We start from the raw sequence: 140,873 nt of genomic DNA, 5'->3' as shown, positions 1-140,873 counted from the left end.
TCAATATGTTGGTAAAAGACTCAGGTCTCTTGAGTTTCCATCCAGTGCCCTTCCTTCTACAGCATGGGTGGGATGCAGGTGATTTTACTAACTAATGATAGCAAAAATGATAGTTTTGCTAACTAATGATTTTGCTAACAAGTTACAAAGTTCTTTACCTGTTACAAAATGGTTTCAAGATCTTATCTCATTTGATCATGACAACAGCCCATGGACCAGATAGAAAAATAATTATTATTGGCCCTGTTGTAGTTATGACCCTTGCCAAGCAAGAATTATCCTGTGCTAAAGGAATCACCAACCTTGTTCCTGACCTTCAGGCCACTGCCATTTGTCTTGCCCCTCCCATCACATCCTCTGCAAATGGGACTATTCAGGCTTGTCATTTCTCAAAGCAATAGTCTTCAAGAATCCAAGACCAGCTCTCTCATAAAGCAGAAAACAGGTACAGATATGGGTAGTAATACAAGAGCCTTTGGGCAAAGAGAATGTCTGAGTTTTACATGGTTGAGGAAGAAAAAAAAGTGAGACTGTCCAAATTAGTAGAAGGTAGAGAAGAGGTTGGTACTGGGAGGGGGCTTAGATCCTGGAAGGAGAGGGAGTAAGTCCTGGAACTGGAGAGCAGTCTGTGTGTAGTGGGGAAAGAGATATGATGAAAATAACCATTTACCATAATCAGTAGACTCTCAAAAAATTAAAAGAAAAACTATAATAGAATCATAAAGCCAGTTACAAATTACTCTAGACAGCTGGTGTTATAAAACAATGACATCAAGATCTTGGGCTCTAAGACAAGCTTGGTCTAAATTCTGCCTGAGGCCCCTCAGTGAAAAGTGAAATCAGCGTGCATGGTCCTCTTTAGAGAAACAAGATGTGGCCTCAGAAATCACCCCAAGTCACACAGTTCACAGAGGTTAAAGGCTATAAAGGGCTCCACATTCTTCTTGAGCTACTTGCTGTCCTCTCTTGGAATCTGCCTGCCACCTCGTGGGTAGATAAGGTTATTACCTGCCTCCAAAGCCTGGGAGGCCCAGGCACAACAGAGGTTATGGCCTCTGTTACTTACCTGCAGCCAGAAATCTCTCAGAAGCAGAAATTTAGGATGAGGTGTTGGCAAGGGGTCCACATCCTCAAACTTGCATTAGATAAAAATGAGTCTTGGTGTGGAAAGAGGCTAAAGTCATCTTATTAAGCTACAAAAACCATTGCAGAAGAGCATAAAGAAACCAGTATTGTCCATAATGTTAAAATAAGTAAGTATATAGAATAATAATAGCATCTAAGTGTCCTGAGATCTTCAACATGTGGACACAGTACTAATGCCTCTGCACTCTTTAGTGACTCTCAAAGCACGGTGTCAGTACTGCCATGACTTTTCTTTTTACAAAAAGGAAAATTGAGACTTAGCATGATTGTTAAAAAACTTGCCCAGTGTCTCATAGCAAAAAAGTAGCAGGGATATGACTCTGTAGTCTGAATTCTCAGACATTGTCTTATACTGCTTCCCTAAGAAGAACATAACATGTATGTATGCAGAGTGTCAACAGTGGTTATTTAGGGAGTTAGGAAAAGGGGAGGTAGGTCAACTTTCATCTGCTACTTTACATAATTTTGTACTGTTTACATTTTTTCAATGAGCACATATTATTTAATAATAAAATATAAAGATTTACTTTAAGTAAAAATTCTGCTGCCCAAACACACACACAGAAGAAAATTCAAATTACTCTGGAACTTAGACCCTGTTTACTGAGCAATTACTGTGTACTTTGTTGAGTGCTAAGCACTTCACATTCGAGACTTCACTAAATCCCCACAACCATGTCTGGAGGGAGGGAAGTCTCACTAACCCTTTTTACAGAAGAGGAACCTGAGACTCAGAGATGTCAACTGACCTCACCAGGGTCACATAACAATACAAGAGTTCAACTCAGGTCTGGCTGGTTTCAGAGCCCGTGATTTTACCTACTTTAGTATACTAGTCATGCAGGAATGATCCCAATGATAATAATAGAAGTTTAAGTGCTTATCATGCCCCAGACCTGTGCTTTTCATACATGATCTCATCAAATCTCTATGGCAATCCCATATTATAGGTGAGGAAACTGAGGCTCAGCAGTGAGGAACTTACTTGCCCAGGGTCAGCCAGCAGACGTGGGACTGGATCTCAATCAGATCACCACACTAGCACTGGTATCCACCCGGTGGCTCAGATCAGAAATTCAGTAGTTATCCTTGACTCCTTCTCTTTCCTTTTCCTCCTCATGTCTAATCCATTGGTTACATTTGGTTCCCGCTTCCAAAATACATACTCATTTCTCACTATCCAGCTATTTGCAGCCCCAGTGGAAGCTACCACCATCTTTCATCTAGGTCATTGTGAAGGATTCCTCACCATTCTCCATGCTTCCATTCCTGCCTCTTGGCCCCTATCCTATGTATGCTCTACATTGCAGTCAATGTGATCTTTTTCAAAACTCTTGCTAAATGTCCTCTCATTTAACCTTTATCAGGGTCTTGGGAATGAATTAAGTCTGCAAAGAATGGTATGAGTGACAGTTTTCTCCCTTTTCCTAAGGATAATGCTAGCTAATACCATTCTCTCTCTAATATAATAGGAGATGACCTAATTCATCACATGCAATGGATGCCTTACAGTGTTAGGGCTTAATTCTCTCCAAGAACTAGGTGGAGACGGTTACAAAAGTGTCCTGTCACACTTCAACTATCAATGACCATAGCCTATTAGGCCCTTGTGACCTGCCAGCCACTGCACCTCCAGCTCTGCAGGCTCACCTTTTTTCTACTAACCTTTTTCTGAACACAAGAGCTCTTTTCTGTTTCTCATTTATAGAAGCCTCATTCCTGCCTCATGACTTTTGCAAAGGCTGTTTGTTCTGCCTTGAACCCCTGTCCTCAGGGCTTCTAAGGCCAGCTCCCTCTGTTAGTCATTCAGATCTCAAGCTCAAAAGCTACCAGCTCAGAGAAGCCCTCCCAGATACCTTAATTAAAGATGCACTGCCAACACCTGCTGTTCCACCACCTGTTTTATTTTACAGCACTTATTTACCATGATGTGAAAGTGCTTTCTGTGTTCACTCACTTAATGTGTATCTTCCCACTCACAGCTAAGCACCACAGGGCAGTTCTATTTTATTCATAGCTTAGTTCTCAACAACCAGCAGAAAGCTTTTTACAGGGAAGCAATCTGTAAAAGTGTATTTGGAGAAATTATCAGATGTTTATTTTGTGCCAATAACTGGGCTAAGAGCTTTGCAATGTATCCTTCTATCACCCCCAACACTGTCCAATGGAAATGTAATGTAAGCCATTTAAAATTTTCTAATAGCCACATTAAAAGAAGTAAAGAGAAACATTAAATCCACATTAATAATATATTTTAATACTGACATTTTCCAAGTATTAACTTCTTCTCATCAATTGACTGCAAAAGAACATGTTTACTTTGTTTTTTTCCCCTCCTCTTCAATCCCCCCCCCCAACCCCGTCTTCCTTCTGGGTCCCGAAGAGCTCTGTGGTGCCTCAAAGTTTCGGATTTGCAGGCTTTCACTTCAGGCCAAAGCTTCAATGTCCCCAAACTGAGGTTCAGCCTTACTGCCTCTTCTTTATGTTTCTCAGTGTGTATGCACAAGCCCGTCAGGGGCTGCATCGTGAGAAAGCAGGAGGCGCCCCTCTGGTGAGGCCTTAAAATGCCTTCCTGTGTAGGTGTCCAGTTAAGCAGATGTGACAAGGGGCAAGTCACTAGGGGTCTTAACCGGATGTGGGTAGGAAACAACCAAGAAGGAACTCCAGAACCAGGGAGCATGGGCAGGTGCTGTGACTGGAAGTGCATGAGGAAAGATGAGAAGTGACATGCACAACCTTCAAAGGCAGAGGGGGCCCTCCCAAGAAGAAGTCAAGGGACCCAGATCACGAAGCTCAAAGCTCGACGTCCTACCCAGACCATCCAACTGTGGGAGCCAGAAGAGAAGTTAGCGCTGGTGTTTGAAGCCAAGTTGGAGCTAGAAATTGACTTCTCCACTAAGGATGTAAGAACTGTAAGCTTGGGAGGAGGATTTATTCCTTGGCAGGGTCTTTGTGGGGAGGGAGCTGGACAGGGCTTCCTTGAGGTCAAGAGAGACCTTGGGAGGCTTCTTTGAGTTATATTGAGAATGGTCAATGCCAAAGTAAAATGTACCAAAAAAAGTGCATGCCATATTTTAAAGATTTACATTGAACGAATTACACAAAAACATACCCAAGGCAATATGATTTTGTAGACAATTTGATTTACAAGAAATAACAAGGTGGTCTGGTAATGGGGCACAACTTCTAAGTTTATGGTGAATGAGACCTCGATCTCTCAATCCAGTCATCCTGCTCTGTAACTCTCTGAAAATTGAAGATAATTTAAGGAGTTAGAGGTTAGTTTTCCAGGCTCCTGAGAATAAGCTGTAAAGGGGATTTGTGATAAATGGAGGTCTTGAGAGGTCTTTTATCAGGTCGCCAGTGGTGGAGGCACATTGATCCCTGATGCAACATTGGAATGAGTAAAGAGGAGTGCTGTGTGTAGAGAGTGAGGTTTGTCATGGTGGGGGAGGTTTGTCATTCTGGCTGAGACTGTCACAGTGACTCTGTGACCACACATCATATAAGGACTGCAGAGCATCAGGTGAGAGGTGCTGGGAGATTATAAGGTAGAGTTCTGTGCCTATTGGAGAATAATATGAAAGGAGGTTTATGCTATGGGAGATGTTGAGGCCATATTTGTAGGGCCAAGGTTGTGTGATACCTTGGAGAGGGGGCTCTACTGAAGGGAAGTTACTGTTTAGTAGTCTCTGATGGAGGTTTGATTGTGCACGCCCAGATGTTGACTTAGGTCTTTCATTCAATTCACAAATGTCTATTGAGTGCCCACTCTGTGTCAGGCACTATGTACTAGGAATACAGTGGGAAATAAAAGAGTTCCTATCTTCATAGGAATGACCTCTAGATCATTCGTATCTAATAGAATAGATCGGGAGCCACATATATAATTTAAAAATTTCCAATAGCCAAATTTTGAAAGAGAAAGAAGAAACAGGTAAAATTAATTTAAAATTTTTATATATTTTATTTAACTCAATATATCCAAAATATTATCTCAACATGTAATGTAAAGATATTAGTGAGATGCATATGTTTTTTCCCTCTTTTTCTGCAATGTCTTTAAAATGTGGTGTGTTTGTGTTTTACAGTTGCCCCATATCTCAGTTATGATTAGACACATTTCAGGTGCTCTATAGCCACACGTGGCTCATAGCTACTATACTGGACACTGCAGCTAATGCTATAAAGAAAACAAATTAACAGAGATGTTTATGGTAGTGATAAATGCTATAACAAAAAATAAAGTGGGGTTAGAAGATCAAAAAGGGAGGTGATGCTTTAGGTAGAGTGAGTGGTCAGACTGGGAAGGCCTCACTGAGGACGTGTCATCTCAGGAGAACTGAAGGAAGTGAGAGAGCAAGGGAAGGAGGGAATGAATCATGCAGGGCAGAGAGCAAGCTTGGACTGTTTGAGGAGCTCCAAGGAGGCTGTATGGCTGAACCAAAGTAGGCAAGGTAATTGAGGGAGGTAGGAGATGAGACCTATGGTAAAGTCTGTAAGGTTTTATTCTGGAAGTAATTGGAAATTATTGAAGGTTTGAGAGTGGAAAGATTGCACGATCTGGTTTAACATAAAAGAGGGGGCTTTCAGGGCCCCTGGGAAATAACTAGGTATCCATGGGTGATAGAGGGTCTGATAGGAGGGTAGATGTGAAGGAGGTCAGTTGCAGTAGGGAACACTGAGGAACATGATCTCAAGTCACCAGATGGTGGGGAGACTCAGGTTTCCATGAGGAACGAGTAATATGAGGGCTCAGTTAGTGGAAGAGGACTGAGGACTTTTTATTTGTTTGGGTTGTCACTGGTTTGGGGAGGAGCAGCAAGGAATGTTATCATAGGTTCATCTGTTGGGTGTCAGGAAATGCAGGGGGAGGTTTTAATAGGAGTATAGTCATCAAGGGCAGTGTGTTGTGTTCACAGGAGCAACTGAGGATATTTCATCTGTTGAAGTGCGTGGGCTGCCTCCACAGTGCCCTTGTTTATAATGAAATGAACCAGGCTCTCAGGAAGAACCATGTTTAGGAGGTAGCATGAGGAGTGCTGTGTCTGCCACAGAATTCCCTCATGGCGGAATGGTGTGGGGCAAGTTAAAATTAAGGTGTCTTTATTATTGTTACTTTTAAATATTTTATTATGAAATATTTCAAACATATATAAAAATATGAGAAACAATACTAACAAAGCCTAGGGTATACATCCTCCAACTTTATTCATCATAACATTTTGACCTATTTGTTTCAGACTTGTTTTAGGAACTAAAAACATTACAGATAGAGCTGAAGCTCTAGTCATTCCTTTCTTAATCCTATTTTCTTCCCTCTCCAGGGGTAACACAATCCTCAAGTTGGTGAAGGATTTTTCCCATCCATGTTTTTACACTTCTACTGCAAATGGATGTACCCACAAACATTTAGTATGGCTTTGCATGTTTTCAAGCTTTACATAAATGGTTTCACACTATAAAAATCATCTTGCGATGGTTCTTTTCATTTAACATGTTTTTCCAGACTCAGTCCAATTGATACATGTAACTCTATCTCATTTTCACTGCTGGATGCCTACCATTCCACTAGATGGATATACCATATTTTGTTGTTCCATTCTCTGATTAATGGACATTTAGGTGGTTTCCATCTTTGAGCTACTGTAAGCACTGCTGCTGTGAAAATCATTACATCTCCCTCTTTGTGTACATATGAAAGAGTTTCTAGGGTATTCCTAGGACAATAGTTGCAGGGGTGCACATATCCACAACTTTGTACTTCAGTCCTGGTTTTATCATTCAGGAATCTGATGAGAAAATTAAGTGATAAAAAGTTAAACCCAGCTGTGCTTTTCCCCTTTGAGTTTTATTTCCATTCTGTAAAATGAACATGATAATACTAGCTACTTCATAAAGTTGTAAGAATTAAATAAGAACATGAATGTAAAGTACTTAATACAATATCTTACACAAAGTAGGTGCTCAATACCTGGAAGCTTTTATATCTTAGGGAGACAGGAAAATAAAATGGTTAAAGGCTCACTCAGGCTTTAGAGTACTGTCTTATAACAGGACCTGGGTGTAAAGGATGTCTCTGCTCCTTCCCCTCTGGATGCTCTTGGGAAATCACTTTACTTTTCTGAGCTTCAATTTCCTCATCCATTATAAGACAGCAAATGGGTACAATTGTGAATATCTGTTCTCTAATTAAGAATCTGGGTGGGTCATGATCTGACTGCAATTATATAGCATAATCATAACAGCCACCACTTGTGAATATGAATAAAGTAAGGCTAACATTTATTGTTTCCTAACTCCTATGAAGTATTGGTGTTATTCTAACTTTACAAATGATGAGACCGAAGCCCTGACAGAATGGCCACCCAGGGTCACGTTGTTAATAAAGTGGTAGGGACAGAATTTGAAACCAGGTCAGACTGATTTAAAAATTGTGTTCTAACCACTAGACAATATTATTGCATTAATTGTCTACCCATTTAGTCAGCAGCTGCCCATCATTTTCAGCAATGGTTTCCAAACCTTTTTTAAAGGAATGGAAGCACTTTGCCCAGCAAAATCATATATGGAACCCCAGTTTATAAAGCAAATGAAGTTAGAATTACTCCAATTAAAGCGGGGGTAGTGGCTCTCTGAACCTAAACAAATTGCTTCATCTCTCTGATATTCAGTTTCTTCATTTGTAAGATGAGGATATTGATGCCAACCTAATAGCATTGTTATGTGGATCAACTGAGATGATATATGCAAAGCACTTGGCATAAAGCCTGGCATATGATTAGAACCAAATAAGAGTGGCTGTTGTTGCAATTACGGCTGTGGTTGTTATCACCTTCAGGACTGTCTTCACTGACCACAGGATGGAGTGGAAATTTCTCAGCCTTGTATTCATGGCCCTCCATCATCTGACCAAACCTGCATTTCTAGCCTTCAACACCTACACTATAACAAACTGAATTAAGTCCCCAATCCAGTATCCTGCAATACCAGTTCTTTGTTTATACGTGCCCACTGGGGTACCCCCCTTGCCCCTCTCTTGACCCAAAAGTATGAAAGTGTGTTTTTAAAAAATATTATGTAAAACATCCATTATGGAAATTTTCAAAATATACAAAAGTAAAAAGCTAGTATAAAGAACCCTCATGTATCTACTACCTAGCTTTAGTAATTGCTGACCTTATTTCCTATACTCCAATATACTTATGTCACTAGATTATTTTGAAGTAAATCTTAATTTGTCATTTATCTGTAAATCCATCGTTTGTATCTCTTTTGTAAACACATAACTACAGTACCATTTTCACATCTTAAAAAATGAATAATTTTTTAATGTCAATTTATCAGTGTTCAAATTTTCTTCATCACCTCAGAAATCTTTTTTTAGTTGACTTGTTAAAATCAGGATACAGCCCTGGCTGGTGTGGCTCAGTGGATTGAGTACTGGCCTGTGAACCAAAGGGTCGCTGGTTCGATTCCCAGTCAGGGCACATGCCTGGGTTGCAGGCCAGGTCCCCAGTAGGGGGTGTGCAAGAGGCAACCACACATTGATGTTTCTCTCCCTCTCTTTCTCCTTCCTTCCCCTCTCTCTAAAAATAAATTTAAAAAAAATTTTTAAGTCAGGATACAGACAAGGTCTATACGGTGCATTTAAGTGATATGATCCTGTTCCGGCCAAGATGGAGGCGCAGTTAGATATGCTTCACTTCCTTGCATGACCAAAAGAAGGATAACAACCAATTTTAAAACAAGAAAACAACCAGAACTGCCAGAAAATTGAACTGTATGGAAGTCTGACAACCAAGGAGTTAAAGAAGAAACATTAATCCAGACTGACTGGAGGGGTGGAGATGGGAAGCTGGGGTGGCGAGGACATGCAACAAGGTGGCAGCTGGCAGACCAAGATATACCACATTCACATGCAGATAAGCCTAGAGGAGCAACTGGGGAGCAAGACAGACCACGCAACCCAAAGTTCCAGCACAGGAAACTAAAGCCTCAAAACCTCTGGCAGTAAAATCCTATGGGAGTTGTGGTAGTGGGAGAAACTCCCAGTCTCACAGGAGGGTCCGCTGGAGGAGCCCACAGGATCCTAGACTGTACATGAGCCCACCCACCCAGGAATCAGCACCTGAAAGGGCACAATCCACTTGTGGGAAGTAAGGGAAGTGACTGAAACTGGGGCGAGAGCCAAGCAAGTGGCACTGTTCCCTCTCTGGCCCTCCCCCATAAATAGCACCACAACTCAAAGAAGTGGGTTGCCCCGCCCTGGTGAATACCTAAGGTTCTGCCCCTTACAACGTAACAAGCATGCTAAGACAAAGAAGTATGGCCCAAATGAAAGAACAGATCAAAACTCCAGAAAAAAATTGAAATTAAGAACATTGTAACAATAGCCACAGGGGAGTGGGGAGGTGATAGTGGGGAGAGGGGTCTATAGGATCTACTATAAAGGACACAAGGACAAAATCAAGGGGGAGGGTAGAGGTGGGGAAGGGAGGTGGGACTGGCTGGGGTGGGGTGGAGGGAAGGGGAGAAAATGCAGACAATAATAACTGAATAAAAATTAATTAATTATTTTTTTAAAAACTCCAGAAAAAGATCAAAGCAACAAGGAGAGAGCCAACTTATTAGATGCAGAGTTCAAAACACTGGTAATCAGAATGCTCACAGAAATGACTGAGTATGTATGGAAAATAAAGGAAGAAGTGAAGGCTATACAAAGTGAAATAAAGAAAAATATACAGGGAACCAACAGTGAAGGGAAGTAAACCAGGACTCAAATCAATGATTTGGACCAGAAGGAAGACATAAACATTCAACCAGAAGAGAATGAAGAAACAATAATTCAAAAAAAAAAATGAGAAGAGGCTTAGGAACTTCAAGGACAACTTTAAATGTTCCAACGTCGGAATCATTGGAGTGACAGAAGGAGAAGAGGAGCAGCAAGAAATTGAAAACTTATTTGAAAAAATAATGAAGGAAAACTTCCCCAATCTGGTGAAGGACCTAGACATACGAGTCCAGGAAGCTCAGAGAATCCCAAAGAAATTGGATCCAAGGAGAAACACACCAAGACACATCACAATTAAATTACCCAAGATTAAAAATAAGGAGAGAATCTTAAAAGCAGCAAGAGAAAAGGAGACAGTTACCTACAAAGGAGTTCCCATTAGACTAGCAGCTGATTTCTCAAAAGGAACCTTACAGGCAAGAAGGGGCTGGAAAGAAGTATTCAAAGTCATGAAAGGCAAGGACTTACCTTTCCAAGATTTATTACTTTTCCAAGATTATTCTATCCAGCAAAGCTATCATTTAGAATGGAAGGGCAGAGAAAGTGCTTCCCAAATAAGGTTAAGTTAAAGGAGTTCATCATCACCAAGTCCTTATATATGAAATGTTAAAGGGACATATCTAAGAAAAAGATGATCAAAACTATGAAGAGTAAAATGACAACAAACTCACATCTATCAACAACTGAACCTTAATAACCAAAATCAATAACTAATGAATCAAACAACTTGAACAGGAACAGAATCACAGAAATGGGGATTACATGGAGGGTTATCAGAGGGGAGTGGGAGCAGGGAGAATGGGGGAAAAAGGTACAGGGAATAAGAAGCATAATTGGTAGGCACAAAATAGACAGGGAGAGGTTAAAAATAGTATAGGAAATGGAGAAACCAAAAAACTTATATGTATGACTCATGGGCATGACTAAGCGAAGGGGAGTGCTGGAGGGAGGGGTGGTAGGGCGGATGGTGATAAAGGCGAGAAAAAAATGGGACAACTGTAATAGCATAATCAATTAAAAACATGATATGATCTTTAAATTTGTTCTTATCTTTAAGTTTCTACCCCCTTCTTTTTTTTCTCCTACAATTTTTTAATTGAAGAAATTGGACCATTAATCCTCTAAAATTTTCCATGGAAAATACCAGGGAGGTTTGGCTAATTTCTTCTCCCTGGACCCTTTACTAGGTTCCTCTGTACCTTTTTTCCCCTGGCAAACTAATAGTTAGATCTAGATTTTAGAGGTTTGAATCAGACTTGGGGGTAACTTTTGGCAAGAATACTTCATAGGTGGTGATCTCTGACTTGTCTTGTCTCTTTCAGTGTTGGGTGGACCCATGGGTTCAGACTGCCAGTCTGACCCACCATTCTAAGGTTCCTTGTCAGGGTTTTACCAGCTTTAGTAGTCATTGATGCTAGCCTAGATGCATTATTTTATTAAGTTGTGCAAAATGGTAATATTATAATTCTATCATACCATCTGCATTTATTAGCTGCAAATCCTCATATAAAGAAAGACTTTTTTGTTTGCCCTAAGATACAATTAATACAGGAAAAGGAATGAATGCTTGATCCCTTCTTTTTATTTATCAACTTTCAAAATAATGAATTGGTTCCTTGCACCCTCTAAAGGTAACCAATGAATTTGTTGTTTTTAGTACCATTATGAATTCTTCAATATCCAGCTCAAAAACTTCCCCAAGTTTTCTTACCCTGAATCTAAAGGAATTTCTCCCTTCTGCTGAATTTAATTTAACACATCTTTTCTAGTGGTATCCAGCACTTTCTACCTGTGCACTTCCTTTATATTCAGCTGTATCATAAGCTCCTTGAAGGCAGTCTGTATAGCACTTAACATAATGTCTCAGGAAGTGCTTCTCAAACTTCATTGTGCATAGGAATCTTGGTGGCATAGGGGAAGATGTCTAATTAAAATGCATATTCTGATTCATTGTCTCTGGGGTGGGGCTGAGATTCTCATTTCTCACAAGCCCAGGTGATGCTGATGCTGCTGGTTCAAGGACTACACTTAAAATATGAGAAATCTATCTCATTCATTCAGTAAGAAGTGCCAATTCTGGGCCAGTTCATGGGTTAGGCCCTGCTACCTTAAAATGCAAAGGTTTTGTGTGTGTGTGTGTGTGTGTGTGTATGTTATTAGAGAGTTTTATTTTTATTTTTAAGTATAGTTGGTATATAATACATATTATACTACTTTCAGGTGTAGAGTTTTAGTTTTTAAATTTATTCTTTTGAATAGGTAATAGTACACACTGTGAACAAATAAATATTTTTTCATAAATTTCAAAAAGCACCCAGTGAAAGTACATCAGTCCCAGAGGTGATCACTGTAACTTCTTTCTTTAAAAAAAGATTTTATTTATTTATTTTTAGAGAGAGGGGAAGGGAGGGAGAAAGAGAGGGAGAGAAACATCAATGTGTGAGACAAACATCAACGAATCGGTTGCCCCTCGCATGCCCCCAACTAGGGACCAGGACAGCAATTTAGTCATGTGCCCTGACTACGAATCCAACCAGCAACCTTTAGATTTATGGGACTATGCCCAACCCACTAAGCCACACCAGTCAGGGCTACTATTACCTCTTGAGTTTTATACCAGAGACATTTTATACCTATGAGAGCATATATTTGTACCATTTTTCTTCTTTAAACACATTATTCACACTGCTCTGCCACTTTCTTTTTTCATTTTGCTATATCTTAGAGATTGTTCTGTATCTCAACATATATCTCTACATCTTTCTTAATGGACGATGTTGTGTCCACACAAGATGCATTGGCTGTTTTTATGAAGTATACAGTGAAGTGTGACTACTTCTTGGTTTCTTTCTCATCCTACACATTCCCTAGAGAAAGCAGGTGTCTCATCTTCCATTCTTTCAATTCTCTGAATTACCTGGCTTATGTTGGTACACTTTTGTCAGTTTCATTTGATCTAGAAAACATCCATCACTCATTTACACAAGCATGTCTACACTTTTTTTCTTCAGATTCCAGTCTCCCTAGACTGAAATTGTTTCTTTACTCTCTATTTCCTTTGCACTCACAAGTTACTCAAAGACATTCTCTTGTTTTGATAATATATTATTGTGAATACACATGAGGTCAGTTCAGAAACAGTCCAGCTATTGTTAATATAACGAGATCAGTTTGCACAACATAGATGTAACCTGGCAGCCAAGAACAGTGGACTGGATGTGCATGCATAAGCAATGATGACTTCACTGTACTAGTCAGTGGGGGCAGTAGATGCCATTGAGTGAGCATATGTACTGTGTGGTCATGGTATTAAAAATGACTTGAGCGAGTAGAGCAAGGAATCTACATCAAATTTTGCATTAAACTCAAACATTCCTCTGTGGAAACTATCCAGATGATTGAGAAGGCTTTTGGGGATGATGCAGTGCATGCAGCATGAATAAAAGTGTGGCATAAATGCTTCAAAGATTGTCAAGAATCTGTTGAAAATGATCCACATTCTGCAAGGTGTGCAACAAGCAGAACACCTGAGAATGTTGAACGTGTATGGGCTGCAATCAACAAAGATGGGTGACGGACAGTGCAAGAACTAGAAACTGATCTGGGGATTCCCAAAACTACTGCATCCGAGATTTTGATGCAGAATCTTGGCATGAAACATGTCACGGTAAAATTCATTCCATGGCTTTTGCTACCAGAGCAGAAGGAACATCTGCTGTTGCTAATGACTTGGTTCAACTGTTTACCAATGAACCAGATTTCCTCAAGAGGGTCATAACCAGAGATGAATCGTGGATCTATGGCTGTGGTCCAGAAACAAAGGCCCAGGCATTCCAATGGAAGTTGCCTGGTTCTCCATGCCTGAAGAAGGCATGGCAAAGTCACAGCAAGATCAAGACCATGTCAACTGTGTTTTTTGATTGGGAAGGTGTTGTCCTTCATGAGTATGCCCATCCAGGTCAAACAATTAATAAGGAGTACTACCTCAATGTTCTTTGTTGGTTGAGAGATGCAGTACTATGAAAACACACGCAGTTATGGGTCACTGGTAATTGTCAGCTTCATCATGACAATGCACTCGCTCATGCATCACATCTCCTGAAGAGTGTTTTGGTAAAACATCAAATCCCCCGGTGACTCAACACCTCTACCACCCAAATTTGGTGCCGTGCAACTTCTGACTTTCCCAAAACTGAAGTCACCTTTGAAAGGGAAGAGATTTCAGACCATCACTGAGATTTGGGAAAATATAATGTCAGCTGATGGTAATTCCAACAAAAGATTTTTCAGGGTTTTGAACAGTGGAAGAGACACGGAGAGAACTGTGTGAGGGTCCAAGGTGCCTATGTTGAAGGGGACTGACACATCATTGCCCCATGTACAATGTTTCTTGTATCTTGTATCTTCAATAAATGTCTCTATTTTTCATACTCCATGGCTGGATACTTTCTGGACATACCTCATACAAGTGTATAAAATATCTATTGACAGGGTACAGGACACACCACCCCAAAATATAATGCCTTGGTGTGTTGACTATTTCAAGCTGAAGGAGTTTGAGAAAATAGATGCAGGAATGACTCTCTGACCTTCCCCCAAAGCAAGTCATAACACCCTCAGGTGAGAAGTACCCTCTCTTCACCCTGATGAAAGGACCATCTTTGTGTCCAAGACTGAGGGACTCCCAAAAGGAATCTGAAGGAAGGCCTTGCTAAACTTCCCAAAGTTTACTACGCTAAGCTCATATCCCTTTGGTCCTATCACCTTTTTCCATGACTTTCCAGTCTTCATCAAATGTAGCACAAAAACATACAGGTTTAACCTGCCACTTTAGGTTTCCATTTCCTTATGAAGGTGCCCATGTCCCATAAAACTTATATTAAATAAATTTATATGCTTTTCTCTTGCTAATCTATCTTTTGTTACAGAAGATCAGCCAAGAACCTAGAAGGGTAGAAGGAAAAGATACTTTTTCCTCTCCTACAATATACTTAAGGAAAAAATAAAAACACTAATAGTAGAAGCCTTCTGTCACCCGCCTCCTCCTCCATTTTCCCCAACAGCATAACTACTATCCTGAATTTCGCATTAGTCATTCTCTGGCTTTCCTTTTCTCAGTGGTTCTCGGGCTCTAGTGTATCAGAATCACCTAGTGGGCTTGTTAAAACACAGACTGTTGGGAGCAGCAGTTTCTGATTCAGTAGGTCTTCTAAGTTTCCAAGTGATGCTACTGCTGATCCTAGGATGACACTTTGAGAACCACTGCTTTACCTCAAAGGTAGTCTTGATTTCTATATGATGACTCTGGTGCTACCCCAAAACCTAGCCACTTCATAAATGTGTCTTAAGAACCTCCCCTCATTTTTCCTCTACTCCACTTTCTTTCTTTTAATTGTTGTTCAACTACAGTTGTCTCCACCATTTTCTATCACCCAATTTATGAGCATCCAATCTTTGCTATATATTTTAATTGATTATGACATTTGTCCAGTCACCAATTTTTCCTTTTCTGTGCATGATCCCATTTATAACTTGCTTCTCATTTGTGTGTGTGTACCTGTGTCTATCTATTATTGTTAGTTAACCAGAAGGAAGAGTATGAGCAACATTTATTTACATGTCTTAGTCATCTAGTCTGTAAGCTCTTTGAAAGCAGGAACCAAGTGAAGGGGTTCAGAATATGCCACCCCAAAATATGCTACTTTGGCACACTGATGATTTTAAACTAAAGGCACTTGAGACACAGAGGATGCAGAAAGGTCCCTGTCCTCCCCCTTTCTACCTAAAGGCAGGTCATAACATTATCCTTGAGAAAAGTGCCTTCCCTGTACCAAGAAGAGAACAATCTAATCACCAGAGTCTGGGCGTCAACCCAGGTCCATACAAACAAACCTACTAAAATAACCATGATCTGCCCCCATATCTTTCCTAGTCAATGTTCCACAGTTTATTGTCCCTAGTACAAGCCCCTTTGTGTTGTTACATCCCCAGTTTGTTGCTCTTTGTATTAAAGAGTATGTAAGCTTTTAGGCCTAACAGCTTCTTTGAGTCTTTATTTGCCTTTTGAAGACTCCAGTGTAAAAATGTTAAATAAATTTGTATGTTTTTCTCCTGTTAATCTGTCTCATGTCAGTTTACTTCTTAAGCCAGCCACAGAACTTAAGAGAGCAAAAGAAAGTTTTTCCTGTCTCTTCACAATTTAATTTCCCTTTGTAGTCCACTTCCTCAAGTTAGCTACACACCACAGTCTGCAAACTTAGCTGCTTATAGAGCCAAAGGATATGTAAATGAGTGAAACTGGCCAGGTGGAACTTCACTGATCTAGAGACCATGTCTTATGCAAGGAGGGCCGCTGTTACTCAGACTTAAGCCAATCACGGGCCCATTATTCTCTGATTTTCCCATATTTCAGGAGAACCCAAAAATAATCCCAACTAATTCAACATTTTAAGACACAGAGCAGGCACACAGAGGACACAGAGATTCCATTCAGAAAAGTCTGCAGGAACTGCAACTGAATCCATTTCATGTTTGAAGACCTTTTCCATGGATGGATGGATGGATGGATGGACAGTTGAGTGAGTGACTGAGTAAATAATGAATCTGGGTCATTGTTGCAGCTCTTTGGGAGAACAGAGGGAACAAGTTATTGTTGAGTACCTACTACATACCTGGCCTTGTGCAAGGGATGTCACATACCTTAGCTCATTTGACCTTCATAACAACATTACTAGGTCATTATTATCATTCGTGTTTATTTCTACAGATGAAGAAGCGGTTGCTTAGAAAGGCCCAGGGTCTTACCACTAGTTTTCTTTATTCATAACCTACCTAATTTAGAAAAAAAAACCATAAGGATTTCAAATGACTCATATGATTTAAGCTGGGTCCTCAGCCTTGGATTCCAGATAGCTGTTGTACCAAATTGCCACCAAGGGAATCAGGTTCTAAAAAGGCAGGAGGGAGATAGTTCAGGAGCAGGTTTGATTCCTTGGGCATCTGACCAAGCAACTCAGCTCCATGCTACTCAAGGATGTCAGCCAGTACTAAAGAGCTAAGACATAAGGGGTCTCTTGCCATCTTGATGTGCCCTTCCCACTCCTTTCTATCTTACTACCCACTCAGAATTCAAGATTTTTGCCTACCAGCCTTGGAGCCCACTCCATCTTAAGTCCTTTCTAGAGGCCGTTGGGATAAGAAATGCAGATACAGGAGCTATTTGGTTGGAGAATACTTTATTGGAATTATTGAGCCAGGAAAGAGTGATTGTAGGATCCCACATTAGCCCCCTCTTCCAGTGGGTATCAGCAGTTCTGGGTCTTGAAGGGAACGGTCACTGGGCATCAGGAGTTGCACTCCTCAATCCTTTCAGCTAGAGGGAGAGAGGGTATGGTCAGAGGGGACCCTTGGTTGCAGGGAGCTGGACTCCTCCATGAGGAAGCCCAAGATGGGGTGGGGCACTGATGGAAAGGAATCTCTGTGCCAGTCTAAGTCCCATTCTCTAACTATTAATAGTTGAATTCCCCTTAACTTTGGTGAGGTTTATCCTCCTTTCACTATCCCCATTCTCCCTCCCAGATCCTCTGCTTCTTCCCCCACTCCCAACCTTCTTATCCTTCTAATGCTTACTACCTCTTACCTTAGGAAATGCATCCCAGTTGAGGAAAGGAAGCTTCCTTTTGATAGTCTAAAATGGAAAAAGAGAACGAGAGCTGTGTTACAGGTCAAGTGAGCATGGATTCAGTAAGCACTCACTGAGTAAGCTCTCTGCAGTGGTGCTATTGTTTTATAATTAGTAAGAACTAACATTTTCCGTGCCCTTGTTCTGTGTCTGCCTTGTACTAACTGCTTTATAGCCATGATTTTGTTTGGTCTTCAGAGAAACCTTTTGAGGCAGGTACTGTGATCATCCCCACATCACACATGAGGAAACTGAGGTTCAGAGAACTGAAGATATTTGCACGTGGGCACATAGCAAGTGTGTGGTTAAGCCACCCAACTTAGGACATCAGTTTCTTCATAGAGGATGAGGGGATTCAAATAAACTCTTGACTGATTAAGGTCTTTCTTTTGTTGGAATTGTCTTTATGGCCCTACTTCCCCACTACCATGTTAGGAAAATAAGGTATAGCCATGACAGCCTCCTGGGGAAACTTTCTACACTGGACAGCATCCAAGCATGGCAGTTATTCTCTCCTAGAATGCAGGAAAGAACCCAGAGGGCTAGAACTGGTACATGTTGCCACTACCCTGGGTAGACTGCAAACAATCAAGGAGAATAAGGAGTACCCAGACACTTACCTCGAAGAGGGCATGCCAATTCAGGAATTCCTCATTCTTAAAAGCCTGTAGGGAGAGGAAGACCAGAAGAGAGTCATTTCCAGGGGAGTATAGAGCTTAACCCCTAGCCCTCCAGTAAAGGTGAAGGGACCATAGCAGCTCTGCAAGCTCTCTACTAAGGCATTGATCTTTCTGATGTAGATGGATATTTGTGGGGGAAGCCCTACAGCATTGTACTTACAGATCGTAACTTGTCGATGTTCAGGAACTGAGTGTTAAAGGCCTAGGCAAAGAAGCAGTGTATTAGAAAAGCTGCTAAGGAGCACGAAGACAAAGAGAGGGGACAAACTCACTGCTGGAATGTCAGAAAATAGGTATTTACCTCAGGTCCTTTCGCATAATTACCAATGGTGGTTTCTTCCTGGAAAAGGAAGGGGGAGAAAGGAGGCAAATGATCAAATGACAACAAATCCCTCTTCCCAAACCCTCTCAATCAGCTCTGCCTTCCTCCACAGGCCAGTCCCCAAGCATATAGCCCATTCTCCATGTGGGGCCTCAATTAACCCAGCCTGCTCCAGCAAGGTAGGTGGCTTACAGATGTACAAGGTAAAGGGAAGGGTATTTGTAAGATAGAGAAATAAAACACCTAGACATGCATCAGGAGGAAAGGGTGGAGAAAGAGGACTCTTCCCAAGAAAAACGAGCTAGTGTTGTTCTGCAGTTGACTTGGGGTGTTCCTGAGACACCCGCACTTCACCCAGAGAGCTGGGTGCAGGAGATTAACATGCCAATTGAAGCCAAGCTGCTGAAGTGCCCTGCCTGCCTTGAATTGATCGACATTTGTTTGTTTTGTGACTTTATTGCCACCAAAGCCCTAGCCTCTGTTTCTCTCCTCCATTTGGCAACTCCCCAGGCCTCAGTGCAGCCCATCTTGATGCTCTCCCAATTTGCCCAGCTTCATTGTTCCTTATTCCTTTCTTTCCACACCAGAGGTCACAAACAGGTAGCCTACAGGCTAGACTGAAATGTTTAGACCTCATAGGGGTTTTTATTTTTAATTAATAAGAATTCATAAATCATCCCCACATCACAAATGAGGAAATTGAGGTTCAGAGAACTGAAGATATTTGCACGTGGGCACATAGCAAGTGTGTGCCCACATTTCCAGTTACTCCTGGAATTTTAAAAACTCCAGCCACACTGGGTACATTTTTCCCACTTTGCCGCAGTCAGATGGAATACACACTGTCCCCTTTTAAATTGGGCAAGCTGGTCCATCTCTCCTGAGGCCCCACCAGCGGTTTTGATCACTGACATCACTTGCTTGGATCCTAAGCAATTGAATTTGCGACCCCTGTCATAGAATTTTAAATCCAGCATGCACATTCTCTTTCCACCTTGTGATGGGGATAGAGAGGCCTCAGGATTCCTTCTGGCTAGAGACTGGCTCATAAGGATTTTTGCTATGGCCTAGGCTCCAGAGATAGTAGAGAGTTTCCAGTCACCTGGAAGCCACTCCCAAATGAAACAAAATGGTGAAGCTGAACCCAGACAACCAGCCTCAGCCCCTGTCTCCTCCCAGGATTCAGTTGTCCAGCCTGTGTAGTTGAGATTTCCTTTAACTTTGGTGAGAAGAGGAAAGAAGGTTTATCCTCATTTCACTGTCCTCAATCTCCCTCCCAGATCTTTTGCTTCTTTCCCCAACTCCCAACATCCTTATCCTTATCCACCCCATATTTTACTATCCCTTCCAGAAATATAAGCATCTTCCTCCCTACAAGTATTCCCAGTAATGTTTTGTTTTCTTCCTCCTTTCTTCCTTCCTCAGAGCCTCAACTTCTCATTCAGCCCCTGATAATATTAAAAAATAAGAATCACTTATCCAGTAATGGGTAGAAGGTAAAGAAATTGAAGAGTGAGGTAATAGGTGTAAGAAAAAGAGAATCCAAGTGATGTGCTCACCTTAGAACTACCCAGGGCAGCCCCCTGAGCAGAGTGGAGCACCAGAAGAGAGAAAAGAACCACAGCAGAAAGAACTGGGATCTTCATGGTGTCAAAGTTGGGGTGCTCTGAGGCGGGGCCTCACTGCTTGCCCTTTATATTCCCAGGGAGGCAGATGTGAGCAGAAATGGGGTCCCCACCCCACTGACTCAACCCCAGATCCTGTCACCCACCCCTGGGGCTCTGGGAGGGAAGGTGTGGACTGTTCCCCATTTACCTTGGATTTCTCAATTCACATTCTGCCCTAGGCAATAGGAAGGTGAGATGGCAATGGGATTCTTCATGCAAATGGAGCTGGGATGGAGACAGGTTGGACCTGTCTCTCCAAGGGATTGGCAGTAGCACCCAAGCACCTCTCCTTTTGTCTCTTTTCCTTATATCTTTCATTCCTCACTTACTATTCAGGCTTTTTTCCCACCCTACCCAGTTCTGCCTAAACTCCTTAGACTGGCATTGAAGACCTTTCACACTCTGGTCTCAACCTGCCTTTCTAACTTCTTCTTCTTATACTGCCTTTGCACATTCCTCACATTCTGACCGAACTGGACTCCACACTAAATATACTCTTATTTTTCTTCCTGCAAGCATTTGCCCATGCTGTTCCTTACTCCTAAAATGCTCTTCTTTCACCTCTAATTCTCAGAACCCAACAGCCATCTTGGATGAAGTTTCCCTGATTTCTTCTAGCGTCTCCCATCCCCTTGCCCCCCACACATTTTGCCCTTCTCAGAATTGCCGTATCAATCCATTTGTATCTCTCTGACATTGCGCCTAGAGTAACTTATGTTCTTCTCTTATCTTCCTCTTAGGATATAAAGTTCCCTGAGGTCAGAAACTACAGTATATTTTAATCACTTTTATATGCCCCAAACACTGCGCCTTGCACAGAGTACAGGTGGAACCAACATTTCAAAGATTGGATATGTTAGAATTCAAGCATCCTTCCACCAAGTTGTACACTTTCCTCCTTTGGGATGGTCTCCTTTTACTATCCAACTTCTCATCTTTTGCTCTTGGTTCTTCAGAGAGATGACTGTTTTGAGCTAAGACAAGGAATAGAAGAAAAAATGCAAAACAGGTCTTAGAGCTAACCAATTGGAGATGGAATTTACGTCCTGAAATGTGAGTGCCTACTTCATCTCATTGACTTATCCCACCCACCCCATCACTCCCCCAGCTTAGAAGGTGTATCACCTCAAAGTGGCAAAACATCCTAATCAAGCAACCTTCTCCGCAATGAGGTTCAGGTGGCCCAACTGGTTCCTGGTGTAATAGGGAGGTGCTGGAACATGGAGTAGTGCTACCAGGACAAAGCAAGACCTTATTTAAGAGTGGGCTGCTTTACCCAACCTGATGCAATGCACACTAGATGGCAGGCCTAGAGTGGGAGGGCTACAGTCATTCATGAACAATCTTTATGAACCCCAGAAGCACTTCAGTTCAATTCTAATGATGCCCCCACACCTCAGTACCTGACACCCTGTATCTCTTTAGACTTAAGAAGCCTCCACTGTTTTTATAAAGACATCTCCCCCTTTTCAGAGCTACCTGAGGAGACAGATGACCTTTGACAATGGGTGCCATGTGCAGTTGGTGCTACTATAGGAAACAAGTGAAAAAAATGACAGCAGTGGGTGGAGAGCCTCCCAGAACATTTTCTGGAGGACATAAGTTTTTATGTGTAATGAATTCTTACTAATTAGTTAACAGTGACTGAAAGAGCTTATTAACCATCATTCTATCAGCATAGAGTCAACTCCAGCAGCAAAAGGAATGAAGAATCAACAAAAAAGGAACTGCTATTGTAAAATCAACTGTAATTAGACATGGTAATGCAGGAACACTTTGGCATCTAAAGCAACAGATGATCCCAACACCACCCAGCACCATCTATTTGGCTCTAGAGTTCTTTAGCAATAAACTGACTTCCTTGTTTTCCTCTCCACCTAATACTAATGCCACTAATAATAATGTTAGCCAATTTATTGATGTCTTACTATGTGGAAGCCTTGTGCTTAGTGCCCTAAATGCGTGATCTCACTGAAATACCACAGTGATTCTGTGAGGTAGATACTGTAATTATTCACATTCTTTAGATCGGGAGACCACAGCACATAGAGGTTAAGTAATTTACCCAAGTTCACACAGGCAGCGTGTGGCAAGGCCACTGTTCAAACCCCAGGATTCCAGAGCATGCATTTGTATTGCCTCTTTGCTATCCTGTGGAGTAGTATCCTACAAAGGGCTTCAGCCAGCCCATATATACCTTGTGTGAATTAGACCCATGCCTTGAGAGCTAGGGGGTGCAAGCTGCATTCAGTCCCCATTAGCCTCCTTACTCCTTAGTGTCCTTTGTGGTATGCAGCCTGCACAGCCATAAGTGTCAGCTCTGAACATATGTGTTTCAATTCAATGAATTAAACTGTACACTCCCGGCAAAATGAAAAGAGAGAGCTAAGAGATTAGTGGCATTCAATGAGCATATGCCCCAGAATGAACCTGCAATTGCCTTAGTTTCCAGATGCTTCATATAGTATGAGCATCTTGCCACACCAAGTATGTATTTAAAGATATTCCTAGTTCTAGTTCTAGTGTTTCAAGATACGTACTTTTTTATAATGCCTCTAAACACAAGCTAGCTATTTCATGTGCACAACCGAAGGAATTCTGTTCTTGTGCTGGAGAAAAAACTGACTGTGCTAGACTTATGATTTGTTTTAATTTGGTATGTTCCTGGTGGAATTTCATGGACAATTTTGGTTTTGCATGACATGCTGTAAGTGCTAACTAGTGTCTCTCTCGAAGCTCCTCGCCCTTCCCCCATCTATACTGTCTCATTGAGTTTGTGTTTCCTAAATGTCCAGTGTCCAGTGGTCGAGCAGGTAGGAGGATTCTCACTGGGAGAGAGTCCCAGCAGTTTGAGTAATGGCTAGCAGGAGAATCAGCCTGGGATTCAGCATTTCTTTGGATACATCACATCGGGTTAATGGTCAGGCAGAGCCACAGAGTTGGCTCTGCATCCACCCATTTCTAAGTCTGGTTGATCTCTTAGTTTCCTTTCTGAGCATACCAATAAACCCATGTTTTTCCACAGACCTGCCCCTCCCCCACCACAGGTCTGTCAGAACTTGAGTGTGGGTAGAAGGGGAGGCCCAGCCCTGATTGCTAGATTACAGGCACACCTAGGGGTTGGGAGCTGGCCTACTGGGTTCAGGGAAGGAATGGGGGATTTGAAGCGGTGCACACTGGGATATCAGGGCCTTGGTGAATACCCAGATAACAAGCCTTGGAGAGAAAGGGGCCCAGGATGTGGAGTATGAGGGTATGTGGGATATTGTGAGGCATAGCTCAGGGTATTCTGTCCCATCCTCTCCACCCCCTGCCAATGTTATTATCACACCCAAGAAAGCAGTCACATTGCCCAGCATGTCTGGTTTATTCCTTTGCCGTCCACCTTCTGTCTCTGTGTACCCTTTGCTTAAACTTCTCTCACAAAGACTTCCTGTTCTGATCCAACTTAATTCTGTTCTCTCCTTTCATTCTCTAATTCATGAATATTTATAGAACAGCCACTTGGCTCTTGGTGCTGGGAATTGAAGATGGACATGGTACCTGTTCTGTGGAGCTTATGTTCTGGTGGAAGAAACAGATCATAGTTTAACAAAAAATTAGGAAACAAGATAATTTCAGAGAATGACAAATTCTGTGAAGCAGTTAAAATAGGATGATGTGATAGTGATTATGTAGGTATCCTCAGCTAAGCTGGTTTGGTGAAGGACATTTGAATTTAGACCTAAAGCTCCAAACTGCTGAAGATTTTGGGTCCCAAGGGCAGATAATAGCAATGTTCCCTAAGGGTCTGTCTCAGCAGGTCCGGGATGACATTGGAGAGGGATGCCAGAGCCAGATCACCCTGAGCCATGGTGAGGAGTTGGGATTTTATTCTAGGGCTAACGAAAAGCTCGCAGAGGATTCTGAGAAGGGGATCCTCCTTGGCTGTCATGGGAGAATGGATTTGAGGGGAAAAAATGAAAGGACATTGGGAAGTTGCTTCAGAGGTCCAAGCAGGAGAAAGTTCTTTACATGAGAGGGCCTTAGCCTACTTCAGGTAGTACTTTAAACTTTAAAGGGCTGCTTTCAGTCCCAAGAGTCCAGAGCCATGTTGAGCATGTCAGCTTCTCCCTCAATCCATCAGGGACTGGCTCAAGGAGATCCGAGTTCCAGCCAGTTCTGAAATTTCACCCATGTTCCCGGAAGCTAGCTGTCAGTCACCCTGAAGGATTGAGTGTTGGCCCTGGGACATCTGTGTTCTCCCCTCTGTGGCCACAAGGGGGTGCTGCAAGGCTGTCCCTATACAGTTGAAATCCAAGGCTGTACAAAGCAGTAGTCCCAATTCAGGGACATAAGTGAAAAGAGGATGCAGAGCAAAGGGGTAGTCCCCTCCTTTCTCCCAGTCAGAAGGACTTGATCGAGTTGGTTTCCCAAAGTCCATTTTAGGCATGTTTTCTTTCATTTATTTACCAATATTTGAGGCCTGCCCTCCCTTGTGCCAAGCCTTGTGCCATGCACTGAGGTTGGAGTAGTGGCCAAGGCAAACAGGTCATATCCTCAGAAAACTTGTAATCTCAGAGAGTCACTTGCGCTAGCAGGGTGTTGTATGTCCTCCTTTTACTTCCTGTGTCCCTGCACAGATGTCAGGGATGATGAATGGGGGCTCCATAATTTGGACACACAGTATGGCCTTAAGTGGGACTTTGGCTCATAGACTCTAATTGGAGACTCTCCAGCCCTGTCCTCAGTGTTCTGGGCTTATAATAAGCCTGGGCTCAGCCTGTGCCCAGAACCTCTGCCTGTTTCATTGGTGCATTGGTGGAGTACAAGTGTTCTGCTGCCCCTCTGCATCCTGGAGACACAGGACCACTGTATGTGAGAAGATGCTGGATAGGAGCCACTGCCCCATCTTCCTAAACATGTCAACCCAACGGTCCCCTCATCAACCCTTCAGTGCATTTACGAGGCCAAGGCATATTCTGTACCCATCCCTTGCTCTTGTTCTTGCCCCCTCCCTGACCCTCTGGGACTGGTCTCTTCCCTTTGAACAGGCTCTTTACTCCCACTTTCCTATTTGAATAGCCCCCTCATTGCTTTTTCAGGCTAGCAAAACACTTGTGGCTGCTTCAAGGGCAGTAAGCATGGTGGTATGCAGATATAGGTGGGGCAAAGATCATTTCTTACAGATGGGGAAACTGAGACCTAATAAGATCCACTAGCTACTTCTTGTCAGGACTACTCAGGTCTTATCTCTCTCAGCCAACCATTTTGCACATCAATCTCAAGAGGAAGGCAGATTATCTGTCCCTAAATCACTCTTCCACCCTCCCTGATCCAGGCCATCAGTATAGTAGTAAAGAAATCTTAGAGAAATGAGATCCATGTTTTATTTCCACAGAGAAATTCAAACGTGGGAAGCTTCTCCTGAAGGATTGTCAGTGACTTCAGGTCACAAATGGAGTAGATAGAGAAAGTGGCTGGTTTATTCAATGAGGCTGGTGGTCAAGCAGACACCACATACAGTCCGAAGAAACAAGGACAGACAGACAAGGACCCCAATCTAGAAAGAGCAGATATCAACACCCAGACCAAGCCTGGCACAGAGGGAAAGCTGGGGGAAGGGCACAGTCAGGCTCCTTGAAGACTGAAGTTTTTCAGGGCCTCAGGCGTGTTTGGGGGTAATTTTCTAGAAGAAAAGAGAAAAGCAAATGGTAGATTGTGACTTGAAACCAGGTAGCCTTCTGTCCAGTTTCTGCATTCCCGCAGTTCCTTGTGTCTCACCCATCTCGCCTCCCATCCCTCACTGTGCTATCCCCCAAAACAGGTTGTGTCCCTCTGCCAAGTTAATCTATTACCTCTCCCTGCCACTAGGACTCACTTCTTTTTTGCGGGGGAGGACTCACTTCTTCCTGCCTCTGACGTTTTACACCTGAAAGGCTCACCTCTCTACAGTTTCCCTGCACAGTTCCCATCCAGTCCTTCTCCTTAACCTAGTGTGCCATTCTTCTGCTCCTTCTGTCCCTGCATGGTCCCACTCTATCAGGCCTTCACTCAGCTCGCAGATGCTTTCTGAGTAGGTCATATCTTATGAATTTTTCTCCACAACCCCACACTGGGTTCCCTTCCTCTGCCTTTGGAGCATCCACCCAGAGCAAAGGAAATACCATGACCCCAGCCCTGCCCCTGGGTGACCATGCCTCAACTCTTGGATGTAACTGAGCAGGGCTCACTCTAACACTCACCTACCAAAACTTCACCCACTGCAGCAGGCCAGGTTGCGCCCGGGAAGCCTGCGGGACAGGGAGAATGTCTGAGTAGACATCACACTGTCCCCTGCACAACCTCTGGCCTCAGGCCCCTTCTCTCACAAGCTGGATTTTCTTTGCCCCAGTACTTACCGAGGAAGAAACTGTGACTCCCCCCTGTAAAGAGAAGATCAGAGTAGGTGATGTGGAGACTACAGTGACCTGTCTGAATCCTGCCATGTCCGTAGAGCTCAGGAAGGACCCAGTGGAAGGGGCAGGCTCAGACCAGGTTACCTCAATGACCAGGGACATTCAGTCCATGGAATTCTTTTCACAGCAGAACTTATCATCCTAAATACATTTTACCCAAGATGACATGAATGTGGTCCCTTAGCACACACTGCCCACAGGGAGTGAACAAGAATAAGTAGGTCCCCCTCTGCCTACGAGGTGGATGGAAACTGGCCACCAATAATTGGCAAAGTGGATACCCACAAGTAGTATGAACTGCCTCTTCACCTCCTGTCAGCAGAGAGTTTCTGATCTCTCAGTGGAAGGACTCTCTGTGAGGTCAGGGTTTTATTGTTCTGAGAGGTGGAAGGAAATACCACTTGTTTGCTTCACCAGCCCAATTAGTGTTTGGCACATTTATTACTAAATTAAGATTGCTTTCTTTGCAACTGAATGCAGCAAAGTTCTCAAATATCCTTCCTTTTATTTCCTTTATGGAATGAGGCATTTATTTCCCACCAACCAAGAGTTCCTAAGCTAGCCTCACCTATCCTACTCCCCCTCTACCTCCAGCACCCCCAGAAGGACAGCAGTTAAAGAGGAAGAGAGCGGATACTACAAAGGAAGGCTCTTTGTTCTGCCATGTTTCATGTGATTTTTCTGAGGAGCATATTTCTCTTTCAGAGAGTAGTGGTTCCCGGTTTTCTCTGTGATGTAGCCACTGCTTTCTTGTAACCTTTTCTGAGTGTGGGCGTGAAGAGCCTTCAACCTTCTAGCTAACCCACATAGAGGACCTTGGTAGCAAAAGCTTCCCCCCTCCCCTCCATGCAGAGACCCCAGTGGGAAAACAGGACAGTCTTACCCTAGCAGGGATCTTGGCTGAGTATTGCCCACTAGAGGGAGTAGGATATGCCTGCTGGTTATAATTATAGTTCTGCAGGAGAAAGTAGAGGACAGTGGGTAGTGGGTGGAGGCAGGGCAGCACAGAAGGAATGAAGGCATTTTGCTCTGGAATTAACACCCCACTTCCCCGCCCTGGCTGGACATTTCTCAGAGCCCTTGCTTCCCCTGCCCACTCCCCACCCCGCCCCTGTGTCATGTGTTTTCTAGAATCTCCTTCAGCCACCCATAGCCCACACCCTCACTTCTTTATGGTCCTAGCCCACATGGCTCTGCCTCCTCCCCTCTCCCAACTCAAGTGTTACATGGGAGGTGAGGGAAGGAGATCAGAGAAAGAAGTGAGGTCTAAATCAGGTGGTCACATGGCAGATAGCTTACCTTAGAAGCTACAGCTGGTACTTCTGGCCATCCCGCACCAGGCTGAGAAAATTTACAGAGCAGAGGAGTGAAGGAAGAGAATTTCAGATTGGCCAGACTCAGGAACAAGATTGAGAGGGATCAAGAGCCTCCGAGATCAGTTTGAGGGCATAGGCTTACCTGACCAGCACTGCCCGCCCTCTTCTGGAGTGATGATGATGGATTAACACCCTGTAAGAAAGAGGGAGCCACAGTTAGGGTGTCTCCATGGTCCTTCAGGCCTTGTCAGACTTTTGGGACTCCAACATCCTGCTGCCTAAGCTCTGCCCTCCATTTGGAGCACCAGCATCCCACCCACCCCATCCCACCCGTCTCTGGGGTCCATGATAAGTGCTGCCTACAGAGAAGACAGTGAGCCTAGAGGAAACTGATGGCCCAGATAGATACAGGCAGATTTCCACACTCAGTGTTGGGGAATAAGAGTAGAGATCTGGGTTTAGCAACACCGTCCACATCCAGGCACCTGGAACGTTGGCAGCCTGGCCTGAGACCAAGCTAGAATGACAAATGTGGGGTGCCCACACAGGCCCTTTGGCCCCAGTCCACCTTCTGCTGACACCAAACCCCACTTCTATCACAGGCTTTGTTATCCCTGTTCACAAATGCTGTTCCCACAGAGGCAAAGTGAAGTGTATAACATTACCTCAGGGTCAAAGGGAAAGAAAAGGAAGAACTACAAGGAAGCAGATGAAGGTACTTAAGACACACCGTAGATGTACTTGCCACCTCCCCTCCCCCAGTTGAGGCAAGGGGAAATTTCTAAGCAGTGGGAGAAAAGTTAAGTTTCTTCCATCATCACTTCTCTACTAGGAACACCATCACCACCATCTCTCATACACTCACGTGCATGCTCTTCTTAACTCTGACTCAACCCTCTACCTTTTCCTCACCTGCCATTGAGTGTTAAGCCCACTATTAGCCCTAACACTGAGGTCACAAACTGGTTGACGACAAGCCTCTAGACATTTTTTACTTGGTTTGCATTCTTTTAATTAATTTAGTTGTGAGCAATTAAAAATCAGGTTTCTAACTTTTCTTGAAGAATCAGGTGATGTGGCCACACTGGTGCATGACAACACTCAGCTGGAAGGCCTTGGCCTCCTTCTTTGAATGCCTCACCCCATCCAGCCTCAGATACCTGCCCCATGTGGATGAGTGAGTGAGCAACCCTTGCCTCAGTGCTAAGGGATCTGATACCCAAAGGCCACTGATCATGCAGAATTGAGGCGTGGCTTTCTGGAAAACCCAGAGGTCCTGCCCATCCTTCCCAGAACCCAGATATTCAGACCCTATGAAATGCATAGTGTAGGTAGATGCGTACACTTGACAATGACCTGACTCCCTACCCCCAACCTGCTATTTCCCTTCAGCCTTCCTCCCTAGTGCCCCCCTTTCCAGTTCTGAGGTCCTTCCTTACCTCATTGTCCCCACTACCTGTTCACCCTGCAATACCCAGCCAGCTGCGGCTCCCTCCGGGCCAGGCAAAGCCCAGTAGGAGCAGGAGCAGCAGCAGAGCAGAGACAGTAGCCAGCTTCATGTTCCTGTGCCTGTCAGGGCCCCAACCCTCGGCCTGGGCTTTTATTCTAGGGAGGACCTGCTGCCCTGCTCCTTCTTCAGTGACTCACAGCTTCTCTCTCCCACCCCACTCCCACTCAGTGTTGCATAAAGGAAAGTGGGAAGGAGGGAGGCACCCTCCCTCAGCTGAGAGGATGTGGAACTGTGACAGAATATGCAAGCCATTGCCAAGAACCCAGAACCCCACCTCCCCAGGGATGAGCTTCCTGACCTTGAAACAAGAGGTTCTGCCACCCTTACCTCAATAATTGCTTTCCAGTTCAAGAAAGGAGTGTTGTGTTTGAAATCCTGGAGGAAGAAGGAGAGATGAGTGGGCCACAGGGAGACAGAATTCAGAGGGTGGAGTGCAGCAGCTTACTGGGAAAGTTTCAAGACCACATATAAGAATGGGTTTAGGAACCGGGGTGTGGTTGAAGGTAGATGAAGATAAGCTTATTAAGGGTGTTAGAATTCCTGGTGGTATTAGTGATAAGATTTGGGTGATATTACCCATCTTGAAAATAAAAAGGGGGGGATTTTGTGAAAGGTAGGCTCAAGCTACTTGAAAGAGGGGGGTTGGCTGCCTTGAGGGAGATAGAGAGAGGGACAGGATGACCAGGATCCCAGTTTTTCAAAAAATGAGAATTGTCCTACCTCCCAAAGTCGGCTGAAGTAGAGGAGGGCTCGAGTGCTGGGAGATGGGAGTTGGCCCTGTGGATGAAAAGTGGGGAGCAGGTTAGCAGGAAGTCTGACCCCCTGATCACCTAAGCCCCTACTCCTGCTCCCACCATTTTTCAGAATTGCACTGTGACCAAGGTTTGGAAGGGGAAGCTGGGTGTCTTTATGGACTAGAAAACTATTTTTGCAAGCAGAAGAAGAGAGACACTAGATCTATGGAGCCATTAACCATCTTTCCCGCCCCTAGCACACATACAGTGTTCTCCATCCCATTTCCCCCTTCTGTGGCTGAACATAACTGCAGCAAAACCCCAGGATGAAGACCTGCACTCAGAGCTTCCTGCCTCTTCTCCTGCCATGCCACCTCCAGCCCATTTCCCAAAGCTGTGGGGCTGAAGTCACCCCTTCCAAGCACCCCTGGGCTAACAGTGGAGATGTAAGAAAAGGGCAGAGACAAGGAGTGTGGGGCGGCTAAGATTAATTGCAAGGGCAAAGGTTGGGATTAGTGTTGAGATAGTGTTGTTTTTAGAAGGGGTGGGAAGCTCCCAACCATCTGCCAGCTCCTTGTCTGGAGGTCATGGGATGGGAAAGCTCCTCTCATCCTGGGGAAAAAAATAGGCTCTAAGAGGGAGCTTGAGGAATAGGACTTCTGGGAGTAACGGGCCAAATCAAGGTTAGATTAGACCCCTGCTCCAGAAATCTGCAGGGACCTTTTTGCCCACTGCTATCATCCAGTCAAATCCAGGTATTCCAGCTTGGGCTTGAAAACCCCCATAACTTGCCAGGAATGTTGTGTATAGTACCCCTGTCTTCACTCCTCACTCTGGAGGAAGTTCTTAACCCCTCATTCCTGACTATGAAGGAGATGGGGCTCACCATTCTCTTCTCTGCCCAACTCTGTCCTGCCTCTCTTCTGAGATCTGCTCTTCCAGGAAGCCACCCTAAATGAATCCTGCCTATTTTCATGCACACACTTTACTTCACCTCTTGCCCCCGCCGGATGTGCAAAAATACTTTGCTGTCTGTCCTGGACCCCCTGGGAAGTGTCTGTATGTGCCCCTTTTCTCCCATTAGGCCACAAGTCCCCCATGCTCAGGGGTCTGGCCTCCCCATGATTCACAGTTAGGAGTCTTGCTGCTCCAGAGACTGGTCTCTCTAAAACAGAAACATTCTATCATGTTTATTTAGTTTGTGCAAACCAGAACTGTGCTGCATCTGGAAACATCTCTTATCTACTATTTTCCACTCTCCCTGAAGTTTGGGCTGTCCCTTTGCCTCTTCCTACCACCACCTCCTTTCCCCCACAAGTTTTGGAGAGCAGGATCCTAGTGTCCAATCATTCAAGTTAAAAGTTAGAAACTAAACCGCACGCAGGGGTCGGTCAGGTGCTGGGCAAGGGGAGTTTGGCCGCTGGAGAGCAAGCCCCATGGCAATAAAAAGCTACTACTCACTCACTTCAGTTTATGTAGCCCGTGGAAAGTAGCCCTGTGTTGCCAATTTTTTCAAGAGAAGTCAGAAATCCAAGTCATTTTGTGAAGTCTATCAATTTTTAAACTTTGGCAACTAATTCACATTGTTGTTGTCTTTTTTAAATGGATCAAACAAAACATTTCATTGGGCTGCCAATCACAGCTTCCACCTTTGGTATTTGCTTGGGTTGTCTGCCCTCATCTTCTCTTTCTTTCTAGTCCACTCCCTCTACTATTCTGGTGTTATGTCACCCTGGCCACGGGCTCCCCTACAAGAGAAAGGGGTGGGCAGGGAGGAAGAAGAAAGGGGTCCAAGCCCCCAAGTGCCCCCTAAGATTATGTATGTACAGGGCACCCATGAGGCACTCAGCAGATACTCACTTCTTCTTTCCTCCTCTCTCCATGTCAGTCCTCATGTGGCCTTTTAGCTCCACCTGACTATTCAGTCCATCCCTGACCCCGGCCTCTGTTGCTTCTCTGGTTTCTTGAGGATTACACCTACTTGTTCTCCCATTAACCTCCAGGTCTCAAAGGGGAAACTGGTTCAGACCTGTTTGGGTCTGCACATTAAAATATGAAAGAGGCTCATTCATTTCTCATCCCCAACTCCCAACTGTTTACAAACTCTCTCTCTCTTTTTAGATCTCTGTTGTACTTCCTCCTTGTTGTCTTTATTTTTTTAAGCACTGGCCAAAATGCTCTTCATTGCCATCATTATTATTTCCTTAGTTCACGAAGCAGAAGTTTAGCTTTCTTCTCTATATTCTTCTCCCACAAAGATCGAATGGCATGGCCTTCCAGCCCTTACCTGGTTTATTGCATCCCAGTTAATGAAACCCAGCTTGGACTTAAAGTTCTGCAGAGAAAAAAAAAAAATGAGACTGGCTAAATTGGATCATAATGTAATTGGCACAGAGCCTCAGGATGAGAGAGGTCAAGGGTCACCAACAAAGGTTGTTATAGAAAGAGGACTTCATCCTGTGGGAACAAGGAACAGGGTTTTGGTTTTCCAAGAGAGAATAAGCAGAGCAGTCTTGCTGAACTCACCTTCCAGAAAGTGTCGAAGTCGAAGAGCCCAGGAGATGTCTGAGAGTTCTAAGGAACCAATGACAAACAGAATGCGTAAGAACCCATTTTGTGAGCATGAGGCAGGGGCAGGAGCTAAGGGTGTCTGGAGGGTCCCAGACCAAGGTGGGGTGATGCCTCCACTCACCAAGTTATTGATTCCACTGACAGCTTCACCTCCCCCACTGGACCCTTGTCCCTGGATGGGGAAGAAGGAGACTTCTGTTCAAGGCTTATGCACTTCGTCATGCACACCATCCATATCATCCATCAGCTTGCTCCTGGCCCACTCATCTTTGCCTTTGCTCGAGCACCATGTACCCTCTAGAAAGCCACCTCTCTTCGTTACTGAGCACCTAAGAACCCTACCTCCAGAAAGTCTTCCTGGAATGACTCATCACTTGCTTCCTACAATAAGCCTACCCACTCCTCAGTGTAGTCCCACTATTGGCCAGGCTCTGTGCCTTAGCCTGCTATGTTCTTTTGTGGAATATGTCCATTTTTCAGATGAGGAAACTGAAACTAAGAGCTGTCCAGCAGCTTGCCTCAGGACCTGTCTCCATGTCGGACTTCAGTGTCTGGACCCTGAGCCCCCTTGGTGGGATTATGTAGTATCTGCGGGGGGCGGGGTGAGAAAGTTAGGCTTCACTGGCCCTATTTTACCCAAGAGGAAGGCCAGGCTCACAGAGGTCAACTGACATGCCTAAGATGCACAGATGACAAGTGACCCAGCTGGCGTTCGAACTCCCATTTCTAACTCAAAATTCATTTCCTTTCTACTTCTCAACACTGCCTTCTTAAGTATGATTTTTAAAAATATCCCCTTGGCCATTCTTCTGTTATTTTTGTCTGCTTTTTCCCTCACAGAGGTAATATATCTGTGACTGCAGTTGGAAGGAGGGAGAGAATGGATGAATCAAGGAGGATCATGGGGCTCCCAGGCCCCTGTTTGGTCTCCTGGTAGTCATCCGAGACAGATTCAGAGCAGCTGGCAAGAAGGAACTGATATTTCTATTCCTTTTTCCAGGCCCTTTGCATTCTGTCCCCGCAGCCTACCATCCCTTCCCCTAAAGCCATTCCTGCTCACCTGATAATTGCCTTGGAAGCTCCCAAGGAGGTGACTACCCTCCTTGCCTGTTTCCTGAGGAGAGAGGAAGGAAATGGAGAAGAGTTGGTGGGAAGCAGGCAGGATGTGGGGTGAGATGTAGGTGAAGGATTCCCGTATCAAGGGACTGAAACAGGAATATGACTAAGGACTTCCCAAGACCCTGAGAGAGGCCCTTCTCTCTGGATAGCTCTGTCTTCCCTAGCAACTTTTGTTTTACCCCCTTGTGGATCAGGTTATTGCTCACTTATAATGCTGATTAGTACCACAACCACCTTTGTTTCTATTCATGTCTACAAGCTGCCCAAAATTCAATAGGAAGGGCCTTTGCCACCAGAGAATTTTCCCCTGGTATTGAAGCAGGAACCATCCAGGCTGTTGTACTGAACTGATTCAAGCTGCAGGACCAGTCTGGGCTGATGTTTTGCATTGGTCAGAAAGGTAATGCTAGCTGGAGAGTCAGGGGCAGCAGAGGTGGCACAGAAGTAGACGGCCTAGTCTCCTCCTACATAGAGGTCAGCTCCTCTAGAGCCCTGCCTTCACTGTTTGGTGTGGATCCCAGCCTATCATCACCTCTTTGTTCCCAGAGCTAAAACCTGGACCAGGCCAGGATGTGGGACTATCTGCTTTGTTAGTGTTCCTGCTGGAGAGTTGACCTCCACCCCCACTCACTGCTGCCACAGTCCCTACTCAAGACATGTCTCCTTACCCTGATGTCACCAGATCCTCTGGAGCCTCCCTGTCCTCTGAAGCCCTGAGGGACAAGACAGTAAAACACAGATCATTGTTTTAGATCCTTGGTTCATCCCTGCAAATTTATGTATGATTTAATACAATTCTTCTTGAAGTCCTAATGGAATTTTCTTTTGGAACTTGTCGAAATCATCTTGAAGTTCATTTGGAAGAATAAATGTCTAAGAATAGGTAAGAAAATACTGGAAAAGATGATCAGCAAGGGAGGCCTTCTACCGGCAGATATGAGTGTACTGTAAAGTACCATAAATGAAGCAGTGTGATTCCTGTCCCAGAGCAGATTAATCAATTTAACAAAATAGAACTCCCAGAAGCCCTGAGCTCCCAGAAGCTCTCCTCAAATATTAAGGTATTTATAAATGATATTTTAAATCAGTAGTAGACATGATTCAATACACGGGGCTGCAATACCAGTTAAGTTTTGGGGGGGCAAAACTTATTTATAACTTGCCAGTTTCCTTCCTTCTGTTTTCATCTGCTTTCCCCTCATGAGGAAGCATACAGATCTGATCTGAAGTGTAGGGTCTGCCTAGTTGGATCAAGGAGTGGGACTAGACAGTACACAACGAAGTAAAGCCCAGGTGGATTAAAGAGTTAAATTTAACAATGAAATTACAGAAGAATTGGTAGTGCTAGAAGAAAATAAAGACTTTCATTATCAAGAGCAGAAACCATAGAAAAAGAGATTTTGGTATGTAAAAAACTAAAAATAGCTACAAACTGGGAGAAGTTTTCTTAAAACCTATCTATCCATAAAAGGTGAGTATCCGCAATATTTTAGGAGCTCTTCAGAGAGCCTTGTGGACACAGCAGCATAGGGTCGTGGTCCTCACCCTGCGGGTGACTCTCACACCAGGGCACAGAGCAGCAGCGGCAGCAGCCTCACCCAGACCTTATTAGAAACCAGAATCTCAGCCTCAACCCCAGAGCTGCTGAATCAGAAGCCGAATTTGCGTAAGACCTCTAGGTGATTCATGTGGACAATAGTGTAACACTTCCTCTGGCAGTGTTGCAGGTACTGACAGAAAGGCCAAATTTCCAGAATAACCAGGAGGGGAATGTATGAATTCAAAACTATGTCAAAGGGGTCACTGAATTCTGTTTATAGGCCAGGTATAGGTCATTTGAAATGATTATGTTTCTAAAAGGACTGGTTTTTTAACAATTTTTCACAGCCCCATCTGTGGTATAAAGTGGGGTATTCGCAAATAATTTGTAATTAATTATTACTTTGGAGATTGTTAGTAATTTTTTGTGCTTGATTTCTCCCCCTAAATTGTAAATTGGAGCTGGGATAGAGGTTAGTATTAGGAGTGTGGCTGAGCAGAGTTGAGTTAGGAGGAGTGGGCAGCTGCCATGATGAACTATTATAGCAGGGGTGTCAAACTCATTTTCACCGGGGGCCACATCAGCCTTGCAGTTGCCTTCAAAGGGCTGAATGTAATTTTAGGACTGTATAAATGTAACTGCTCCTTAACTAGGGACAAGGAGCTCAGTGCTGCCGCTGGGTAGAAACAAGGTGCCGGGCTGATAAAACAAGGTGGAGGGCCGGATTTGTCCTGCAGGCCCTGCGTTTGCCACCTGTGAACTATAGTAACCACAAGTTTGGCTCTCACCTGACCCCCAGATCCTCCAGATACTCGGACTTCATTCCCTGGGTTGTCACACTGTGGGAGAGAGAAAGAGAAGACTTACTCTCAGTCCCTACCCAGATACCAATTCCGGCCTTCGAACTGCAGCTGTCTGACCCCAAGGCTAACCCACATCAGCCCACCTCAGCAGCAGTCCACCCCCATTCTCAGTCCCAGCTGTCACTGTCCCATCATTTGAGGGGCCTCTTATTTTCCTTCTCACGGACTGAGGGAGATCTGTGCAGGTGTGAACACTAGACACTCACGCCAGGTTTATTTCCACTTCCTCCGCTGCTACCTGAGGAAGAGCTTGCACCATATTCCTATAAGAGAAAGCAAGAGTCCATCTGGTGTCTTAAAACGACTTGGAAGGAACCAAAGAGTTCCAGCCACGGGGGCTGTGTGTGTGTGTGTGTCGAACCCCCCTCTCCCCAACCTCCATGCCTTCCCATCTTCAGCCAGTTGTTCACTGAGAGAAGTTTTTGGGAACACAGAGAAGACCAGGTGTGGCCAAGTGTTTTTGGAAATGTGGGATAATTTGCCAACTCTGAGCTGTTGCTCCCCACTTCTCACTACATGACAAGGGTGAAAAGGCCTCTGGAGCCTAACTGCACAAAAGCCATGACACTGAGACCGAGGGCAGGCTGGGGCCTATTCTGCCCTGCCCCTGGCTTTCCTCTCTTCTCCCCCTCTCCTGGACCTGGAAAGGGGGGAGGGCCACTAGAAGGGAGCCTGATCAAACTTCCTAGAATTTTCTAAGGGTCACTCTTAGGTGGGGTAAAAGCAGGTAGAACAAGGAGCAGTAAATTAAAGCAGCTTATGTTATCTGTCTTGTTCTCATTGCTTCCCTCCTCTTGCCTGACGCCTTTCTCAGACCCTTAAGGAAGCCAGCAGTGCTCTCTCTCTGCAAGGCCCCTCTTGGATCTGCCCCCTAATTTGGCTGCCAGGTTGTGGCCCCCTCCCTGCCCTTTCGCCTGTGGCGGTAGGGCTTCATGTGTGCACTCTATTTATTGGTTCATCTGCACCATAGCTCTGTAAATGTCCTTAAGTCTCCACGTGCGCGGGTTTGCCCCCATTCTTCCGGGAACTTCCCTAACAAGTGTCATATTTTTCTGTGCCCACTTCTATTCTTCCATTTGTCACCCCCAGCTGTAGTCAGAGTTGCCAAGTTGCCACGACTTCAGGAACAGGGTGACAGGAGATAGACCATCTCCACAGGAGCAGAGAGATAAGGGACAGAGTGATCGAAAGTAGCGAAGATACCTCTTCTGGAAAGATTGGAGTGCATATCTAAGGAACCCTGCTTGGTGGGGCTGGGTAGGTGGGGAACAGAAGCTGAAGGAGCCGCAGGATGACAACTGCCAGTGATGCTACCCACGCCACCCACGCCAAGGCTGGCAGCTTTCAGGAAGACCTTGGAGCGCATGTCCTTAGCAGGGACCACCAGGGACCTCAGTCCCATCTGTGCCTTCAACAAAGGAGCAGAACTCACCCAGTTGCCCCCAGAACTGCTGCTGCTGCTGCCACCGCCTCCGGGGCTGCCACTGCCACTGCCACTGCCACCGCCGCTGCCGCCACCGCCGCTGCCACCGCCGCCGCTGCCGCCGCCGCCGCTGCCGCCGCCGCCGCTGCCGCCGCCACCGCTGCCACCACCGCTGCTACCGCCGCCGCTGCCGCCGCCGCTGCCGCTGCCGCTGCCGCTGCCGCTGCCACCGCTGCCGCCGCCGCTGCCGCCGCCGCTGCCGCCACCGCTGCTGCCACCGCTGCCGCTGCTTCCCTGAGGGGAAGGAACAGACCCGAGCGAGGACTAAAAATGGGAACACCAACACTGCTTTCCTCCATCCCCTTGCGCTCCGGCTCGGGCATAATCCCTGCCCAGTCCGAGGGGAGCAGAGTTTCTCTTTTCTCCCTGTGCCTCAGGTTGCCCATCCTCTTACCCAAGAGTTGCTAGAGCTTCCACCTGAACCAGAGGGCGGGGCGTTGGTGCACTGCGGAGGAAATGGGGCAGGTGAGTTTTGAGATTTCAGTTAGAGCCATTGCCACAGGCCAGGCGCTCCTGCTTATAGCTTGGCTTTCTTTCCTCACTTGTATCTCCCCCATTCCCGTCTGATTTACATCCCTCTCTCCCTAGTCTCTTACCCACACTCATCTCTTCCCTGGCCAATCTTGCCTCTTACCTCAAGCCCTGTCTTCCCCAACTTTCTTTCCTCTTTGTATCCCCCACTTTCTGTCACACACACCCAGACACCCTCTTCTTCCCCAGACTCGTCTTCTTACCTCCATATTTGGGTTGCTGTTTCCCCTCACTGAACCATAACCAGGTTGAGCCACAGGTCCCTGCAGGGAGGGTGAGACTGAGTGTGGGATCCAAAGGTTGAGGGAGGCAAGGAGAGTGTGGGCTTGAGGGAGGAAGGTTGCAGGATCAGGGCTGGGGTGCTTGCTTTACCTGAGCATTGGTCCCCAAGTCATATGGCCCTCTGTTGCCTCCCTGGTCCCAGGAGCTTCCCTGAGAGTTGGTTCCAAAGCTGCCATCTGAGCTTCCAGAGTGTCTACGGCCCCAGGGAGTCCCTGGACCTTCAGGATTGCCCTGGTTGTGGGATCCGAGGCCACCGTGAGAACCAAAAATGCCATGGCCTCCAGATGGAGGCTGGCCATTGGTTCCCTGCAAGGACAACATGCGTGCACTTAGTGTATGTGACCTTCTCATCCTGTGATGGGAGTGGGGTGGGAGCCAGGCAGAACAGCTAAGAGAGGAGCCAGAGAAGGGTATAGGGAGAGGCAGGTAGAGACCCCAAAGTGATAGGGGAAGCATGCATAATATGGAAGAAAACTGTCCCAGACAGTCACAAATAACAGACTCCTTCACCCTTTCAACTGATCCCCAAGACTCTCAACCCCGCTGCACACAGCCTCCCATTTCCACACCCAGCTTCCTTCCAGCCACTCACCCAAGCATCACTGTTGCTGGGCATCCCTTGCCAGGAGCTGTGGGCAGCATCTATTCCATGTCGAATAATATTCTCAGTCTGTCTGCTAGCCTCACTCCCAGTGTCTCCAAGAGCATGGGCTGCTGCTTCAACACCCTGGCGGATGGCCTCACTGACCCTATGGCCAAAGGCATCGCCCATCCCTGGGCCCATGGCCTCCCTGATTCCAGAGCTGGCTGCCTCTCCAACCCCTTGGCCAATGGCCTCCGCAATACCTGTTTCAGCACTTGCCCCTCCACTTAGCAATGGGCCAGCCTCCCCACTGCCCAGATACAGGGCCAGCAGGAGGCAGGCCAGGGACCCCTGTAACTTCATCTCTGTCTCACTTCCCACCCAATTGGCCCCTTCCCACTATTGGCCCCTTGTCTTCCTCTGAGTATGTCTGCCCTCCTCTGTTTTCTTCTTCCTTCTGATTTCTTGTTTTCCCTCCCTCTAGTCTGCAGACTTCTCTCTCCTTTCCCCAACTCCCCTGCCTTCCCAGAGTCCTCCACCCTGCCACAACTCCTTATAACATAGCTTGGGAGAAGGTGACAGGGCTGGGCAGCCCAGAGTCCCTCCCTGCACTGACTCAGGGTCAGCCGCCGATAAGGTAATGAGTTGTAATTGTGAGTCTCAGAGTCTGTGTTGAAACAGAGAGGGAGCTTGTGCATCAGGGAGGGAGGGAGAAATGGAATGAGATGGGTACAAAAGTGTTCCAGTTTCCTAACCCTAGGAATTTGGGGCGCAGGGTGTGGATGGGGGCATCTGAAGAGATAGGTTGTTAGTGTCTCCTAGAGGCAGCAGGTGGAGGGGAGTCACAGGCCGGGACCTGCCAGCAGGGCAAAGATAGGGAACCAAGTGGAATAGGGCCCACCCTAGGTATTAGCCAGCCTAGGTCGGGAGCACCAGAATGGGAGTCAAGTGTCCTTCCTTGGCCTTTCTCTCAGTTTCAGTTAGCCTTTGCCTCTCCCATTTCTCTCCTCTCCCATGCTGTCTCCTAAAGGTGATTGCCCTCACCCTCTTCCATACCTTCCAGTCCACAGAGAGCCTGGGAGCTACAAGATTGGTCTCAGTTCTCAGTAGGGACCCCAAGCATCTGGGAAGGAAGTGGTCACGCCCCTGAGAGTGGTCATCAAGGTGTCTTAGTTAGCATCCTGGTGGCTCTTGGCTAAGAAAGCTGGGTGTGGAGCAGGGGAGCTGGGCGGGCCAGCCACCCCCAGGGAATGAGTAGGAAGGAAAGACCTAGGGAGGGAGTGGCTGACCCAGGCAGCCATCCTGTTTACCCATCATGGAGAGGACATGTGTGTGAGTTCATGGCCTCCTGAGAGGGCTGGGATGGTACAAGCTCACCCCACCCAACCCCCAGCCTCCCCCAGGGGCCAGGAGGGCACTGGCAAGGGAGGAAGGGTTAGCACAAGGGCAGGAGGCCTAGGTCAGCAGCATAATGCTCTCCTGGGTCCCAGCTCAGGATGTAGAACTCAGGCATTCTCCCCAGGTCTCATCCCTGCTTAGCAAGCATGGCTGCCTCTATACTCCCAGGAGCCCGAGGCCCTCCCACTTGCCACTGTCTCGTATCACTGCGATACATCACTCAGTTAGGAGGAGCCAGTTTCCATCTGCCTTTCTCAATGTCTCCCAGTCAGTCTCTCTCTCCACCCCAACACCCACACCGCAACTTGTAACATTCAATACCTCTTACCATGTTAACACAATCCCTGTCTGTCCTCAGCTGCTCCTACCTCCCTGTTATTCCATTTCTGACCCTTTAATGATGATAATAAATGGTGGTAGTAATAGTAATAATAATTAATAATAATAATAATAATAATAATAATTGCAGCTCCAGTCTATCAAAGGCTTTCTACGTGTCCAGCATAGGACTTGAAGCACTTTAAGGCTCACTCAGCCCTGGAGGTCAGTCTTATTATTACCCTGTTTAGAGACAGAAAACTTGAGGTTCAGAGAGTACATGTGAATGTGCGGTAGAGCCAAAGTCCAAGCCCAGCCTGCCTTCACTTCTAAGCCCTGACCCCCAGTATTTTCTGTCACCTCAATGTCTCAGACCACCCCTGCTTTTCAAAGCCCTCATTCTTCTTTTGATAGAATCAGTTTTGGTTTTGCCCTGGCACCTTGTTGTGGGGTGGGAAGAGGAGGGAAAAGTAAACCTGAGGCCTCCAGAACTGGTGATGGAGACCCTAGACCCTGTTCCCCAGGACAGGACCGCGGGCAGCAGGCAGAGCCGTTGCTAAGACTCCTTCCCACACTTCTCTCATGGGACACCTCCACAATGGCATGTAGCTGCCTTCTCCTTCCTCTATTACTAATGTTTTTCTTTAAGCTAGCTTACTTTCTTAATGTATTTTAAGAATATTTTATATTGCTTCTGAAAGTGGAAAGCCAGAATCTCTTGCCCATAAATAGAAAGTACCAGGAAATCATACTGAGAAACAAATGGTATTACAATGGTATTACAATTATAGATGGCTGCAGTTCCTGCATCCTCTTTGTTAAAAAAGGGAAATTAGCAAGTATGGGAGAGATATTCAAGGCACACCAGCATGGAAATTGAGTCTTCCTCTTTAACATAATCAGAAAGATTTTTTAAAAAATCAAGAAAAGAGTTTCTCGCTGCATGGTTCAAATTACATTTACAGACCACCTAAATTCTCCTTTGCCACCAGCAGTCCCATGTTCTACCTTCGGAGAAAAACTTCCCTCAGACATCTCTGGACCTGAGGAGTCACCTGAAATCAGTCTTAAGGCATAGTTAGTAAGTACCCATCATGATCCCTACAGAAGATGGGATGCTTTCACATTCATGATCTCACTTAATCCTCACTATAACCTGAGGTCGATAGTGTTTTCATTTTATAGATGAGGCAACTGAGGCCTAGAGTGTTAAGCACATACACAAAATCATATGTAAAAAAAGATTATGGTAAAATGGAATTGTTAGAATTTGACCCAAGTCTGTCGGACTCCAAACAGCTTTTTCCCTACATCACCAAACCTCCCTTGTTTTAGCATCCACAAATCTAACATGCCTGCATCATGCCCAAGACCCTCTGGTTTTAGCTTGTCTCTCTAATTTACTCCTTTATTCATTCAACAAATATTTACTGAATATCTACCCTGTGTCATGCCTGGTCTAGGCACAGGGGATACCACGTGGAACAAGTTCATCAAAATCTTTTTCTTTAGGGAGCTCACATCCATTGTGGGTTTAGTTGGACAGTAAACATATCAGGTGGTGATGAGCACTGTGAAGAAAAACACAGGGGAGTGAAGGAATAAAGAAGAGAGGAGCCAGAGAAGGGTATAGGGAGAGGCAGGTAGAGACCCCAAAATGATAGGGGAAGCATGCATAATATGGAAGAAATTTTAAATCAGGTGGTCAGGAAGGGCTCTTTGAGATGTGATCTATGAACTGAGACCCAAAGAAAGTGAGAGCCTCAGTCATGAGGATATCTGGGGATAGAGTGTCCCAACGGAGAGGGAACGGTAGTGCAAAGGCTCTGAGGCTGGAGCAGGGAGGAAATAGCAGGAGTTGAAATTGAAGAGGTAATCATTTTTTAATAAAATTCATTGGGTTGACATTGGTTAATAAGATCATATAAGTTTCAACTGTGCATTTACATGATAGTAGATCTATGCATTACATTGTGTGCCCACCACCCAAAGTCAAATCATCTTTGTCACCATGTATTTGCCCCCCTTTACCTTCTTTCACTATTCTCCCCCGCCTTCCCTCTGATAACCACCATGCTGTTGTGCATGTCTTTGAGTTTCAGTTTTATATCCCACATATGAATGAAATCATATGGTTCTTAGCTTGTTCTGATTTATTTTGCTTAGAATAATATTCTCAGGGTCCATCCATATTGTCACAAATGGCAGTATTTCATCTTTTCTTATGGCTGTGTAGTATTCCAAGTATATATGTACCACACCCTCTTTATCCAATCCTCTATCAAAAGATACTTTGGTTGTCTCTATGTCTTAGTCACCATGAATAATGCTGCAATGAACATAGCAGTGTATATATCCTTGCAAGTGAATGTTTTTGAGTTTTTTGGGTAGACACCCAGAAGAGGGATTGCTGGGTCATATGATAACTCTGTTCTTAATTTTTTGAGGAAACACTGGCCTATTTTTCATAGCAGCTATACCAGTTTACATTCCCACCAGCAGTGAAGGAGAAATCCTTTTTTCTCTGCAACCTCTCCAACACGTATTATTTACCTATCCTGTTGATAATCACCATCCTAACAGGTGTGAAGACTGTAGTTTTGATTTGCATTTCCCTAATAGCTAGTGAAATTGAACATCTTTTCATATATCTGTTCACCATTTGTATGTCCTCTTGGCAGAGGTGTCTGTTCAGGTCCTCTGCCCATTTTTTTAATTGAATTTTTTGTATGTTCGGTGTTGAGTTGTATCAGTTCTTTATATATTTCAGAAAGAGGTAGCCATTGAGAAGACTTTGACCTTTACTCTGAATGAGGTGGAACCAGCCAAGGGCTTGGAACTGAGGGAGGCTGTGATCTGACTCTGGTGTTAACAGGATTCCTCTAGGGAACACTGTTATGGGAAGAGGGGAGTAGAGAGATCAGGGAGGAGGCTGGGGACAGGTGTGGAGTCTGGACTTAAGTATAGAGAGGAGATAAGGCCTTGTGTGTGGGCAATGTCTCTGCTCCCTCCTATGGGGTCCTGGGTCTCAAAGTGGCATCTACTGGCTTACCTTGTCCACAGTGCCTGTTCTGGAGTCTAGGTAGAAATTCTAGCTTCACTGCTTACTAGCCGTGATCTTAATCCATCTATACAAGTTTCCTTATCTATAAGAGGGATGAATGTGAAGGTTAAATGAGGTAGTTATGGAAAGAGCTTAGAGCAGTACCTACAACACAGGCACTCAATATATGTTCTTGGTAGTGTTGGGCAAGTTAATGTTGTTGGAAGGCTTTCTCGGCAGTGCCCTTAATTTTGAGACATACACACACACACACCTCCTGAAAAGGCCAAATGCAGAAACTTATTTTTAAAGAGGACTTATTTTGAAGCAGCCCACTCCCCAAGGGTGCCAGGGAAGCATGCCACCTCACTAGCAGAGATCACCAACAGGGAAGTGCTCTTGAGAGAACCCCGCTATCCCCATTTACTAGATTATCAGGCAATTCTTTCCCTTCTCTGAACTCCAACTTTATCCTCTGTAAGGGGGATAATCATGGTACCTGCCTCACAGGGAGGTTGTGAGGATGGAATGAATCATGTCTGTAAGTGCTTATAGCAAAGACATAGTAAGCTCCCAACAAAGATGGCTGTGTGCTTCTTCTGCATCTGCAGAAACTGGCCCCTCCCGTCTTTGTTACTCCCTAGTCTGGCTCCACCTATCTGTCTCAGCTGCCTCATTCTTGCTCACACTTATTCCAAGGCCTTTCCCAGGTCTGCTCAAGCCTCTCCACTACCAGTTGCCAGTCATTTGTGCCTGGCCTTGAGCTCACCTTTTGAAGCTCTTAATCTAGCGAGAAAATGGATATGAAACAAGTAAATATACAACTACACATTGTCATAAGTGGTATGAAGAAAAAACAATCCACGAGAGAATAACAAAGGTGGCCCTTTGTTCAGATTGGGTGGTCAAGATTGCTAAAACCTGAAGGGTGAGGAGAAGTCAACAAAAGGGACAAAAGGGACATGGTGGTTTGTACCTCTAATTCCCCTTTACTTTTTCCACCTGTTCTCCACCCCCCCAGCAACCATCAATTTATCCTTTGTTTCTACATGTGTTTGTTTTGTTTGTTTTGCTTTTTAGATTCCACATGTAGTGAAATCATACAGTATTTGTTTTTCTCTTTCTGACATTTCACTTAGCATAATATTCTTTAGGTCCATCCATGTTGTCCCAAATGGTCAATTATACTTTAATTAAAATGGAGGGCAAGTAGAGAATATTTCCAACAGAGGAAACAGCATGCAATGACGCAAGGCAAGAATGTGCTGTGCTTATTTTACTCTTCAAAACCAGCTAAGCTCTTCTTTTCCAGAAGCTTCCCAAGATTGACTCCAGTAAATATTGATTTATCCCATATCTCTTTGGCAAACAAACCCAGCAAGAAAATGTGCATACAGATAAATATCAATGAGAGCTTTTACTTTTTATGAAAGAATGATTCTCTTGAATATTCCCTTTTCAGAAGGGAGCCCTCCAACCCATATGAAATTATATCTAGCACAGAGTAGACTTTAATGTGTGCTATGAATGAATGCTTTTTTTAATGCAGGAAAGAGATGTTTGAAATTTACATTGAAGTGCATCAAAGATGTTTTGATACATGGCTAGGTCCAGAAATGTGTGTTATGGATGGATGTGTGGTAAAGCAAGCATGGTAAAATGTTAGTGATGGAATCTAAATAGTGGATTTGCAGGTATCCGCACTAAAGCTCTTCACCTTTGTGCTAACTTTGAAATATTTTCAAAATAAAATATTGCAGGAGGAGAGAAGGAATATAAGTGATAAAACGATGGTATTCTATAAGTAAGGAAAAATGTAATGAATATAAAGTGTCAGGAACATCACTTTTACCCTCCGCCATTGTATTGTTTACTTCTTACTGCTGCATTGCCTTGTATTTGTTTTCATATTCTGTTTATATGCCTTGTCTCCTCAAGAAGCCTATAAATTCCCCAGGAACAAGAACACTGTCTCTTATTTTTGGACCCACAATTGATGAAATTTTGAAGCTGGAAGGCGTGTTTATAATCCTCTCCTGCAGATACGAGGTTCTGCTTTATACAGGAGGAAACTGTGGCCCCTGGAAGGGAAATGACCTGCCTACAGGCACACATTCCTGATTGGAATGCAGGTCTCCCAGCAGCAGGGCCAGTGTTTGGCAAGTGTTCTGGAGACTTTATAGGCAGCTGTGAAAGGTTAGGTTCCGGCAATAGAAAGACCTGCTGCTTTCTTGTGGGTCCCTCTGAGCCTCTGTTTCCTCATCCATACAATAGGGATCATAAGAGAATGATCTTTCTGCCTTTGGGTTGGGGGCGGTTTAAATGGTTACAGAGCATGAACAGCTTGTTTCACAGGACCTAGGACCTAGTAAGTACTCAGTATATAGTAGCTACTATGATGATTCCACCAGACTTTGAGTCATCCACAGATCTGAAAACTGGCCCTCCTGAGTCATTATTCTTGTCCTTGTAAAGAATCTCTCCCTCCTGCCATCAGTGTGTCTTCCCTCTGAGCCTTTGGTCCGCCCTGTGAGAGGATCTCCTGAATGTATCTCTGTCCTCTCTCTTTATTCAGTGATTCCCATAGCTACTGATGCCAAATAAGGAAAGACCCCTTTGTTTGCAGAATATTCCTTGTAGCCCTTAGGCTGTTTCTCCCACTAAATACTGATTATGTGACCTTGGTCATGTTTCTTAACCTGTGCAAGCCTCTATATGCTTCTCAATAACAGTACCTCTTACCTAATGGGTGGTTGGGAAGCTTCAGTGATGTCATGCATATAAAGTACTTGTCAGAGAGCCTAACAGGCCTAAATTGTATAATAAATCCAAGTGATCATTGTTAATCCTTTGGTGCAACATCCCCTAAATGAGGATGCTGCCCCATTTGGCTCCCCCTGGGTTCCTGCTCTCTCTCCCCTGGTGTCTCTGTCCCATCACTGGCCTGAGTGGCTTTCCCTGTGTGACACTCCTCCCAGTGCTCACCACCAACCTAATGAAACATGGTTTGTCCGGTAACTGCCTTCTCAGATCTGATTAGCCTGAAATCTCCAGTTTAACCCATCCTGTATATCACACCCCCAGATCCTTCAGCAAAAAAGCAAGAAAAGACAAGCCTCCCCCCCACAGCCCTCCTTAGGGAGAATGTGGACCATGATGAGAGTAGGTTGTGTCGTATTTATTCACAAATCTCAGTACCATTCCCTTAAGGGACTCCCAAAATCTACCCCAACCCCTATCCCCAGCTCCTTCAAGTCATTTCAGCTATGACAACAGGAACATCAGTCTGCTCAGCGAGGCCAGGCGTCAGTTTAGGGAATGATGTTGGTGACGCTCTGGAAGAGAGAAGGAGATAGGGAGTGAATGCAGGGTGTGCAGTCATGGAGGCACTGAAATCTCTGCCCTCACATCTCCCCACCCCCTGGGAAACAAGAGGGAGGCTGGTTGCCTTGGCCCAGGAATTGCCTATGTTCTGGGGAATATTGTAAAGAAGGTAGCACCTAGATTAAGAAAGAATAGGGAGCCAGGATTCATAGGGGAGATGATGAGGAGAGATGGTGGGCACGTGGAAGGGATGGTTTCAATCTCCCCTCTTTCCCTGGCTCATGGATATACACATGCCCCTGGAGGTCTTTTCTGCCAGCTTGTGTTTGCCTCTGTGGGAATTAAAAGTATCCAAAAGATGAAAGCAGGATGCAAAGGGCAAGGAGTAGATGAAGAAAGGGACAAGCAAAGCTGGAAAATGGGTTGGATGGTCTCTGAAAGGCTGAGAGTCTGTCTACAGTGAAATTGTCCATGAATAAGCAATGGGAAGGAGGGTGTACAAATATCTCCCAAGACAAAGCAGAGATCTGAAGCCATGTGGGCACTCACCCTCCACAGAGCTGGAAAGTTGATGAAGGGCTTGTTGACTGAAGCCTGAAATTCAAGGATGAGAGAGTCAGTACCCAGCATCCATCCCACCACCATCCTAGGAGGGCCTCCACTACCCCGCCTCCAAGTCCATGCTTTGCCTGGGAGACTTACTCCAGATGTTAATGTTGTGGTTGCGCCCCCTCCGTGATGGATGGTGGATCCGCCTGGATGACCGCCCTGTGGACAAAACCCAGACCATCATTACAACCCCTCAGCCCTTGAAGGTCTCCCAAATTTTTTCCCCAGTTACATGCTGCCCTCTAGGATGACTAACCTCCTACCCCCTCACTGTCCAGAAAGAAACCCAAAGGCTCTGTTACCATGGTAATTCTGTGGGAGATGGTAAGAAAAGCCAGGAAGGATATCTGTCCCTACTGACTAATCTTCCCCCAATTCTTTTATTTTATCTAATGAGATGCTCTTAATCATTGAGAAGAGGCCTGGCTAGAAAGGGAATCCAGAGGACCCATGCAAGTACCAGGACCACAGTTAACCTCAGCCCTGACCTCAACTCTACTCCTTCTACATACAGATGAGTCTGATCCCTAACTCGGGTTGATCCCAATCTTTAATCCTATCCCAGACACTCAGCAGTGCTGCAGCCTGGAGTCCTATCACAGACCTCCCTCTCCTGCCGTCTGTCTCAGAGCACTTTCCCCTTCATGTAAGTTTTCTACATAGTCCAGGGGTGTCAAACTCATTTTCACCAGGGGCCGCATCAGCCTCACGGTTGCCTTCAAAGGGCCGAAGTAATTTTAGTACTGTATAAATGTAACTACTCCTTAACAGTTAAGTGAGAGCTTGGCATTGCCACCAGGTAGAAACAAGGTGCTGCACCAGATAAAACAAGGTGGAGGGCCAGATTTGGCCTGTGGGCCTTGTGTTTGCCACCTGTGACATACTCCCTTCCTCCCCACCCACCATCCTGGGCTCACTGCCTGGCAGCCAATGTGGCTATGGGCTTTGAGGCCTGGGCCAGTCCTCAAGAGGGTGTCCCAGACTCATCATGGAGATTGAAGAGTAGAGAATTGAGGCAGGCAGGAGTCAGCCTTCTATAGCCACGCCCCCTCCTTGGTGCATGTTCAGCTGTGCATGGCGCTGCTTACTTCTTTTGCCCTCCAGTGTCTGTTCCCTCTACATCCTTCAGGAGACCTGCTCTGATGGGGCAATGTGCAGGAAGAGAAAGAGCCCAGACCTGAGGTTTGCCAAAGATGTGTGCTAGCCACATGAACTTGGCAAATCCCCTTAAACTTCACTGAGCTCAGGTGTCCTTATCTGAAAATTAGGGAGTCAACTCAACCTCCTTACCCTGACTACCTCATATTAAACAGAAAAGAGCTTATCTCTAAAGCTATTCCTCATGCTCACACTCTGTCTGATGTTCTGCATTTTCTCAGCACTCATTCTGCTCCCACTGTAATAGATCTTGGTTCAGCAACTGTTTCCTGTTCTCCAAGAGAGGCTTCATGTTCCTCCCTGTAGAACTCCTTAACTAGGAGGGCAGCTCCCTGAAAGTGGGGCTGGGTGACATTCATACTGTCTAGTATAAAGCTTTCAGATAAGATGGCTTGATCCATCTGACCAGCTAACCACCAGCTTCTTTGTAAAGAAGGGGAGGAAGAAGGAGAACATAATTATATAGCTGCCTAAGCTTCTTTCACCATGTGGAAGCTACCTGGGCTCCCCAAATATCTCAAGGGTTTAACCTCTCCCTCCCCCAACCCCCTTTTCCCCTTTTCCCCGCCCCTGTTCACCTACATTCAGCAGCTGGTTGGCCTCCTTGCCGTCTTGGTTGACCCCATTATGAACATTCTGCTGCAACCTGTCCACCTCCTTTCCAGCCTGGCCAGCAGCATGGTGGACACCTTGGCCAAGTTTCTCCGCTTCCTTTCCAGCCTGGCCAGCAGCGTGGTTGACCCCTTGGCCAAATTTCTCTGCCTCCTTCCCAGCCTGGTTGGCCCCATCGTAGAACCCTTGGACCACTTTGTCTGCCTCCTTTCCAGCCTGTTCAACAGCATGGTGAACTCCCTGGCCAAAATGCTCCTCCGCCTTCCCAGCCTGGTTGACTCCATTGTGGACCCCTTGAGCCACTTTGTCCCCCTCGTTCCCAGCCTGCCCTGCAGCATGGTAGACCCCCTGACCAAACTTCTCTGCCTCCTTCCAGGCCTCATTAACCCCATGGTGGACCCCGTGGCCAAACTGCTCCACCTCCTTCCCAGCCTGGCTGACCCCAGGATGCACTCCTTGGACGATTTTGTCTCCCTCTTTCCCAGCCTGCCCTGCGGCATAATGAACATCCTGACCAAACCTCCCCCACTCCTTCCCAGCTTGGTTGACTCCATTGTGGACCCCTTGAACCACTCTGTCCCCTTCTTTCCCAGCCTGCCCAGCAGCATGGTGGACCCCCTGGCCAAACTTCTCTGCTTCCTTCCAGGCCTCGTTAATGCCATGGTGAACCCCCTGGCCAAACTTTTCTGCCTCCTTCCCAGCCTGCCCAGCAGCATGGTCAACCCCCTGGCCAAACCTCCCCACCTCATTCCCAGCCTGCCCAGCAGCATGGTGGACCCCCTGGCCAAACTTCTCTGCCTCCTTCCAGGCCTCATTAACCCCATGGTGGACCCCATGGCCAAACTGCTCCACCTCCTTCCCAGCCTGGCTGACCCCAGGATGGACTCCTTGGACTATTTTGTCTCCCTCTTTCCCAGCCTGCCCTGCAGCATGGTGGACCCCCTGACCAAACTTCTCTGCTTCCTTCCAGGCCTCGTTAATGCCATGGTGAACCCCCTGGCCAAACTTTTCTGCCTCCTTCCCAGCCTGCCCAGCAGCATGGTGGAGCCCCTGGCCAAACCTCCCCACCTCGTTCCCAGCCTGCCCAGCAGCATGGTGGACCCCCTGGCCAAACCTCCCCACCTCGTTCCCAGCCTGCCCAGCAGCATGGTGGACCCCCTGGCCAAACCTCCCCGCCTCGTTCCCAGCCTGCCCAGCAGCATGGTGGACCCCCTGGCCAAACCTCCCCACCTCATTCCCAGCCTGCCCAGCAGCATGGTGGACCCCCTGGCCAAACCTCCCCACCTCGTTCCCAGCCTGCCCAGCAGCATGGTGGACCCCCTGGCCAAACTTCTCTGCTTCCTTCCAGGCCTCATTAATGCCATGGTGAACCCCCTGGCCAAACTTTTCTGCCTCCTTCCCAGCCTGCCCAGCAGCATGGTCAACCCCCTGGCCAAACCTCCCCACCTCATTCCCAGCCTGCCCAGCAGCATGGTGGAGCCCCTGGCCAAACTTCTCTGCTTCCTTCCAGGCCTCATTAATGCCATGGTGAACCCCCTGGCCAAACTTTTCTGCCTCCTTCCCAGCCTGCCCAGCAGCATGGTGAACCCCCTGGCCAAACCTCCCCGCCTCATTCCCAGCCTGCCCAGCAGCATGGTGGAGCCCCTGGCCAAACTTTCCTGCCTCACTTCCCGCCTGGTTGACCCCATGATGGACCCCCTGAATCACTTTGTCTGTCTCCTTCCCAACCTGTCCAGCAGCATTGTTCACGCCATGGATAAGCTTCTCTGCTTCCTTTCCTGCTTGTCCGACGCCATTGTTGATCCCATGGGCTACCTTGTCCAAGCCGTGGTTGAGCCCCTGGACGCCCTTGTCCAGCTCCTTGCCGGCCTGGCTCCCCATGTTGCTAAGTCCATTAAGAACTTTCTCCACTTCCCTTCCAGCTTGAGTGATTCCATTATTGATGCCTTCCAGGGCCTTGCCCACCTCTCTCTCTGCATTGCTCAGCCCTCGGTTGATACCTTCAATGACCTTCTCAAGGGGATCATCACTGGCTGCCCATCCAGGCAGGGCCCCCAATAGCAGTAGGAGGGAGCAGGAACTGACCAAACCAGCAAGATGCATATTGTTGGGAGGGTGGAGAGGATGCAGAGAGGAACCAGCGAAGCCAGGCTGCTATTTATCCTCTGCCTCCCTCCCTCTTCTCCACCCCTCATGACTCAGTTACCTCCGTGAGGCACTGACTTGGTCCCCAGTCATGGAGGTATTTCCCAGGGAGATTTGGGGTTGAGCAATGAAAAGGAGGAGGAAGAGAGGGTGAGTCATGAATGGAGAACACTAACATGGCATCTTTGCTCTTTGCCCAGCTCAGGCCCTCCACCCCAGAGCCTAGATGTCTGCCCTTCCAACCACCTCCGCTTTTCATTCCTCACCCACTAGCCAGGTCTCCTCTCTCCCAACCCCACCTCCAACCACCACCCCCCATCCCTAGTTCCTCAGCATCTTCACCCTCATGGGATCAAGGATCCAGATTCCCAGCACTGAGATTCTAGAAAGATGGGAGGTGTGGTCAGGGGAGGGGAGCACTTTCAGGGAGTTGAGGGAATCATCAGATCTTGTTCTTATTGTTCTTCTTGATTCCCCCACTGCTTAGAATGCTCCAGGCACATAGGATTTCTCCCTTATCCTCAAATACACCAAGCTCATTCTTTCCTCGTGACATTTGCACTTACTGTCCTCTGATATGCAGAATTCAGATCTTCACATGGCAGTTTCCTCGTCATCCTGCCTTTGGCTCAGATGTCACCTTCTCAAAAAACCTTCCCTGGCTGTCCCCAATTATACTCTGCAATATCCTTTGGTTTTTATAGCACTTACCACAACCCCAAATTACCTTTTTATTGTCTGTCTCACCTATAAGCTTATAAACGTCCAGAGGACAGGGCCTTTGTCTGTTGGTTACTGCTATATCCCCAATTTCTAGAACATTGCCTGGAGTTCAGTAAATATTTATAGATTGAGAAAAATGGATGGATTAGAAGAAGCCAAAGAAAAAGAAGCTAGGACTGGGCCTGAGTCTCAGAGTGCTAGGGGAAGGGTGTCTGGGTCCTCAGAGGGTACTGGGGGGAGAGTTGCAGATTTTCAGGCCAGGATCACATTCTCACCACAGAACCCTAGCCTCCTGCCTCCCAGCCCTTGGGCAAGGGCAGGGGGCTGATTGCCATGAGCTGGGACAGGACGCAGTGTCTCCTGAAAAGCCGGTTGAGGCAGCCATAGGGGAGGAGCTGAAGACCCAGAGCGATAGGAAACTGTCAGCCAGAACCTGGGCTGGGGGCCAGGATCTCATTCTTCCTGACCTTCTCTCCCTGGAGACTCATTAGTGCCCACCTGAAGCTCAGTATTGACATGGCAGCATGGGTTGGAGGGGGAAACAGCTGGGAGTTTGGCCTAGGTATAAAGAGGGGTATCAGGAGGTGGATGGTGGATCTGTGGCAGAATATCTATCTGGAGCTAGTTTAGAGGGAGGCACAGACCAGAAGGACAAGAACCAGTGGGCGGGTACAGTTGGGTACAGGGGCGAAAGATATTTGGGTTTTGGTGCCAAGGGGAGAGACTGGGAGAGGGGGTGGAAGTGGGATTGCTAGTGGGAAGGCCAGGCAGGAAAGAATGTGCAGGGTGTGAGCAAGTAGAGGTGGCAGAGTTATGTGTGTGGGCGCCAAGGTGTGGTGAGAATCTGCACGTGTTTTCAGGCTTTGCTCAAACAAGGACAACAAGGCCCACTCCCCTTGGAGGACTGAGTTCCACCTAGATCCTGGACACTTGGCTTTACCCAGAACCAGGCATCCCAGACCCAGAGGCCCAGGAGCTTCTGCCTTCTCTGGGCTCTGTCTGTAGAGGGTGACTAATTGTACCACCTCTCTACACTTCAGCTCATCAAATCTGTTTCCCAGTTTCATGCTCCAGGGACAAAGCCAAGTCCCTGGGCAACTTCAGGTGTGGCTTTTCTGCTCTGTCCAGTGCCTACATCAGGGAGTTTCCCATGCAGGGAGACTGCTGGGCGGGGAGTTCCAGAACCCTAATCCTCCCTGAGGTTGACAAGTGCAATTTCTCCATTTCTCTTCCCACCCTTCTCTGCCCCATCCTACCATATCTGTCAGCCTGTCCCCCTCCTTGGTGCTCCATTCCCAATGGCCACTGTTGGGTTCAGAACTTTGGCATCTTTCTCTGCAATGCTCTGCCATTCTCTGCTGGTTTTGGTAACAGTGGCTGTGCTGCTGTTCTCAAGGAGCTTTTAGTCATTGCACCATCACAGCTCCCCCAAAGCACTGCCAAGAAGTTTGCCATGAAGGTACCACAGTGTGCGTGCCAATCCATGGGGCCCCTGAGCACATGCCCTGTCCAAGAGCCTCTTTGGACAGGAGCTGCCATAGGCTTTCCAGCTCTGGTTAGGATCTGCAGCACTTCCTATAAACTGGCAAATATGCCCCTAATGCTTTGGCAGATTGTGCCATAAAATCAGGATCTGAATCAGTCTTGGGGAGGAGAAATCTTATCTCTTTGTTTCATGTTATTGTCCTACTCAGATTTGCCATTTCTTTTTGTACCAGTTTTGATCCTTTATATTCTTTAAGAAATATTTTAATTTCATCAAGCTTTTCATATTTATTATTGTAAAGTTATACAAAGTCAGTCCCTTTTAAGCTTTGGTTTTATTTGTGTGGTCTCCCGTCCTGATGATACATATAAAGTTTGTCCCCCTTTGTTTAATTACAATCTCTTTTTTGGTCTTGGTTGATTGAAATCTCTCCATCTATATGTACACCCAATTTAGTTTCAGTTCCACCTCTCCTAGGCCATCCAAGCAGGAAGGCCTCACCCTCACCCTGCCCCATGACAGGTGCTTAGCAAACTGAGTTCTCCTGGAGGTTTGGGGAAGAGGTTATGTCATTGTGCCCCTTCTTGCTTCCACACCTCTCTCTGGGATGGTGACTCCTTCCTGGCCCAAACCCCCACACCCCTAAATCTTGGTCACAGCTGTGTGTCAACTGGCCCAGCAGGTGAAAGAGCCTGCCTGTGCAAGCAAGCCCCCACTCCCAGTGCTTTAGGGGAAAGGAGCCATCTGTTCATTTGTTCCTCCTCAAATGTGTATGCAAGCTTTGTTTTGTGCCAGACACAGTTCTAGGTGCTAGAGGCCCAGTGGTGAATACAATTGTGGGAGAGACAGTGAACAAGTAAGTCATAAATAGATCATGACAAATTACAGGAAAAGCCACAAGAATGGGGTTCTATGAGAAGATGTGGCTTGAAGGTTAAGAGTGGGGATCACCCTGGCTGGTGTGGCTCAGTGAATTGAGTGCCGGCCTGCGAACCAAAGGTTCACAGGTTCGACTCCCAGTCAGGGCACATGCCTGGGTTGCAGGCCAGGTCCCCAGTAGGGGATGCAGAAGAGACAACTACACATTGATGTTTCTCTCCCTCTCTTTCTATCTCCCTTCCCCTCTGTCTAAAAGTAAATAAAATCTTTAAAAAAAAAAAGAGTGGGGATCAGAAGAAACCAGAGGAGGTGACATTTATTTATTCATTCTGGTATAATTTATTGAGTGCATACCTTTTAAGTGCCAAACATTCTTCTAATCAATGGGATAGAAAACTGATGAGTTAGACAAGCACTCTGCCCTGCCAGAGCCTGGTCTAGTGAGTATAGACAACTAGTAAGAAAACAAATGAATAAACAAGATGATTTTTGAGAGAGACATATGCTGTGAAGAAAATGAATAGAGTGTAACCCTGGAGTGGTTTTGCACATTAGAATATATAACCCAGGATGGAAAGTCAGACAAAGCTTTCTAAAAGGTGAGTACATTGAGGGGGTGAAGGTGATGGCAGGTAGTGACTGAGAAAGGAGAGAATATTAGATAGGGAGTCAGGAGGACCTCTTTTAAAGGGTAACACCTAGGGGAAACCAAAAGGCAGCCAGGTAAGGGAAGGCTTTGGCAGGGCTTCCAGGCATAAAGGAGCATTCAGGTAACTATGAGGGGTGAGGCGTGTGTCAAGGAACAGCATGGAGCCGGTGTGGAGAAAAGGCTTTGAGTATCAGTGCAAAAGGTTGGATTCCATTCCAGACACCAGCTGTGACCTCGGAATGGTGGTACACAGCATGCAGACTGCAGAGGCCTCACCGGGATATGCCCTTCACGCAGTCTCTATGACGTCACTGGACTGTGACGTCACAGCAGGAAGCTGGTGTCCCTAGACTTGGCGCCCCACATCCCGCATCGCAGTAACATCGCAGCAGGTCCGTGGGTGGCTAGGCCATGAAACCTTAAGAGGCCATGTCTAAACGCGACGTCGTCCTCACCAATGTCACCGTTGTCCAGCTGCTGCGACAGCCATGCCCCGGTGAGGGATGAGGCGGAGAGCCTCTGTGCACGTGGGGAGGGGTGGTCAGGGAGCAGCGCTTGCTGTGTCGAAGCCCCTTCCTTCCTTGAGAGTCTGAGAAGGAGGGGACAGGAGGCACAGGCTCTTCCATCCCGAGCCGCTTTCCTCCCACTCTCCAGCGCTCCCCACTCCTGTCGGCAACGTGAGTTTGCTGGCAAAGCGGTTTCTATAACGATGGTGGAAGTGATGGGGACCCCCACCCTGAAGGTGGGCCGTGAGCTTCTAGAGCATGGTGGAAGGATAGAAGCACGGGTGGGGCGCAGGCTGGAGCCAGGGTTTTGAGGGGCAACTCTGAGGACAGCCACCGGGGTTAAGCTCGGAGAGCTGGGTTTCACATTAAATGGACGCTTCTGTCGGCAAGGGCAGGAGAGCCGCTTGGGAGTTGGTGGGCTTCGTCCCTCCCTGTATTGCACGAACCGTGGACACCTGCGACCTGCCAGGGCTGTGCCAAGTGCTTTACAAGTGCGCTCAATGAAGCCTTTTCGGAGAGCAAACCACGGGTCTCTCACACCGGAATAGTAGAATTGGGACTCGGAGTCCCTGGCCAAAATCACCAGCCAGCCCTATCTTACTCAACCGGACGGGCACGGGCGCGCGCACACGCACACGCACACACCCACACCCACCACCACCAACAACCACCACCACCCCCCCCCCACCCCTAAAACTAGAGGAAGCAGGAACCTTGCTTCGGGAGGGCAACCCCCATTTCCTCCCACCCTGGTCACAGACGGCGGAAGAGGGGGCAGCTGGGAAGCTCCGCCCCATGGGGGTGGACATCCTGGGAGCTTAGGTGTGACTCCAGGGTTGGGGAGATCCTGCAAGATGCAGCAGCCAACAGGGTAAGGGCTATGGGCCCCTTCCTGCTCATTACTCACCCTGGGACCTCGGGCCTCAGTTTCCCCTCTTAAAGTGGGTTGTAGAGCATGCTTCACAGGATTCTGTAAGCCAATGCACGTGGAGCTCAGCACAGCACTTGGCCCATGGTGGAACCCAGGAAATGGGAGCCTCATTGTAACTGGGAGAGAGCACCTGTGCCTGTGTTTCAACTACCAAGTGGTGCTTCAATGATGAAGCTCCTCTCAGCTCCTCCTTCCCAGCGCAGAAGCTCTCCCAGTGTACCCCACCCTTAGAATGGAGGGAGGAGAGGGAAGGGAAAGGCTGAGGGGAGTTGGAAGAGGACCACCTGAGTTTTCTTTGAAAGTCAGAGTGGACTCATCCCTACTCTTAATCCAGACGGACAAATCTCCTCTTTTCGTGGTAGCAGAATCAGAACCCTAAGGAATGCAAACATCCTTAAGGTCACCAATAATCACAAGGTGCCTGCCACCAATAAACACGAATACTTCAGCCCAGCCTCAGGCCCCAAGGTCTGTGGCAGCCCAGAGCGGTCAGGAAGACAACAGGCCCGGTGGCTCCTGGCCCCTAGCCCCACCACCTTCCAGGTGCTTGTGATTCTACTGCCAAACGCAACTCCCACCTTCATCCTCTAGTCTCTCTTCAACCCCTTCTCTCTCCCTTTCCTCATGAATACTTACATCAGTCCTCCTCCCCTCTATTAAAATCAGCAACTACTCAGCCTTGAGATCTCACTGAGCCCTCACAGAAGCCCCCAAGTGGAGGGTCAGATGTGATGACAGGAAACAGGCCAGAGAGGTTCATTAACTTACCCAAGATGCAAGGTGGCTGAGCCAGGGCGGACAATCAGGCCTGACCCCCAGTATGAAACCCTCTGTCAGGCAGGCCCCTTGACTGCTGTTTCCACATCTCCCCTCCTCTCAAGACTTCACCTGCAGCTCAGGTAGCACACCTCCAAGCACAGGTGTTTTAACATGCAGTATGGGAATGGGAGTGTGTGTTTCGAGGTGAAAGCTGATAAAGGTCTCTATTTGTTCATGTTATGATACACCTGTATTTTGAGGATAAGAATCACCTGAAGTGCTTGTTTGGCAACACTTGGGCCTCAGAACAGACCTACTTCCCTAGGAGAGGCTTCCCAGATGATGCTTATCAGAATAGTTTGGGGACCACTGGGCTACATGAATTATCAGACCATTCAGGAAAATATCTTTGAAATACTAATGTACAATATGTGGAATGTTCCCAGACTCTTGTCATAAGCACTATATATATATTACCTCATATAATCCTAATAGTGTCCCTCTGAGAACTCTTAACTCCATCTGAGGAAACAGTCACAGTGTCACCCCCAAACAACTGTTAAAAATACATAGTACCCACTCAATTTGACTCTCCAGGAAAGGGGCCCTGGCACTGATATTTTAAAGCAAGCCCATCCCCTGCTAATTCTGTGGATCAGGTGGGTGTGGGAAACACTGGGCTAGATGGCTGGTCATTAGGGGCCAGAATCCAGGAACAGGTTCTGTGTGGGAAAAGTGGTTTATTCTCTTACTCTCTTATTAATTGCACTGTGATGGTGCAATTAATTGCTGCCCCCATTCCCCCACCTCGGACAGTGACCAGAGCACCACCCCGGCCAGCACCCAAAGTTGAGCCAGAGCCACAGCCACAGCCAGAGCCAGAGCCACAGCCAGAGCCACAGCCACAGCCTATCAAGGAGGAACCCCCACCTCCTCCACCTAAGGTTCCTGGGGTTCGGGAACTCACTGTTGGCATCAATGGGTGAGTCAGCCCTGGCCCCTGATCCCTTCCTGAAGCCTTAGGGCCCAGGCTTTCCTCTGATCACTAGCAGAATGGGGCATCTCCACATTTCTTACCATCAGTGTTTTTATTCTGTCCACTCCAGAGAAACAGGGAAAAGGTAGACAGGGCTCTGCCCCCTCAGTGTTCATATTGGGAAGACAATCAAATAAAGAACATTTGGTTTGGTGATGTGTGTATGAACAGTATTGGAGTATAGGAAGACTGGACAGTCCAGTGTTAGCCAGGGTGTCAGGGAAGACCTCTGGGAGGTGATACTGGAGTGAGGTCTGAGTGACAGCTGTGAAGCAAGCAATGGCTCTGGGGCACAGGTGGCAGCTCAGTGTGCAAAGGACAGGCAGTAATTCAGTGTGCTGGTGTGCAGCAAGCAAGGGAGAAGAGGAAGGAGTGAGGTGGAAAGCAGACAGAGGCCTGGTAGGCTATGGTTAGGAGTTTGGATCTGGCTTTCTGATACAGTATGGAAGTTTTCAGGACAAGAGATGTAATCTGGCCGGAAGTCCTACAAGATCCATCTAGCTACATGGCTAAGAATGGGGCAGAAGATGGGTGAGGAAGCAGGTAAATCAATTAAGAGGCTAGCGAGGTCATCTAAACAAGATGATAGTATCCCACATAGGGCTGACTACCTTCTTCCCCCAGATTGAGGAGTCCCACCAGTGTCCCACCCAGTCTCCTTGAGGAGCCTTCTGTTACCCTCTTCTCTCTCATCCCCTCCTCTGCCTGCTTGCCAAGGATTCTGAAGACAATCCCATAACACTTGTCCCTGGACAGGTTTGGACGCATCGGTCGCCTGGTGCTGCGTGCCTGCATGGAGAAAGGCGTTAAGGTGGTGGCAGTGAATGATCCATTCATTGACCCAGAACACATGGTGAGCAGCAGGCAGAGGGTAGGACTGGGGTGGAGAGGGGGTTTAAGGGTGCTCTCTAGAAGGCTCCCAGCTGCAAGGTGGAACCTTCACCAAAGCAAGGACTCCTCAGGAATGCCCACTTCCCCACCCCCGCGACCCGAAGACAAGCAGCCACTCTGTCTCCCACAGGTGTACATGTTTAAGTATGACTCCACCCATGGCCGATACAAGGGGACTGTGGAATACAAGAGTGGACGGCTGGTCGTGGATAACCAGGAGATCAGTGTCTTCCAGTGGTAAGGGCAGCTGTCTGAGGCATGCCTGCAACATATTAGTGAGGGCATGTAAAGATGACATTAGTGGAGGTGTTGTAAAGAATGGCCTTCCAGCCTCTCACGTAGGGTTCATAACCCCACAGACTGTGTGCGCATACCTCTTGGTGTGGATATGGGGTCTCAGAGATGTCCCTGATGCTAAAATGGTAGATGGAAAGATGCCCCACTGTACTCAAGAATTACTTTTTATTTAATGCACATTTGCAAGTTTTCTCACAGGCAAACCAATTCAACATGTCTAAAACTCACCTCTTGATTTTCCTTCAACTCCCAAACTTATTCATCTCCCTTCACAGGGAACAGCATCACCATCTAGCAACCACTTCTACTTAGTTCCTACACAGCAGCCACAGAGACCTTTTTAAAACATCAACTGGACCAAATTAGTCCCCTACTTAAACCCTCCCATCACCCCACAAATAAAATCCCACCTCCGGATAGGGCCCCACAAGCACTATGAGCCCCTTGCCTTAGCCATCTCGTAACCTCAGCCACACTGTCCATCCACCTCTTGGGACCCTGATCCAGCACCTCTATACTTTTTTATATATATTTATTGATTATGCTATTACAGTTGTCCCATTCCCCTCCCTCACTGCATTCACTCCATCCTGCCCACCCCCTCCCCCCCACATTCCCCCCCTATAGTTCATGTCCATGGGTCATACTTGTAAGTTCTTTGGCTTCTACATTTCCTACACTATTCTTACCCTCCCCCTGTCTATTTTCCACCTATCATTTATGCTATTTATTCTCTGTACCTTCCCCCCCCACACTCCCCTATTGACAACCCTCCATGTGATCTCCATCTCTATGGTTCTGTTCCTGTTCTAGTTGTTTGCTTAGTTTGCTTTTGTTTTTGTTTTAGGTGTGGTTGTTAATAACTGTGAATTTGCTGTCATTTTTACTGTTCATATTTTTTATCTTCTTTTTCTTAGAAAAGTCCCTTTAACATTTCATATAATAAGGGCTTGGTGATGATGAACTTCTTTAACTTGACCTTATCTGAGAAGCACTTGATCTGCCCTTCCATTCTAAATGATAGCTTTGCTGGATAGAGCAATCTTGGATGTAGGCCCTTGCCTTTCATGACTTGGAATACTTCTTGCCAGCCCCTTCGTGCCTGTAAGGTCTCTTTGGAGGAATCAGCTGACAGCCTTATGGGAAGTCCTTTGTAGGTAACTGTGTTCTTTTCTCTTGCTGCTTTGAAGATTCTCTCCTTCTGTTTAATCTTAGGTAATGTAATTATGATGTGCCTTGGTGTGTTCCTCCTTGAGGTCAGTTTCTTTGGGACTCTCTGAGCTTCCTGGACTTCCTGGAAGTCTGTTTCCTTTGCCAGATTAGGGAAGTTCTCCTTCATTATTTGTTCAAATAAGTTTTCAGATTTTTTGTTCTTCCTCTTCTCCTTCTGGCACCCCTATAATTCGGATATTGGAACATTTCAAGATGTCCTGGAGGTTCCTAAGCCTCTCCTCATTTTTTTTGAATTCTTGTTTCTTCATTCTTTTCTGGTTGGATGTTTCTTTCTTCCTTCTGGAGCACACTGTTGATTTGAGTCCCAGTTTCCTTCGCATCACTATTGGTTCCCTGTACATTTTCCTTTGTTTCTCTTAGCATAGCCTTCATTTTTTCATCTAGTTCTCGACCAAATTCAACCAATTCTGTGAGCATCCTGATTACCAGTGTTTTGAACTGTACATCTGATAGGTTGGCTATCTGTTCGCTGCTTAGTTGAATTATTTCTGGAGCTTTGATCTGTTCTTTCACTTGGGCCATTTTTCTTTTTCTTGGCGCGCCTGTTAGTTACTTAAAGGGGCAGAGCCTTAGGTGTTCCGGGAGGCGGGGTAATGCTGGTCACTGTGCTGTGACACTGTGTGGGGGGAGGGGCCAAGAGGGAGCAATGGCGCCTGCTCCACTCTCCACTGGATTTCAGTCACTCCCTCCACTACCCACAATCAAACTGGGCCCCTCTGGTGCTGGTTCCTGAGTGGGTGGGCTTGTGCACACTCTAGGCCCCTGTGGGTCTCCCCAACGACCTCTCCTGTGAGGCTGGGAGTTTCTCCTGCTGCCGCCCCAACTCCCACTTTCAATCAGAGGTTTGAGGCTTTATTTCCCTGTGCTGGAGCCCTGGGTTGCGTGGTCTGCTTTGCTCCCCACCATTCATCCAGGTTTATCTATGCGCGAATGTGGGGCCGCAGGGTGCTACCCACAGCTCTGCCTGCCCTGTTCTCCGCCACTCTGAGTCCGGCCCTCTCGGTTTATCTGTGCGTGAATGTAGGGCCACAGGGTCTGCTAGTGGTCAGACTGCCTGCCCCGTTCGTCCCACACTCTGCCAGTGTCAGTCACCAGTCTCGGTCCTGCCATGGCAACGTGAGTCCTCTCCGCCCCGGCTTCCCGTCTCCGCCCCTCCTACTGGTCTAGATGAAAGTTTATTTTTTTATCTCTTGGTGTCGGACTTCCTTGCTGTTCGATTTTCTGCCAGTTCTGGTTGTGCGAGGAGGCACAGTGTGTCTACCTACGCCTCCATTTTGGTTCTCCTCAGCACCTCTATACTTAAGCAATGCTTCTCATACCCATTTCACATAGTTCCCACTAATATTAATTTTCCTCCTTCATTTAAAGATATGTTCAGAATTGGTAAGTCAAAAGCAATATTAGATGTTTAATATGCTTCAAATACATATATTTCCAAGATATAAAAAAACTAAAAATATATAAAATGGGAAACAGTAAACCTACTTTATATTTCTTTTTTTCAAATGCATGTAGCTAGTTTAATTTTTTTTCACTTTTTTTCACATTTTCTTACTGTTGTTCAAGTATCGTTATCTCCATTTTCCACCCACCACTCCCCCACCCCAGCCATCCCCACTCTTGATCCTACCCCCCTTTGGCTTCATATTTCTAAGTAAATTGTTAGCCACTGTTGGCCCTGATTTTATATACACTTGTGCTTGCATACTCACAAACCTTCCCAGTGCTCCTCCCAGCAGTTCCACTCAGCCCCTCTCCTTTTTTTTTGCTGGGGAGGTGAATGCTAAGGACGGGCAAGGAAGGTTTGAGGTGAGATGGTCAGGGTTGGGTACAGGGAGTGGGAGGGGGGTGGAGATGGGGACTGGAGCATCAGTGAGAATGGGAGAGGCTGTTTGACCCAAGTTTGAAATCATACCCAAAACAATTCCAGCACAGAGGTCATTACTCAGACATACCATGTCCTTTCCTTCCTCAGTCTGGGCACCATCATCCCTGCCACTTGCAGCATTCTCCCCCTCAACATGCACTCTTACTCGGGTGCTGCCTTCTCAGGTCACTGCAATGGTTGTTCCCCGCTCCACCCTGCTCTCCATCACTGCACTGTCCATGTTCTCCAGGCACAAAAGCAATCTTGCTTTTGTGTGTACTTTACCCTGCTCCACCCTTTCTAGTCAGGTGACCTTGGGCAAGAGAATTGAACTTCTTTGAACCTGTTTCCTCATGTAACTGATGGGGATGATGATCATGCCCACCACATTCATAGTGGGTAGCACAGCCAAAGTTAGTAAGTGTGTGGAGAACACTGGGAAGGGCATTTTCCTACAAGGCCACAGCCTCCTTGCAGAAAGAGCTGTTAGTTTGTGTCATCACTGCTGTTTTGGCACCTACAGTGCAGGCTTCAGTTACACCCCCTACCCCCATTGCTCCCAGGATATAGTGCCTGTGTTCAGGGACTTGCCAGCCTCTGGCAGTAGGCTCCCTATTGCAGAAGCTGAGTGGTAAAGACAAGAGAAGCAAGAAGGGCCATAGTGAGGTTGCCAGGGCAGGGAACCAGAAGCAGTGGGGCGGGCCTTGGCCTTCTGGGGTCTGCATTCTAGATAGCTTATGTAGAAAGGGCCTGACCTGGTTGGCAGTAGTCAGGGATGGTCCCCTAAGGGCAAGGAGTGAGTGAACCCTGAGTAGGGGAGGTGGGAGCTTGTACACACCCAGGCATAGCAGAGGTGGGGCAGTCAAGAAAAATGGCCCACAAAGGGGGTTTGGGGTGAAAGGCAAGACCAGCAGGGTCAAATCCATCTGGGACAGCTAGGTGTATGTGGGGTGGGGAGAACAGATAGCTGCAGGCCAGGTGGGAAGGTGTCCGATCAGCCTTTCAAACCATAAAGGCCATGGACTCTGATGGCCAAGACCATGCAAGGGAGATTCACGCACGGTACTGCACCTCTCCACAGCAAGCAGCCGAGAGATATCCCCTGGAAGTCTGTTGGGAGCCCCTTTGTGGTGGAGTCCACAGGCGTGTACCTGTCCTTAGAGGAAGCTTCTGTAAGTAGGGGAGAGGTGCCCAGGGCTGGCCAGGGTGGGGGTGACACTCAAAAGCACCTTATGAATTCATGACACCACTGCTCCTTCCTCCTTCCCTAGAACCACATTGCAGCAGGTGCCTCACGTGTGGTCATCTCTGCACCCTCACCAGATGCACCTATGTTTGTCATGGGGGTGAATGAAAAGGACTATAACCCTGGCTCCATGAAAATTGTCAGGTAAGGGGCAGCAACATCCTGAAGTGTGTGGGTGGTACCCAGGACATGCCAGCCTGTGATGAGGAGGGATCAGAATCAGGCTCAGCCTCCCCAGCCCCACCCCCACTGGTATTCCTTTCACATCTATCTGCTTCTCCTCCCCAAAGTCTTAACAGCCACCATGTTCACCTTGCCCTAAAACTGTTAGAAATACATGACTTCTGGAGAACATGTTTGGGGAGCTTCCCCCAGCTGCACCTCCAGTGCCTCCTTTAGTCTGAAGGCATCCCCAATGATCCCCCTCATCCCCATCCTGACTCTTCACAAAACTAAGCCTATGAGCGTATCCCCAAAGTGAGGTAAGGGTGGTAGGGTGGCTCTGACCCTCATCTCACAGTGCCCTTGCACACTGGGCTGTTTCAGTAATGCATCCTGCACCACCAACTGCCTGGCCCCCCTCGCCAAGGTCATTCATGAGCGATTTGGGATTGTGGAAGGACTGATGGTGAGTTGAGGGCTGGGGAAGGATGGATGGCAGGGAAATGCTACCTCTTCCTCTTAGGACTTGCTTAGTGTGTGAAGTTACCAGGAAGAGACAGGTTTCAACAGGAAAGTCCCACCAGTGGTGAAGTCTCTTAAAATACTGTGTAACTCACATGCAAGGCTGGACCCTGGCCTGCAGGTATCCCTCCTGTGGTCTGTGGTGGTGGCCTCACCAACCTCCACACCTGGTTCATCACCCCAGGCCTAGAAAAAAGAGGTATAGGAGCTTAGGAGCAGGAAGGCCTCACCTCAATCCCCTTCTCCTCAAGACCACAGTTCATTCCTACACGGCCACCCAGAAGACAGTGGACGGGCCATCAAAGAAGGCCTGGCGAGATGGACGGGGAGCCCATCAGAACATCATCCCAGCCTCCACAGGGGCTGCCAAGGCTGTGGGAAAAGTCATACCAGACCTCAAAGGGTATGAGGGCAAAAAGCTGCAACCAGAAACGGGGGCATACCTTGGGAGGACCAAAGTGGCTCCAGTCCTTGAGGTGTTTAATGAGGGGAAGGTGGAGGTGAGGGGAGATGAACGGAGAATACCCTGGGTTCTGATTCCCACTCCAATGTGGGATTCTCCAGGAAGCTGACAGGAATGGCATTCCGAGTGCCAACACCAGACGTATCTGTCGTGGACCTGACTTGCCGCCTTGCCAAGCCTACCCCATACTCAGCCATCAAGGACGCCATAAGAGCAGCAGCCAGGGGGCCCATGGCTGGTATCCTTGCCTACACAGAGGATGAGGTAGGGATTGAAGAGAGGAGACCCTGGGAGGAACCCTCTGGGGAGCAAGCACGCCTCCCCACTTGCCAAGGAGCTGCTCATAATGTTCAAGATAGGAACTGCAGGGCTGGGAAGATCAGATCTCCTGACTCAGAATCTTTGCACTTGGTGCACGTTTGGTCTCGAAAGCTTTTCCCCCAGGTGGCTATATATCTATCCTCACCTCCTCCAAGTCTTTACTTCAGCCTTCCCCCTCAGCAAGATGTTCTTTTCATGGCCCTGTTCTTCACCTGAAATTTCATTTCATACTCACAGTTGATCCTGCTAGCACATGCATTCCAGGAAGGTAAGGATTTGGGGACTATCTTTTTTCACTTCCATAGCTCCAGGCATCTTCCCAGAACCTGGGACACAGCAGATGCTCAATACATGCTTCATGAACAAGACAACAGATCCCATTTTTCAACACTTGCTCAGGGCAGGCCATGGACAGGTGCCTTCCCTGTAAGGAACAGATGTCACTGTCCCTTTGCTCCCAGTAGTGTCATTTCTGGTGCTGTCTCCTTGTTTTAGCTCCTGCAGATCCACCCTCACACAGCCACCAGGACTTCTTGTTCTAACAAAATCAAATCACATCACCCCCCACTGCTGAAAACCTTCCTGTGGCTTTCTAACACACCAGGGCCAGAACCTTCAGAGCCTCTGTGCTGGAGCTCCTTCCACATCAGATACTGCTGGCCTTAGAGGAAGCTGAGGAGTCCTTAAGAGGAGTTGGCCAGACCCTCCTAGGGATCCTCACTCAGGAGCCTCCTTGCCAGGCCATTCCAAGTGTCTGCATTTCCAGGAAATATTTATTGATGCAGCGTCAGGGTGTTTCATATCCAGAGCCTGGCCACAGTAGGAGTCCATCAAATATAGTAGATGAAAGGATGGCCAATATGCCTGAGTCAGAACCTGGACTCCTAGAGGTCCTTGCTCTACGGCCCACACTTAACCTTCAAAACTCCTACACCCAGGTTGTCTCTACGGATTTTCTCGGAAATACCCACTCCTCCATCTTCGATGCTAAAGCCGGCATCGCGCTCAACGACAACTTCGTGAAACTGATTTCATGGTAAGGGGGAAGGAGTCTGAGAACTTGGGAGGCAACTAGGGGTAATGGGGAGGGATTCCCCTGACCCCCCTCCCCCCTTCCCTCTCCCCAGGTATGACAACGAATACGGCTATAGTCACCGGGTGGTGGACCTCCTCTGTTACATGTTTAGCCGAGACAAGTGAAGTAGGACAGCCCCTCCTCTGTTTCCCTGTACTCCCGGTCCAGAACTTCTACCTCCCGTTCCCGGCCTCGGGTCCCCAGGGGAAGCAAGGCGCCCTGGGCAAGGGACCCGCGCCGCTGGGCCACCAGTGAAATAAAAACAGCTGCTCACAGCTGCGCCCCGTGTCTCTGCGCCGTTCACCGCGGGGGTTCGGCGCGCTTTCCCTCCGGCTATAGCCACTCACTCACCCGTTGCCTCGGCTCGGCGCCGACTCGCGGCAGTGGGGCCGGCCCGCGCTGGTTCCGACGGCCTCGCTCAGTGCCCGGACAGCGCTCTCGACGTCAGCGCGCCAGCGCCGTGGACTCCGCTCCCAGAAGGCCGCGCGGGCCGCGGCGGAGACGGAGGCGCTGGGTGCGGGCCGGGGCGCCAGGCGGGCGAGGTAGAGACCCGCGCTCCGCCGGGCTCGGGGCGGCGCCATGACCTTGTTTCACTTCGGGAACTGCTTCGCCCTGGCCTACTTCCCCTACTTCATCACCTACAAGTGCAGCGGCCTGTGAGTGCGGGGCGGCCGCGGGGCGAGGGGGGGGGGGCGCGGGCCCGGACGAGCCCTCACCGCCGGCTCCTACAGGTCTGAGTACAATGCCTTCTGGAAGTGTGTCCAAGCTGGCGTCACCTACCTCTTCGTGCAGCTGTGCAAGGTAAGGACGCCCGGAGCCGCGCATCTAGCCCCCAGGCTCTCCAGACCCAGGGCTCCACCCTGCTCCAATCCCGCTGTGTGGGATGGTCCTCAGCACTACACATAGAAGGTGAACTTTGGGAGGTTGGAACCTGAGGAGAGGCCTCCAAGCAACTTTTGCGTCGCTATTTTTGTAAAGTTGAGAAAATTCAATTGTATAGTTAAGAGGGGTTTTGTATGGTTAAGAACTGCTAACCACCACAATGACTGCAAATGCCCAGGCATCTCCAGGTCTGACCGTGATCCCCTCTGATCACCACAGAGAAACTTCCAGGTCACTACCCTTCATCTCCCCTGGTCCTGTACTCTTGCCCTCATCTGGTGGTTCCTCTCCACATGGGAAGCCTGGAACCATGTACACACAAAGTTCCCACAAAACCCCCTTAGTTTATCCCCCTCACCTTGAGGTGATCTCTGTTTTGTGTTCTCAGATGTTGTTCCTGGCCACTTTCTTTCCCACCTGGGAAGGCGGCATCTATGACTTCATTGGGGTGAGTGGGGCAAGGAAGGGGGAAGGGGTGCAGAGGCGAGGCCCCCTGGCACCTGTGCTTATGCAAGCTTCAACCTGACCCACAGGAGTTCATGAAGGCCAGCGTGGATGTGGCAGACCTAGTAGGCCTAAACCTTGTCATGTCCCGGAATGCCGGCAAAGGGGAGTACAAGATCATGGTTGCTGCCCTGGGCTGGGCCACTGCGGAACTCATTATGTCCCGGTGTGTGCAGCAGCCTGGAGCCCAGATTCCTAAGAAAGGACACCTGGGTTTCAGGGAGGTTCTGTAGGGTGGGGGCTCAGATTCTGGGTGCTGAGGGTTTCTGGGTACTGGGTAACCCTTCCGTTTGCCTTCTTCAGTTGCATCCCCCTCTGGGTTGGAGCCCGGGGCATTGAGTTTGACTGGAAATACATCCAGATGAGCATTGACTCCAACATCAGTCTGGTACGCAGTCCCACTCTCCTGTACACGACTTTTTGCTGGTGGCACTACTCCTGAAGGCCTGGCCCTGACTTCCTGCCTCCCTTCAGGTCCATTACATCGTCGCATCTGCCCAGGTGTGGATGATAACTCGCTACGACCTGTACCACACTTTCCGGCCAGCTGTCCTCCTGCTGATGTTCCTCAGTGTCTATAAGACCTTTGTCATGGAGTGAGCTGGATGGGGTTCGAGGCTGGGTTCAAATGGGGATGGGTTATCTTTTTTCCTTCTTTCATTGTAATATTTCCCCACAGGACCTTCGTCCACCTCTGTTCCCTGGGCAGCTGGATGGCACTTCTGGCCCGAGCAGTAGTGACGGGGCTGCTGGCCCTCAGCACCCTTGCCTTGTATGTCGCCGTTGTCAACGTGCATTCCTAGGCTTGGTGTCCCATATACCTTTTCCTTGTCTCCAGGTTTTGGTGAAGTAAACAGTATTTGGAAAGTTGTTTCCGCCTACATCTCTCGCCAGAACTGTATACCAATATCATGTTCACCTGCATCCTAGAGTCCCTTGTTCTGGCTTTGGAGCCAGGTGGACAGGCTAGGAAAGTAGCTGGCCCTGATTTGTCCAGTGTTCCTGGAGCAGTTCTTCAGCTCCTTTTTTTCCCAGAGTAGACCGAGGGCTTGACGTATATAATCTTTGAGCAGTGGCAAATCAGAGAACAGGTGATAGGGAGCCAGCATTCAAGAGAGGATCCGTGGGGACTTTTCACAGCCTTAATCTGGCCCTCTCCCACATGGACCCTTCCCTAGCTAGTCACCTCCTAGACACCTGTCCCTAATCTCCTTTGATCCATCCTTTATATCACAGCCCAGGGGATCTCTCTGAAACCCCAGTCTTACTAATTCACTTTCCTTACAACCATCTAGGGCTCCCTATTGCACACTGGCCCTTGGGGCAGACATCTGTAATTCTGAGTTCCTCAGTGCTTTGACCTTAGTTCTGTGGCCTTCAGATCAAATCCTGGCCTGAGAATTCTTACGGTGGAGTTCAGAGACAGCAGCAGCCAAATAGAGCATTTGAGCCCTTCAATTTGGATATTGTCCTGGAAGCCACCCTCCCCACCCTAATCCTTCCTTGGTCCAGTGGGGTCAGCTCCCTCCACCATTTCCTCCCCCTCCCTGAGAAGGATGTCAGAAGCAGAGCTTTGAATGTCATGTTTATGCTCCTCCTCGATGCAAGTCCTGCTGGCTGAGGAAAGTGCTCACTGGCCCTGGTATTCCCAGTGGTATCCCCCAGGGTGTGGGATAGGGCAGTTGCCCCCTGCCTCACTCTGTCAGACTGTGGAGGCCCTGCCATAATGTAATTTAACCCTGGGCCTAGGAAAGCACCATGCACAGCTCTGTTCAGCTCCACTATGACAGTCTTGGTGTTTTCAGAGGGAACATATAACTACCATCTAGCCTCATCCCCTCCCCACCCCCACCCCCTTGCTCATAGTCAAGACAGGGTCCACAGGTGTCTTGGGAGAGGAGTGTAGAAGTGACTGATTGGTTACCTTGACTTTGACTTGAAAAGGGATTACAGCGGGCCCTCTCTGAGCCCAGGTGGGTGGATGTGTAATGGAGTTACTTTCTCCCATATTTCTATTCCATACACCACCTAGCTCTCGACTCTTACTGGAACAAGTGAAGTTTGCAGAAATTACTGAACAACTTTGCTGAACAGGAACTCTGACCCAGGCCCCCTGCTGGTGGCTGGCTGCCTGTGAGCTAATCCCAGCTTTCATGGAATACAGACAGACCAGAGTGGTTGGGGGAGGTTGGGGGGCAGAGGGGAGCTCAGGCCAGAGAGATCAGGACTGTGATGGGTGAAACCTGATTGGAGTGGTAGGACTGACGAGCTAAACTACATTTATTAGGGCTGTGATGGTAAAACACGGGGCTGTGGTGGCCCAGAGGAGCCAGCTGACAGACTGAGGAGCAGGCTGGGCTCCCTGGAAGAGAAGTTCATGAGCTGAGACCTGAAAAATGAGTTAGTGGTCAAAGAGGAGAAAAGCAGATGTCAAGGCCTGAGGTCTTAAAGTCATGATCTTCCCTTTCCAGCCAAATGTAACTGGTTGGAACTAGTTCAAGGGGACTTGTGAGACAGAAGTCAGCAGAGGCCAAATGCCAGAAGGCTCTGAGGGTTGGGTGAGGAGTTAACCAGGGGCAGTGGGGAGCCATGGAGAGTTCTAGGTAGGGGGTACACAGGGTCAGATTTGGCTCTGGGAAGATCACTGTGGCCACCATGGGTTGGGAGACAGACTGGAAGACCAGGACAAGGATGACAAGTAGGAAGAGAGGCTATGAGCAAATTAGAGGTGGTGGTGACCAATAGGCTGTGTATTTTTTCCCATGAGGTGAGGGGGTTGGGGAGATGACAGGTGCAGAAGGACTGAAAAGCCCTGATGACTCATCACATTTTCCAGGATGAAGGAACCCACTGATGGGATAGTGTGTAGGAGCAGGTTCGAAGGGTGATGCAGAGGCCAGCATGGGTACCCTCAGACATGCCTGCTGAGGCTGGAGACAGATGTAGGTATCACTGCAGAGACAAAACAGAGGGACAGGGAGTACTGTGGTGAAGAGGGAGAAGCCAAGGGCCCAGCCAGAGAGACTCTTTAAGGAAAAGGGAAGAAAGGGGACCAGGAAAAGGTGTGGCCAGAGGGAGGTGGAGGGCCCAGGGACAGGGGATTTTCTGGCAATTGGAAGCTTGAAGTGAGAGAGTGTAAGGAACAGCCTGTGAATTTAACCTCCAAGAGTTGGTTGGGATGCCCATCGCAGCAGCAGAGGAGTGAACAAGTGGAATCAGAATGGAGACACCTGTTAAGTGTAGGCGGAGGGGGCTGCCTGAGGTGGAAAAGATTTTGATATCCTGTGTCAAGGATGCTCCCCAGAGGGAGGATGGGTGCTGAGAACAGCGAGAGCCCAGAAGCAGTGTTCGGGTTAGTGGGTGGTTAAAGTAGTGCTCTGAAGGGTGCCTGTGGTCACATCCACCTTGCCTTTAAATGCTGTAACCCTAGGCAAAGAAATGGGAATTCATTTCCCCAAGGAAGGGTCACTGAGTACCTACTATGTGCCAGACTGTGTTTTAGAAACTGGTGATAAGGCCCTGAACAAATAACCCCTAAGTTGAAGGATCGTGTGACCAAAGGGACTCATGAAAACCACTTAAGATGGTGCCGCACTGAATTAAAAAACTGTCACTGTGAACTGGTTTATTACTATTATGCAGACACGTGTGTTCTCTTTAAAGAAGAGCCCCCAGGTACCCTACCTCACAGGAGCTGCTAGCTCCTATTCCCCACCACACCCTCCCCTCCTCAGAGGACTGGGCCTAGGGACTGCTTCTCCAGGAAGTTGGGCCCCTTGAGGATAGGGAAGGGGAGTAGGGAGGATCCTTCCAAGTTTGGGGTGCCATGGGCTACAGGAGCAGGCACAGGTCAGGCTAGGACTCTTGATTGCTGAGATGTTTTGGTCCAGACAGCCCCATGAGTCTTGACCCCACCTGGCTGTGGTGGAGGCAGGGATAACACTAAGGCAGCTGTCCCTCTAATAGTAGAGTTCCTGGTCCCACCAGCCTTGAAGAGAGAAAGCAAAGAATCAGTGCTGGGGGCATGAGGGTCAGGGTGTGGGGCCAGGGGCTCAGAGGTTATGGCAGTTTGATTTGGAGGTCAAGTGTTGAAGATCAAAGGTCAGGACAGCTGCTCTGAAAACATTTCAGCGCTCCCCCACCCCCGGGTCACCAGTTTCCACACTCACTCCCTGGACAACAGCGAACTCCAAGTTTCCGGAGCTCATCATAGACAAAGATGAGGAGGCCAAAGGGGATGGGGACCAACCACCACTGGAATCTGAAGGCACAGGAGATGGCAAGGTGAAGGCTATCCCTAGGACTGTGTCCCACATGCCCATCCCTCTACTCACACCTCATGACCCCTCACCGAATGGGCATGAAGTTGAAAATGTTGGGCATTCCAGGGCAGTAGCACAGGAAGCAGCCGATGCAGACCTGAAACACGATGGAAATCACCAGAATCTTGTTCCTGCAGGTGGGACAGGGTTGGACATGCCAAGCTCAGGATAAAGACAGCCATCAGGAATTTGGGGCCAGATAGAAATAAGGTACTGGGTCAGAGGAGATCAGATTTCATTAGCAGCAGGGAGATGTTCTAAACTTTTAAACCAGAGTCGCCTGTACCTCTGCAGCAGTGGATGCTGGCCCTGTCAGCATCACCCCTTTAGCTGATGAAACATGGAAGGGCCAGTTGAGAGGCACACGGTGGGAGATACTGACCAGCTATGATAAGGAATGTTAGCACCTGGCACCGGCACATCTGCATATTCAGTGCTGGTTTTGCTGCAGTAAGCCCTGGTCAGGACCTGATGGAAGTGGGGACTAAAGCTTGAGGGCAGGGCTGGGGGTGCAGCTGGACACCTGAAGAATCCCTGCTGGAAGGCAGAGAGGCGGCGTGTCTTGCGAATAAGAACATCGGCAATCTGGCACATCTCGATACTGATGAAGAACACAGTGTAGCAGGTGTACTGCTGATACAGGCGCTGCCCAAATGTCTGTGAGCCAGAAGAAACACAAGCAGCCTGAGCCCAGATGGAGAGCCTCTGCAGCCAGCTAGGCACTCAGAGCATGGAGCCAGGAACCCTTAAAAGCTCTTTCCCCTACATCAGAGTCTAGGTGGGGAAAAGGAGAAGTGCAGGATCTGCTAGTGTGAGGCCCAGAAACCTTGGTGAGGCAGAGCCAGGATGTCAGTGTGTAGATAGACGACAGGTCAGGCCAATTGCTTTCATAATGAAAAAACAGAATTTCCTGTGCACCCAAAAGGAATCTGGGAAAAATGAGTTGGACTCCCAATGCAGGATTTACAAAGTCCAGTGACTCCAGGACCCAGGCAAAAATAAGTGAAGTGGGCCAGATGGGCACGTGGGGAACAGGGCACTGAAGGTGGCAGTCACTATTAAGTCCATTTCTTCAATATAACTATCTTCAATACCAGCTAATTGTGTAAGGAACATTTCCTAGGCTCCATATACAAGTGTTTCACATATATTATCTCATTTAATCCAATACCCCTATGAGGTAATTAGTGGCACCCAAACTTCAGTGTGCATCAGAACCCCAGAAGGACTAGTTAAAATAGAGATTCCAGGCTCCACCCCCAGTGTTTCTGACCCCAGTGGTATGGGGTGGGGACTGAGAATTTGCATTTCAAATAAGTTTCCATGTGGTGCTGATGCTGCTGGTCTGGGGGCCACAGTGAACATCATTGAGGTATAGACATCAATGTCCTCTCCACTTTAGATGTGAGAAAGCTGGGGCACAGTGAGGCAAAAGAACTTGCCCAGGGTTACACAGCAGTTAGGGTCAATAGCATACCATGAATCCAAGGCAGTCTGGCTCCAAGGTCGACATTTATAATCACAACAATAAATGTTTAAAGGGATCTGTAACTCTACAGGGCAAGCTAAGCACACCTACCAACCAGGTCTGGCCTCTCTCTGCTCCAAACCTTCATTAAAGTCAACCACAAATGCATACTTGTATACTCTGTGTTAGTGATGCAGGGAAAATAACAGAATAGGGGCTTGGTTTCACACCTGAGATGATATGTTACTGTCAGGGCAGGGAGAGGACCCATCTGCAGCTGGGATCATTAGAAGCAGGAGTTTGGAGCTTGATACAGTAATCGAAAAAGGCCCTTTACCCCAGAACTGGCAGTGGAGTCTAGGTGTCTAGGATTCTGTAGCTGAGTTCAGTCACACATTTTACAAACACCAGACAGGTGGCATGGGAAATGAGGGAGTCATGGGACTCACCCACTCCTGGCCATAGCTGTCCTGCAGATCTTGTAGATGGTGGTTTTCCCATTGCGGCCGCAGTCCCACACACAGCAGTGGGAACCAACCCTCCTGGGCCATGGCTGTGAAGTAGTCAGTGAAGCCAGCAAATGACTGGATGGCACCTGAGAGAAGCAGGGAAACAAGAGATGGAACACAGAGAGAAAGGGACACAAAAAACAGATACACAGAGTCAGAAATATAGAGACAGGGACATATGCAGTGACAGATATGGAGACACAGACACAGAGAGAGAAGGGCCCCAAGAGAGATTGATAAGAACACAAAAGACAGGGCACAGAGAGTGACAGAGACATCTGGAGAACTCAAAAAATGACAACAGAAGGCAACAACCCAGAGACAGGATCATAGAGAACAGGGCCAGAGATGGAAAAGGGATACAGAGGACCATAGAGATCATTATGTACAGATAAAGACTCAGAATGACAGGGACCCAGGATCAAATGCAGAGATCAAGATCCAGAACAAGACAGAGCCACAGGTAGAGACCCCAAGGCAGGTGAGCAGCCTTGCAGGAGAGCTCAGGCTTCCCCGCCCCATGGGCACTCACCGATCTGGAAGTAGGAGTAGGCAGCCAGGGGTTCATTAACCAATCGGTCACGCTTTGGGTTCCGTGGACGCAGATGCATGATGTCATTCTCAGCCTTCTCATATGCCAGGGACACAGATGGGAACTGGCCAGGAGCAGGAAGAACCTGGGTTAAGAGTTTGCCTGGGCTCCTGTCCCCTACTCTCTAGAGCTCTCCTCCCCACTGCTAGTGGGGAGGGATAGAACTGAGGTTAGGAGGCAGGACCAGCAGTGACCACACCTGCCTGGACAACTTGGATCCAGCTGGCCCCTATCAAGAGTGTTGGCATGTCTATTCTACATCTGTGTGCACATCTGTCCTGGTATCCATCTCCATCAGAACATCTGTATTTATCTACTCTCTTGCATGTTCTCTCCCTATCTCTGTCTCTGTCTCCTCCCTTGCTTCTGCCTCTTCCTTCTCTTCCTCCTCCTCTCTCTATTTTTGCTCTGGGGTACTCTGGTCTTGGCCCCTCTTTCTCTCCCTTTGTTTCTTTGTTCTTGTCCCTGGTCTCTTTCTCTGTGACTGTGTCTCTGCTTTTGTGTCTCTCTGTTTCTTCTTCTATGCCTGTCACTATCTCTGTTTCTCTGTATCCATTCTGTCTTTCTGTATTCTCCTCTTAACCCCACCCTATATATGTGTGACTACAGAGTGGCAGTAGAATGTACTGATCAAGAACACAGGCTCTCAGGCATCTGACTGTGTGGCCTCAAATTCCCACTGTGCCGCTTATGAGCTGTGTAACCTGGGGCAAGCTACTCAACTTATCTATGCCTCAATGAGCTCATCAGTAAGATGAAGGTGATAAATAAAACTCATGACATAGAGTCACTATGAGGACAAAATTAAGTAAATTAATGTGTGCCTGGCCCAGACTAGGCACTGTGTAGTTGTTGAATAAACACGTCAACATGGGCAGCATCTGGCTACATTTGTGGCTATATCTGTGACTCTTTCCCATCTGTCTGCCTTAGGATCTATCTGATGCTATTTTTTGTCCATACCTGTTGAGCAACATCTATCTGTGATCCAAGTTTATCCAGACATCTGTATCTGTTAATACATTTGTTTATCTGAGTGTTCATATCTGAGTCCATGTGTGTCCATGGGTTTTGGCCATGCCTACCCAAGTGTCCACCTTTGTGTCCGTGTCCACAGTTCTGCCTGTGTCTATCTGCCTGCCTGCCTGTGTCTCCATATCTGGCTGTGGTATATACACCTTATTTGTGTTGATCTGTGTCCAAGAATGTCCATGGTGGTCTCTGCCCATCCTGTCTATGGGCACACATCTATGGGCATGTGTGGGTGGGGGCACTGGGGCTGTAGACTCACAATGTCAGTGCAAAGTTCTATGAAGAGGATGGTGATGCACCCAAGGGGCAAGGGCACACTGACAGTGATGTAAATAAGATACGGTGTCAGTTCAGGGATGTTCTTGGTCAATGTGTAGGCGATGGACTTCTTCAGGTTGTCAAAGATCAGTCGGCCTATGGGAGTACAGCAGACACCTCAGTCTCCTCACAGCCCACTTCCTCCTGTGCCCACACTGCCTGCCCCTATCTCTGACCCAGCCCAGACCCTGCTCCACGCCCGTCACAATGGAAGCAAAGTTGTCATCTAGAAGGATCATGTCGGCTGCATTTTTGGCAGCATCCGAGCCAGCAATGCCCATGGCCACACCAATGTCTGCCTTCTTCAGGGCTGGAGAGTCATTCACACCATCCCCTGTCACAGCCACAATTGCACCCTGCAGGGAATGGGCAGGTGGTCAGTGAAAGGCCATCCCAGGGCCATCCCAGCCCATCTGCCCACCTTCATCTTCAGGGTCACACCAGTCGCTGGCAGCTCTCCACAATCACTAGCTTCTGCTGGGGACTGGTGCGAGCAAACACCATCTCAGGGTGGGTGCGCAGCACCTCAACCAGCTCCGATGGGTCCATGTCCTTCAGCTGCATGCCATTGATCACACAGGCACGGGCATCCCTGGGGAGGAAGATGAGAGGGCATCACTGGGGCCTTGATCTGCTTAGGTTGTGGAAAGAACCATGGGGACAGCTGAAGAGGACTTACTGCCGATTAACCTGGTCCACAGGCACACGGAGACGGTCAGCAATGTCCTCCACTGTCTCACTGCCTTCCGAGATGATGCCCACACTGGCCGCAATGGCCTTGGCCGTTATGGGGTGATCACCTGTCACCATGATCACCTGTGCAGAGGACCAGCAGATCCTTGACCCCTTCAGATCAGCCCAATCTCCCTGTCTTCCCTTGTGATACATGCATTCATTTAATCAACCAATTGTGACCACTGGCTGTATGCCTGAGAAATAGCAGGGACAAAGAAAAAAATTCCTGTTCTCATGGAGGTGACATTCTGATGTGGGAGGCAGAACAAGCTTTAAATTAGAAATGAATGACATAGCATGTTAGAAGGAGGGGGGAAAATTAAACTGAGTAAAGGGAATGGCAAGTATTAGATTAAAAAAAGTAGTGGTTCAATTTTAAGTGTGTCCAGGGAAAGTCTTGTCAAGAAGGTGACATTTGAGTGGACACTTGAAAGAGGTGAAAGTTGGCCACATGGAAATCTGGCGGAAGAGTATTCCTGGCAGAGGGAACAATCAATGCAAAATGAGAGAGGAGACAACATGCCTGAACTGTTGGAGGAACGGCAGGAGGGACAACAGGACTGGAGAGGAGCAAATAAGAGGTAAGAGGACTGAGTAATTAGCTTAGAAAGATAATACTGGCCAGATCTTATAGGGTCTTACAGACTATAGGAAAGATTTGGGCGATGCTTGCTTAGCATTGGCTCCCCCACCCTTGATTTGTCTTTGGAGAACCACTTGTCCCCTCAGCTTGAAGTTGAGGTCCTGGCCAAGATTGGGCAGGTAAACCCAGACCTGGACAAAGAAGGTATTTCATCCCCTAAACACAGTGACTGATTCAGGGATAAACTTGTGATCCAATCTAGTGCAACTGCAAAAGAGGTACTCTTTTTGTGGATGCCTAAACAGGTAAGTTGGAGTTGCTGGGGGACAGGGGGGAGGGGCAGAGGTGGTCACCTCTATCTACCAAAATGGAGAGACTACTTGAGAATAAAGCCAGCAGACAGAAAAGCAGAGCTGGCACAGGAAGAAGGGCAAATTCATAATAACACTGAACACTTGGATCCAGCTGTATCTGAAGCTTCATTCCCAGGAACTTTTTAGTTTCATGAACCAACATATTCCATTTTTGGTTCAAGCTAATTTCAAATATCACAGGGTTCCTCATCCCCAAATACTCCCATCGTCTGTTCTTGCCCCACCTGGTCCTTTCCCAAGTGGCATACCCGGATGCCTGCTGTGCGGCACTTGAGCACAGCATCGGGGACAGTGGCTCGGGGTGGGTCTATCATGGATACAAGTCCCGCAAAGCACAGGCCACTAGTTGGAAAGTTCATGGCCTCCACGTCGAAGGCATAGCCAGGTGGGTATTCTTTCTCACTCAGGTAGAGCTGGCAGAAGCCTGATAAGAAAACAGGAAAGTCAGAGAGGAGCCCTGGGTGGACCCTTTGCTAGCAAGGCTAGGTGGTGAGCAAAATAACCAGGCCTCTTGTACCAAGCATCCATGGATGCCTGACCCTGTGCTGAATCCTTAATTCACATTATCTGAATCCATCCTCACATCCACTCTATGAGCCTACTAATATCTTCACCTTGCAGATGAAGCTTAGAGAGGGGAAAATTCTTGTCAGTGGTCACACAGCAAGTAAAATGAAAACTCCAGAACTGGACCACAGGTCTGTGACTGCCAGAGTTGAGACAGGGGTTAGGGAGGTTTAAGGAGTCAGGACAAAATTGGGGGAGGTCAGAGGTCAGGGCAAGGATTAGGGACCGTCTTGAGGTGAGGCAGGGATTGGGAAAGGTCAAAGGGTTGTGAGGAGGACTCTAAAAGGTGAAGGTGAAAGCAAATGCCGGTCAACATTTGGGCAAGAGCTGGGAAAACCAGGGTCAGTTCAGGTCAGGATAGGGAAGGTCCAGGTGAGGACGGGTCTAGAGAGGCTGGGTCAAGATAGGAATTGAGGATAGACAGGAGTCAGGAGTGAGATAGGGAAAAATGAAGGCGAATGTGTAGACTGGGGCAGGCCAGCTGTCAGCCAGGGGTGGGAAAAGACAGGGTCAGGGCTGTCCCCGGAAGATTGGCCTCAGCCTGTGCTAGCTCCTCCTTGCATCTCTGTTTACCCCCTACCCCGCCTTGAGGGTCTCACCCAGCACGCGTTCACCCAGGCCTCCCAGGCTGAGGTACGCGGTCTGGAAGGCCTCACGCCATTGCTCGTCCAGCGGCAGCTCCTGGCCCTTGATGAGGATGGAGCTACAGCGCTCCAGCACACGCTCGGGGGCACCCTTCATCACCAGCATGTGCCGCGGGTCCCGCGGGTCCTCCAGTGTGTGGATGGACAGCTGTGGGTGAGGTCAAGGGGGGAGGGGACGAAGCTGATGGCGCAGGGGCGCTGCCAGGAAGAGCCTTGAGAGGGTAAGGTGGGCACGTCCTCTCTAGAGGCCCAGGCTTGGGACAGGGCTGTATTGCAGTTAGGGGCCTGGGCGTGGGGAATGGACTTAATTAGCGCCAGAGCTGGGCTGGCGGGATTTGGATTGCGACCTACAGCCATGGAAGGCCTGACAGCTGAGAGCAAGCTAAGGGGACGTGGGTGAGACAGGAGACTAGTGAGAGGGAGGAACCCCCGCTATAGGCCAGCCTAGAATGCGGCCCACAGTCGGCCAGGTTTGCTGTGGGCTGGAGTGAGCCTTGGGCCGCTGGCCCTGGCGGGCTCAGACCTGGAACTTGTTGGTGGAGTTGAAAGGGATCTCGCAGACTTTGGGGAAGCGCTCGCGGTAGCCCATAGCATTGCCCAACGTCAGCTCCGAGAATTTTAGCAGCGCCGTCTCAGATGCGTCCCCGATTACGATGCGCTGTGAATGGGGACCCGTGTCAGGTGTGAGCCGTACTGCTCCAGGCTCCTGGTGTACCCCGAGAGCCCCGGGCTCTCACCTTTGGCACAGGAACCGTGTCCTGGCCCGACTTGAAGGCCGCGCGGTTGCACAGGGTGAGCACTCTGCACAGCGCTCGCCAGGTCTCCGAGGATTGGTCAAACGTCTGCCCTGAAGGACAGACGTCCAGGCTGGGTTCGCGAGGGGACTACACGCGGCACCAGACTCAGAGCGGTGGCGCTCCCACATCGGAACCGAGTCCTCCTGTTACTGTGGACAGGATTCCCTCCCTGACCTGTGTGGGACCCAACCGCATCCTTTATACTCCTGGACCAAGCCTTCTCTCCAGACCTAGTATGGAGTCTCATAGGAGACTCCGTACCAAGCCCCTTCACAGACCTGGACCCATCTGGATGGAGTTCCTCTCCATTAATCCAAAGCCCTCCCCAGGTTCCCTTCAGTAAGCTCAGGGCTCCCATCTAAGCCTCCACCGTCTACCAGAGCCTGCCCGAGCCCCTGTCTCCTTCTGCTCCCAAACCTGACTGATCTTCCGTGGTGTCAGCTGAGTGGATGTGATTGTCAAACCACAGATGGGACACAGTCATGCGATTCTGAGTGAGGGTCCCCGTCTTGTCAGAGCAGATCACTGATGTGGAGCCCAGTGTCTCCACTGCTTCCAGATTCTTGACTACACAGTTCTTGCTGGCCAGCCTCTTGGCTGTCAGTGACAGGCAGACCTGGGGGAAGGGTGAGAAAAGCCACAGGGGACCCATCCTTGCTTCTAGTCCCACTTCCGTTCTCTCAGCATTGAGGATCCTTCACCCCAGCCACAGTACTGAGTATGCAGCATTTCTTTTCAAAACCCAGGCTTTTTCTTGCCTCCATGCTTTTGTCCAGGCTGTGCTTTCTACTTGGATGCCTCCCCAATTTGCCCAAATAAACATAGCCAGGCCCCTCTGTAAGCTGCCTTAGCGGAGGTTCTGTAAGTTCTCTTATCAACACAATGAAAATAAGAAAACAAACATTCCCTCAGCTTCCTCTGAACTGACTGTTGAAGGCAGTCCACACCCTCAAGCTTCAGCCTCCTTTAGTCAGGGACCCTGCCTATCCATCTCTGAGTCCTCAGCATGTGGCACAGGACATGACCCAAGGTAGCCTCAGTGAATGTTTGCTGAGTGGATGGATAGGGGTAGAGATGAGGGGTGGGAGGGAAAGATGGATGATTTGAAGGTGGGTGGGAGGATGAGAGGTGAATGGATGGAGGGACACACAGGAAGAGGGTGGAGGGAAGCCTGGATGAATGGATAGGTAGACAGCCCTGTCAGCTCTCCGCATCTCTCTTCTGCCTCCACAACTCACCGTGACAGTGGCCAGCAGCCCCTCAGGCACATAGGCTACCACAATGGCCATGAAGAAGACCATGGCCCGCAGGAAAGTGTAGCCAATGCACATGGCCACCACAAAAAATGTGGCACCAAAGAGGATGGCCAGGCCTGCGATGATGTCCACGAAATGTTCAATCTCGATAGCAATGGGTGTTTTCTCATTTTCTACTCCAGATGCCAGTGATGCAATGCGCCCAATGATGGTGCGGTCACCCGTGTTCACCACCAGCCCCTGTGCTGTGCCTGCAGTGGGGCCAAAAGGGTGACTCAGAACTGGGAGGGCAGCAGTGGGGTGTGCACAGCAGTGTGAACTGAAGGAAGAGGGTAGCAATAATGGGAGCTAGAAAAGTAGTATGACCTAAAGAGGTGTCAGTCATGTGAAATGGGAGGCAGTGTGTCTCAGAATGTAGCAAAAGAGGGGCAATGGAGGCAGTGATGGGGAGTGTCAGCTGGGCAGGTAGGCAAGGGCCTCACAGACCCTCAAGGCACATGGTGGAGAAGAAGGCGATGTTGCGGGTCTCCAGTGGGCTCTCGTGTGTACATTCGGGGGAGCGGGTCTGTGGCTCAGACTCTCCAGTCAGAGAGGAGTTGTCCACCTTGCAGCCCTGGGCCTGGAGGATGCGGATGTCAGCTGGCACTCGATCACCACCTTTCATCTCCACTAGATCGCCAACCACAAGCTGATCTGCATTGATCTGGAACTTGTCCCCATCTCGGATCACGGTTGCTTGCTATAGGGCAGGGGAAATTGAGTTGTAGCAGGCAGCAGATGGGGATGGAATTTGCTGAGTGAAATAGGGATGTGGGGAGATGAACAAGGGGACGAACTGAGGACCTATGGGGAGAGATGGAGGCCAAGGACAAAGGGCAAGCTGGGCCTCTTGGGAGGGGGCCACACAGATGCCAGGGGCCTGCCTGAGCTATGTGGAGTCTCTGGAATCTGAAGTGGTGGGAGGCTGGGGGAACCCACCTGGGGCACAAGATTCTTGAAGCTAGCAATGATGTTGGTGCTCTTAAATTCCTGATAGTAACCAAAGCAGCCGGTGACCACAACCACAGCAATGAGGGCCAGTGCCAGGTATAGCTAGGGGAGGAAAAGTAAGGACTGGCTTATGAGTAAGAGCTGGAAGCTCCCTGTACAAGACCTCCTGTCTGCTCCCTGGTCCTCTGGTGTTCTTGTGGTCACTTCCACCATGGTTCCCCACTCTACTAGGAAGCCTCATGCACTATTCCCTGTGGCTTTCATCTCCTACCCTCATATTCTTCATATCTCATATTTAACTGCCCTCATATTGTCAATGTCTTGTGTCCCTGTATAGCATGTTCTCTGGCTCCTAGGTCTCCCATGTCCCCATATCCAATGATCTGTGCCCCATGTCACCATGCACCTTGGTAGTATGTGTTCCCTTTTCCTGTGTCCTTCAAGCCTTGCATTCTGCATGTCCACTGCCACTTGTCTCTTCATGCTTCATATTCTGTCTTTATAATCTGCCTGCCACCCTCTGTGTCCTCTATACCCAATAGTTCCTGTGCCCTCATGTCCCCATTTCCATGTGTGTATGCTGTTGACCTTATGCTTCATATTCTGTGAACTCCACAATCAGTGTCTCAGGTTCCAAATTCCAAGTCCCTATGTCCAGTGTCTTTCAAGTCTATGTACTTCTGAGTCCCCATCCTATGTCACATTCAGTGTCACATTTCCCCAAGTCTCCATGTCTCTTGTTCTGACCCCTGTCATATATCTAATGTCCTCCTGTCCTGCATCTTGATATTCTCTCTGTCTCTGTGCTTCCATGTTTAATGTCTTATGTCTCTCCATGTACTGTATCCTGAGTCTTGTGTCCCTAGTCTTGTGTCCCTTATGTCCCTATGCCCTTGTGCCCCATGTCTGAGTCCCAATGTCCCCTGTGCCCTCTGTCCTTGATCTGTCGCATGTTCTGTTTCCCAAGTCCCTTATCTTAAGTATTGCATTTCTTTGTCCTTGTATCCCTGCCTATGTCCTCTATACCTGAGACACATTCTCCACTGTGTCTCCTGTAACCTTGGGTCTGTTCCACACCCAAATGCCCTTCATCCCCTCCATGATCATGTCTTCAAACTGCATTTCTGTGTCTCTATATCCCCACCCTATGTCCCTGGTGCCCTAAGTTCCATGCTTCATGTTGTCTGTCCTCTGGGTTCCTGTGTTCAGTGTCTATCCCCCAGCATCTTCCACTCACATTGTCATCAGTGGTGAGGTCACCCTCGCTGGCCTGGATGCCAAAGGCAATGAGGCAGATGGCAGCAGCTACCCACATGAGGCATTGCAGACCACCTGCCAGCTGCCGTGCGAATTTGACGTACTCTGGGGTACCTTTTGGTGGTCGCAGCGCATTAGGCCCATCCCGCATCAGTAGCTCTGTGGCCAATCTGGCAGACAGGCCCTGGGGACAGGGTGGGGTGGGGTGGCAGTGGCTGCTAAGGGCTTTCCTCTCCCCATACACTCTTCAGGGGCTGGCTCTTCTGTCTCTCCTTCCCGTTTCCCTCTCTCTGTTCCCCTCATCTGCTTTGCACCTCTTCATTTCTTTCCCCATCTTTGTCTCTGTTCCTTTCCCCTTCCACCCTTCATGTAACTCTTTGTGTCTCTCCCCTCGCTCCTCTTTCTGTCTCTGTCTTCCTGTTGTCTTTGCTCCTGTTTCTCTTTCTTGCCCATCTCTCTGCCTCTCTCTCTGTCTCTGCTTGTTTTGTCTCCTCTCTCTCTCTCTCTCTCTCCCTTTCTCACCAATGCATTTTTCCCTTTTTTCTCCCTCTCTCTCTCCTTCTCCACCTTTCCCGTTCTCTGCACCCACTCCTCCCTCTGCCCCCAGCTCACCTTGGTTGCACTGGTCTGGTATTTCTGCTCCAGCTCTGCCACTGACAGCTGGTGGTCATTCTGTATAGTGAGGGCAGGACATTCGCTGTCCACCTCTCACTGGCCCCCACCCCAGTCCCCAACCCAGCCCTTCAGGTCCATGCTTACAATCTCCATCTCCTTCTTCATGTTCTCCAGCTTCTCCTTTTTCTTGCCCCCTCCACTACCTGCCTTCTTCTTGCTCAGCTTGGCTGCCATGTCTCCACCAGGGCCAGGACCCAGCTCTACTGAGTACAACTCGTAATTCTCCTGGGAACAGGGGAGAGGAGAGGCATCAGATCCCAGCAGAACCCCTGCCTCCAATCCCCACCCCCAACCCCTGGCCTCAGGCCCCACTCACTGCCTTCCCCATGGTTCCCAGTGCAGCCACCCTCCCTTGCCAAGACAGATCCTGGGTCTGGACCAGCCCTGATATACCCAGGGAGGGAGGAGGTGTGGCAGGACTGGCCTGATTACAGCTGATTACAGGGCTCCTTGGGGTAACCTCTAGGCCTGGGCAGCTCAGGCATTCCTTATTGGGCTGCCCAACCTGCCCAGACCCCATCGCCACCTGTGACTGAGATCAGGGAACCAGTGGGAATAACCATAGTAACAAGAAAAATAGCAAACATATGTGCCATTATGTGCCAGGCACTGTGCTGATGGCTTACATGTGGTAATTTATTTAACCTCACAACAATCCTTTGAGGTGAATACTATTCTTACCCTGCCTTATAGATCAGGAGACCGAGGGACAAAGGTGTAAAGTCCCTTGTTCATCATCTCCAAGATAGGATGTGAAAGAGTCAGAACTCAGAACCAGATAGATTGGTTGCAGAGTGTCCATTTTTAAGCCATATTGCATGTGTCAGGAAGGGGAGGGTACTCCCAATAGTCGCTATAACAGCTGTCATTCATGGAGTTGTTACTGTGTACTGGGTCTGCTCCTTGTGCTTTGTACAAATGTTTCATTAGTTCCTCATAACAGCCATGTTCCATTGTACAAATGAGGAAACTGAGGCACAAAGAGGCTAAGAACTTTGCCTAAGGTTCTAACAAGTAAGTATCAGAGACAGGATTCTAGCCCACATTGGACCTGGAGCCTGGTTCATATAAGGGATCACCAACAAAAAAAACAAAACCTCACAGCTGCAGTGCCCAAGTATGTCCAGGCACTGCATATATGTAACCTCATGGATCCTTGCAACAAACCCCTGTGAATGTAGCACCCTTATTCCCATTGTGCAGAGGGGGAAACTGAGGTTCAAAGGGGTTTGAGAAAGATTCCTAGAGTTACTCTACACTTCCAGCTGTAGCCATCACAGCTCTCAGTCATTCCGCTGTCTCCACCCCAACTTGCCAGATGGGGAAACCAAAGTGCAAAGTGGGAAAATGTGTGTCCCAGGGTCCTGGATTGATCTTGATACTTGGTGCATGGTGCCAGGCTTGAGGACTGGGGACCACCTCCCAAACCCCCTGGCGTGAATCTCTGTGGGCAGCAATGTGGGACTGGTTGAATGGTGGGTCCTTGATATCTCACGTTTGAGTCTGAGGGGTAGACATGTATCCAGGGGCAGGTGTGGGTATATACAGTAAGATAATTGCCTTGGTGATGTCCTTCTCCGAGGCAGCTCACCTGAGAAAGTCAAAGCTGTCAAGCAGTCCCAGCTCCTTCCCATACTCACCCAGCTGATTATCCCCAGCCTGCTACAGAAAACCCCAAACCAGTTGCAGGTGGGGCCACAATATGTCTACTTGCTTACTGGGATTTCATCTCTCTGGGCCGCACACGTAAAACAGCTTGTGTCACTCCCCTGCTTACAACCTTCCAGCGGCTTCCCTTTTCTCTCAGAATAAACACAATCATTCCAGCAAGATCTGGCTCCAGCTCACCTCTCCTGGCTCAGTCTCTACTATGGTTCCACTGGCACTTGGCCTCCTTGCTGTACTTTGTACAGCCTATGGTCATTCTTGCCCCAGGGCCTTTGCACTTGCAGCTTTTTTGACTGGTACTCTTCCTTAGATACCTGCATGGATGTTTCTCACCTCCAGGTCTCAGCTCAAATGTCACCTCTTCAGAGAGTCCTCACTTGTATATTGCACTCCTATCAGGCTCCATCCACTCACCCTGCTTTACTCATACTCCTTATCCCAATGTAACATTGTATTTTATTTTTATTTGGTGACAACCTTTTGCACTAGAAGGAAAACTGGGACTAGGTTATTTTTGCTGATGTCTGCATAGCACCCAGAACAGTGCCTCAGGTGCACAGTAGATCCTCCATAAACATTCCTGAATGTTGAATAGTATCCATTTCACCCAGTAGTTAGGAATGTTCATCAACAAATCTGGTGCACTGGGCAGGCCCTCAGGAAGTCTTAGTCACCGGGAACTCCTCAAGTGCCCCTCACTGTCTCCAGTCCTCCCACCCTGGCCTACCAGGCCACTACCTGCCAAAGTGTCCAGGGCCTGGGGCATATATGGGGTCATGTCTGCACAGATTAGGGAAACCCAAGACCTAGTCACAGATGCAGATACGGAGGCACTATCACTGGCAGTAGATGACTGACCTGTGATATTGTGCAGACCTTGTCAAAACTCAGAGGCTGTCCTTCTCTGGTGTCTGGCTCATTTGTTTTCTTATTTCTTAGTTTTATAATTCTATAAAATTTGTAACTCTTTATTTTAAATATGTCAAACCTACAAGTTATAGGTATAGTAAAATGACCACCTGCCTACTCTTAACCTAAACTTAATGATTTCACCACATTTGTACTAGATAGATGGATGACAGATAGATAGATATCTTTTTAACTTTTGGCTCAATCATTTGAAAGTAAATTGGGAACAGGATGCTTATCCATAAATACTCAGGCATGTGTCTCCTGTAAATAAAGACATTGTCTTCATAACCACAGTCCAATGACTAAATTCAGAAATTAATATGATATGACATTATTAATTAATCTAGAGAATTCATTTGATTTTGCCCAGTTTTCCCACTCATATCCTTTTCTTAGTCCAGGAGCCAATCCAGGATCACAATTTGCATTTATTTGTCACATCTCCTGAGTCTCCTCCAAGTTGTGACATTTTCTCAGTGTTTTCGGTCTTTTATAGCCTTGACATTTTGAAAGAGTATCAGTTATTATGCAGAATTCCCCTCAGTTAGGGTTTGCCGGCGGCTCCTCATGATAAGATTAAGGTTGTGCACTCTTGGCCAGAACATACCGTGATGCATGCACAGAGTATCTTGTCAGGACAAACCTTATTTTTGAGTCTAGAAGAAGGTGGACATTTGGAGATACCAAAAGGCTTGGAGAATGACCAGAGGGCTATTTTATGGTCTCTTTATTTTCTATTGAAGACACTATCACAGCCACACTGGCACTCAGCTGTACTGATGAGTAAAGTGATGGAAGCAGCCACTGCCTGAGCTCTAGACCTCCCCTACCTGACTACCTCAAGGGGCTGCTGGCCCAGCCCAACCAGGCTCCAGCTCCATGGCCTTGTCCATTCTGACTGGTTGATGCCCTGCCCTGTTAATGGTTAAACATTTTTACCAGCCCCTTTGATTGCACAGCCTTGCGATGCTACTCAAGTTCTGTGTCTTTTGTTGGGGTAGGGGTTGCTTGTGCATTTATTCTTTCATTGTGTGTGCCAGAAATCCTAATCTGTGTCTGAGGCTGGACACAGGCTGTTGCCCACAGGCAGGATCTGAGTAAAGCAGGGATGTGCCAACACATTTGGCACCCTGCAGTGGAGCCCTAGGTAGACTGTGCCATGCCATTTCAAGCTGACAAGGAACTCTTCACATGACCTGCGGGCAGAGGTTTCTCACCAGAATGCCGCAAATGTAACATGATCCATTTAGCACTGTACAGAAAGGTTTCTCTGAGCCTGGCACATGGATCATTGGAGGCTTTTGAGAGCAACAAACAATTTTAAAAAATCTTTTTTCCTACAATTGTGGCTTCCGGCCAAGATGGAGGCGTAGGTAGACACACTGTGCCTCCTCGCACAACCAAAAGAAGGACAACAACAATTTAAAAACAAAAAACTGTCAGGATGGGCAGGGTAGGACAAAATGGCAGCCGAACTACAACCTGGAAGAGACGGCTGACATCAAACCGGGGAACCACCAATGATAGATTGCCGCCTTGTTCAAGGAGACCAATCCCTAGCCCCCACAAAGAGAGCCAACCAGAATTTGGTGCATAAAACCCCGCCATATTCCCTGCTTGGGCGCGACTTCCCCGGCCCCACTCTACTGACCAGGGAACCTCGCCTGGTTGCGCAAACCCCAATAAAGCTCTGTACTGCCTAATTTTGTGGATGATTGGCATTTCTTCCTCGATGGAGCCTAAGAAAACCTTTCAAAAACAACCAGAACTGACAGAAAATTGAACTGTATGGAAGTCTGATAACCAAAGAGATAAAGAAGAAACATTCATCCAGGCTGGTAGGAGGGGCAGAGACAGGCAGCCAGGTGGAGAGGAGTCCCAGGAAGGTGGCGGCTGGCGGACCCAGCAACGTGGCAGATTGTGGAATGGGGCAGGCCAGGCTGCAGCTAGCAGACCCCACAAGGTGGTGGTTGCCAGACCCTGCGGGCTCACTTTCTCGCATAGATAAGCCGGGAGGAATGGCGGGGGAGCAAGGCAGACTGTGCAACCCAGGGCTCCAGTACAGGGAAATAAAGCCTCAAACCTCTGATTGAAAACACCCATGGGGGCTGAGGCGGCAGCAGGAGAAACTCCCAGCCTCACAGGAGAGTTCAATGGAGAGATCCACAGAGGTCTGGAGCATGCACAAGCCCATCCACTCAGGAATTAGCACCAGAGGGGCCCAATTTGATTGTGGGTAATGAAGGGAGTGACTGAAAACCGGCAGAGAGTAGAGCAAGTGCCATTGCTCCCTCTCAGCCCCTTCCCCACATACAGTGTCACACCCCAGCAACCAGTGTTACCCTGCCCTGGTGAACACCTAAGGCTCTGCCCCTTTATGTAACAGGTGCACCAAGACAAAAAAAATGGCCCAAATGAAAGAACAGATCAAAGCTCCAGAAATAAATCAACTAAGCGAGGAAGAGATAGCCAATCTATCAATGCACAGTTCAAAACACTGGTTATTAAGACGCTCACAGAATTGGTTGAATTTGTTCGAAAACTAGATGAAAAAATGAAGGCTATGCTAAGAGAAACAAAGGAAAATGTACAGGGAACCAATAGTGACGGGAAGGAAACCGGGACTCAAATCAACAGTGTAGACCAGAAGGAAGGAAGAAAGAAACATCCAACCAGAAAAGAATGAAGAAACAAGAATTCAAAAAAAATGAGGAGAGGCTTAGGAACTTCCAGGACATCTTTGAATGTTCCAACATCCGAATTATAGGGGTACCAGAAGGAGAAGAGGAAGAACAAAAAATTGAAAACTTATTTGAACAAATAATGAAGGAGAACTTCCCCAGTCTGGCAAAGGAAATAGACTTCTAGGAAGTCCAGGAAGCCCAGAGAGTCCCAAAGAATCTGGACCCAAGAAGGAACACACCAAGGCACATCATAATTACATTAGCCAAGATGAAACAGAAGAAGAGAATCGTAGAAGCAGCAAGAGAAAAAGAGTTACCTACAAAGGAGTTCCCATAAGTCTGTCAGCTGATTTCTCAAAAGAGACCTTACAGGCAAGAAGGGGCTGGAAAGAAGTATTCCAAGTGATGAAAGACAAGGACATACATCCAAGATTACTGTATCCAGCAAAGCTATCGTTTAGAATGGAAGGGCAGACAAAGTGCTTCTCAGATAAGGTCAAGTTAAAGGAGTTCATCATCACCAAGCCCTTATTATATGAAATGTTAAAGGGATGTATCTAAGAAAAAGAAGATAAAAATATGAATAGTAAAAATGACAGCAAGCTCACAGTTATTAACAACCACACCTAAAACAAAAACAAAAGCAAACTAAGCAAACAGCTAGAACAGGAACAGAATCACAGAAATGGAGATCACATGGAGGGTTATCAACAGGGGAGTGTGAGGGGGAGAGAGGGGGAAAGGTACAGAGAATAAGTAGCATAAATGGTAGGTAGAAAATAGACGGGGGGGGGGTAAGAGTAGTATAGGAAATGTAGAAGCCAATGAACTTATAAGTATGACCCATGGACATGAACTATGGCAGGGGGGGGGATGTGGGAGGGAGGGGGTGTGCAGGATGGAGTGGAGTGAAGGGGGGCAAATGGGACAACTGTAATAGCATAATCAATAAATATATATATATATATATATTTTTTAAAGTCTTCTTTCCTGAGAAAGAGCAGAGGACATACTATTAAACGGTGAACAGTGAATGGGTCTTAAGGGGAATTTGAACAAGTATCCCAGAATCATGTAAAACACACTCTAGGGATTCAGCCCTACTTCCCCTTTCATGTTTTAGGACTCAAAGCACCTCCCCCCACCCCACCCCAGCCCCTCTGTTTGTCAAAACTAGCATATCAAGACCTTGGTACATGCATTTCCTCTGCCTGAAACATTCACCCTGCATACTCACCATGTTCAACTGCTCCTCCTCTTTTCTGTTCTTGTTCAGATATTCCCCCCTGCAGGAAACCTTCTTGGACCATCCACCAGACTGGGTCAGGTACCACCCCCGGGCTGTCATGGACCCCAGGCTTCCCCATCCCAGCTTTGACCACTGTGATCCATAATTACTCCCTCACACTCCTGACCACTCTGGCTGTCAGTTTGGTGACATTTCATCTTCCCCCTGAACCCATGAGGACAGGATCCAGGATGTCTCTGTCCCCACTGTGCCCTGCCTTGTCCAGCCCAGGGCCAGCCCCAGCTGGCCTCAGGGAGTATTTGCTGAGTGAAAGAACTCATTGTGACGTGACTTCTGGTATGTGTTTGGTCTCTCTGATAAGATAGTGGAATTAGCAATGCCCTTCACCTCCTGGGCATGTCACCCCCCTCCCACCCCCAGGTCCCTGGGCAGGCAGGGACCTACTCCCTCCTCTTTAAGCTGGCCTAAGAGCAGGCAGAGGGTCAACAAAGTAAGGTTGAGATCTGGCCCCAGCCTGGCTAAGCTGGTAGGCTGGCATTCTATCTTCTACTCCTCTCCCACTTTTGTCCTGATATGGAAAGGTCAACCATCCTCAGAAAATTGCCAGGCTGTCCTTATCTATGATCTTAAAATTATATCCAGAATGCAACTATCTCTCCCTTTTCCTCTGTTCCCACTCTGGTACAACCTCCATCCTCTCTCTCATGGATATCACAGCTGCCTCCTCCTTGGTCTTCTGCTCTGGTCCCCATCCCCACAATCTGCTCTCCACATGCAGACAGAGGGAGCTTGGGAACCCAGAATCAGGTCAGGGCCCTGCAGGCTCAGAGCTCTACCCAGCTGTCCCTCACTCCTGGTAAAAGCAAAGTCCCCACATTGTTGCCTGAGCCCTTAGTGATCTGCCCTGTTGCCTCCCTGACCTCACTTCCCATCCTTTACCTGACCCATTCCACTCTAGCCACTCTGGCTCCCTGCTCCCTCAAACACAGCAAACAGCTTCCTGGTCTTTTTATTTGCTGTTTCCTCTCCTTGGAATGTTCTTCTCCCAGATATCTTCATGGCTTCCTCTCTCCCTCCATCAGGTCTTTACACAAATGTTGCCTTCCTGGTCAGACCTCCTTGACTAACCATAGCCTGCTGTCTCCCACCAGCCCTCCCCATCTCCATTACCTTCTTCACTTCCCCCCGCATAGTGTAACCAAACAAAAGAGGGCAGGCTGTCTGCCACAACTAAAGCCAAACATGAGAGGCAGGTGCTGGTGCAAAAGGAGAGAGGTTTTATTCAGGTGCTGGGCAGCCTGGGAGAATGGTGGACTGCCTTCTCAAAGACTATTTCATCTTCCTGCTCAAGCCCAAATTTCTTACAGGGAATAGGAGGGGAGGACTTCCCTCCCCATTACCTTTCTGATTTTGGTGTTCTCTGGGCCCTATCCATTCATATTTCTAGATTTTGGTGCTGGGGCCCTATCCATTCATGTTTCTAGCTTTTGACATGCTCAGCATAAAAGAACCTCCCCCTGCTGCCATATTGTCCAATGGGAGAGACTCCCTGGTGCTCCTATTGACTGTCTACCCATAACAATAGCACTTACCACCCTCTGGCATACTATATATGTTTTCTCATTGGGTTGCTTCTGTATTTTCTGAATCCCTAATAAAATATGAACTTTATGAGGACAGGGATTTTATATGATTTCTTGTTTGTTTGGGGGGTTTTATTTTTGTTTTTTTGACTGATGTGTCCCTAGACCTAAAATGGCAAATAGTAGATACTTAATAAACTTATTGACTGAATAAATCTCAGGGCCTCTGGGACACTCGATAGCATACAGCAGCTGTTGTGGCCATAAATACTAACACGGATACCTTGTCCTGCCTTGGAGTAATGTTCTTTGTCCCACACACCCCAAAATAGAGGAACAGACACAATGACAGGAAAGTGATGATGACGGCTAACACTCATTAGGACTCCCTGTGCTCAGCCCTGTCTTCCGCACTTCAGATGCATGAGCACATTTCATCCTCACAATAATCTCATGATAAAGTACTGTTTTTTTCTTTCTTTTATTTTTAATTTTTATTGTTGACACTATTCATTACAGATGTCCCCATTCTGTGCCCCCCCCCCCCCCCCCCCCGCTCACCTTTACCCAGCGCCTGCCTCCTTTTCCCTCAGGCCATCACCACACTTGTCTGAATCTAAGTGTTATATATATTTATGGTCTTTGGCTAGTCCCTTTGTATTCATTCATCCAGTAACCCCTTGCCCTTTGACAGGTTTCAGCCTGTTCTGTGTGTCCATGCCTCTGTTTCTATTTTGTTCCTCAGTTTATTTTGTTCATTAGATTCAATATAAGTGAGATCATATGGTATTGTCTTTCTCTGACTGGCTTAATTCACTTGGCATATAATCTCCAGTTTCATCTATGCTGTTTCAAAAGATAATATTTCCTTTCTTTTTATGGCCTATTAGTATTCCATTGTATATATGTACTATATCTTTTTTATCCACTTTTCTATTGATAGGCACTTGGGCTGCTTCCATATCTTGACTATTGTGAATAATGCTGCAATGAACATAGGGATGCACATATTCTTTCAAATTAGTGTTTTGGGTTTCTTTGAATATATACCCATAAGTGAAATTGCTGGGTCAAAAAAACATGTATGTTTACCAATTGTTCAAGTTTAAGAATGTACAGATGGCTCATCAATTATATCCAAAGCAAGTGCCTATTCTAATCATTTCTATTAGGAAAACTAAGAAAACCTAAATTTTTGCTAAATGTGCAACAGTGATGATAGGATGTGGCACTCAAAATCTTATACTTACTAGGTTATCAAAATATAAAATTATTATAATCAGGTAATATTTAAATTTTTAAAAATCAGTCAATAGAATAAAACATTCTCAAATGTGTTATCATTAAAAAATCATTTCAATTTTTAGCTTTTTGAGGGAACTCCATACTGTTCCCACAGTGGTTGCACCAGTCTGCATTCCCACCAGCAGTGCACTAGGGTTCCCTTTTCTCCACATCCTTGCCAGCACTTGTTGTTCATTGGTTTATTGATGGCAGCCATTCTGACAGGCATGTGGTAATATCTCACTTATGGTTTAAATTTGCATCTCCCTGATGATTAGTGGCATTAAATTTTTTTTTCTTTTGTTTCTTGGCCATCTGCATGTTCTCTTCGGAGAAATGTCTGTTCGGGTCTTTTGCTCATTTTTTAATTAGATTGTTTGTCTTCCTGGTGTTGAGTTATATAAGTTGTTTATATATTTGGCTGGGGTGGGGTGGAGGGATGGGGAGAAAAGGCACACAACTGTAATCGAATAACAATAAAAAATTAAAATTAAAAAAAAGAATTGAAACTTTTATCAGATGTATCATTGGCAAATATGTTCTCCAATACCATGGGTTCCCTTTTCATTTTGATGACGGTTTCTTTCACTGTGCAAAAGCTTTTCAGTTTAATGTAGTCCCATTTGTTTATTTTTTCCTTTGTTTCCATTGCTATAGGAGATATATTGGCAAAAATATTGCTACAAGAGATGTCTGAAATTTTACTGCCTATGTTTTCCTCTAGGAGTTTTATGGTCTCATGACTTACGTTGAAGTATTCATCCATTTTTGTTTATTCTCGTGTATGGTGTAAGTTGGTGGTCTAGTTTCATTTTTTTTTGCATGTACCTGTCCAGTTTTCCCAACACCGTTTATTGGAAAGACTGTCTTTACTCCATTTTATGCATTTGCCTCCTTTGTCAAATATTAATTGACCATAAAGATGTGGGTTTATTTCTGGGGTCTCTGTTCTGTTCCATTGATCTATATGCCTGTTCTTATGCAAGCACCAGGCTGTTTTGATTACAGTGGACTTGCAGTGTACTTTGATATCAGGTATTGTGATACCTCCAACTTTGTTCTTCTTTCTCGAGACTGCTGAGGTTATTCGGGGTCTTTTTTGGTTCCATATAAATTTTTGGATTATTTGTTCTAGATCTGTGAAATATGCCATTGATGTTTTAATAGGAATTGCATTGAATCTATAAATTGCTTTGGGTACTATGGACATTTTAATGATGTTAATTCTTCCAATCCATGAACAAGATCTATGCCTCCACTTATTTTTATCTTCCTCAGTTTTTTTCTTCAATGTCTATAGTTTTCTGAGCACAGGCTTTTTACTTCCTTGGTTAAATTTATTCCTGGGTTCCTTATTTTTGGGGGTCAGGATATTACATTTACTAAGATATTACATGTGTTTATCAAGCATTTTTTACATCAGGCTAAAATTTATCTTCTGAAAGCATGAGTTAAAGTAGATATTGCATTGAAATTAATATTTTTAAAAGAAAGAGTGAAGACAATTATAAGTGCTCTTTTTTTAGGTTTTTGAAATTTTTTATAGATTTTAATAAACTTAATTTTTTATTTTATTATTTATTGTTGTTCAAGTACAATTGTCTCCATTTTCACCCCACTGTGGCCTCCCACACTTGAACCTACCCCATTTGGCTTTATCCATATGTCCTTTATACATGTTCCTTGATGGCCCTTCCTCTATCATCCCCTATTGTCCTTCTCCCCACTCCTCTCTGGTTACTGTCAGTCTGTTCTTTATTTCAATGTCTCTGCTTGTATTTTGCTTGGTGTTTGTTTTGTTGATTATGTTCCACTTACAAGTGAGATCTAATGGTATTTGTCTTTCACTTCCTGGTTTATTTTATTAATTAAAGACTTTATTTATTTATTTTTAGAGAGAAGGGAAGGGAAGGAGAAAGAGAGGGAGAGAAACATCAATGTGTGGTTGCCTCTCATGTGCCCCCTACCTGGGACCTGGCCTGCAACCCAGGCATGTGCCCTGACTGGAAATTGAACTGGTGACCCTCTTGTTCGCAGGCCAGCTCTCTATCCACTGAGCCACCCCAGGCAGGGCCTAGGTTCCTTTCTTTATTTTAAAAAATATTTTAAGTAACTCATGCTTGAATCCTGTCAGCTAAACTCTGTCCACTTGAGCAGGGTGATGATCAAAGCATAATTATCAGCAATTATTACGAAAAAAGGCCTAGGATGAGTCCCTTATATTCAGAAGATATTCAGAAGATATTCAGATATTTTTGAATGAGTAAATTAATTAATATACAAAATTGAACTTCTGGCTAAGATGGAGGTATAGGTAGACACACTGTGCCTCTTTGCACAACCAAAACAAGGACAACAACATTTAAAAACAAAAAACAATCAGAACTGACAGAAAATTGAACTGTATGGAAGTCCGACAACCAAGGAGTTAAAGAAGAAATATTCATTCAGACAGGAGGAGCAGAGATGGGCAGCCAGGTGGAGAGGACTTGTGGCAAGGCAGCGGCTGGCAGACCAGCTAGGTGGCAGCTTGCAGACTGGGCAGTCCCACATTCACATGCAGATAAACCAGGAGGAACAACTAGGGAGCGAGATAGACTGTGCAATCCAGGGTTCCAGCATGGGGGAAAAAAGCCTCAAAGCCTCTGACTGAAAACACTTGTAGGGGTTGAGGTGGCAGCGGGAGAAACTCCCAGCCTCACAGGAGAGTTCACTGGAAGACCCACAGGGTCCTAGAATGTACACAAACCTACCCACCTGGAAATCAGCACCAGAAAGACCCAATTTGATTGTGGGAAGTCAGGGAAGTGACTGAAAACTGGCAGAGCAGAGCAAGCGGCCCTGTTCCCTCTCAGACCCCTCCCCACATACAGCATCACAACGCAGCAACGTGGGTTGCCCAGGCCAGGGAAAACCTAAGGCTTCACCCCTAACTATGGGACAGCTGTGCTGAGACCAAAAGAAAAAAAATTGGCCCAAATGAAAGAACAGTTCAAAGCTCCAGAAAAATACAACTAGGTGATGAAGAGATAGCTAACCTATCAGATGCAGAGTTCAAAACACTGGTTATCAGGATGCTCTCCATACTCACTGGGTACTTCAACAGCATAAAAAAGACCTAGGCAGCAATAAAGGTTGCATTATGTGGAATGAAAAAAGATCTACAGGCAACCAACACTGAAGGGAAGGAAACCAGGACTCAAATCAACAGTGTGGGCCAGAAGGAAGAAACATTCAACCAGAAGAGAAAGAAGAAACAAGAATTCAAAACAATGAGGAGAGGCTTAGGAACCTCCAGGACATCTTTAAATGTTCCAACATCTGAATTATAGGGGTTCCAGAAGGAGAAGAGGAAGAACAAAAAATTGAAAACTTATTTGAACAAATAATGAAGGAGAACTTCCCCAGTCTGGCAAAGGAAATAGACTTCCAGAAGTCCAGGAAGCTCAGAGAGTCTCAAAGAATCTGGACCCAAGGAGAAACTCACCAAGGCACATCATAATTACATTAGCCAAGATGAAACAGAAGAAGAGAATCGTAGAAGCAGCAAGAGAAAAAGAGACAGTTACCTACAAAGGAGTTCCCATAAGACTGTCAGCTGATTTCTCAAAAGAGACCTTACAGGCAAGAAGGGGCTGGAAAGAAGTATTCCAAGTGATGAAAGACAAGGACATACATCCAAGATTACTGTATCCAGCAAAGCTATCGTTTAGAATGGAAGGGCAGACAAAGTGCTTCTCAGATAAGGTCAAGTTAAAGGAGTTCATCATCACCAAGCCCTTATTATATGAAATGTTAAAGGGAGTTACCTAAGAAAAAGAAGATCAAAAATATGAACAGTAAAAATGACAGCAAACTCACAGTTATTAACAACCACACCTAAAACAAAAACAAAAGCAAACTAAGCAAACAGCTAGAACAGGAACAGAACCACAGAAATGGAGATCACATGGAGGGTTATCAACAGAGGAGTGGGAGGGGGAGGTGGAGAGAGGAGTAAAGGTACAGAGAATAAGTAGCATAAGTGGTAGGTAGAAAATAGACAGGGAGAGGGTAAGAATAGTATAGGAAATGTAGAAGCCAAAGAACTTATAAGTATGACCCATGGACACAAACTAAAGGGGGGAATGAGAGTAAGAGGGAGCGTGCAGGGTAGAGGGGAATAAAGAGGGGGAAATGGGACAACTGTGATAGCATAATCAATAAAATATATTTAAAAAACAAACAGAAAATATTTTATTGTTTATGCTCTCACAGTTGTCCCAATTTTCCCCCCTTTGACCCCCCCCAACCAACCCACCTCTCACCCCCATAGTCAACCTTCATGCTGTGCCCATCAGCAGATGAGTGGATAAAGGAAACGGGTACATTTACACAAGGGAACATTACACAGCAGTAAAAAAGGACTTCTTACCTTTTGTGGCAGTATGGATGGAACTGGAGACTATTAAGGTTAAGGTACCTTACTTTTTTAAAGATTTTAAATATCTATTTTCATAGAGAGGGGAAGGGAGGAGAAAGAGAGGAAGAGAAACATTGATGGTTGAGAGGAACATTGATTAGTTGCCTCTTGCCCACCACAACAGGGACTTGGCTACAACCAGGCAAGTGCCCTGACTGGGAGCTGAACTAGTGAAGTTTTGCTTTTGCAGACGATGCTCACCCCATTGAGACATGCCAGTCAAAAAACCTTATTTTTTGTTGTGGCTATAGTAAATAAGATTATTTTGAAGTTTCTCTTTCTGATAGTTCATTATTGGTATATAAAAATGCCATCAATTTCTGAATATTACTTTTGTATCCTGCTACTTTGCTGAATTCATTTATTAAATCAAGTATTTTCTCTGCCCTTCCATTCTAAATGATAGCTTTGCTGCATACAGTAATCTTGGATGTAGGTCCTTGTCTTTCATGACTTTGTTTTTTTTTTTTTTTCTCCCCATCCCTCCACCCTACCCCAGCTGAACCCACCTCCCTCCCCCACCTCCACCCTCCCCCTTGGTTTTGTCCATGTGTCATTTATAGTAGTTCCTGTAATCCCCTCTTCCCACTGTCCACCCCCCCCCCCCGCCCTGGCTATTGTTAGATTTTTCTTAACTTCAATGTCTCTGGTTATATTTTGTTTGCTTTTTTCTTCTATTGATTATGTTCCAGTTAAAGGTGAGATCATATGGTATTTGTCCCTCACCACCTGGCTTATTTCACTTAGCATAATGCTCTGAGTTTCATCCATGCTGTTGCAAAGAGTATAAGCTCCTTCTTTCTCTCTGCTGCGTAGAATTCCATTGTGTAAATATACCATAGTTTATGGATCCACTCGTTTGCTGATGGGCACTTAGGTTGCTTCCAGTACTTGGCTATTGTAAATTGTGCCGCTATGAACATTGGGGTGCACAGGTTCTTTTGGATTGGTGTTTCAGGGTTCTTAGGGTATAATCCCAGCAGCAGAATTGCTGGGTCAAAGGGCAGTTCCATTTTTAGTTTTCTGAGGAAATTCCATATTGTTTTCCACAGTGGCCTCACCAGTCTGCATTCCCACCAACAGTGCACTAGGGTTCCCTTTTCTCCGCATCCTCTCCAACATTTGTTTGTGGATTTGTTTATGTTGGCCACTCTGACTGGTGTGAGATGGTACCTCATTGTGGTTTTAATTTGCATCTCTCTGATGGCTAGCGATGCTAAGCATCTTTTCATATATCTCTGGGCCCTCTGTATGTCTTCCTTGGAGAAGGGTCTGTTCAAGTCCTTTGCCCATTTTTCAATTGGGTTGTTTGTCTTCCTGGAGTGGAGTCGTGTGAGTTCTTTATATATTTTGGAGATCAGGCCCTTGTCTGAGGTATCATTGGCAAATATGTTTTGCCATACTGTTGTTTCTCTTTGTAATTTGGTGCTGTTTTCTTTAGCCATGCAGAAGCTTTTTATTTTGATGAGGTCCCATTTGTGTATTCTTTCCTTTATGTCCCTTGCTTTAGGGGATGTGTCTGTGAGGATGTTGCTGCGTGGAATGTCTGAGATTTTCCTGCCAATGTTTTCCTCAAGGACTTTTATGGTGTTATGACTTATATTTAAGTCTTTTATCCATCTTGAGTTTATTTTCGTGTATGGCGTAAGTTGGTGATCGAGTTTCATTTTTTTGCACGTAGCTGTCCAGATCTCCCAACACCATCTGTTGAAGAGGCTGTTTTTGCTCCATTTTATGCTCCTGCCTCCTTTGTCAAATATTAATTGACCATAAAGACTTGAGTTTATTTCTGGGCTCTCTGTTCTGTTCCATTGGTCTATGTGCCTGTTTTTATGCCAGTACCAGGCTGTTTTGATTACCGTGGCCTTGTAATACAGTTTGATATCAGGTATTGTGATCCCTCCTGCTTTGTTCTTCTTTCTCAAAATTGCTGCAGCTATTCGAGGTCATTTATGGTTCCATATGAATTTCTGAAATGTTTGTTCTATATCTGTAAAATATGTCATGGGTACTCTAATAGGGATTGCATTGAATCTATAAATTGCTTTGGGTAGTATGGCCATTTTGATGATGTTAATTCTTCCAATCCATGAGCATGGTAGATGCTTCCATTTGTTTATCTTCCTTAATTTCTTTCTTCAATGTTGTGTAGTTTTCTCAGTACAGGTCTTTTACCTCCTTGGTTAGGTTTATTCCTGGGTACTTGATTTTTCTTGTTGCTATATCAAATGGGATTTTTTTCCTGATTTCTGTTTGTGCAGTTTCATTGTTGGTGTACTGGAATGCCTTTGATTTCTGAGTATTGACTTTGTATCCAGTTGTTTTGCCAAATTCATTTAATAGGTCGAGTAGTTTTTTGGTGGAGTCTATAGGGTTTTCCATGTACACTATCATGTCGTCTGCAAACAGTGACAGTTTCATTTCCTCCTTTCCAATTTGGATGCCTTTTATTGCTTTTTCTTGTCTCATTGTTCTGGCTAGGACTTCCAATACTACGTTGAATAGGAGTGGTGAGAGAGGGCATCCTTGTCTTGTTCCTGATCTTAGTGGGAAAGCTCTAAGTTTTTGTCCATTGAGTGTGATGTTGGCTGTAGGTCTCTCATATATGGCCTTTATTATGTTGAGGAATGCTCCCTTTATTCCCACTTTGCTGAGTGTTTTTATCAGAAATGGGTGCTGTATCTTATCAAATGCTTTCTCCGCATCTATTGATATGATCATGTGATTTTTGTCTTTGCAGTTGTTGATGTGATGTATTATGTTTATTGATTTGCGAATATTGTACCATCCTTGCATCCCTGGGATGAATCCCACTTGGTCATGGTGAATGATCTTTTTAATGTATTGCTGGATGCGGTTTGCTAATATTTTGTTGAGAATTTTAGCGTCTATGTTCATCAGCGATATTGGCCTGAGGTTTTCTTTCTTCGTTGTGTCTTTATCTGGTTTGGGGATTAGGATGATGCTGGCTTCATAAAAAGAGTTTGGGAGTCTTCCATCAGTTTGGATTTTTTCGAATAGTCTGTGAAGGATAGGGGTTAGCTCTTCCTTAAATGCTTTGTAGAATTCTCCTGTGAAACCATCTGGTCCAGGGCTTTTGTGTGATGGGAGTTTTTTGATGACTGCTTCAATTTCGTCCGCTGTTATTGGTCTGTTCAGGTTTTCTGCTTCTTCTTCATTCAGTTTTGGAAGATTATATTTTTCTAGAAATGTGTCCATTTCACCTCATTTTTCAAATTTCTTGGCATACAGTTCTTCATAGTAATTTCTTACAATCCTTTGTATTTCTGTGGTATCAGTTGTAATCTCTCCTCTTTCATTTTTAATTGTGTTTATTTGAATCCTCTCTGTTTTTCTTGATGAGCCTACTTAAAGGCTTGTCAATTTTGTTTATCTTTTCAAAGAACCAGCTCCTGGATTCATTGATCCTTAGAATTGTGCTTTTAGTCTCTATGTCATTTACCTCTGCTCTGATCTTGGTTATTTCCTTCCTTCTGCTTGCTCTGGGCTGTCTTTGTTGTTGTTCCTCCAGTTCTTGTAGGCGTAGGGTTAGGTTGTTTGTTTGAAATGTTTCTATCTTCTTAAGGTAGGCCTGTATTGCTATGAACTTCCCTCTCAGGACTGCCTTTGCTGTGTCCCATAGGATTTGGTTTGTTGTGAGTTCATTTTCATTTGCTTCCAGAAAGTTTTTGATTTCTTCCGTAATCTCGTTCTTGACCCATTCATTGCTTAATAGCATGCTATTCAGTCTCCATGATTTTGAGTGTTTGGGGTTTTTTCCTTTCGGGTTGGTTTCTAGTTTCAGTCCCTTGTGATCAGGGAAAATGCTTGGTATGATTTCAATTTTCTTGAATTTGTTGAGGCTTGTTTTGTGTCCTATCATGTGGTCTATCTTTGAAAAAGTTCCATGTGCATTTGAAAAGAATGTGTATTTTGCTTCTTTGGGATGAAAAGCTCTGTATATATCAGTTAAGTCCATTTCCTCTAGGGTATTGTTAAGTGACACAATATCCTTGTTGATATTTTGTTTGGAAGACCTGTCCATTTTTGACAGTGGGGTGTTAAAGTCCCCTACTAAAATTGTGTTGCTGTCAATATCTTTCTTGAAATCCTCCAGGATTTTCTTTATGTATTTGGGTGCTCCTATGTTGGGTGCATATATATTTACAATGTTTATGTCTTCTTGGTGGATTCTTCCTTTGAGTATTATGAAGTGACCTTCTGGGTCTCTCTTTATGGCCCTTCTTTGGAAGTCTATTTTGTCTGATATGAGTATTGCTACCCCTGCTTTTTTTCCTGTCTTTTGCTTGGAAAATTTGTTTCCAGCCCTTCACTTTCAGTCTGTGTAGGTCTTTTGTCCTGAGATGGGTCTCTTGTAGGCAGCATATGTGTGGGTCATGTTTTCTTATCCATTCAGCTATTCTATGTCTTTTGATTGGAGCATTTAATCCATTTATGTTTAAGGTTATTATTGATAGGTAGTTATTCATTGCCTTTTTTTCCTACCTGTGTTCCTCTCTCTTTCTCTTTTCCTTCCTTTCCTTAAAGCAGTCCCTTTAACATCTCTTGCAGAGCTGGTTTGGTGGAGCTGTATTCTTTTAAACTTCTTTTGTCTGGGAAACTCTTTATTTGGCCTTCTATCTTGATTGAGAGCCTTGCTGGGTAAAGTAGTCTTGGTTGCAGGCCTCTGTTTCTCATTACTTGGAATATTTTTTGCCATTCTCTTCTGGCCTGTTCATATTTCCATTCTCCAAATGCTTCTCAATGGAGCATTTCCATTGAGAAGTCAGTTGCTAACCTTATTGGGGCTCCCTTGTATGTTACTTCCTGTTTTTCCCTTGCTGCCTTTAAGATCCTCTCTTTGTCTTGGAATTTTGCCATTTTAATTATGATGTGCCTTGCAGTGGGCCTCTTTGGGTTCCTCTTGCTTGGGACTCTCTGTGTTTCCTGGATTTGGGTGACTTTTTCTCTCATCAGATTAGGGAAATTTTCCATCATTACTTTTTCAAACAGGTTTTCTATCCCTTGCTCTTCTTCTTCTCCTTCTGGTATTCCTATTATACGGATATTGTTACGTTTCATGTTGTCCTGCATTTCCCTTAACCCCTCTTCATTCTTTCTGAGCCTCTTTTCCTTTTCTTGCTCTTTCTGGGTGTTTTGTTCTACTTTGTCCTCCAGCTCGCTGATCCGATCCTCTGCTTCATCAAGTCTGATTTTCATTCCTTCTACTGTGTTCTTCAATTCAGAAATTGTATTCTTCATTTCCTCTTGGCCCTTGTTGATAATTTCCATTTCCTTTTTCATGCTGATATAGTTTGCAGTGAGTTCATTGTAGTTTCCCTGTAGTTTCTGGTAGTTCTCTGTGAGCTCAGAGAGCTCAGTGAGCTTCCTGATAACCATTGCTTTGAACTCAGTATCTGATAGTTGACTTGCCTCTTTTTCAGTTAGCATTCTTTCTGAGGCTTCCTCCTTTCTTTTCATTTGGGAATTGTTTCTTTGTCTTCCCATTGTTTGTGAGACTTCTTGTTAGCCTCTGCTTCTTAAATTGATCTATTCTGACTCCCTGGGCTTATGGTATGAACTTCTATGGTACAATGACAATGGGATTCAGTGGTGTTGTCCCCTTAATCTCCTGTGCTCCCTGGTCTTGAGCTGACGTTTATGGGTGTAACACGGTCTAACTCTGGTCTTTTCAGCACTCCAGGTTTTCTTGTCTCACCTGTGGGAAAAAGAGAAAGGTTGGGGGGGGGGGGGAAGAAGAAGGGAAGGAGGGTAAAAGGGAATAGAAAATGAAAAGAAGGAAGGAAGAAGGAATAAAGTAAGATCGGAGGCAAGATAAGGAATTTTAACAAAAATTAAAACAAAAGAATAAATAAAAGAAGGCAGGGAGAAGGAATAAAAAAGGTAAAGGACGGAAGGAAGAAGGAATAAAAAAAAGACAGAAGGGCAGAAAGGAAGAAGGAATTCAGGGGGAAAGAAGGAAAGAAAAAAAAAAGTCTTCTGCTGGCTTTAAACTGGTCAGGTTAGTTCTGCTGGTCTTCCTGTCTGTGGAACGGGAGGGGGTGGTTGGAAGGATTGGTTTCACTTTTCTCCCTTCCTGAGCCACACTCTTCGCTGTTGTTCAGCCTCCAGTCCAGTTCCTCAGTGTCCTTCTGCTCCCCACTAGGCCTTTAGTTCACCAGCTGTGCTGTCCTTGAGTTGCACCAATTAGGGGCAACTCACACTCCACCTTCTTGCTCTTTGCTGTCTTAAATGCTAGGTGCTCTTGGTGCTGCTATGGGGTGGTTCAGCCCCCTACTGGGTCGAGTCTTTCCGGGGAATGCAGTCTCCCCTACCCCTGCAGCTCCCCTCTGCTGGGTGTTCTGCCTTCCTCCTAGAGAGCCAGTAGGCCCTGCAGAGTTCTGTGCGCAGGGGCTACGTAGGGGTTTTTCAGAACCAGTGCTTTTGAGTGTGGTAGCCTGCAGGCAGCCAGGCTGTTGATCGGGTTTTGTGGCCGATCTCCACTTTGGACTTGAGTTGGCTGCGGATCCCCCGCTTTGGGTCTGTGCGCGGGGGCAGCCTGCCACTGATCCGGTTGTGCACCCACCCAGGAGCTTTTTGTCTGTGCACCCAGGCAGTCGGGCTGCTTATCAGGTCACGTGCCCACCCAGGGTTTCAGGTGTGGGCCCCAGGCCACTGATTGGGGTACGCACCCACTGGGTCACTTTGGGTCTGGCGCCCAGTTATCAGGGCTCGCGCTCACCCGGAGTTTCAGCTGTGGGCCCCCAGTCCGCTAATCTAGGAGCGCGCAACCAGGCTTCAGGTGAGCGCAGGGGCTGCTTATCCCGAGTTCACGGTCCAGGGACTGAGGGGGGAGGGGCACCAGAGGCTGCAGCTGCTGCCGAGAGTTCTCTAGCTAGCCACCGAGTGCCTCTATTTTCTTTTTCTTTTTGAGAAATTCTTCACATTCAAGCCCCCTTGGTCCAAACAAGCACCTGGCTGCTCACAGCTCAGCCTGGCTCTCTCCCAAGAATCCTGCAGCAGACCCTGCGCCCGGGCCAGGGCTTCAGCCACCCTGGTCCCCGGCGCAGGTCCCGGGGACCTTATTGTCCTTAAGCACTCTTCTTACCATCAGATCTTCCAATGTCCTCTATCTTCGGTCTCCGATCTTCATATATGCTGGAATACTGTTGGCTGTTCGCTCTGCTCCTCAGATCAGCTAGGTATTTCACTGGCATTGAGGGGAAGTGGACTCGGCTCCCACCTATCTCACCGCCATCTTCCCAGTCTGTCCCAGTTTGTTCTTTATTTCAATGTCTCTGGTTGTATTTTGCTTGCTTGTTTGTTTCGTTGATCATGTTCCAGTTAAAGATGAGATTAAATGGTATTTGTTTTTCACTGCTTGGCTTATTTCACTTAGCATAATGCTCTCCAGTTCCATCCATGCTGCTGCAAAGGAGAGGAGCTCCTTTAATCTTTCTGCTGTGTAGTATTCCATTGGGTAAATGTACCAGTTTCTTGATCCACTCATTTGCTGATGTGCACTTAGGTTGCTTCCAGCACTTGACTGTTGTAAATTGTGCTGCTATGAACATTGGGGTGCATAGATTCTTTTGAATTACTGTGTCACGATTCTTAGAGTATAATGCCAGCAGTGGAGTTGCTGGGTCAAAAGGCAGTTCCATTTTCAGTTTTTTGAGGAAATTCCATACTGTTTTCCACAGTGGCTGCACCAGTCTGCATTCCCACCAACAGTGTACTAGGGTTCCCTTTTCTCCACAACCTCGCCAGCACTTGTTGTCTGTTGATTTGTTTGTGATAGTCATTTTGACCAGAGTGAAGTAGTATCTCATGGTGGTTTTGATTTGCCTCTCTCTGATGGCTAGTGATTCTGACCATCTTTTCATATGTCTCTGGGCCCTCTATTCTTTTCCATTGATCTATGTGTCTGTTCTTGTGCCAGTACCAGACTGTTTTGAAACAGTGGCCTTGCAATATAGTTTAATATCAGGTATTGTTATCAATCCTACTTTGTTCTTCTTTATCAAAATTGCTGCAGCTCTGGCCAAGATGGAGGCATAGGCAGACACACTGTGCCTCCTTGCACAACCAAGGGAAGGACAACAAAAATTTAAAAACAAAAAACAACCAGAACTGACAGAAAATCAAACTGTATGGAAGTCTGACACCAAGGAGATAAAGAAGAAACATTCATCCAGACCAGTAGGAGGGGTAGAGACGAGCAGCCAGGGCAGATAGGCATGAATGCAGCAACTGGTGGACTCTCTCCTTAGGATTCTCTCCTTATCTTTAATCTTGGCTAATGTGATTATGATGTGCCTTGAAGGACCACAAAAATTTAAAAACAAAAAACAACTAGAACTGACAGAAATTCGAATGGTATGGAAGTCCGACAACCAAGGAGATAAACAAGAAACATTCATCCAGACCAGAAAGAGAGGCAGAGACGGGCAGCCGGGGTGGAGAGGACTCACAGCAAGGTGGCAGCAGGCAGACCCAGCAAGGTGGCAGATTGTGGAGGGGCAGGCCAGGCTGCAGCCAGCAGACACCACAAGTTGGCAGCTGGCAGACCCTGCAGTCCCACTTTTGTGCATAGATAAGCCGGGAGGAATGGCGGGGGAGCAAGGTAGACTGTGCAACCCAGGGCTCCAGCGCAGGGAAATAAAGCCTCAAACCTCTGATTGAAAAAACCCATGGGGGTTGAGGCGGCAGCAGGAAAAATTCCCAGCCTCACAGGAGAGTTGGAGAGACCCACAGGGGCCTAGAGTATGCACAAGCCCACCCACTCAGGAATCAGCACCAGAGGGGCCCAATTTGATTGTCGGTAGTGAAGGGAGTGATTGAAATCTGGCAGAGAGTGGAGCAAGCGCCATTGCTCCCTCTCAGCCCCTTCCCCACATACAGTGTCACAGCGCAGCGACCAGCATCACCCCGCCCTGGTGAACACCTAAGGCTCCGCCCCTTTATGTAACAGGTGCGCCAAGACAAAAAAAAATGGCCCAAATGACAGAACACTTCAAAGCTCCAGAAAAAATACAACTAAGTGAGGAAGAAATAGCCAACCTATCAGATGCACAGTTCAAAACACTGGCAATCAGGATGCTCACAGAATTGGTTGAATTTGGTCACAAATTAAATGTAAAAATGAAGGCTATGCTAAGAGAAACAAAGGAAAATGTACAGGGAACCAATAGTGATGCGAAGGAAACTGGTACTCAAATCAATGGTGTGGACCAGAAGAAAGAAAGAAACATCCAATCAGAAAAGAATGAAGAAACAAGAATTCAAAAAAATGAGGAGAGGCTTAGGAACTTCCAGGACATCTTTAAATGTTCCAACATCTGAATTATAGGGGTGCCAGAAGGAGAAGAAGAAGAACAAAAAATTGAAAATTTATTTGAACAAATAATGAAGGAGAACTTCCCCAGTCTGGCAAAGGAAATAGACTTCCAGAAGTCCAGGAAGCTCAGAAAGTCTCAAAGAATCTGGACCCAAGGAGAAACTCACCAAGGCACATCATAATTACATTAGCCAAGATGGAACAGAAGGAGAGAATCTTAGAAGCAGCAAGAGAAAAAGAGACAGTTACCTACAAAGGAGTTCCCATAAGACTGTCAGCTGATTTCTCAAAAGAGACCTTACAGGCAAGAAGGGGCTGGAAAGAAGTATTCCAAGTGATGAAAGACAAGGACATACATCCAAGATTACTGTATCCAGCAAAGCTATCGTTTAGAATGGAAGGGCAGACAAAGTGCTTCTCAGATAAGGTCAAGTTAAAGGAGTTCATCATCACCAAGCCCTTATTATATGAAATGTTAAAGGGAGTTACCTAAGAAAAAGAAGATCAAAAATATGAACAGTAAAAATGACAGCAAACTCACAGTTATTAACAACCACACCTAAAACAAAAACAAAAGCAAACTGAGAAAACAACTAGAACAGGAACAGAACCACAGAAATGGAGATCACATGGAGGGTTATCAATAGGGGATTGGGAGGGGGAGAGAGGGGGGAAAGGTACAGAGAATAAATAGCATAAATGATAGGTGGAAAATAGACAGGGGGAGGGTAAGAATAGTGTAGGAAATGTAGAAGCCAAAGAACTTATAAGTATGACCCATGGACATGAACTATAGGGGGGGATGTGGGAGGGAGGGGGTGGGCAGGATGGAGTTGAGTGAAGGGGTGGAAATGGGACAACTGTAATAGCATTATCAATAAATATATTTTTTAAAAAAGAAAAAGAATTGCTGCAGCTATTCAGGGTTGTTTATGGTTCCATATACATTTTTTAAATGTTTGTTCTATGTCATTGGGATTTTAATAGGGATTGGGTTGAATCTATAAATTTCTTTGGGTAGTATGGACATTATGATGATGTTAATTCTTCCATTCCATGAACTTGGCATATGCTTCCACTTATTTTTGTCTTCTTTAATTTCTTTCTTCAGTGTTCTATAGTTTTCTTAGTACAAATCTTTTACTTTACCTCCTTGGTTAGGTTTTTTCCTAGGTTCTTTATTTTTCTTGTTGCTATAGCAAATGAGATCTTTTTTCCTAATTTCTAATCTGATATTTCATTGTTGGTTTACAAAAATGCCTTCACTTTCTGAATATTGACCTTGTATCCTGCTACTTTGCCAAATTCACTTATTAGGACAAATAGTTTTTTCGTTGAGTCTGTAGGGTTTTCTATGTACACTATCATGTTATCTGTAAACAGTGACAGCTTTATTTCCTCCTTTCCAATTTGGATACCTTTTATTTATTTTTCTTGTCTGATTGCTATGGCTAGAACTTCCATATCTGTGTTGAATATGAATTGTGACACCATGAAGGTCCTAAGGAGAACATAGGCAGGAAATTTTCGGATACTCTACACAGCAATATTTTCACCAGTATGTCCCCTAGAGCAAGGGACATAAAGGAAAGAATAAACAAATGGGACCTCATCAAAACATAAAGTTTCTGCATGAATAAAGGAAACATCAGCAAAATGAAAAGGTAATGAACCATATCAGAAAATATGTTTGCAAATGATACCTTACACAAGGGTTTGATCTCCAAAATATATAAAAACTCAATGATTCCACTCCAGGAAGACAAATAATCCAATTTAAAAAATGGGCAAAGGACCTGAGCAGACTCTTCTCAAAGGAGGACATAGAGAGGCCCCAGAGACATATGAGATGATGCTTGGCATCACTAGCCATCAGAGAGATGGAAATTAAAACCGCTATGAGATACCACTTCACGCTTGTCAGAATGGCTATCATAAACAAATCAACAGACAAGTGCTGGTGAGGTTGTGGAGAAAAGGGAACCCTAGTACACTGTTGGTGGGAATGCAGACTGGTGCAGCCACTGTGGAAAACAGTATGGAATTTCCTCAAAAAACTGAAAATGGAACTGCCTTTTGACCCAGCAACTCCACTGCTGGCATTATACTCTAAGAATCGTGACACAGTAATTCAAAAGAATCTATGCACCCCAATGTTCATAGCAGCACAATTTACAACAGCCAAGTGCTGGAAGCAACCTAAGTGCCCATCAGCAAACGAGTGGATCCAAAAACTATGGTATATTTACACAATGGAATTCTACACAGCAGAGAGAAAGAAGGAGCTTATACCCTTTGCAACAGCATGGATGGAACTGGAGAGCATTGTGCTAAGTGAAATAATCCAGGCAGTGAAAGACAAACACTGTATGATCTCACCTATAAGTGGAAGCTAATCAACAAAACAAACAAGTGAGCAAAATAGAACCAGAGACATGGAAATAAAGAACAAACTGACAATGACCAGAGGGCAGGGAATAGGGGAATAATAAGGGGAAATAAGGGGAGGGGTTAAGTTAAGGAACTGGTATAAAGAACCCTTGGTGAAAGACAATAGGGGGGGTGATTGACTGTACAAGTCGGGGGTGGGTAGGGCAAGTGAAAGTAATATGGGGAAATGGGGACAACTGTACGTAAACAATAAAAAATGAAAAAATAAATAAATAAAAGACATTGCCTAAAAAAAGGATTCTTTTTTTAAAGATTTTATTTATTTATTTATTTAAATTTACATCCAAAAGAACCTAGGCACCCCAATGTTCATAGCAGCACAATTTACAATAGCCAAGTACTGGAAGCAACCTAAGTGCCCATCAGCAAATGAGTGGATCAAAAAATTATGGTACATTTACACAATGGAATTCTATGCAGCAGAGAGAAACAAGGAGCTTATACCCTTTGCAATGGCATGGATGGAACTGGAGAGCATTATGCTAATTGAAATAAGCCAGGCCATGAGGGACAATACCATATGATCTCACCTTTAACTGGAACATAAAAAAAGGATTCTAATGATGTATGTCACAGAACTAGAATATTTCAAAAATGTATATGGAACAACAGAAGGACCCACATAGAGACAGTGATCCTGTGAAAGAAGAACAAAGTTGGAGGAATCACACTACCTAATGTCAGACTACACTATATGGTCATAGTAATCAAAACAGTCTGGTACTGGTATAAAATCAGACACATAGATCAGTGGAACAGAATAGATAACCCAGAAATAAACCCACACCCTCATAGTCAATTAATATTTGACAAAGGAAGCAAGCACAGTGGGCTAACGATAGTTTTTCCAGGAAATGGCATTAGGAAAATTTGACAGACACATGCAGAAAAGTGAAAACTAGACCACCTTCTTATACCACACACAAGAATAAATTCAAAATGGATCAAAGATTTAAATGTTAGACCTGAAACCATAAAAATCCTAGAGGAAAACATAGACAGCAAAATATTGGACATTACTCACAGAAAATTTTTATTTGATATATCTCCCCAGGCAAAGCAAACAAAAGAAAAAATAAACAAATGGGACTACATGAAACTAAAACTTTTTGCACAAGAAAGGAAATCCCAGCAAAGTAAAAGGGCAACACCAAGAATGGGAGAACATATTCACCAATACATCTGATAAAAGACTAATATCCAAAATTCATAAAGAACTTATAAAACTCAACACCCCCCCCAAAAAATCAACCCAATTAAAAAATGAGCAAAGGACTTGACTAGACACTTCTCCAAAGAGGACATACACATGCCCAATAGACACGAAAAGATGCTCAATGTCACTAATTTGCACAGAGAAATGCAAATTAAAACCACAATGAGATATTATCTCACACCTTTCAGAATAGCTATCATCAATAAATCAACTAACAACAAATGCTGGTGAGGATGTGAAGAAAGGAGAACCCTTTTGCACTGTTGGTGTGAATGTATATTGGTGCAGCTGCTGTGGAAAGCAGTATGGAGATACCTCAAAAATTGAAAATGGATCTACCTTTTGACCCAGCTATCCCATTTCTGGGAATATATCTGAAGGAACCCAAAACACTAATTTGAAAGAACATAAGCACTGCTATGTTCATTGCAGTGTTATTTACAATCTCCACAATCTGGAAGCAGCCCAAGTGTCCATCAATAGATGAGTGGATAAAACAACTATGGGACATTTACACCATGGAATATTACTCTGCCGTAAAAAGAAGAAGAAAATTTGTACCCTTTGCAACAGTATGGAGTGACCTGGAGAACATTATGCTAAGTGAAATAAGCCAGTCGGGGAAAGACAAATACCATGTGATTTCACTCGTATGTGGAACCTAATGAACAAACTGAACTATAAAGGAAAATGGGGTCAGACTCATGGATGTAGAGCAGGATGACATCTGTGGGGGGGGATTTATAGGGTGGAGAGTTTGAACAAAAAGAATAATGGACTCATGGACATGGACAACATTGTGGTGACTGCTGGGGGAAGGAGGTATAAGGGGACTAAATGGTAACTGAAAAAATACAATAAAAATTAATTTAAAAAATTATAACAGTGGCAAAGATGGCAGCAGATTAGGTGGAAACTATGCCAATCTCCTCCCAAGACCAAACTGGAATTACAACTAAATTATAGAAAAATCATCCTGAATAACCAACTGGAGACTAGCTGGAGAGAAGCATTATGACCAAGGACTTATAGAAAAAGCCATGTCAAGACTTGTAGGAAGTGTCCTTTATAGTAGCTCCTATATACCCCTCTCCCCACTATCCCCTCCCCATTCCCCTCTGGCTATTGTTACATTGTTCTTAATTTCAATGTCTCTGGTTATATGTTGTTTGCTTTTTTCTTTTGTTGATTATGTTCCAGTTAAAGGTGAGATCATATGGTATTTGTTCCTCACTGCCTAGTTTATTTCACTTAGCATAATGCTCTCCAGTTCCATCCATGCCATTGCAAAAGGTATGTAAAGGTGCAAGAGGACTGGCTAAGTTCTCACAGGTGACAGATGAAGTTCTGTAGGGATATCTCACCTATGGTATGTGGCCTCCCCCTGAGAAGTGTGGGGTCTAAACCTCAAGCCAGGTTCCCCAGCCTAGACTACCAGAACCAGGAAAGGCACTCACATCACATCAGCTGTGAAGAGCAGTGTGGTTTCTGTCCATCAGGGAGAGATGGCTACAGACACAACCACCCTCTTAACGGGCCAACACAAAGTTTTGTTTCCAGCCACTTACCCTGGGCTCTAGTCTGCTCTGGAGGGCAGAGCAGACCAGAATTCATGAGTTGGAGGTTCTATGGAGAGAGCCACCAGGATCCCTTTGTTGAGTCATCCCACTATACTGGAGAAACCACCTTACACTGGCAGAGTGCTCTCTTCCATGCAGCATCAATCTGGAGAGAAACAATAACCCCACCCACAGGAATCCCTGTCACTCCACCCTGTGGAGCTTAAACCCTGCCTAGGAGTTGCCAGAGCCTCCTTCAGTGACTAAACCTAACAGGCAACCTGCAGGTAGAGGAGGATCTCTGGGTGCTTTGAGACATTTGCTGACTGCCCCTGGATCAGGTGCTGGGAAAAGTTGACATTGGTGCACAGCTTGGTCCTTTCTGCATGCAATCATGCCCATCAGACGGAGTCACAAGCTGTGGATTGCTTACAGCTCCAAACAGGTTGCCTACAGCCAGTCACAGGTAGCAACTGACATAGAACTGCACTAGAGTTTCTGCAGATGTACCAAATATATAGAAACAAACACAAGGGGCAGCCAATATGGGTAGACAAAGAAACAGGAACCAAAAGAAAAAAGAAGAGAATTCTCTGGAACAAGAGCTAAATGAAATGGAGGCAAGCAATTTATGAGATATAGAGTTCAAAGTAATGAGTTTAACAATGCTCAGCAGCATGAAAAAGTACATAAAAACCATAAAAAAAAAGCAATCAAAAATGAAGAATGCAATATCTGGAATAAAGAATACACTGGAAAGATGGCCAAGATGGAGGTGTAGGTTGATACACTTTGCATCCTTGTACAACCAAAAGAAGGACAACAAATTCAAAAATAAAAATCAGTCAGATTTGCCAGACCACCAAAGTATATGGAAGCTTGACAACCAAGGGCTTAAAGAAGAAACATTCATCCAGACTGATTGGTGGGGGGTGGGGCAGCCTGGAAAGAGAGGATTTGTGGCAAGGAGGCAGCTGGTGGACCAGATGGCCCCACATTTGCATGCAGATAAACTGGGAGGAACAACTGGGGAGTGAGACACACTGTGCAACAGAGTTCCAGTGTGGGGAAATAAAGCCTCAGAGTCTCTGGTAGGAAAACCTGTGGGGGTTCTGGCAGTGGGAGAAACTCCCAGCCTCAAAGGAGAGTTCATTGGAGAGATCCACAGGGTCCTAGAATGTACACAGACCCACCCACCCGGGAATCAGCACCAGAGGGGCCCAATTTGTTTGTGGGTAGTGGGGAAAGTGATTGAGAGCCGAGCAAGCATCATTGTTTCCTCTCAGACCCCTCTCCCACATGCAGCTCCACAATGCAGCTAAGTGGGTTGCCCCACCCTGGTGAACACTTAAGGTTCCACCCCTTACAACATAACAAGTATGTCAAGAGAAAGAAATATGGCTCAAATGAAAGAACAGATCAAAGCTCCAAAAATAGAACTCAGTGATGAAGAGATAACCAACCTATCAGATGAAGAGTTCAAAGCACTGATAATCAGGATGCTCACAGAAGTGGCTGAGTATGGTCACAAAATAGAGGAAGAAGTGAAGGCTATGCAAAGAGAAATAAAACAGTGAAGAGAAGGAAACTGGGACTCAAATCACCCATTTGGAGCAGAAGGAAGGCAAACATTCAACCATAACAGGATGAAGAAATAAGAATTCAAAAAAATGAGGAGAGGGTTAGGAACCTCTGGGGCAACTTTAAATGTTCCCACATCCAAATCATTGGAGTGCCAGAAGGAGAAGAGGAAGAGCAATAAATTAAAAACTTATTTGAAAAAATAATGAATGAAAACTTCCTCAGTCTGGCTAAGGAACTAGACTTCCAGGAAGTCCAGGAAGCCCAGAGAGTCCCAAAGAAGTTGGACCCAAGGAGGAACACACTGAGGCACATCATAATCGCACTGTCCAAGATTAAAGATAAAGAGAGAATCTTAAACGTAGCAAGAGAAAAGGAGACAGTTACTCAGAAAGGAGTGCCCATAAGACTATCAGCTGATTTCTCAAGAGAAACCTTACAGGCAAGAAGAGGTTGTAAAGGAATATTCAAAGTCATGAAAGGCAAGGACCTACATCCAAGATTACTGTATCCAGCAAAGCTATCATTTAGAATGGAAGGGCAGATAAAATGCTTCCCAGATAAGGTCAAGCCAAAGAAGTTCATCACCACCAGCCCTTATTATATGAAATGTTAAAGGGACTTACCTAAGAAATAAAAGAAGATCAAAAACTGTGAAGAGTGAAATGACAACAAACTCACAACTATCAACAACTGGACCTAAAAACAAAAACAAAACAAACTAAACAAAAACTAGAACAGAAACAGAATCACAGAAATAAAGATCACATGGCGGAGGGGGGCGGGTAATTGGGGAAAGGGTACAGGAAATAAGAAGTATAAATGGTTGGTACTTAGTAGACAGGGGGAGATTAAGAATAGTATAGGAAGTGGAGAAGCTAAAGAATTTATATGTATGACCTCATGAACATGAACCAAATGGGGAGGAGGAATGTGGGTGGGATGGTTATGCAAGGCAGAGGGGAATAAAGAGGGTGGAATAGGACAACTGTAGTAGCATAATCAATAAAATATTTTTTCAATAAAATATATTTTAAAAAAATAAAGCTCCAAAGACTCCACCAAGAACTACTGAACTGATTAATGAATTTGGTAAAGTAGCAGGATAAAAATTAATGTTAAAAAATTAGTGGCATTTTTATACACCAGTAATAAACTAACAGAAAGAGAAACTAAGAAAACATTCCCATTTACAATTGCAACAACAACAAAAAAAATACAAGATACCTAGGAATAAATTTGACAAAGGAGGTAAAAAGACCTGTACTCAGAAAATTATAGCATACTGAAGAAAGAAACTTGAGAAGATACAAATAAATGGAAGCATATATCGCGTTCATGGATAGAAAGAATTAACATCATTAAAACGTCTATACTACCCAGAGAAATCCACAGATTCAACACAATTCCTATTAAATACCAATGGCATTATCCCACAAAACTGGAAGAAATATACCAAAAATTTATATGGAACCACAGCAAACTCTAGAAAGAAAAAAGTTGGAGATATCACAATATATGATATGCTAAGTGAAATAAGCCAGGTGGTGAGGGACAAATACCATATAATCTCACTTTTAACTGGAACATAATCAACAAAAGAAAGAAGCAAATAAAATATAACCAGAGACATTGAAGTTAAGAACAATCTAACAATAGCCAGAGGGGAGGGGGGAAGGGATAATAGGGAGAAGGGTTTTCAGGAACTACTATAAAGGACACATGGACAAAACCAATGGGGAGGGTGGAAGCAGGGGAGGGAGGTGGGTTAGGCTGGGGTGGGGTAGAGGGGTGGGGAGAAAATGCAGACAACCGTAATTGAACAACAATAAAATATTTTTTTAAAAAAAGAAACTATATTACAAGGCCATAGTAATCAAATCAGCATGGTAATGGGAGAAAAACAGGCATATAGACCAATGGAACAGAAAGGAGAGCCCAGAATAAACCACACATTTATGATCAATTAATATTTGACAAAGAAGGCAATCTTTTGTTTTTGACCTTGTGTCATGCAGCTGTTCAAGGCCAGCCAAATATACCATGGGGTAAAGACAGCCTATTCAATGAATGGTTTTGGAAAAATTGGACAGATACATGCAAAAAATGAAACTCAACCACCCACTTAACTATACACAATAAACTTGAAATGGATTAAAGCCTTAAATGTAAATCTCAAATAATAAAAATCCCAGATTAAAACATAGGCAAAACATTATGCTAAGTGAAATAAGCCAGGAAGTGAGGGACAAATACCATATGATCTCACCTTTAACTGGAACATAAACAATAGAAGAAAAAAGCAAACAAAATATAACCAGAGACATTGAAGTTAAGAACAATCTAACAGATAGGGGTGGAAGATGGCGGCAACATAGGTGGGAGCGGAATCCACTTCCCCTCAGCGCCAGGGAAATACCTAGCTGATCTGAGGAGCAGAGCGAACAGCCAACAGTACTCCAGCATATACGAAGATTAGAGACCAAAGATAGAGGACATTGAAAGATCTGACGGTAAGAAGAGTGCTCAAGGACAATAAGGTCCCCGGGAACCGGGACCGCGCGGTACAAGGGCTGCAGAGGCGCCAGCCCTGGTGCAGGGGCTGCTGCAGGAGTCCTGGGAGAGGGCCAGGCTGCGCTGTGAGCAGCCAGGTGCTTGATTGGACCAGGGGGGCTTGAAAAGGAGGAATTTCTCAAAAAGAAAATGAAAATAGAGACACTCAGGGGCTAGTTAGAGAACTCTCGGTGGTGGCCGAGGCCCCTGGCGCCCCTCCCCCCTCCGCCCCTGGACTGCGAACGGGGAACGCGGGATAAGCAGCACCGGCGCTCACCTGAGGTCCGGTTGCGCGTGGTAGCGCGCGCGCAGATTAGCGAACGGGGCCCATACATGAAACCCCGGAGGGGCGCCCACACCTGAAACCTCCGAGATCTTTTGGAGCAGAGTCTAGCTGCTCCACCCACAGGCCCAAAACCTCGGAACCGAGGACCGCGTGATTCGGTCCCAGGGCGGCCCCGCCCACCCGAGAGTCTCAAGCCCCGGGCGGCTGGATCGGGCCCCCAAGCGTAGAGCCTCTGGCTCGGCGGCGGGCTGCGCGCTCACCAAGCGTAGGGCCGGCTGGATGCGCACTTCCCAAGCACAAAGGGGCTGGCGAGAGTCGTAACACCAAGGCGGCTGAACCAGCAGCTTGCAGCGCGCCAGCCTCCCTAGCCTGGGCGGCTCGATTGGTCGGCCGGCTGCGCGCTCAGAGCCCAAATAAAGTCACAAACCCGAAGCAGCTGGATTCCCCTGCTGCGCGCGCACGCATCCGGAGCCAAAGCGGCTGGAGCGGCCACTCCAGAGTCCCAAGAACAAAGCTGCTGGATTGGCTGATCAACGGCCTGATTGCCTGCCAGGGACCACACCTACAAAACAGTGAAGAGTGTGACCCAGGAAGGAAGAAAAGTGAAACCAATCCTTCCAACCACCCCCTCCCGTTGCACAGACAGGACAACAGCAGAAATAACCTGAACGGTTTAAAGCCAACAGAAGATTTTTTTTTTTTCCCTTTTCCTTTCCCCCTGAACTCCTTCTTCCTCTCTCTCTCTTTTTTTTCTTTCATTCCTTCTTCCTCCCATCCTTTACCATTTTTATGTCTTCTTCCTGCCTTCTTTTATCTATTTCTATGTTTTAATTTTTGTTAAAATTCCTTCTTATCTTGCCTCCGATCTTTCTTTAATCCTTCTTCCCTCCTTCCTTCCTTTCCTCCTTTCCTATTTCCTTTTTCCCTCCTTCCCATCTTTGGTTTTTGTTTGTTTGTTTGTTTGTTTGTTTGTTTTTTCCTTTTCTTTCTCCCCCCCTTTCTATTTTTCCCACAGGTGCGACAACAAAACCTGGAGTGCTGAAGAGACTAGAGTTAGACCGTGTTGAACACATAAACGTCAGCTCAAGACCAGTGAGCACAGGAGAGTAAGGAGACAGCACCACCGAATCCCATTGGCATTCTACCATAGAAGTTCATATCATAAACCCAGGGATTCAGAACAAAGCAATTTAAGAAGCAGAGGCCAACAAGAAGAGCCTCACAAACAATGGGAAGACAAAGAAACAATTCCCAAATGAAAGGAAAGGAGGAAGTCTCAGAAAGAATACTAACCGAAAAAGAGGCAAGTCAACTATCAGATACTGAGTTCAAAGCAATGGTCATCAGGAAGCTCACTGAGCTCTCTGAGCTCAAAGAGAACTACCAGAAACTACAAGGAAACTACAATGAACTCACTGCAAACTATATCAACATGAAAAAGGAAATAGAAAATATCAACAAGAGCCAAGCGGAAATGAAGAATACAATTTCTGAATTGAAGAACACAGTAGAAGGAATTAAAAGCAGACTTGATGAAGCAGAGGATCGGATCAGCGAGCTGGAGGATAAAGTAGAAAAAAACACCCAGAAGGAGCAAGAAAAGGAAAAGAGGCTCAGAAAGAATGAAGAGGCAATAAGGGAAATGCAGGACAACATGAAACGTAACAATATCCGTATAATAGGAATACCAGAAGGAGAAGAAGAAGAGCAAGGGATAGAAAACCTGTTTGAAAAAGTAATGATGGAAAATTTCCCTAATCTGAGGAGAGAAAAAGTCACCCAAATCCAGGAATCACAGAGAGTCCCAAACAAGAGGAACCCAAAGAGACCCACTGCAAGACACATCATAATTAAAATGGCAAATTTCCAAGACAAAGAGAGGATCTTAAAGGCAGCAAGGGAGAAAAAGGAATAACATACAAGGGAGCCCCAATAAGGTTAGCAACTGACTTCTCAATGGAAACGCTCCAAGCCAGAAGAGAATGGCAAAAAATATTCCAAGTAATGAGAACCAGAGGCCTCCAACCAAGACTACTTTACCCAGCAAGGCTCTCAATCAAGATAGAAGACCAAATAAAGAGCTTCCCAGACAAAAGAAGTCTAAAAGAATACAGCTCCACCAAACCAGCTCTGCAAGAGATGCTAAAGGGACTGCTTTAAGGAAAGGAAGGAAAAGAGAAAGACAGAGGAACACAGGTAGGAAATAATGGCAATGAATAACTACCTATCGATAATAACCTTAAATGTAAATGGATTAAATGCTCCAATCAAAAGACATAGAACAGCTGAATGGATAAGAAAACATGACCCACACATATGCTGCCTACAAGAAACCCATCTCAGGACAAAAGACTTACACAGACTGAAAGTGAAGGGCTGGAAACAAATTTTCCAAGCAAACGGACAGGAAAAAAAAGCAGGGGTAGCAATACTCATATCAGACAAAATAGACTTCCAAAGAAGGGCCATAAAGAGAGACCCAGAAGGTCACTTCATAATACTCAAAGGAAGAATCCACCAAGAAGACATAAACATTGTAAATATATATGCACCCAACATAGGAGCACCCAAATACATAAAGAAAATCTTGGAGGATTTCAAGAAAGATATTGACAGCAACACAATTATAGTAGGGGATTTTAACACCCCACTATCAAAAATGGACAGGTCTTCCAAACAAAAGATTAACAAAGATATTGTGTCACTTAACAATACCCTAGAGGAAATGGACTTAACTGATATATACAGAGCTTTTCATCCCAAAGAAGCAAAATACACATTCTTTTCAAGTGTCCATGGAACTTTTTCAAAGATAGACCACATGATAGGACACAATGCAACCCTCAACAAATTCAAGAAAATTGAAATCATATCAAGCATCTTCTCTGACCACAAGGGTCTGAAACTAGAAACCAACCCCAAGGGTAAAAACCCAAAACACTCAAAATCATGGAGACTGAATAGCATGCTATTAAACAATGAATGGGTCAAGAACGAGATTAGGGAAGAAATCAAAAACTTCCTGGAAACAAATGAAAACGAACTCACAACAACCCAAAACCTATGGGACACAGCAAAGGCAGTCCTGAGAGGGAAGTTCATAGCAATACAGGCCTACCTTAAGAAGTTAGAAACAGTTCACACAAACAACCTAACCCTACGCCTACAAGAACTGGAGGAACAACAACAAAGACAGCCCAGAGCAAGCAGAAGGAAGGAAATAACCAAGATCAGAGCAGAACTAAATGACATAGAGACTAAAAGCACAATTGTAAGGATCAATGAATCCAGGAGCTGGTTCTTTGAAAAGATAAACAAAATTGACAAGCCTTTAAGTAGGCTTATCAAGAAGAAAAGAGAGAGGATCCAAATAAACAGAATTAGAAATGAAAGTGGAGAGATTACAACTGATACCACAGAAATACAAAGGATCGTAAGAAATTACTATGAAGACCTATATGCTAAGAAATTTGAAAACCTAGATGAAATGGACACATTTCTAGAAAAATATAATCTTCCAAAACTGACTGAAGAAGAAGCAGAAAACCTGAACAGACCAATATCAGCAAAGGAAATTGAAGCAGTCATCAAGAAACTCCCATCACACAAAAGCCCTGGACCAGATGGTTTCACAGGAGATTTCTACAAAGCATTTAAGGAAGAACTAACCCCTATCCTTCACAGACTATTCAAAAAAATCCAAACTGATGGAAGACTCCCAAACTCTTTTTATGAAGCCAACATCATCCTAATCCCAAAACCAGATAAAGACACAACGAAGAAAGAAAACTTCAGGCCAATATCGCTGATGAACATAGACGCTAAAATTCTCAACAAAATATTAGCAAACCGCATCCAGCAATATATTAAAAAGATCATCCACCATGACCAAGTGGGATTCATCCCAGGGATGCAAGGATGGTACAATATTCGCAAATCAATAAACATAATACATCACATCAACAACTGCAAAGACAAAAATCACATGATCATATCAATAGATGCGGAAAAAGCATTCGATAAGATACAGCACCCATTTCTGATAAAAACACTCAGCAAAGTGGGAATAAAGGGAGCAGTCCTCAACATAATTAAGGCCATATATGAGAGACCTACAGCCAACATCACATTCAATGGACAAAAACTTAGAGCTTTCCCACTAAGATCAGGAACAAGACAAGGATGCCCTCTCTCACCACTCCTATTCAACATAGTATTGGAAGTCCTAGCCACAGCAATCAGACAAGAAAAAGCAATAAAAGGCATCCAAATTGGAAAGGAGGAAATGAAACTGTCACTGTTTGCAGACGACATGATAGTGTACATGGAAAACCCTATAGACTCCACTCAAAAACTACTCGACCTAATAAATGAATTTGGCAAAATAGCTGGATACAGAGTCAATACCCAGAAATCAAAGGCATTCCTGTACACCAACAACGAAACTGCAGAAACAGAAATCAGGAAAAAAATCCCATTCGATATAGCAACAAGAAAAATAAAGTACCTAGGAATAAACCTAACCAAGGAGGTAAAAGACCTGTACTCAGAAAACTACACAACACTGAAGAAAGAAATTAAGGAAGATACAAACAAATGGAAGCATGTACCATGTTCATGGATTGGAAGAATTAACATCATCAAAATGGCCATACTACCCAAAGCAATTTATAGATTCAATGCAATCCCTATTAGAGTACCCATGACATATTTCACAGATATAGAACAAACATTGCAGAAATTCATATGGAACCATAAACGACCTCGAATAGCAGCAGCAATTTTGAGAAAGAAGGACAAAGCAGGAGGTATCACAATACCTGATATCAAACTGTATTACAAGGCCACGGTAATCAAAACAGCCTGGTACTGGCATAAAAACAGGCTCATAGACCAATGGAACAGAATAGAGAGCCCAGAAATAAACTCAAATCTATACGATCAATTAATATTTGACAAAGGAGGCAGGAGCATAAAATGGAGCAAAAACAGCCTCTTCAACAGATGGTGTTGGGAGATCTGGACAGCTACGTGCAAAAAAATGAGACTCGATCACCAACTTACGCCATACACGAAAATAAACTCAAGATGGATAAAAGACTTAAATATAAGCCGTAACACCATAAAAGTCCTTGAGGAAAACATTGGCAGGAAAATCTCAGACATTCCACGCAGCAACATCCTCACAGACACATCCCCTAAAGCAAGGGACATAAAGGAAAGAATAAACAAATGGGACCTCATCAAAATAAAAAGCTTCTGCATGGCTAAAGAAAACAGCACCAAATTACAAAGAGAACCAACAATATGGGAAAGCATATTTGCCAATGATACCTCAGACAAGGGCCTGATCTCCAAAATATATAAAGAACTCACACGACTCCACTCCAGGAAGACAAACAACCCAATTAAAAAATGGGCAAAGGACTTGAACAGACACTTCTCCAAGGAAGACATACAGAAGGCCCAGAGACATATGAAAAGATGCTCAGCATCACTAGCCATCAGAGAGATGCAAATTAAAACCACAATGAGGTATCATCTCACACCAGTCAGAATGGCCAACATAAACAAATCCACAAACAAATGTTGGAGAGGATGCGGAGAAAAGGGAACCCTCGTGCACTGTTGGTGGGAATGCAGACTGGTGAGGCCACTGTGGAAAACAGTATGGAATTTCCTCAGAAAACTAAAAATGGAACTGCCCTTTGACCCAGTAATTCCGCTGCGGGGATTATACCCTAAGAACACTGAAACACCAATCCAAAAGAATCTGTGCACCCCAATGTTCATAGCAGCACAATTTACAATAGCCAAATACTGGAAGCAACCGAAGTGCCCATCAGCAAACGAGTGGATCCAAAAACTATGGTATATTTACACAATGGAATTCTACGCAGCAGAGAGAAAGAAGGAGCTTATACCCTTTGCAACAGCATGGATGAAACTGGAGAGCATTATGCTAAGTGAAATAAGCCAGGAAGTGAGGGACAAATACCATATGATCTCACCTTTAACTGGAACATAAGCAATAGAAGGAAAAAGCAAACAAAATATAACCAGAGACATTGAAGTTAAGAACAGTGTAACAATAGCAAGGGCGGGGGTGGGGGGTGGGGGCGGGGACAGTGGGTAGAGGGGATTACAGGAACTACTATAAAGGACACATGAACAAATCCAAGGGGGAGGGTGGAGAGGGGGGAGGGAAGTGGGTTCACCTGGGGTGGGGTGAAGGGATGGGGGAAAAGGCATACAACTGTAATTAAATAACAATAAATAAATTTAAAAAAAAAAAAAAAGAACAATCTAACAATAGCCAGGGCGGGGGTGGGGGGTGGGGGCGGGGACAGTGGGTAGAGGGGATTACAGGAACTACTATAAAGGACACATGGACAAAACCAAGGGGGAGGGTGGAAGGGGGGGAGGGAGGTGGGTTCACCTGGGGTGGGGTGGAGGGATGGGGAGAAAAGGCATACAACTGTAATTGAATAACAATAAAAAAAAAACATAGGCAATAACATCTCTGACATAGTAATATTTTTTTCTGATATATCTCCTCAGGCAAGGAAAACAAAAGAAAAATAAACAAATGCGACCACATCAAACTAAAAGTTTTTTCACACCAAAGGAAACCATCAACAAAACGAAAAGACAACTCCCTGAATGGGAGGATATATTTCCCAATGATACACTTGATAAGAAGTTAATTTCCAAAATTTATAAAGAACTTATACAACTCAACACCAAGGAAACAATCCACATTAAAAAATGGACAAAAGACCTGAAAAGACACTTCTCTGAAATGATGCTCAATGCCACTAATCATCAGAGAAATGCAAATAAAACCACAATGAGATATCACCTCATGCCTGTCAAAATACCTATAAATAAATCAATAAACAAGTGTTGGTGGGGATATGGAGAAAAGAAACCTCCTGCACTGTTAGTGGGAATGTAGCTTGATGGAGCAGTATGGAGTTCTCTCAAAAATTAATAATGAAACTGCCTTACGACCCAGTGGTTCTACTTCTGGGAATTTACCCAGACAAACCCAGAAAGACTAATTTGAAAGAATATATGCACCGAACCAAGATGGCGGTGTAGGTAGACACACCGCGCCTCCTCGCACAACCAGAACTGACAGAAAATTGAATGGCGAGGAAGTCCTACACCAAGTAGATAAAAAAGAAACATACATCCACACCGGTAGGGGGGATGGAGACGGGCACCGGGGTGGAGAGGACTCGCGTAGCCATGGCGGAGTGTGGGACGAAAGGGGCAGGCAGTCTGACCACTAGCAGGCCCTGCGGCCCTACATTCACACACAGATAAACCGAGAGAGCCGGGCTCAGAGTGGCAGAGAATGGGGCAGGCAGAGCGGCGGGTAGCACCCTGCAGCCCCACATTCGTGCACAGATAAACCGGGATGAATGGCGGGGAGCGAAGCAGACGCGTAACCCAGGGCTCCAGCGTGGGGAAATAAAGCCTCAAACCTCTGATTGAAAATGCCCGTGGGGGTTGGGGTGGCAGCAGGAGAGACTCCCAGCCTCACAGGAAAGGTCGTTGGAGAGACCCACAGGGGCCTAGAGCGTGCACAAGCCCACCCACTCGGGAACCAGCACCAGAGGGGCCCAATTTGATTGTGGGTAGCGGTGGGAGTGACTGAAATCCGGTGGAGAGTAGAGCAAACGCCTTTGCTCCCTCTCGGCCTCTCCCCCTTGTACAGTGTCACAGCGCGACCAGCGTTACTGCCCTGGTGAACACCTAAGGCTCTGCCCCTTTATGTAACAGGTACGCCAAGACAAAAAAAAAAAAAAGTGGCCCAAATGACAGAACACTTCAAAACTCCAGAAAAATTACAACTAAACGAGGAAGAGATAGCCAACCTATCAGATGCACAGTTCAAAACACTGGTTTTTAAGATGCTCACAGAATTGGTTGAATTTGGTCAACAACTAGATGAAAAAATGAAGGCTATGCTAAGAGAAACAAAGGAAAATGTACAGGGAACCAATAGTGATGCGAAGGAAACTGGTACTCAAATCAATGGTGTGGACCAGAAGAAATAAAGAAACATCCAACCAGAAAAGAATGAAGAAACAAGAATTCAGGAAAATGAGGAGAGGCTTAGGAACCTCCAGGACATCTTGAAACGTTCCAACATCCAAATTATAGGGGTGCCAGAAGGAGAAGAGGAAGAACAAAAAATTGAAAATTTATTTGAACAAATAATGAAGGAGAACTTCCCCAGTCTGGCAAAGGAAATAGACTTCCAGAAGTCCAGGAAGCTCAGAGAGTCCCAAAGAAGCTGGACCCAAGGAGGAACACACCAAGGCACATCATAATTACATTAGCCAAGATGAAACAAAAGGAGAGAATCTTCGAAGCAGCAAGAGAAAGGACACAGTTACCTACAAAGGGGTTCCCATAAGACTGTCAGCTGATTTCTCAAAAGAGACCTTATAGGCAAGAAGGGGCTGGCAAGAAGTATTCCAAGTCATGAAAGGCAAGGGCCTACATCCAAGATTACTGTATCCAGTAAAGCTATCATTTAGAATGAAAGGGCAGACAAAATGTTTCTCAGATAAGGTCAACTTAAAGGAGTTCATCATCACCAAGCCATTATTATATGAAATGTTAAAGGGACTTATCTAAGAAAAAGAAGATCAAAAATATGAACAGTAAAAATGACAGCAAACTCACAGTTATTAACAACCACACCTAAAACAAAAACAAAAGCAAACTGAGAAAACAACTAGAACAGGAACAGAACCACAGAAATGGAGATCACATGGAGGGTTATCAATAGGGGATTGGGAGGGGGAGAGAGGGGGGAAAGGTACAGAGAATAAATAGCATAAATGATAGGTGGAAAATAGACAGGGGGAGGGTAAGAATAGTGTAGGAAATGTAGAAGCCAAAGAACTTATAAGTATGACCCATGGACATGAACTATAGGGGGGGATGTGGGAGGGAGGGGGTGGGCAGGATGGAGTTGAGTGAAGGGGTGGAAATGGGACAACTGTAATAGCATAATCAATAAATATATCAAAAAAAAGAAAGAATATATGCACCCTATGTTCACTGCAGTGTTTATTACAATAGCCAAGACTTGGAAGCAGCCCAAGTGTCCATTGGTAGATGAGTGGATAAACAAGCTGTGATACATTTAACAATTGAATACTACTTGGCCATGGAAAAGAAGGCAATCTTAACATTGGTGACCACATGGATAGACCTGAACAGTATTGTACTAAGTAAAATAAGCCATTCAGAGAAAGACAAGTACCATATGATTTCACTTATATGTGGAATCTAATGAACAAACTAAACTAACAAACAAAATGGAAACAGACTAGAGGCAGAGAACTTCCTGAGAGCTGCAAAGGGGAGGGAGTTTGGGGAACTGGGTGAAAAATGTCTTTGATCTTCTGTCATGCAGCTGCTCAAGGCCAGGCAGGTTCACACAGGATTCAGGCAGATGGGAGAAAATTCACAGAGCCATTAGGATGTCTAATATGCCTTTATTCTGGGGTATTGCGATCCACACTCACCACCAACTGCAAGTTGTGCTGTGGGAAGTCCTGACTCCCTTATATAGTAAATGTACAAAAAGCCAGCAGGATGCCAAACTATTATATAACAGAGCTTGATTCTGCATATGCAGGCCCACACTCAAGGTTATATGAACACTGCTAAGTCAGAGTTACCTGGCATCTGGGTGAGGGAGCCTGACTGACTTCATTTTCCCTATATTCTACCCCTTCAGGATTCCTCACCATGCAATCTATGCAAGAGTGTCTTCTACAAGTTTCCCTTGGCAAGGAGGGCAGAGCCCTGTACCCAAATGCTGCAACAGAAAGACAAACTGCAACAGCACCCAACCAAAACACAAGCTCTACTGCCCAAGACAGGAAGAACCCACTGCCATTCAGTGGTTGGGGATGCCCACCATTCCTGCAAGGGATCACCTGTTAGGCACTCGATAGCATGGGTCTCAGAAGCTAATGCCCATAGAGCTTGGCTAACATTGTGATGGACATCTGGAATGTACACACAGCATTCAGCCCCAACTAGGGCACATACCCCACCTTGTGAGGCAGTGAGCATATCTAAGGCCATATGATTTTGTAGGGCAACTTTTCTTAATTGACACACTTCCTCATTTAAGAGGCTTAGGGAATCATGTGTTGCATTCAATGCACAAGCAGTGTACAAAGCCAGAGCAGTTATCTCAGCCTCAGTGACTACAGAAACAGCTTGAGGAGAAAAAAATGGCTAATGGGTAGTACCACCAGGGAGTACGCTTTACCCAGTGTTGCGCTTTAAATGCTTCCCAATTCGTTGGCCAGATTGCAAGAGTTTTCAACTCTTTCTGAACTTGAGCAGGCAAATAGGGCCTTCCCCCGGTACAACAGCTAGTCCATTCCTGGGCAAATAAGGCTACTCATGTCAGCCACACACACAGAAGACTCCAGTGGGAACTACAGCCCATGCATCACTCTGCACCTCCTAGGAATACTTCGGAGTATGAGTCTGACACAGACCTAGGAGTCCAGCCCACTTGGGCTTATCCTTTGAGGTTCTCAATACAATGGAGAGCTTGTCCAGCCAACTCCATGGCCCCAGCCACAAGCCACCCTGAGTCACCCCATATGGAATAGCCAACTAATGGCCTGGGCTGGTCATACCACTGCTTCGCCCTAGCATAGATATCTGTCCAGGTCTTGTTCCATAAGGGATCTTCACTGTTCAACTAGTTCTGTAACCAAGTCCAGTTTGAGACAGAGCTGAAGAGATGCAACTTGGGAAGCCAGCAGATGTGCTCAGAGGGATTTCAGTGCACACCCAGCAGGTTGATTGGTTAGCCACTGAGGTATAGGTACATACCCAGTCCACTAAGGTGTTACTTTGCACCCTAGGGGGAAAAGACAAAGCAGTTATTGGAACTAACAATGGAAAAACATGACCCTCAGGCAATATATGAACAAGTTTCTGGTCAGGTGATAGGACAGTGGCCGGCAGAGGTGTCTTCCTGGGTGTGAATACCATGTCTTTCATGCCTCAACTGGGGTTCATAATCTGCCTGCAACAACAGTGGAGAACTCATTATGGGCTATAAAGATATCACAAAGGTGCCATGGAGAAGTATTTCGTGGTCTGCTGGCCCTGGTTATGTTACCCGCAATGTTGGGGGCCATGTCCCAATCACTCAGGGCACTATTTGCAAGTTTCTCTCCACCCCTTGTCCCCAAGGGGCAACAAGAGCCACCCAACACATGTGGGGGCTTTTACTTCCCAAGGCCACATCCAAGCGGCTGTCTGCCCATGCTCCAGGCCCTCAGGTGCAGACAACAGAATGTTTCCTTATTTCCCCTTGCCTGGTTTTAGCAAAGCATCCCTAATCTGTACTTGTAGCTGAATTGGAGTGGTAGTCCAGTGGAGTAATGCTTCCACTGGAGCTTGGCCCCCCTTCTGACTCCTCTCATTTGGAGTTTGGAGGACAGTCCACAAGCGTTTCATTCAGCCCCCAATGCAGGAGTGGCAGCAATGGCTTGCAGGCCCTGCTCTAATAGGCCATTGCACTGTTTGATCATTCTGGCAGCTTGGGGGTGATAGGCCACATGGAACTTCCAGTCAATTTGCATGTCTCAGGCCCATTGTTGCACAAAGGCCCCTGTAAAATGTGCCTGCTGGTCACTTTCAATGATCAAGTGTCACCCATAAGCGGCACATAAGCACTCCAGCACAGCGACCACTGCTTTCTGATCTGGGTGGCATGCAGGGTATGCAGCCAAGAGTCTAATGGCTGTGTCCACACATGTGATTGCATACCTATATCCCTCTGACATAGATAGGGGTCTAATCACATCAATCTACCACTGGGTCAGTGATACTTGTCCCCACACCACCTGCCTGGTAATTTCCACAGGCCTCCAGGGATGCTCTCGTGAACAGGCAAAACAGGCCTCACAAGCTTCCTGTACCTCTGCTAAAGTGATAGGTAATGCCAAAGCTTTTATAGTAGACCACATGGTCTTCTGTTCAGCATGTAAGAGGCAACAGTAGAGGCAACAGTGTAGCCACTTGGCTACTTCTCTTCCTGGCAGGCCAATAGGCACCATTTCCAGCCAACGCACTTTGGCTAGAGTGTCAGCCTCATCATTCCTGGGGGAGGCAAGGGGTGCATGCCTGGTCACATGATATACAGTGATTTGTTTCTGGTGGTCTAATTCCCAGAGGTCTTGCCACAAGGCCTGTCCCCATAATGGCCTATACATAACCATCAATTTATTTGCATGTCATGTAGAGATCCCCCAGTTAGCCCCCAATACACTGCCCAATTATCTGTGCAAACAGTCAAGGGCAGTGCTTCATTTGAATCCATGAGCCACACAGCTCGCAGTTCTGCCCACTAGCTACTCTGGCCTACTCCAGTATCAAACCAGATCATGTCTGTTTCTGGTTGAATTGCTACAGCAGTCCTCATGGTGGGCTGGTCCCTGCTGTGCCCATCAGTATACCATGCATCTGAGGGAATAGGTGCCTGCCCTTCATGGAAGGGGTTACCTTCCATCTCTTCTATTGTGGCAGAGGTAGTAGATTTTTCATCTACATAGATGACAGGGCCCAATACTTCCTGCAATTCAGCCTACAGGGGACTAATTGATAGGATACTCCTTTGTTGTGGATAGGCCCCCCACTTAGCCAACGTGGAAGTCTGAGCTGTCCCACTGCAAGGCTTGGCTATCCAGTCTTGGACCCACCCTGCAATGGGGTAAGTGGTCCTTACTGTCACAGGGGCAGTTCCTGTTATAGCCTCTGTGGCCAACAGGGCAGCATACACCACCTTCAGTTGCTCCTCAAATAGGGAGTACCATACCTCTTCTCCCTTCTATAGCTGGGACCAGAATCCCAGGGGTTGATGTAGCCATTCTGATCACTGCCAACAAGCTCACCCAAAGCCTTCTTGGGTTATGTACACATCTAGCTCCCAAGGTTTAGCAGGATCCAGAGCATGCAAGGCCTGAGCATGTTTAATGATATGCTTAGCTCCTTGGAATGTTTGTTCCTAAGATTGGGGTCCAGTCCCAGATCACTCCCTTTTTTACCAAGGCATACATAGGGTGAACAACTTGAGTAAGGTGAGGTACAAACACTCTCCAGTACCCTAGCAGGCCCAAAAATGTTTGGCACTGATTCACAGTGGTAGGGGTAGGATACGCCTGAATTTTACCTATCACCACATTGAGGATCACTTTTGTCTTACCCAACCAGACAACCCCCAAGAATTTGACAGGTAATCCAGGCCCTTGCAGCTTGGCCTGATTGACTGCCCAGCCAAATGACTTCAGGTGTGACAATACTTGCAGTACTGCTTTCTCTAATTCTGTAAGAGAATCACTGGTTAGCAAGATGTCATCAATGTAATGAAAAGGGCACACTTCAGCAGGTTGTGGCTGCTTAGCCAGGTCTTCCACTACAAGCCCATGACAGATAGTTGGGCTGTACAAATACCTTTGAGGGAGCACTGTAAAGGTCCATTGTCAGCCTTCCCATGTGAAAGCCAAGAAATCTTGACCCTCCAGAGCAATATCAATGGAGAAAAAAGCATTTGCCAGATCTGCCACAAAAAGGTAGGTTCCCAGATCGTTGATTAACTGGTCCATCAAGTCCATCACAAAGGGGACCACTGCATGTATTGGGGGAATGAACTTATTTCAGCTCCCAGTAATCTACCATCATTCTTTGTGTGTCATCTGGCTTTCACACTGGCCACATGGGAGAGTTGAAGAGAATGTGAACAGCCCTAGTTATCCCCTCCTTTTCCAACTCTCCTATTGTTGCCGTAATCTCCTCATGTCCTCCACTGCTTCACCACTGTCACCTGTTGGGGGAACAGCAACTGAATGAGGGGATGCTCAGCATGTCCCTGCGAAATAGCTTTTACCACTCGCACTTGCAAGCGGAACTCCCCCACGGTGGTTTGCAGCCATAACCCTTGGAGCACATCAATGCCCAGGATATACTCAGGAATGGAGGACACATAAACAGTACATTCATGGGGGGGGGGGGGCAATCACCCAATACCCAAGAAGAGCTGCATGGCCTTCACCTTTACACTGTGGCCTCCATAACCATCAATAGAAGCCTCACACCCTGGAAACTTGTCAGGGTTTCCATACAGAAGTGTACTCTCTGCCCCTGTGTCTACTAGAGCCAGGACCTGATGAATACTTGTAGGGGACCAATGGATGTTCAATTCCACATGCAGCCTCTGATCCTCATCCGTCCCCTGTAGACAGGTTCCTTGGCCCTCTCCCTATTCAAATGTCCAAAGTATATCTCCTCCCTCTTCTCAGGAAGTTGGTACAGCCAGGTGGTCTTCCAACCAGACAGGACAGGCCTCTAGGGTCACATCCCTGGGTTTCCTCCTCGCCACCTTCTTCTTCTGGGGCCACAGGAAATGTTGGTCAGCTCACAACTGTTTCCAGAGTTCTAATAGGTAAGTGTTCAGCTTTCTATCAATCTTATTTCAATCTACTCCAGCCCCAAAAAGGTCTTACCACATCTGGGTCCTAGTCACCTGCACAGGGTCGCTCTTTACTTGCAAAACAGAGGGAGCCTGAGACACCATCCACACTCCTTTCTGCTGCTGCCAAGTCTCTGCTTCCCTGAGACTTGCCATCATTGTGGTGATGTCATTAATGTGGCGCCTGACACACAGTGCCAAGATAAGCATGAGAAATCCAAAAGAGGCAGAAGGGGCATGATGCAGTACCAGATCCTTCATCCCTGCTATAGAGCATTCATCTTCCAGGCCCTGAGTATTTGCCTTAAACATGGCCTGGAACATGCCCAACTCCCACAGGATTTGCACTAAGTCCTAGTAGGACTGCCATTTGCTCACAGTGTCTGGCACATATCCTGCATGCACCCAGACCATACAAATCACAGCCATGATCCATTCTAACAGAGAATGAGATCCCTGCCCCCTCGCATTTCGCTGATTATTTTGCAGCCACTGGTGTAGGGAGGGGTGTGTTGTAATGGAAGCTAACTTTTCCATTTCATTATCAGCGCACATAATACTATCCACCCCTAAGTCCCAAAGGCAGAGGAGCCATGCTGCCAAGGGCTCCCTGACCCACTGCTGAAACTGCTTCCCTAGATCTACTAGTCTGGCCTGCATGTAGGGGCAAAAGGTCATGTGCTCAACAATCTGGGAGGGGCAAGCCAGGTTACCCCCAGGCACCATGGGCTGCTGTGACTTCATCTTCTATATCACTACTGGATGGGCCAGCAGGGAACTCGGTTCCTCTTCCCCCTCCTCCAACTCATCTGCTACGACCAGGGAAGGGGGATCACTGCAGTTCTACTGTTCAGAGTTGTTCCTACAGGAAGCAGATCCAGTCTTCCAAGGCTCTCTCTCTTCCTCAGAATTCTCATAACTTCACTGCATCATGAAGTGCAGTCTCCTTCTCAGCTCACAAAACTGAAAGAAACACCCAGTCCATGTCTCGGTCTACGTCTCCTGCTGTCACCCAGGCACTCAGCTTCTCCAGGGTCTCCCCTATCACCTGCAGAGCCCTTTCCACTGTGTCAGGGGTGCCACTAACATTGGGCCAGTCCTGGGGAGGAGCCAAGGAGACTTGCCACTGGATACCCTATGCCGGTGGTCGGCCACCTTTCCAAGCCCCCCTCCACGGGTGCCAATGGCTGCATACCATACTGTGACAAATCCTGCCACCTACACCAATTGTCTTGCAGCCATTCAAGGCTAGGCAGATTCACATGAGATTCAGGCAGACAGAGGAAAATTCTTGGAGACTGGTAGGATGCCTAACATGCCTTTATTCTGGGGTGGGACAATCCACATGCACCACAAGCTGAGAGTTTTGCTGTGGGAAGTCCCAACTCCCTTATATACTAAATGCACACAAAGCCAGCAGGATGCCAAACTAATATATAACAGAGCCTGATTCTGCACATGTGGGCCCACACTCAAGATTATATGAACACTGCTAAGTCATAGTTGCCCAAGTGAGGGAGCGTGACTGACTTCATTTTCCCTACACCTTGCTTAAATACAATTGTATCTTTGACAAACCATGTTGGAATCTATATTTGTGGACTTCTTTGTGTCACTTCCTACCTACCTACAACTCTGTGCAAATTTGTCCCTTACAATTTCCATTCCCCTAAAACTTCCATTAGGAACATATCAACTAAAATCCAGTGGTATTAGCATCCACTGATGCTAATTGGTGTTTGAAATATTTCTTAGTTTTAAAATGATGCATAACAAATTCTCACAAACTTAGTTATTTACTCACAGTTCCATAGGTCAGAATGGCTGGGTTCTGTGCTCAAAATCTCAAGGCTAAAATCAAGGTGTTGGCCAGCTGGCATTCTCAATTGAAGTAAGGATCCTCTTCCAAACAAATAAGGTTATGGCAGGGTTCCAATATTCATTGTTGTAGAACTAATGTCCCATTGCCTCACTGTACACGAGGAGTCACTCTCAGGTAGGGGATCCTTGCCACATGGCTCCCTTCATCTTCAAGCCAGCAATGGAGAATAGCTGTTGCCTACAATCCATCTCATGCTTTAAATCTTTGTTGCCAGTAAGACCCCACTCCCTTTTAACAACTCCCCTGATTTAGTTAGGCCCACTGAGGATATTCTCCCTTTTTAAAAATTAACTGATTGAGAACTTTAATGAAATTCCTTCACAGCACATAGGTTAGTACTTAAATGAATAACTGGAAGAAAATGTGTGTACTGGGGAGGAGAAATCTTGGAGCTATTGAATTAAGGGGTCAAGATGGTGGCATAGATAAACACAGCTTGCCTCCTCGCATGACCAAATCAATATTACAACTAAATTATTACAGAACAACCATGATTCAGAACTGTCAGAAATCAAACTGAATGGAAGTCCTACAAATATGGAATTAAAGAAGAAACCACATCGAGACTAGTAGGAAGGGAAGAGATGCAGAACAGGCTGATCCCACACCCATGTGTAGAAGATAAAAATCAAGAGAGAAATCTAAGGAGTAAAGGGTCCCAGCCCACACCAGGTCCCCAAACCAGGGTTCCAGTGCCAGAAAGATAAGTTGCTATAACTTCTGGATGTTAAAATCAGCAGGGATTGAGACTGTAGAAGACAGAAACTTCTGGACTCCCTGACAGTTCCTCTTAAAAGGCCTGTGCACAGACTTATTCACTCACTCCCTCTGAACTCCCTCTGAACTCCCTACATACAAGGCAGTATAATGAAAGGCATCAGAAACATACCAGGAGGAAGTAAATTGTCCACATCAGGACAAGAGCTGGTAGGTAGCTTTCTCCAAAACAGAAGTGCTGGCAAAGGCCATTTTTCCTTTTCCAAGGATGGCCACCCAGAGCCAGAGATCTGGCAGGAAGGCACCATGTCTGAGACTCCATCAACCTGGCCCACACTGTTTACCCCATCTTTGGTGACTCCCTGAGGCTCTGCCTCACCCAACTTTAGGGTCCACCCAAACTGTTTCCATTGTTTTTTTTTTTTTCATACAAATGGTTTGTCTTGCTTGGTCCATGCTTCAGATTTTCCTGTATTATTTCATACAAGAAACGTCAGGAATCAGCAAGCCCTGTGCCTCTCTCTAAGTTGCCCCAGGACCAGCAATTGCAGTAGCTGGCTTTGGTTAACAGTTTGATTTTGCCTGGGCACCACCAAGCCCAGCACAAGTAGCATCCATCTGCAGATTGCTTTGTAGCTTACACTGTGTGACCCCAGACAGAACAGAGGTTATGGTTGACCTTGGATGTGCCAACAGCAATCAAGGCTCAACTATAAGAGGAGGGTGTATGCAGCCTGTACACCTCAAGTACCTAGCTTGGGTAATAGGGGAAGCTGTGCCACTGGACCCTACAGGACATCTACTATATTAGGCCACTCTACCAAGTCTGTGAAATGTAGCAGCACCACCTAATACATAGAAACAAACACAAAGTGGCTGCCAAAGTGGGAAGACAAAGAAACATGTCCCAAATGAAAGAACAGAACAAAGCTCCAGAAAAAGAACTAAACAAAATGGAGACAAGCATGCTACTAGATACAGAGTTCAAAACACTGGTTATAAGGATGCTCAAGGAACTTAGTGAGGATATCAATAGCATAAAAAATGGCATGGAAACCATTAAGAAAAAACAGTCAGAAATGAAAGACATATGAATTAAAATAAAGAGCAATTTACAACAGGGATCCCCAACTACCAGGCTGCAGATGGGTAGCAGTCCATACCCTCTGGGGCCTGTTAGGATCCCAGAATGAGAGAAGTTTGCCTGAGCTCTACCTCCTGTCTTCGCCCTCCCCTGCCCCACACCTAGACCACAGCAGGAGGTGAGCAGAGGCCAGCAAGTGATGCTGGCCTGAGTTCCACCTCCTTACCCCACCCCCTGCCTGAGTGTCAAAAATGTTGGGGACCGTTGATTTACAGAAATCAGCAGTAGAGTGGAGGAAGCTGAGAATTAAATCAGTGATTTGGAATATAAGAAATCAAAAAACACCCTATCAGAACAGCAAGAAGAAAAAAGAATCCAAAAAATGAAGATAGTGTAAGGAGCCTCTGGGACAACTTCAAGAATACCAACATTTGTGTCATAGGGGTGCCAAAAGGAGAAGAGTGAGAGCAAGAAATTGGAAATCTATTTGAAAAAATAATGACAGAAAACATCCCTAATTTGACATGCAAGCCCACGAAGTGCAGAAAGTCCCAAACAAGATGGATGTAAAGAAGCCCACTCCAAGACATATCATGATTAAAATGTCAAAGATTAAAAATAAAGAGAGAATCTTAAAATCAGCAAGAAGAAGAAGTTAGTTACCTACAGGGGAGTTCCCATAAGATTGTTGGCTGACTTCTCAAAAGAAACTTTGCAGACTAGAAGGGAGTGGCAAGAAATTGTTAAAGTCATGAAAAGAAAAGACCTAAAGCCAAGATTATGCTGTCCACCAAATCTGTCATTTAGAATTGAAGGACAGATAAAGAGCTTACTAGACAAGAAAAAGGTAAAAGAGTATATCACCACTATACCAGCATTATATAAAATGTTAAAAGGGTCTTCTTGAAGAAGATCAAAAATAAGAACAATAAAATGGCAATAAATACATATCTATCAACAATGGAATCTATAAATCAAAATAAACAAGCAGAACAGAAACAGAATCATAGATACAGAGAACATTTTATGGTTTCTAGGTGGGAGGTGGTCAGGAGGACGGGCAAAAAAGGTGAAGGGATTAAGAAGTACAAATTGGTAGTTACAGGATAGTCATGGGGATGTAAAATACAACATAGGAAACAGAGTAGCCAAAGAACACATATGCATGACCCATGGACATGGACAATGGTGTGGGGTTTGTGGGGTGGTCTGGGTGGAGGGGAGCAAAGGAGGAAAAATTGGGACAACAGTAATAACATAATCAAAAAACATAATGAAAAATAAGAAATCTTGGGGATATTTGAGAATTCTGCCTACCACCATGTGGCACCCATTTGCATCATTCCATCCACATTTATTAGATGACATTGTACTTTAAGAAAGATCTTCCTTTTTTTACCTTTCTCTGTTCTTTCTGGTAGTATAAAGAATTATGTTTTAATTTAATATTTTATAATTTTCTGACATAATTCATTTTCCTTCCCTCTGTAAATCCCCTAGTTTTCTTATTGGGCTTGTTTACTTCCGATCCTGCTGTTCCTGGGAGCCATCCCTCATACTGCCTTCTAATCCTATCTGTGGGCAAAGAAGGAAGAGCCAGAATCCAAGGCTTCCAAACATTCCCTAGCAGAGTGGGCAGAGTCAATGGCCTGATGTAGGGTGGGGACTGGTGGGACCACGCCCCCTTATGGGGCAGCCAATCAGGACTTTAGGTGCTGGTTGCTCCATTGTGAAGAACTGGCTTCTGACGGTTTGAGTCCTGGGATTCTGGCTAGAACAATGGGAGGCTAGTAGTGGGTTTGGCTCTGATTTTAGGACACTCGAGTCTGTCTCTGGGTGGAAAGATCATGGGCCAGAAACCGGGAGACCCAGCCGCCCCAGCCACCCCAGCCGCCCCAGCCAACCCCGCAGACCCCGCCGCCCCACCTGTGGAGGCTGACAAGCTGCAAGAGCCTACACAGACAGTTGAAGAGCTGGCATTTTATGCCCCAAATTACAAATGTCTGACCATCCTGGCCATAATTCTTTTCCTTCCCCTGGGATTACTAGCTCTGTTCTTCAGTCACCAGGTAAAATAATGTCTAAGTCATGACCCAACCTGTCCTCTACCTGCCCCTTGCATCTGCTTCCATCCTGGGACCTGGGGAGGGGTTTTCCCTCAGTGCCAGCAGGTCTCCAGTCATTCCCCAATGGTGGTCACAAAGCTGAATTCTGAAACCCACATCTAAAGCTCCCATCCCTACAGACCTTGAAGGCTAACAAGAACAGCGATTGGGAAGAAGCTTATGTCAACTCAGGCCGAACTGGTTGGCTGGCTGTATTCGCCATACTCATTGGTTTAGGCATCATTTATTACTATGCTCTATTTGTATGAATGCCAGGCCCAGTAGCCTACGGGTCCAACCCTTAACACAACCCACCACCAAGACACTAAGAAGCCACCATGCAAGAAGCCACAGCTGAGACATCACTAACCTGGAAAGCCACCAGCCAAGGAACTCAACATCCAAGCAATCCACTAGCCCAGGAACACCTTACAACTTCATCGTCTTGGCCTCCAGACATATCTTCAACCACCTTGGGGGTCCTCACTTTCATTCCCTTAATGCTCTTAGCTCCTTAATACTGGGCTGCTCTTTGAGAAAAAAATACATATATTTAAACCAATAAAATTGAAGGGAATGTACCAGCTTTTCATGTGTATGCATGTGTGTGTATTTCTTAGTAAGTGTCTGTGTTTCACTGGAGCTGCCTGTTTACCAGACAATGTGATAATCAGAATGTACTAATGGTGAAGCTCAGGGACATGGAAATCAGGCTGACTGTGGGTTTATATCTCATCTCTGACACTGAAGAACTTTATGTCCTCAAACAAGATAATTTTCTTGAACCTGGTTCCTTTGTCTGTAAAATGGACATAACTGTCAATGTGGGGTGATATTTAGGAATTTGAATCACTATTCTCTATGTGTTTCCCCAATTCAAGCTAGAATTCTTCTGTCTCAGACCAGAAATAGAAAAACAAAAGCTTCCTCCAGCTTTTGATACCCCACATCAAACTTCTAAGGGAAAAATGTAAATACCTCAAGAAATGAACAATAAAGTTAGCAGATGAGCTGATGAAGACCACCTCTCCCTCAATCCTGAAAAGTCAATTGTTCCCAATACATAGGGGACATAGAGATTATGAGGCAGGAGACAGCACAGGACGAACTCTGAAACTGCACTGCTGTTACTGGCCAGCGTCTAGCATCCTGGATGCCAGGAAATGCCTTTTATCACTTAGGTCAAATGAAAAGTAATCCAAGGCAGGGAGGAGGAAGGAGAACGTGTCTCACTAACTCAGCAGTCCTGAGCCTGGTCTGGTAATATTGCCAGGTGTTCCAACATCACAAAAAACTCTGTGTTAGCAAGGAAGGAGGGAAGTCATTGAAATTCTGTGTAGCATTTCCACTATTCTGCATAGCGTTTCAATGCTTGGGAGAGAAAGCCTTGAAACTGTGCTTTCATCCCAAGGTCTGAAATGTGGGAGAGGGTCCACAGTGCCCAAAGAAACAGACCATAAATAATTTTGGGTAACTGCCCCAACTTTAATTAACTGCCTCCTGTCACTTTTCTGTTTTACAAGATGAACAAATGGAATCTGGAGCAAGATAAGGATTTGGGCTAACAGACCCCCACACATACCTAAGTTTGGGTAGTCACATTCTCCCCAGGAAAGCAGGCACCACATTTACCTGTCAATCAATATGTAACTTTTTCACTCCCATCCCACCAACTATATACTTTCTCAGAACAAAGGACTCGTACTCTTGACTCTTGGCTTTCTTGGCTCTCTGGTTACCTGGGGGCTTGTCACCCCGGCCTTCAGCTGCCGTTACTTTTGCCACCCTGCTTTGCCCTGAACCTATGCCTTTCACCACCCCCACACTAGGTAGGCCCATTTTCTTCCATGGGAACGGATCACTAATAAACTCCAATTGCACACTAATAGATTTGCTGCTCTGTAATTCTTTACATGTGTCAGGTCTCTCCTCTCAACAATTCGATGCCTCCATTATCTGTAAGGAGGTCCCTGTAGCCTTACATCTCAAGAAGGGGTGGGTGCCAAAGACCTCAAATATTATTTGTATTCCCTCTTCACAGATAAATTTTAGAGAGCTTCCAAGATCTCAAAGAAAATAAGCTGGATGGTAAATGGAGGTCTAGGAAGAAATTACCTCAGACAAACAAGCAGACTATCCCATATGTCCTAGTTTGGTGAGGAGGAGGTGGGGCCCATAAAAATGCCAAATACCAGGGTGAGAGTAACTACTGGACAGGAACCAGGGATAACTCAGGAGCCATCCATGATTAATGAAAACAGATATCTTGACTGATATGGTGGACAAGAAACACCTAGGGCTTCCTCTGGTGCCCTTGCTTTACAGACAACCCCAAATTCAGACCCAGAAACCCTCAATTTAGCAGGATTAAGCTTCCATGACTGAGGAGAATGGGGATTATCAGTAGAAATTAGGCTGAGTAGCTGTAGGAAAGACTGGTCTTCACCACAGGTCTTCTCCTATTCTTCCTGTGGGTACTACTCAGTCACATTTCCTAGGTTCCCCTAAATGGCTATGAGACTATCTTTGGCTCTATGGAATGCAATCAGAGGTGATGTGTGCCAGAAACAACCCTGGCCTTTATTTATTTTAGTTGTGAACATAAAGTTTAATGAAGAGAAAATTAATAATGAAGACTTTATAAAATTAAAAACAACTCTGTAAAAGAACTCATTCAGAGAATAAAAAGACAAGACACAAACTGGGACAAAATCTCTGCAAAACACATTTCTGACAAAAGATTTCTGCTCAAAATACACAAAGGACTATAAAACAAACAACCCCACTGAAAACAGGAAAAGATCTGATCAGATACCTGGCCAAGGAAAATGTATGGTGTGTACAAAAATGGGTTCTATGGAAAGTAACCATTTGATGATCTGATCATAAATTCCTAACTGAGCAGGTCATGGTAGGTAGTCATACCTAAGGCATATAACTTCTTCAGTAAAAAAGCTTATCTTTGCCTTAAGCTCCTCTATGCATTGTTTCTGTGCATCTACATTAACACACATTTGAAATGCTCCCTGGCAGACCCTTCCTTCTAAAATGTGATAGCACAAATAAAAGCACCAATGAGACAGCACTGAGATCTATTAGATTTGCTAAACTCCAAAACAAATGACACCACCACCTAGGGGAGGGTGAGAACTCTCATTTATTTATTTTTAATTATTTTACTATTGTTCAATTAGAGTTGTCTGCTTTACTCCCCACCACTCTCCCCTACCCCAGCCATCCCCACCTCCCTCCCTTGCTTCCACCCCACCTTGGTTTTGTCCATGCGTCCTTTACAGTTGGTCTTGAA

At 46.1% G+C, this 140,873-nt stretch overlaps 7 protein-coding genes across 19 annotated transcripts; 3 read left to right on the top strand and 4 right to left on the bottom strand.

Moving 5' to 3' along the window:
• Positions 1-17,158: 17,158 nt before the first annotated feature.
• Positions 17,159-20,302, bottom strand: KRTDAP (keratinocyte differentiation associated protein). Its single transcript, XM_045185565.2, has 6 exons — positions 20,183-20,302; positions 18,603-18,641; positions 18,462-18,503; positions 18,242-18,286; positions 17,580-17,627; positions 17,159-17,312 (listed from the first exon to the last, which is right to left on the bottom strand). Exons 1-6 carry the CDS (start codon positions 20,267-20,269, stop codon positions 17,274-17,276), a joined length of 300 nt encoding a protein of 99 aa, XP_045041500.1. The 5' UTR covers positions 20,270-20,302; the 3' UTR covers positions 17,159-17,273.
• A 5,355-nt stretch (positions 20,303-25,657) lies between these two features.
• On the bottom strand, positions 25,658-40,352 carry DMKN (dermokine). 10 transcript variants are annotated; one of them, XM_053915379.1, is made up of 20 exons: positions 39,269-40,352; positions 38,767-38,982; positions 38,598-38,657; positions 38,258-38,308; positions 37,813-38,097; positions 36,587-36,643; positions 36,306-36,356; positions 34,646-34,690; positions 33,919-33,972; positions 32,980-33,030; positions 32,814-32,861; positions 32,575-32,622; positions 30,274-30,330; positions 29,881-29,928; positions 28,186-28,236; positions 28,027-28,068; positions 27,611-27,682; positions 26,671-26,694; positions 26,519-26,562; positions 25,658-25,958 (listed from the first exon to the last, which is right to left on the bottom strand). In XM_053915379.1, coding segments are annotated over exons 1-20 (1,659 nt in total). In that variant the 5' UTR covers positions 39,623-40,352; the 3' UTR covers positions 25,658-25,957. The 10 variants fall into 10 exon arrangements, with proteins under 10 accessions (XP_053771354.1, XP_053771357.1, XP_053771353.1 ...); XM_053915382.1 differs by having other exon boundaries at positions 26,515-26,562; positions 38,767-38,907; XM_053915378.2 differs by having other exon boundaries at positions 26,515-26,562; positions 39,269-40,351.
• A 6,829-nt stretch (positions 40,353-47,181) lies between these two features.
• SBSN (suprabasin) lies at positions 47,182-51,889 on the bottom strand. Its single transcript, XM_045185479.2, has 5 exons — positions 51,288-51,889; positions 49,692-51,179; positions 48,045-48,110; positions 47,892-47,936; positions 47,182-47,353 (listed from the first exon to the last, which is right to left on the bottom strand). Exons 1-5 carry the CDS (start codon positions 51,822-51,824, stop codon positions 47,330-47,332), a joined length of 2,160 nt encoding a protein of 719 aa, XP_045041414.2. The 5' UTR covers positions 51,825-51,889; the 3' UTR covers positions 47,182-47,329.
• A 4,143-nt stretch (positions 51,890-56,032) lies between these two features.
• On the top strand, positions 56,033-67,185 carry GAPDHS (glyceraldehyde-3-phosphate dehydrogenase, spermatogenic). Its single transcript, XM_053915227.1, has 11 exons — positions 56,033-56,099; positions 58,616-58,781; positions 59,592-59,688; positions 59,857-59,963; positions 64,205-64,295; positions 64,395-64,513; positions 64,916-64,997; positions 65,305-65,456; positions 65,618-65,780; positions 66,776-66,873; positions 66,965-67,185. Exons 1-11 carry the CDS (start codon positions 56,033-56,035, stop codon positions 67,035-67,037), a joined length of 1,215 nt encoding a protein of 404 aa, XP_053771202.1. The 3' UTR covers positions 67,038-67,185.
• A 244-nt stretch (positions 67,186-67,429) lies between these two features.
• On the top strand, positions 67,430-69,168 carry TMEM147 (transmembrane protein 147). Its single transcript, XM_053915226.1, has 7 exons — positions 67,430-67,568; positions 67,644-67,713; positions 68,183-68,242; positions 68,328-68,464; positions 68,602-68,686; positions 68,773-68,894; positions 68,978-69,168. The coding sequence occupies exons 1-7, from the start codon at positions 67,492-67,494 to the stop codon at positions 69,099-69,101; spliced, it is 675 nt and encodes a 224-aa protein (XP_053771201.1). The 5' UTR covers positions 67,430-67,491; the 3' UTR covers positions 69,102-69,168.
• Positions 69,169-71,913: 2,745 nt separating this feature from the next.
• On the bottom strand, positions 71,914-91,137 carry ATP4A (ATPase H+/K+ transporting subunit alpha). Of its 4 annotated transcripts, none has more exons than XM_045185598.3 (22): positions 90,919-91,129; positions 84,502-84,642; positions 84,355-84,414; positions 83,723-83,926; positions 82,474-82,587; positions 81,982-82,234; positions 81,478-81,746; positions 80,657-80,855; positions 80,180-80,289; positions 79,966-80,100; positions 79,398-79,590; positions 78,480-78,655; positions 77,219-77,355; positions 76,981-77,131; positions 76,727-76,895; positions 76,481-76,635; positions 75,130-75,253; positions 74,538-74,683; positions 73,144-73,277; positions 72,650-72,751; positions 72,468-72,559; positions 71,914-72,286 (listed from the first exon to the last, which is right to left on the bottom strand). In XM_045185598.3, exons 1-22 carry the CDS (start codon positions 91,027-91,029, stop codon positions 72,258-72,260), a joined length of 3,204 nt encoding a protein of 1,067 aa, XP_045041533.2. In that variant the 5' UTR covers positions 91,030-91,129; the 3' UTR covers positions 71,914-72,257. The 4 variants fall into 4 exon arrangements, with proteins under 4 accessions (XP_045041533.2, XP_024433316.2, XP_045041535.2 ...); XM_024577548.3 differs by lacking the exon at positions 90,919-91,129 and adding an exon at positions 84,734-84,861; XM_045185600.2 differs by lacking the exon at positions 83,723-83,926 and having other exon boundaries at positions 90,919-91,137.
• Positions 91,138-137,308: 46,171 nt separating this feature from the next.
• PMIS2 (PMIS2 transmembrane protein) lies at positions 137,309-137,835 on the top strand. Its single transcript, XM_045185384.1, has 2 exons — positions 137,309-137,530; positions 137,707-137,835. Exons 1-2 carry the CDS (start codon positions 137,309-137,311, stop codon positions 137,833-137,835), a joined length of 351 nt encoding a protein of 116 aa, XP_045041319.1.
• Positions 137,836-140,873: the final 3,038 nt, after the last annotated feature.

The sequence above is a fragment of the Desmodus rotundus genome, chromosome 12, assembly GCF_022682495.2.
Source record: "Desmodus rotundus isolate HL8 chromosome 12, HLdesRot8A.1, whole genome shotgun sequence".
NCBI lineage: Eukaryota > Metazoa > Chordata > Mammalia > Chiroptera > Phyllostomidae > Desmodus > Desmodus rotundus.
Note: the sequence above shows the minus strand (reverse complement) of the source record. Positions and strands in the feature narration are given on the sequence as shown.

What these genes read in the sequence shown, in the direction of transcription:
- SBSN (XM_045185479.2), bottom strand. Translation starts at nt 51,824, where the DNA reads ATGCATCTTGCTGGTTTGGTCAGTTCCTGCTCCCTCCTACTGCTATTG. An exon ending in AGGCCAACCAGCTGCTGAAT is followed by an intron (nt 48,111 to 49,691) that starts GTAGGTGAACAG and finishes TTTTGTCCACAG; the next exon opens with GGCGGTCATCCAGGCGGATC. An exon ending in ACTTTCCAGCTCTGTGGAGG is followed by an intron (nt 47,354 to 47,891) that starts GTGAGTGCCCAC and finishes TCTCTCTTCCAG; the next exon opens with AGCGTCACCAACATCATTCC.
- ATP4A (XM_045185598.3), bottom strand. Translation starts at nt 91,029, where the DNA reads ATGACAGCCCGGGGGTGGTACCTGACCCAGTCTGGTGGATGGTCCAAG. An exon ending in CTCCACCATGTGCCTTGAGG is followed by an intron (nt 81,747 to 81,981) that starts GTCTGTGAGGCC and finishes GCCCCACTGCAG; the next exon opens with GCACAGCACAGGGGCTGGTG. An exon ending in TTCAACTTCATGCCCATTCG is followed by an intron (nt 72,560 to 72,649) that starts GTGAGGGGTCAT and finishes CTGTGCCTTCAG; the next exon opens with ATTCCAGTGGTGGTTGGTCC.
- TMEM147 (XM_053915226.1), top strand. Translation starts at nt 67,492, where the DNA reads ATGACCTTGTTTCACTTCGGGAACTGCTTCGCCCTGGCCTACTTCCCC. An exon ending in ACCTACAAGTGCAGCGGCCT is followed by an intron (nt 67,569 to 67,643) that starts GTGAGTGCGGGG and finishes CGGCTCCTACAG; the next exon opens with GTCTGAGTACAATGCCTTCT. An exon ending in GCGGAACTCATTATGTCCCG is followed by an intron (nt 68,465 to 68,601) that starts GTGTGTGCAGCA and finishes TGCCTTCTTCAG; the next exon opens with TTGCATCCCCCTCTGGGTTG.
- DMKN (XM_053915378.2), bottom strand. Translation starts at nt 39,622, where the DNA reads ATGAAGTTACAGGGGTCCCTGGCCTGCCTCCTGCTGGCCCTGTATCTG. An exon ending in ACAGCAACCCAAATATGGAG is followed by an intron (nt 38,309 to 38,597) that starts GTAAGAAGACGA and finishes TTTCCTCCGCAG; the next exon opens with TGCACCAACGCCCCGCCCTC. An exon ending in ACTGGGATGCAATAAACCAG is followed by an intron (nt 30,331 to 32,574) that starts GTAAGGGCTGGA and finishes TTTCATCCACAG; the next exon opens with GGCCAACTCCCATCTCCCAG.
- GAPDHS (XM_053915227.1), top strand. Translation starts at nt 56,033, where the DNA reads ATGTCTAAACGCGACGTCGTCCTCACCAATGTCACCGTTGTCCAGCTG. An exon ending in GGCTCCATGAAAATTGTCAG is followed by an intron (nt 64,514 to 64,915) that starts GTAAGGGGCAGC and finishes GGGCTGTTTCAG; the next exon opens with TAATGCATCCTGCACCACCA. An exon ending in TTCGTGAAACTGATTTCATG is followed by an intron (nt 66,874 to 66,964) that starts GTAAGGGGGAAG and finishes CCCTCTCCCCAG; the next exon opens with GTATGACAACGAATACGGCT.
- PMIS2 (XM_045185384.1), top strand. Translation starts at nt 137,309, where the DNA reads ATGGGCCAGAAACCGGGAGACCCAGCCGCCCCAGCCACCCCAGCCGCC. An exon ending in CTCTGTTCTTCAGTCACCAG is followed by an intron (nt 137,531 to 137,706) that starts GTAAAATAATGT and finishes CCATCCCTACAG; the next exon opens with ACCTTGAAGGCTAACAAGAA.
- KRTDAP (XM_045185565.2), bottom strand. Translation starts at nt 20,269, where the DNA reads ATGAAGATCCCAGTTCTTTCTGCTGTGGTTCTTTTCTCTCTTCTGGTG. An exon ending in ATTATGCGAAAGGACCTGAG is followed by an intron (nt 18,504 to 18,602) that starts GTAAATACCTAT and finishes TTCTTTGCCTAG; the next exon opens with GCCTTTAACACTCAGTTCCT. An exon ending in ACATCGACAAGTTACGATCT is followed by an intron (nt 18,287 to 18,461) that starts GTAAGTACAATG and finishes CTCTCCCTACAG; the next exon opens with GCTTTTAAGAATGAGGAATT.